The 140,070-nt window shown below is 53.7% G+C and overlaps 4 protein-coding genes across 4 annotated transcripts; 3 read left to right on the top strand and 1 right to left on the bottom strand.

Annotated features, from left to right (window-relative positions):
• Positions 1-3,195: 3,195 nt before the first annotated feature.
• Positions 3,196-9,180, top strand: VSX1 (visual system homeobox 1; the record flags this gene model as incomplete). The annotated part of the gene is made up of 5 exons (XM_079719134.1): positions 3,196-3,619; positions 6,091-6,169; positions 6,577-6,700; positions 7,516-7,696; positions 8,891-9,180. 5 exons carry the CDS (start codon positions 3,196-3,198, stop codon positions 9,178-9,180), a joined length of 1,098 nt encoding a protein of 365 aa, XP_079575260.1.
• Positions 9,181-21,342: 12,162 nt separating this feature from the next.
• Positions 21,343-62,674, top strand: ACSS1 (acyl-CoA synthetase short chain family member 1; the record flags this gene model as incomplete). Its single annotated transcript, XM_079718738.1, has 14 exons — positions 21,343-21,634; positions 29,469-29,565; positions 43,450-43,649; positions 49,993-50,168; positions 50,545-50,697; positions 53,691-53,838; positions 54,912-55,049; positions 56,930-57,022; positions 57,907-58,019; positions 58,243-58,369; positions 58,941-59,068; positions 59,185-59,248; positions 61,404-61,522; positions 62,495-62,674. 14 exons carry the CDS (start codon positions 21,343-21,345, stop codon positions 62,672-62,674), a joined length of 2,028 nt encoding a protein of 675 aa, XP_079574864.1.
• A 7,416-nt stretch (positions 62,675-70,090) lies between these two features.
• On the top strand, positions 70,091-99,956 carry APMAP (adipocyte plasma membrane associated protein). The gene is made up of 9 exons (XM_079720220.1): positions 70,091-70,207; positions 78,421-78,537; positions 83,498-83,613; positions 90,893-90,985; positions 92,330-92,446; positions 93,556-93,730; positions 94,300-94,434; positions 94,853-95,045; positions 97,924-99,956. The coding sequence occupies exons 1-9, from the start codon at positions 70,116-70,118 to the stop codon at positions 98,131-98,133; spliced, it is 1,248 nt and encodes a 415-aa protein (XP_079576346.1). The 5' UTR covers positions 70,091-70,115; the 3' UTR covers positions 98,134-99,956.
• Positions 99,957-102,135: 2,179 nt separating this feature from the next.
• CST7 (cystatin F) lies at positions 102,136-111,640 on the bottom strand (the record flags this gene model as incomplete). The annotated part of the gene is made up of 4 exons (XM_079720107.1): positions 102,136-102,213; positions 102,845-102,961; positions 103,832-104,004; positions 111,571-111,640. 4 exons carry the CDS (start codon positions 111,638-111,640, stop codon positions 102,136-102,138), a joined length of 438 nt encoding a protein of 145 aa, XP_079576233.1.
• Positions 111,641-140,070: the final 28,430 nt, after the last annotated feature.

Raw genomic sequence — 140,070 nt, 5'->3', positions numbered from 1 at the left:
ACAGCCTTTAAAGGGGACACAAAGGCAACCGAGAAGGAGCAGACAGAGGCGGGAGGAAAATCCAGAGAAGCAGAGCCATAGGGTTCCAACGTGCAGACACACGCGATGCTCTATTCGCGGTGCGCATCCCACTCCTAGCGCATCTGCGCTGTATACTACCAGCCTGGCCGGGGGCGGCTCCGAAAAGCCCGAGACGGCTGTCGTTGAGCCACTTACACCCCGGCCAGCCTCAGCCGGCGTGGCGAGGAGCCGGGACGCGTCCAGGCAGGGAGAACGAGGGAACGAGGGAAGCGGAGAGCACATTCGTGGCTGGCCACAGACAGGGGCTGGAAACCTTCCCTGGAAAATACTGAGCGGAGAAACCTTTACTGATTAGTTAAATCCCAGATAATCCTGGTTGATGAAGGCAGATCCGGACCCCTTAACGGATTTAGGGTTCCAAAACGACTCCAGGGGTTGACCCAGGCGGGCACACGCTAGAGGGCTCTGGCTCTGAACGCAGATTTGTATATGCTGGGAGGGGGGCTGGGAGGCGCCTACCTTCCACCCCGCCGGCGGCCGAGGGGTTCCCCAACGCTGTCGCCCACTTGCGTAGACTCGGCAACCGCCCGGGCGCCCGGAGGGACGCGCGGAACGTGGGTGGGCTCGGAGCCGGCTCGCTCCATTTCCAAGTCTCCTAAAGCACTGGACGCGCTTCCCCCACTGGGCGGACGCTGCGCAGAGCGCTCGCCGGCTCCCCAGGGGTGGGGTCTTCTGAGCCGATCCCGCAGAGTCGAGGGGCGCGAGTGGACCCGCGATCCCCCGCAGGAGCTAGGGGGTGGGAGTGGTGGCGCGGATTAGCGTAGCAGGGCGGGGCGCTTCTTACCCCGGACGGGGCAGTGAGAATGCCCGCCCGCGCCGCGCTCCCGCCGCCGCCACGCCGCGGAAGGGAAGGCGCCCGGGGTTCAGCTCTCCCTCCATCCTGGTCCCTCCCGCGGTGTGGCCGGAGGAGGAGGTAGTGACTCTTCTGTCCAGGAATTGCAAGGTCCCCTTATAGCTCCAACCTCGGGGCTCTCGGGGTCTCTCTCTGCTTCGCTTTGCTCTCCCGATTTCTCTCTCCGTGTCAGGTGTGAGCTGGTTAATACACCTCAGTTTCTCTCGTCTGCAAAATGGGTTTTATAATATCCTTCCGAAGGGGTTGGAAACCGGTGTGCTGTTGGCACTGAGTGGCGGTCACCGTGTGGTGCTGTCGAAGTTGGCCTCCTCCCGGATGGCCTTTTGGTACCTCTGGGTCCCTGGCCATCTACTTGAGGCCTCCTCTGACAGAGGCTGGGGGACAGAAACTTCGAGGCCCGGGCCCAGGCGAGGGGGCGCCGTCGGCCCTCCAAGCTGCAGGTGCGGCGCACACGTCTGCCTCTGAGACCGGCCCTTGCAAATGCCCCGGGCGGGGCCGCCTCAAGGCCGATTGTCCAGCCTGCCTGCTCCGGACGCCTGCAAATGTGTGCATCGTTAGCTGTCTTCCTTAACTGCGGCCCCAAATTCTGATTTACAAACTTCTGCTCTGCCGGGCATCTTGGCTGGGTCCTGTACCCCTAACACCTTCCCCTAAACCCAGAGATAAATTTAGGGAGAAATTCCTGGCGGAGCCAAAAACGACGCTGGCGTCTAAAGCCGCCCCCGACCCCGAGCGACTCAAAGGACAATTATCCCAAAGGAAAGTTATTGTTTTGCTAATCCCGGGAACAGCTTGCGAGGGGGAGATTTGGGTCTTCTTTTAATAATGAAAAGTTAATGCGCAGCCTCTTGTAATTATCTTTATCGGAAGCCTCTCGTTTAATCCTCAGGTTTGCAGAGGACCCACCCCGAGGCGCAGCCAGCTGTAGATCCACTTTGCCGGGTTCGGCTCCAGCTCGGGTTCCTCCTCGGCTCGGGTTCCGGTCCGGCTCGGGCTCCGGCTCGTCCCCGCTCGGCTCGGGGTCCGACTCCGGCTCCGGCTGTGCTGATGGTGGGCGCAGAGACCCGTGGGGCGTCCGCGCGGCGCTGTGAGAGCTGCCGCACCCCTCGCTGGGCGCCCGCCTGGCCGCTCGCCCTCAGGGGCGGGACTGGGAGATTCTGCTTCCCGGGTTCCGCGTTGGAGAAGGGTGGGCTCAGGGCTCCGAGCGATTCAGGTTGGGTGGGCTCAAATTTTCGGAGTGCGAGCCAGGAGAGGTTTACCCACGTGTTTTGTTTCGTGCCCACTTTAACAAATATGGGCGCTGCACGTGAAAATCAGGCTTTCTTTGAATAGTCATAAAATCTGACAATAATGTGTTAGCCTCCATGAAGAGGGGTGGGTCCCAGTAGACAGGCCCTATTTTCCAATTTACCATCCCCACTTAGGGGTCACCAGATAAAATACTGGTACACACTTATAATTTAAAAGAATCACAGTTCATCTGAAATTCTGATTTCACTGGACCTCCTGTAATGCAGTTTGCAAAACCTGGCACCCTTCTCCGACGCCCTGGCCCGGCCCGGCCGCTCCCGCCTCTCTCTTCTTCTTCAGCTCCTTCAGTGTGTGAATTTTGCGACCCCGACGGCTCGGCCATTAGAACGCTGGGGTGGGTTTGGCTGGAGGTGGAGTGGGCACGGGTTAAATGAACGTTTTCCACTCCTTTCCCCTTGGGGATTTTCAGGGAAGGCCTTGCCTCTGGCGGTGGTGTTGGAGGGCTGGAGGGGGTCATATTGGTGGTAGTGTTGAGAGTGTGGCTGGGAATGGGGCCTTGGTCTTAATGGGCGACTGGATGCGGGGAGGGAGACTTCAGGGAAGCTGCGAGCAGGGCCTCCGCCGGAGTATCAGGAAGGGGAGAGAAGAGAATTGGGATCTGGAACCTACGGCTTTCAGAGTAGAGGTTTAGGGAGGGGACGACTCTATGTTAGGAATAGAGTTGTCTGCTGCCTATTTTCCTCCCACCGAGAACGGGAGTGGGGGTGGGCAGGGGGACAACTGGAAAGGAGAGGGGAGAGGGAGCTGATTGAGGGGACCGCAGCTGGGAGGGCGGCGACCGAAGGGAGGGAAACTGGTGGCGTCCCCATCTCGCGGGGTCCAAGGCGTGACGCATCCGCGCCCCGCTGATTGGAGCCCTCCTGGCGCCCGACTGTATAAATCGTCCTCAGAGCTGCGCCCCCTCCGCAAAGGTGACCGAGAGAGGGTCCAGCCTCGCCGCCTAAGAAACCATGACCGGTCGGGACGCGCTTTCCGACGGGCGTGCCAGGAGCAGGGCACTGGTGCCCGGAGGCCCGCCCACCGGCTCGCGCCCCCGGGGCTTTGCCATCACCGACCTGCTGGGCCTGGAGGCTGAGCTGCCCGCACCTGCTGGCCCCGAGCCGGGATCCGGCTGCGAAGGCGCCGCGGCCGCGCCCTGCGGGGGTCCAGGGCTCTGGGGCTCCTGCTTGGCGCGCGGGGCTCTCCCTCTGGGGCTCGGCCTCCTCTGCGGCTTCGGCGCGCAGCCCCCTGCGGCCGCCCGGGCGCCCTGCCTCCTCCTCGCAGACGTGCCCCTCCTGCCGCCCGAGGGCCCTGAGCCCAGCGCCCCGCAAGTCCCCGGCCGCCCACCGACCCCGGCCGCCCGCCAGAAGCGCAGCGAGAGCGTCTCGACGTCCGGTAAGGCCAGTCCGTGCCGCTCCCGTCCCTTCCCTCGGCTCAGGCGCGCAGGGTGACACTCCGGGGCCCCGCCAAGCCCAACGCAGCCCCCCAGATCTAGGGAAGTCGGAACCCCAGAGCGTGGCCTCGCCAGGGAACGCATTCTCGCAGCCGCGCCCTCTGCCCCTGGCCTCTCCTCCGAGTCTGGTCGCCGCTGCCCCGCGGACACCACCACCACCCGGTCCGGACCCACCCTGGGGTCTCAGCGACCCGGCCGCGGTCTCCGAGGGCCTTTCCCCCGTGCCCGCGCGAGGCTCGGCCTCTGGGAACGGCGGAGGGCGGGAGGCCTGGGCCTGCCTCGTTTGTCAGTGGCACAGAACCCGGTGCCCGCCAGAGCTGGAGGGTTCGCTGAATTGATTGACGAATTGTCCGGCTCTTGGAGAGCGCGGGGCGGAGGCCTGGAACTGTCCTCCTCCCTGTGCTGAAAAGCCAGTCTGGGTACCGCGCTTCTCCCCTCCTCCCAGCACGTGAGAAGCAAGCTCGCCCGTCTTATGGTAGCTGTGCCCAGCTCCTCAGAGAAGTCGGGGTGGATTGTGGGGAACAGAAGGGAGCAATGGAAATCTACAAAGACAGGGCCGAGAAATCGAGAGGTTTGGGGTGTGGGGGAAGAGAACGGAGAATTACACGAGAAGAGGTGGACGGAGAGAAACTATGTAGCAGACCGCAGAGCTGAGCATCCAGGCAGTGGAGGCAGAAACAGTGCAGTGGTCTCCACTGCTGATTAAAGGAAGCAGGCGGGGGACTTCCCTGTAGGTCCAGTGGTTAAGACTCTGCGCTTCCACTGAAGCTGGTATGGTGGTCCGGGAATAACTAAGATCCTGCATGCCCCACAGCGCGGCAAAAAAAAAAAAAAAAAAGCAGGCGGGATCAGCAGGCAGGCCAGCGTCCACCCAGGTCTAAAAGGACTTTGTTTTATGAGTGTCTAGGTAAGATCAAGTGAACCCCACCATTAGTTTCACTAAAAATGCAGGAACCACCTTCATAGGATGGGCTCTTTCCGTGTGAGGACCATAAAACTAAAGGCAAAATGCAACTGCATCCTAGCCTGTGAGGGCGTTTCTCAAGACCAAGACCAACACTGTCCAGTAGAAACATCATGTGACTGCGAGTAATGAAAGTTTCTCAGAGCCACGCTAAAAAGGAAAAATAAATAGTTGAAACAAATTTAAATACTCTATCTTATTTAATCCAATACATACAAAACATTGTCATTTTACATATACTCAATATAAAAAATTATTAATATTTTACTTTTGGGGGTATTAAGTCTTCAAAATCCACTGACTATTTCACATTTACAGCTGGTCTCAATTCAGATTGGCCACATTTCACATCTCAATAACCTTATATATCTTTTTTTTTTTTTCTTTTTGCGGTACGCGGGCCTCTCACTGTTGTGGCCTCTCCCGTTGCGGAGCACAGGCTCCGGACGCGCAGGCTCAGCGGCCATGGCTCACGGGCCCAGCCGCTCCGCGGTATGTGGGATCTTCCCAGATGGGGGCACGAACCCGTGTCCCCTGCATCGGCAGGCGGACTCTCAACCACTGCGCCACCAGGGAAGCCCACCTTATATATCTATTGGTATACCAGATTGGACAGCATGGATAGCATAATATTATAATCCAATTTTTCTGGAGAGGTAATTGATGTAGGAGTAAAACTGACATTATTTTACTATTTTTGCATTTCTTAATTCACTTTTTAGTGTTTTGAAGCAAATATGCTTTTTAACAATGAACCTGACAATAGTTTGGTCTTCTAACCTTCCCTTCAACCTAGATCTTTTGATATAATGGATTTCAAAAGATAAAGCATAGTGGAGTGGGTTCTTAAAATTATTTCACCTGCCATCTATGAATCATCTGGGCACATTTGCCAAGAATGAATTTCCCAGATCCCACTTCCAGAGGTTTGGAATCAGTACAGCAGGGCAGGGGGCCAGCTCTGATGAGGGTCTGATGTCACAAACCTCCGTCCTCCCTTTGAGAAATGTTGGCGTATTGGTTAAGATGAGGAAGGTGAGATAGAGGCAGAAGGAAGTGGATGACTTTGGAAGCTGAAGGGACAGGAAATGCAATTAGTGTTCACGTAGCTTTGGCTTCACACAGTCTGGGGTTTGAATCCCAACCTCACTGTTGACTACCTGTGTGATCTTGGGCAAGTTACTTAATCTCTCTGTGCCTTGGTTTCCTCCTCTGTAAAAAGAGAATAATAATAGCAGCTGCTTTGGAGTTCTTTTAATTTATGGAGAATAACGGTGATAATGCATGAGCAGTGCTAAGCTCAGCACCTGGAGCAGTGTGAAAAATGCGAGCTTGTAAATATTCACACCCCCAACAGGTTCATAGCGTCAATCCTCAAAGTAAAATCCAGAAAACAAAGTGAAAAATATGCTCACCTTTAAAGTCCTCCTTCTCTCCTTGTGCTAATAGATGAGGACAGCCCATCTGAAGACAGGAGTGGCCTGAAGGCGTCCCCCGCCCCCGGCAAGAGGAAGAAGCGGAGGCATAGGTACCTGCCCTCACCCCTTTCCTTGGGACACAGTGCCTGAGAACCAGCTGGCCCTGCGTTAGGGCAGCAGCGGGAAGGGCTCAGTAGCCATTTGGGAATGTAATTCTGCAGTTCCCAGGGGGCTGCAGGTCAGCCTTGGTAGCATTTTAAAGACACAATTTTGTGGGCCTTTAAAATGGGTCTTCTTAGAATGAGTTGATGGAATTCATTGAGGAGAAAAAAAGACCTAAAGAACTTTGTTTGGTCTGAACTAAATTGTGGACTTTCCAGAGGCTAATCATTCAGAGGTGGGCATCCAGTTTTCATGAAGTGGACAAAGAGGGGCCAGCCATGGGGTCCTCTGAGGCTGGAAGCCTTGCAGCCTCCTGTGGACATGTGCCCACGTGTGTGTTCGGGCCTCCCTCCAGGACCGTCTTCACCGCCCACCAGCTGGAAGAGCTGGAGAAGGCCTTCAGCGAGGCCCACTACCCTGATGTGTATGCCCGGGAAATGCTGGCCGTGAAGACTGAACTCCCCGAAGACCGAATACAGGTGCAGGTCCCACCACCCAGAGACACCACAGAGAACATGTCCTTACATGCAATGAATCAGCCCATAGCCACCTCTAAACAGCCTAGCACTTCCCCCTCCGCACCCAAACCGAAGGTTACTTAGATGCCAGAGATTTTATTTGTGTTCATTTAGAGAGGATGACCCCTGTAACCTTCAAGCCTGTTTTCCTTTTATTAAATCATTCTTAAAAATTACACAGTGTGTGCTGCATCTAGAAACTATGTCAAGATACCAATAAAAAAATGACTCTCACTCCATTGCAAACTCTCAAAGAAGCCAGTGTAAATAGCCTGACGAGGCTTTTCTGCAAACTGCCCCCATGCCATATGCACATCTGGCCCTGGAACACGCACTCACAGGCACACAGGATTGGTCTTTGTCTTTACAGAAAGCCGTCCTGTGTGTGCCTCAGCCTCTGTGCTGACAGCACATCCTCGCCAGGTGAGAAAATATGCCACTCACTCACTCTTTTTAAACAGCTTAACAATAGTCGACACTATTATTAAGATAAAGCAATCCAACAACCGAGGTTAGAAGAGACCATTGCCCTGGTGAACTGCTCCCATCAGTGTAAAAATCGACTTCTTTACACACTGTGGGATACTCTGATTTTTTGTCACCCCTGACTCCGTGGAAACCTCGGTGGAAACTGGTCCCCATCACCCAGCACGACCAGTCCTGCGAGCCACGAGAAAGGCCTGGGTCCCAGGTGCCCCCAAGAGGGTGCACCCGTGCCCCTCTGCGCTGGGGTCTCCTCCCGTAAGCTCTCTGCTTCCCCTCCCGCCTCAATCCAGGTCTGGTTTCAAAACCGGCGGGCCAAGTGGCGGAAGCGGGAGAAGCGCTGGGATGGCAGCAGCGTGATGGCTGAGTACGGGCTCTACGGGGCGATGGTGCGACACTGCATCCCGCTGCCCGACTCAGTCCTCGGCTCCGCGGAGGGCGGCCTGCTGGGCTCCTGTGTGCCCTGGCTCCTGGGTAAGGAAGAGGGTCCTGTGGCCGCGTCCTGCCAGAGATGTTGGGGGTCCCCATGCCCAGTGGCCATTGCCAAGCCAAGCAATGTAAATTTACTCAGATTCAGGCCCAGAATATCACATCCGATATTTTATTAATTACAAGCCTTGGACTCTGATCAGTTGCCTTATTTTTCATTGGAACTATGTAGGCAGTGTGTAGACAGGTCCAATCAGGCCCTGGTTTTATGAGTGGAATGACACACTTTCATTACATGAAATATGTTTCCCAAATGTTGAGAGCTGTTAGAGGTTTTGGAAACCATACAGTTCAGAGCTCATGGTAATAGGAAGCGGGAAGGTGCAGGCAGTGAACTGCAGACTGTTAACCCCTTGCACCCTGGACTCAGGTGGTCCAGTTCCTGGTCCTGGCTCGGCCATTAATAATCTGCCGCGTAGCTGTTCTGTGCCCTACTTTTTGGTGCTGGAACAGTCTTCACTGGTGAGGTCCAAGCTTTGAGGCTGGTTATTCTGAGGAGCTGGCACCCTTACTGGTCTGTTGGCTGTTACCAGAGACACTCGGGCTTGGAGGGATGAGTGACAGACAGCACGCTGGGCAGGGTGTGAGATTAGGATTAGGGGGCCCAGGGGGCATTTTAGGCTGGGGAGGAGGAGGGTTTTTGTTCAGCAAACACTTTTTGAACCCCTACCCACCTGACACTATGCCGGGACTGGAGAAACCAATTGTCTTTGCCCTCAAGGGTTGGAGAGCCTGGAGGGAACTTTTGGGCAGGTAACCGGGCCCACCCCTCCTAGTTTACACGAGCAGGTGCGGTGGAGCTTACTGAGTCCGCAGGTCTGTGGCCGAACAAGAAACTGGGCCTTGTGCTGCCAGACATCTGACTTTTTGAGAGAAGCTGGAAGTTTGACTTTTGATGTAAATCTCCTGATATTAAAATGTTGCCAACAAGTTTTAAAATAAAAATTAAAAAATCACCATGTCATCCAAACAAGGCACTTTGCTGGCTGTGTCCAGCTGGCAGACACCAGTCTACAACCCCTGATGTTGAGAGTTACCTACGAGACTCTCCTGCAGGCCCCAAGACAGGTACCAATAAGGGAAATTCTAATGGGATTTAGAGAACAGTGACATGGAAGAAATTTACTTAATTGCTGTATTTAGAGATATCTGTTTTTATTTATTTTCCTTTTTTGCAAGGGATGCATAAAAAATCCACAGGGATGATAAGGAAAGCAGAAAGTGAAGAAAAGCTGGCAGGACTCTGGGGCTCTGACCATCTCAAGGAAGGTTCTAGCCCACATCAGGCAGGACCCCAGAGGGCCTTGGAGGAAGGCAGCCCTGAGAGCGGCTTGGAAGACGTGGCCATTGACCTCTCCAGCACCACACGTCAGGAGACCAAGAGAGTGCAGCAGGGGTCTGGTGCCCAAGGATGTTCAGACTCTGAGCGGCCAGAGGGGCTCCAGCCAGGGAAGGAGGGGGCCTTATGAGGCTGCAGGTCCCCTCTCCGCCACCAAAGGCTGGAAATGTGCACATTCCTCACCAGCTTTTTCCAAAAGACAAAAGTTGTCGAAGACAAATACTCTCAGTTGGATTTTCTTCTTCCGGTGTCAGGATGAAATGCAATGCCACTTGCTTTAAGAAGACAAATGGTGACTTATGGAAAATTCCATTTCATTCTAGAATGGAAATCATTCCTTAAAGGCACATGAATCAGTTAATTTGGTGTAAAACTTTTATTCTCTTCTGTAGAACTTGAGGAGGGAGGATATTAAGTCCAAAACCCATTTTCACTGCCAGACATCCCAAGATTTGGTCCAATATACTGTGTAGACTCACAGGTTAAGTCTGCTGTCCTTACTCTGAATCCAAAAATACAAAATTCTTTAACCTACAGAGAATCATATATCTTCATAGATACTGAAGACTTCATGCAGACCTCATATGAATGAAACATAACATCTTTACCTTGAACTTGGCTTTGGACTTTTTCATTTTCCTGTTAGGCGATGATTCTATGTCCTCCTGAGTGTCCTTTGATCGGGTCTGTGGAACTCTTCCAACCAAGAAAGCCCTTTCTCCCTTCCCTTCTGAAACAGCACAGGACCATATCTGAACAACTGCTGAATATCTATAAACAGTGTTTTAAGTTCAGACCAGGCTTCTTGGTTTTTTAAAATTTATGTTTGAGAGCACTTTAGTGACTTGATTTCATGAATGTTTCCTTGCCTGTATTTCCTTTCCTTTATTTATTATTTAAAAATAAACGTTTTGTGGTGTGCTGGTGTTTCACACACCCCCTCTGTCTGCACGTACACCTCCTGCTGCCCCTACCGAGGGCGCCTCCATTAACCTGGAAACATTATACCCCAAGCGCTTCACGCTCGGACTGCAGCAGTTACCCTGTGTCGCTCTGTAAACTCCTATGGGGCAGCGTCGGTGTCTTAACTCTCTTTTCTGAGTTCAGAGTCCAGAGCTTGCACCTTGTTGATGGGGAGGCTGAGGGGGAAACACGGCTCTTCTTGAAGAAGAAGGTGTGGGAAGGAGGGTGAGGACCCCCTAAGCAGGTGGCTTCCGCTGGGAATGGGCGCCGCCGCCCTTCGGGCTGGGCCTAGCTCTCCCGTCTCTCCCGATGAGAAAACACAGTTTCCTTCCTTTGGTCTGTTTCTCTCATCCTGTGATTGTCCCAGACTATTGTGAAAATTAAATGTCACCTATCCTTATTGCAGCAACAGCAGCTAACAATGAGCCCCACCTTCTCTCATTCATTCTGGCACCAAGATCTCAGCTGAAGCCTGGGGCTGACAGTGGGAGGGCAGGTGCTGGGAAGAATCTGGAAGTCACCTTCTCTCTCTTCCACTGGACCCGCAGAGCAGGCCCTGAGCGATGTGGCCACACCTGTTCTGGACCCTCTGCTGCCTCAGGCCAGTTCTCAGATTCTTGCCTCCATCTCTCTTCCTAGTTTATCCAGGGTTGAGTTTGTGGGAGGGAGCTAGTAACCTGTGCAACTTACATACAGCACACTCATAAAATAAATATTATGCAGCCACTAAAAATGTAACAATGAGGCATACTTACGTGGAAAGGTGTTCATGAAATGTTGCCGAGTGGGGGCTTCCCTGGTGGCTCAGTGGTTAAGAATCCGCCTGCCAATGCAGGAGACACGGGTTCAAGCCCTGGTCTGGGAACATCCCACATGCCACGGAACAACTAAGCCCGTGTGCCACAACTACTGAGCCCACAAGCCACAACTACTGAAGCACACACGCCTAGAGCCCGTGCTCCACAACAAGAGAAGCCACCGCAATGAGAAGCCCGCACACCGCAGTGAAGAGTAGCCCCCACTCGCCACAACTCGAGAAAACCCGTGCGCAGCAACGAAGACCCAATGCAGCCAAAAATAAATTTTAAAAATTAAAAAAAAATTAAACATAATTATTAAAAAAAGTTGCTGATTGAAAACCCCTAAACGAACCCAAAAAAAGGATACAAGTAGAAAAAAATATGTAAAGCAGAATAAAAATGAAATAAACTTAACTGCCATGGAACTATACAAATAGTGGACAAATTTCTAGGCAAAATTATCTAAAAAAGGAGAAAACAGGAAGAGGCAAAAGAGAAAGGGACTAGAACCAGTAATATAGACCATTTTAAATGTATAAGGACACTAATGTCTCAGTTTTTTCAATCATAAAATGGGGATCGTAATAGAACACCCTTGTTTTCGTGGAGATTAAATGGAAGGATGTGAGTAAAGTGCTTACCTCGGTTTCCAGCACGGTAGAGAAAGAGCAAAATAAATACCATTGTTACACTATTACTGGCATTCCCGTTAGTATCAAGACCCCAGTGAGAACACTTTTCATCATCATTATTTAACAACATGGGATCCACTAAGTAAATCATGGGATAATAACTGGTTGGAACACTGTGCAAACAGCGTTTAAGAAGAGCCCCAGGGGCACAGCAGAGCTCCACCCGGGCGCTGCTGGGTGCAGGAGAGGGACATGCCCAACGCGGACAACCGTGCACTGTCCGGTGAACTTAAATCTGGGCTGAGCCTTCCAGCAGCTGGGGGACCCAGGTAGGGTCTGTCTTTCTGCCTCCTTCGCCTGCCCTGTTTGTCCAGGCCAGGGTGCTGGGCGCTCGACAGGCTTCCTCACTCCCCATTGGTCAGAACTGCTGTCACTCTTGGGCCTAAACCAATCGTGAGTCAAGGGGGCAGAATTCCTCGCTGGGCTTAGACCAAAAATTCACCTGCGTTCCCCAAGCTTCTCTCGCCCTAAAACTAAGTATAATTGGGCTCCTTCCATCAAAGAAGAAAAAGGAGCGGCCGCTGACCAGCTAAGGGACAGGTTGGCCACAGGCAGGATGTGAAATAGTATATGTGACACTAAAAAAGAAGAAAAGAAGGCAGATAAAATTCCTTTGAAACGTTCAGAGCATTTATCTTTGGATCATGGGTAAATGGATACTTTTGGTCTTTTTTTCATATTTTTGTAAAGTTAGTATGTAAAAATATAATAAAATAGTGATTATTAATATTAATAATATTATTAAAATAGAAATTCCTCTTTCTCAATTTAGGGCTAAGCACACACAGGACAAAATCTCATTTAAAAATACGATGAGAACGTTTAAGGATAGAGTCCGTATTTTGCCTGCGTCTCCTGTCAGGCCAACACAAGTGCCAACTTGACAGGAAACACACAGTCCCCTTCAGCCCTTACTCAAATCATGCAGCAAATTGGAATCTGACCACTGACAGCAGGACTGAATTGTTTCCAGCTTTCAAAAGTGCTTTCCAGCTGAAATGTGGCTATAAAAGCCTAAAAGGAGATTTTTAAAAAAATTATAATTTTAGCAAGGCCAATTTGGACAGATTCCTACTAAGAACCAGTGTCACCCCCACTGCACTTTGGTGACAGGAGCAGCACATCAGTGCCTGAGAAACATGCGTGACCCCAGGAGATATTTCAGAAATGACAGAAGAACAAGATATAGCAATCAGTGTCGTTTTCCCAAGTTTACCAGTATAAATACAATAAACTAAAACTATCATTCTCTGTCGTCTACAAATCATGTCCATATTGTCTTTTTTTAATTCTCACAGCAGGTGAGAAACTGAGCTGCGGAGAAATTAAGTGAACTTGCTAAGCTGATTCTCACGTTTATAAGGCTCAGGGCCAGAAGAGCTAAGCCAGCCTTGAAGTAGACGGAGGTGGCAACTTGCTCTGCCACATGTGGACACTTGGGTGAAGCTGTATGGTCAGGCCTGAGAGTGCTGGCTGGGGAAGCAGACAGACCCAAGAGCAGGGAGCATACGCGCATGCGGATACAGAGGTGGCAAGGCTGGCCACGAAGGAAAGGGCTCGCTGTTTGATACGTTATTGGGACAATTGTTTATCCAAACAGGGAAAAATGAAATGGACATCAGTTTCACACCTCACAGGAAAATATGTCCAGGCGAATTAGACAAATGTGAAAGGCAGAACTATAAAGCTTTTAGATGTTTGGGTCTAGAAGATGCTTCAGTTGCCCCAAGGCTGTGGTTCAAAACAACCATTTTATTTTGCTGACAGTTTTGTGGGTCTTTCTTCAGCGAGGCTTACCAAGCCTCAGCCCCTCTTTCCAGCCATCTATCATCTCATCTCTCTGTCCACACATTATATTTTTCTGAACCATTTGAGATTAATATGCATGCACCATCAGACCACTTATCTCTGTTTTTGCAGCTTGATTGAGATATAATTGATATGCCATTGTGTAAGTTGGAGGTGTACAATGCGATGATTTGACACACGTGTAATGGCAGCCAAAGAACCCCGGGCCATTGATCTGATATTGCTCTTGGGATTCTTAGAGCCTCACTTTGGAAGCTGAGTAGGGATTGCCAAGGTTTCAGAATCCTGGGAATGGGACCAAGAATTTTGTCCTGGGTATAGCTCTAGGGAGACTGCTCTCAGAGAATTACTGTGAAACTCTCTGTTTTCCAATGTTAACTTCTGCTCATCCAGGTCCCGTTCACAGGATTTCATCAGGGACCCCACAGGCTGCTCCATACCCTGTTTTGGTGCATGACCACCTTCAGCTACACCCTCTAGTGTTGCCAAAGTTTGCTCCTCTGGGGAGTTTCTCACACAGCTGTGTTCTGCCCAAAATAAGCGTGCTGTGTCCCTGTCACCACTGATGGTCCCTGTTAGTGGACGCCTCACATACAGGGCTCCCTGATGATGCAAAGGGTTCAACAACCTTAGGACAGAAAGCACTGATCTCCCAAGTGTATTGTATTCTTTGCCAAATCTATTACCCGGATGGTGAGAGCAGAATCACACCCATGACATCCGGGCCCAAGGAAAGGCGCGCAAAGCTGTTTTTACAGACGCGTCCTCCAAGTTAAGGCTTCCACACAGGTATCTATCAAGGGACTTTCCTGGTAGCACAGTGGTTAAGAATCTGCCTGCCAATGCAAGGGACACAGATTCGAGCCCTGGTCCGGGAACATCACACATGCCACGGAGCAACTAAGCCCGTGTGCCACAACTACTGAGCCCATGTGCCACACTACTGAAGCCCATGCGCCTAGAGCCCGTGCTCCGCAACAAGAGAAGCCACCACAATTAGAAGCCCGTGCACCACAATGAAGAGTAGGCCCCGCTTGTGGCAACTAGAGAAAGCCTGCGTGCAGCAAAGAAGACCCAACGCAGCCAAAAAACAGGTATCTATCAAAAGGGAACGGTAGGGACCCATGGTTTCGTTCTGACTTCTTTGGATCCTCCCCACTTCTTAAAAATTCATCCAAGGCTGGCTGCCTTTTCGCCCTTTCCATCAAAATAAACGGATAAATAAATCATCACCAATAACATGCTGGCGCCACCTGTTGGCAGGCATGTGGCTGTGCTCTGGCCTGACTTGCGGGTCAGACATCTAAAAGCACAGCTTGAACACGTTTGTGTAGAAGAATTTGTTTTTCTACCCATCCTTCCAACCCACCCACTGAGCCACCAGCGGTGGTCGTCTCCCCTTTGAAATGTGTACAGTCATGTAACTGTCTCGTTAGCCACCCTTTCTGTGGTTAAACTGCCCAGTTTATGATACTTTGTTATAGGAGCCCACACGGACTCAGACACAAAGGCCTCATCTTTTTTCAATTTATCATCATTTAAAATAATTCCCGCTATCCCTATGCCCAGTCCACCACCTTAATCTCTCTCTGCCGTGTACACTAGATCTCTCCTCTCCTTCCCCAGAGTGTCTGTCCCTCAAGTTCAGGGCTGTTCTGGACGCAACTAGCCTTCGTTGATCAATTCACTAGAGAGACAAAGACTGTTCTGAGGGCCTCATTGTTCAGGAGATGCTCCTGGACTTCCCTTGATGCAGACGTGGCTTCGAGGCCCGCGCTGTGTTCTTCCTGTCCACTGGTCCTGAAGCAACTTTAAAGTTAAAGGCAGAATCCATCACCAGGTGGCAGTGTTGGCCAGCTTTAAAGTTTGTCAAAATGGGCACTGGGTACTAGAAATTTGATTGTTTTGTTTTCTATCCCTCATCTTCCCATTCAATCAATCCAAAGTCAATCAATCAATCCAGATTAATTGGGCCCAATCCACACACACCCTCCTGGATTCTCAGCTGGTGCCTTCAGGGTTGGGCTCTGTTTAATTTCTTTGGGACGCCCAGGGGCCAGCCCCAGAGGAAGCGGTGTCCACCCCAGGCGGTCAGCACATGTTTGCTGGCTGACCCTTCCCTGTCGTGGCCTTTGTCTCAAGGTCGTGTTCATATCATAAACCCTCACATTTGGGTTGATTGAGCTGAGAGGCTGGGGAGCCCCAGAGACATTCCTGAGGCCCCAGGTAGGGACAGTGATGTGTTTTCAGCTGCCTCTGCTGTCTCAGGCAGAAAAAGAGGCCGATCTCTCAGACCAGCCCAGAAGCTGCTCCCTGGCTTCACTCCGTACCTCTCATCCTCCTCTGATCCTGAGGAGCCCAGCATCCAGGGCGATCACTGCCAAACGAGCGTCTGAGCAGGGATTTCCACTGGCCTGAGACCATGAAGGGGACAGGGCAGCCACTGCTGAGCGTCGGGACCTCGGGTTCCGAGTGAGGGGACCGCACAGGCCTCTGCCGGACGACGGACCTGCAGGATGAACCACGAGGACAAGTGGCCACGGGGGCTTTCTGGCGTGTGTGGGAAACCCACAGGCTGTTCAGGATGAGGTCTTGGTGTGGGAGCTGGCTCTTCTGAGCAGCGTTGCCCTTGGCCGTCCTGCCCCCTTTCCCTTGGCAGTAGAAGCATCCTCCCCCTCTACCTGCCCGCTGCTCGCGGTTCGGTCTCAAAGGAAACTCCGAGACTCAGCGGAGAGCACCTTCCCTAGCTGCCCAGCCCCTCAATTTTTAATTTTATGCGTGTCAAAATACAAACGTTCCCAGCCACAACTGCTGCCATTCTCAGAAGCTGTTGGACCAAAATCTGTTTATCCCTGGTTGCATTTGAGTCCAGGATACAGCTGGTTCTAGGGGGACCGGCTTCAACAGGAGACCGCAGGAAGTGAGCTGGGGTTCGGGGGTAAGGGGACGGAGGCATGGTGGTTTCACTGCTGGAGCCCTGAAGTGGGAGGAGACACAGCAGCTGCCGACTGAGGGGAACAGCAGCCCTCTAGCTGGGAGGGGGCAGTCCGCTAGCTGGGAGCCAAAGAAAGACGAGGGAAGGGGCGGGGAGGGCATGAGATGTAAGCTCATTAGCCCTTAAATACGCCTGTGCAGCCCCCATGCCTTAGAAGCTATGATTTTACGGAAACAGAAAAAGCCGGATATTCTGTCCGCCATATCCCCATTGGGATGAACACAGCACCTGGCGTTTGAGAGCCGAAGGATTCAGGGTCTGGCTCCCACTCATTTATCTTGCACATGACAACACCGAGGCCCTTACTGCACGGTGGGCTGGGGGCAGCGCGAGGGCCTGGTGCGCTTGTCCTGGCTCCCTGACAGCGCCCTCTGTCCACCCGGCTTCCTCGAGGTGGACGGAGGAGGAAGCCAGGGCTTGATCCACGGGTGACGGTGGCCACAGCTCACAGTTCCTAGAGCTCGGCCCTCAGAGGGATGTCCTGTGTCTGGTGATCGCCCCTGGCCTGCTGCCACAGCAAGTGTCCATGCAGAGAGGCAGGAGGGGCCGTGGCTGTGAGGTCCCTGTGGACCTGGGCAGCGAGAGAACCGGTTCCTGGAGGTACCAAAGACACATCACAGGAGATGCCGCTGTCTTCTCTGACGGCGCTCTTGACCACTGTGGGCTGTGGGAGTGTCTCCTGGGGGCCACGGAGAACACAAAGTCCTACCCGTGGTTTGTGGATGGATGACACCTCAGTCTTTCCTGCTCACAGAGGGCTAGAGGGAGTTAAGGGGTTCCAGGATCTGGTGTTGATGGCATTTAGGGAGCTTGTTGCAAGAGCTGCCTGAGAACAGACCCATCCCGAGGTCTGCTGGGTCCACATGGCCCCATCCTAAGCAGATGGGGGTCCCCAGCTCTGGGAGGACACCGTTGCCAGCCCTGTGCCACCTGGAGTCTGTTCTGGTTTTCACATCTGGTCTCTCCTACTCGTTGGTGGTGAACCCTCCTGCCCTGGGGCTGCTGTGTGCATGCTCCCTCCTGGGGATCCTGTGTGCAGTGTTACAGGGCACTGTGTGGGGGTCCTGGAGACCCCACTGCTGAAGCCATGGATACGAGTGTGCCCACACGTCATCGCTGCCACTGAGGTCATGGGGACATCGGGAAATGCAGCCCTGGGGGCAGGGAGCCTGATACCCTTGTGCAGCCCATCCCAGACCCCCAGCAGCTGCATCCTCTCCTTCCTCCCACCCACTTCAAGGCTCTTAGTGTGGATTTTCTGTATTGGTTTTGCTTTGCATTTCAGTCATTTGATTTGGTGCCTGTCTCCCTGTCTCCCTCTTTCCTTGGTCGTGCCCTTGGGCTCAGGGGCTGTGTCTGGTTCATTGCTGTCGAGCTGACAGCCTCCACGCTGGCCCGTGCACACGGGATGGGTGGTGGTCCACAGATCCTGTCACTGAAGGGAGTTGTGGGAGTGAGGAGAACAGGGGCCAAGGAGCAGGGAGCTCTGGTGGCTCAGTGCTGGGTCTGCTGAGGGGGACAGGTGGGTCTCCCGGACCTGTATCTACAAAGCTGCTTCTTAGGAGGGTCCAGTGCTGCAGCTCCGAGCAATGTGGGAGGTAGGGCCTAAGAAGTCAAACACCCTAAAGCTGCTAAAGCTGTGAGCGCTGGGGGCTGAGGCTCCCCACTTGACAGCTGTGCTGCCTTGGGTGGGGGTTTCCCCTCTCTGTGTTTGCTTTTTCATGTGTAAAGTGGGGACCAGGGCATCCTTCTCTTAGGATTGTGAGGGTCGCTCTCTCCGAGTTGAACATCATGCCTGAGACGTAAAGTGATCCCAGCTCCCCTGAAAACCCTCCCAGGCCTCCCACATCTGTGCCTGCCAACTTGCAGCCTTCTGCAGCAGAGGGTCCTGCCTGTGTTAAGGGCAGGGGCTTTTGTGACCCGCGCTGCCTGGACAACTGGCTGCTCTCAGAACTGCCGAGGCCCCATGGGAAGCTGCTCTGTGGATGTGGCCAGACGGGCGGTAGGGTGTGGCTCCACCTGCTGTAGTTCCCAGACAGCCGCTTCCAGGAGGCAGCTGGCGGCCTTGGTGGTCTCATCCTGGGTAAGCTGGGCTGCAGGAAGTGCAATTCTGTACCACCTGATTGGCTCAGTAGTGTTTTCTCTACCCACAATCACTTCTCTTCACCCAGCCTGAAGGAAACACCAGCTTTGTACTTCTTTCTTTAGAGTCAAGTCCATGTACATTGCCCACTGTTCTTGTACTAGGGGTGGGGCCGGTGAGCCGCCTTTATGTGGCGGTTACAGTCAGCTGGCGGGGGTCCTGGTGGCAGAGAGTGCATTGAGAGGCGGGTTGCGGCCATCTGCCCTGGGGGGCCTGGGGACAGGCTGGGGGCTGTGTCCCACGGAGCTCCAGAGCCCTGGCCTTGGCTGCCCACTGGCCAGACCCAGGCCTTGAAGCAGAACGAACCTCTCCCCCATCCCCACCTCCGCGACCTGATGGCGGCGGCGATCTCCATTGGTCGCAGACTGAGGGACCTGGCCCCACTCTGGGTGACCTGAGGGCCAGCTGGGTCCTGGGCACCTGGCTCCCTCAGTGATGACGGCTGGGCAGGGTCTGGGGACTTGGCCATGAGGGTGCCGCCAGCTGAGATCTCCCTCTTCAGTCGGGCCTGGGCACCGGCAGGAGGAGCCAGACTGGGTGCTGGACGAATGCTCCCAGGTGAGGTAACCGGCCGGCGCATGCACCCCCTCCTTTTAGCCTTGGAGGGTGAAAGTCGAGCCTTGGGACCTTGAACAAGTAAAATGAAGGGGAATGATGTTGCTTTGCTTATGGGATTTGTTAAGTGTTAAAAGCCGCAAGGAGGCATGGAGACGGAACTAAATGCCTCTCCTTCCCTTTCTTGTCAGAACAGAGAATAACATTTGTTTTGGTGGAGGTTTTATAGGAACATCGTCACCTGGCCGCGGCCTAACCTCAGGAACAAAGGATCTGACACCAAGAAGTCTGCAACAACTAACCACGCCCCTCCCTCACCTTTCCTATAAAAGGGCTTTGCTGAAAGCTTTTGGGGAGTTCAGGGTTTTTAAGGCATGAGCCACCTGTCTCCTTGCATGGCCCTGCAATAAATGTTTCTCTGCTCCAAACTCCGATGTTTCGGTATTGTTTGGCCTTACTGTGCATCAGGCACACGTACTAGCATTCAGTAACATTCTCTCCATGGGGTCTCTTCCTCCAGAAGGCTAGAGCTTACAGTATGGCAGCTGAGCTCCAGGAGAGCAGGGGCTGCAGCTGTGGCCTTGCGGGGCCTGGACTGGGACAGTCAGAGCAGCACTGTTTGCCCACTTGAGGGGGAGCTTCTCACTTACACAAGGGGGTGAAGTTGATGGCCATCTTTGGGGCCCCCAGCCACAGTTATGGTCTTTCCCTATTTCAATGTTATTTATTCTATTAAAAAGGTGATTCAGGCCAAGTGGTGAAGCAGAGATTGAGGTGGGAGTAGGGTTCTGCCCACCGTGTGCCTATTTCTTAGGGCTCAGTGCCCTCATTTGTTCCACTCAGGAGTTGAGAGTGGGCGGGACTTGACAGCATTAGATAATTTTTAAATTAAGTGAAAAATGCAGGTCGAGCACTTGGCACAGAGCAGGGCCCATGTCTAGTGCTAGTTGTTATCACTGGTTCCCCAGCCTTAAAAAGCAGGCAGCACGTGCAAGCACGTGCGTGCACGCGTGCACGCGTGCACGCGCGCGCACACACACACACACACACACACCCGGGGCTGACTGACAGCAGAAGTTCCTCTTACAGCTAATAGGAGGGGATGTTTCTAAGCCCAAAGAACTCAACCAACCGGTTTTCAAAACTACCCTTCCTTCTGTTTACCTTATTTATTATGTATTTAGTTTGTGGGTGCTGTAATATTTAAGAGTCTGGTTGAGACAAGTTTCTGTGGGTTCCCTTCTATCTTTCCTGGCTTGACAGCAAGAACACCGCTTCCACTACTGGGCTTCCTGGGTACAGCCCAGGGAGGGAGGCATCACTCCTGTTTCCCTCTCCTCAGGGCTGCATGTCTGAAACATGCAACCTGGAAGGGGCACTCAGTGAGTTCAGTAGTGGAGGTGGTGTAGGCACAGAGACGTTAAGGAACTCGCCCGAGGTCACAGAGCTAGAAACGTCGGGTTTTGAATCCAGGCCACAGATGCTGGAGCAATGAGCGAAAACCCCCCAGGGTTCCCAATCAGCTACGGTTAGTGGAGCGTTTACTTCTCTGCCACATGAAAGCACCGGACCCCAGACCACCGCCCAGGTCTCCACAGCCTCCTGCGCCCAGGACCCCTGACCAGCCCATAGCCCACAGGGGCTGCTTATGTGTGTGTGCATCTTGGCGGGGGGCGGGGGACAGGTACAGGCCGACCAGGCCGCTAGAGGGTTCACTCGCAAGGGTGCCCAAAAGGATGAATACTTTGCCTTCAGCCTCTGAGACGTTGAACTGACCTAACTGGTGGTCCTCGGACCCACCTAAGGGCCTCGCTCCGCCGGTCTCCTGAGGCCGAGCCGGCTCCCTCCCACGCCAGACAGTTCCAGGCGCCCGGGAGAGCCTGCGTCCACGGCGAGCGTATCTGCGGGTCCCCGCGCGGCGCAGCCGTCGGAGCTTGAGGACGCACCAGCTGAAACCCCGGCAGCCCGCCCTGGGACCCCTTCCCCAGCTGCTCCGCGTCGCTTCCCGGCCCCGCTCTAGGGTGGGAGAAGAGAGGCGAGGTGGGACGAGGTGGGACGAGGTGGGACGAGGTGGGACGAGGTGGGACGAGGTGGGACGAGGTGGGACGAGGTGGGACGAGGTGGGACGAGGTGGAGCGGGTAGATTCTTCAGACTGCGATCGGCAGGGCCCCGGGGTTGGCCGGAGGGCGGGGTCTGGGGGCGGGGCCTGGCCGGGGCGTTGACCGGAGGGTGGGGCCGGGGCTGGGCGTTGGCCGGAGGGCGGGGCGGGGGCGAGGGCGGGGCGCGGACACGCGAGGGCACGGCTGTCACAGCCGCGCGGGGCTCTGAGGCGCGATGGCGGCGCGCTGCTTGGGCCGCGGTGTCGTACGGCTCCTGGGCGGCCTTCGCGGGGTGGGCGCGCGGGGCCTGGCGGCCCCCCGGCTCTGGAGCAGCGCCTCCGCCCCCGCCGCGCGGGCCGGCTCGTACCAGGAGCGGATCGCGCTGGCCGCCCGCGAGCCGGCCGCCTTCTGGGGGCCGCTGGCGCGGGATGTGCTCGTGTGGGACACCCCCTACCACACTGTGAGCGACTGCGACTTCCGCAGCGGCAGGATCGGCTGGTTCCTGGGAGGCCAGTTAAACGTGTCCGGTGAGTGGGCCTGGGGGCCGGGGCGCCCCAGTTCACGCGGCCCGAAGGGACCCCGAGCCCAGGCGGCGGGGTCCCCAAAAGCTCCCTCCTCAGCGTTCGGGACTCGCCCCCGGCGAGCTGCGCAGTCACCCCGCACCCAACCACTAGCCCCGGGGACTCCCGGCCCGGCCCGACTCCCCAGTCCCGGCTCGGGCACCCGGCGTCCCCCAAGTTTAACTGGGGCCCCCACCGCCCCGCACGGCGAGTGCGCCGGGCCGCGTTGGAGGCGGCGAGGGGCGCCAGGAGCAGGACTACCTGCTCTCGCCCCGGCGCCGCCGGAGACAGAACCGAAAAGCTTCTGGCCGATGTCACCGCCGGGTGCCGGCCGGCGACCCGCCTGCTCGTGTAAACAAATCGAGCCGTGGCGGGTGGCGGGGCGGAGGAAGCCCGGCCGGCAGCGGGAGTCAGCCCGCGGGCGGGAAGGAGGCAATGGTGGGGCCTCCCAATACTCAGTTTCACCCTCGCCCCCAAGACCCACGGGGCTGGCTTTAGACCTCGTGCGACTGAGATCCCAGAAACCAGCTCCACCGCCAGTCAGTCCTCTGGTCTCTGCTGAGATTGGATCCACTACTGTTTTGTCAAGATTTGGGATTGGGGTGGGGTGGGAAAGGGTGCACTGCACCCATTCCCTGCCCAGCAAGTGGAGAAGGCCCAGGAAGTGAGGGAGGACCCAGGCAGGCTAGGCCTGGGGTGTGGGCAGCCAGGTGGGGCGGTCAGAGGGGCAGCCTGTCGAGGAGGAAGGGGGTAACTGGGGATAGGTGGGGTCTAGGGGGTGTTTAAGGAAAGGATCTGTAGGTCTTGGTGGCCAAGGCCTGAACTGGGCAGTGGGGTCTGAATCTCCCAGGCTCCACCATTTACTGGCCCATTTTTTCTGTTCCTCTGAGCCTCAGTCTCCTCCTGTGTAGACCGGAGGCAGTAATGCCCACCTGAGGGACTGGTTGTGAGGCCAAGGCACATACAGGGATGGAACGGGCCCGGCACTTATTGGTGAGCAGTAAGTAGTAGTGATTTCAACTTGTGAAATTCAGAAATAGTCATAGAATTATAGGTAGTATCTTGCAGTTATTTTTCAAACAAAGAAACTTCAGGGAACTTCGGACCAGATTTTTTTTCGTATGGTATATTGCTTTGCTGGTTTAATAAAAATGACTCAGTAGAGAAGTGTTTTCTCTAAACTTGAGTCAGCAGCAAGTGACCTTGAACTATTGGGAAAAAACCAAACCCTTAGGTTTGCAGGGTTGGCGGAATGCGCCCTGGATGGGGGAGAGCGGAGTGCAGAGGTTCGGCGCAGAAGGATGCAGCTCCTTTGGAAGCTGCCTTGGACTTGGGAGGCCTGAGGCTGCCGCGACATTCAAGGTTGGCTCTGAACATGTGCCGCCTTTCAGTCTCAGATAAGACGGGGTGGGGTGGGGTGGCGGGCGGTGGGTAACGACAGACATATTGGACAGGCAGCAAGGGCCTCCTGAGCCTCACTTGGTCAGGGTCAAGGTCAGGGTCAGGGTGCAGCAGCAAGCAACTCTTGTGCCCCTTTTTCTTCACTTATTTCTCCTTTATGGTTACCTTAGCCAGAAACTGAACTTCAGAAAACTGCCTTGTAGAAAAACAGCTTTTCAGCCGCATTCTCACCTCAAATGTGTATGCAACCCACTCATCTGTCAGGAATATCCCTGCTGTTCGCCAGTGTCTGCAAATCACCGAGGTGATGGTATGAAAAAGGACCAGGCCAAGCCATGGCTGCCCTGGGAGCCACTAGAAAGTTGTGGGCTGGGTAGGGTGTTTTGGCGTGATCTGTCTGTGTGACGATCGTGTGATGATGGCTTGTTCCAAAGGAGCATTGCTTGAAACTCCCTTTACCCCTTCAGGAAGGTCTGTACATACAGTTCTCAAAGTGTGGTCCCTGGACCAGTAGCATCAGGACGACCTGCACACTTTTTAGAAATACAAGTTCTCAGGTCCCATCCTAGGTGGCCAGAACCAGAAACCCAGGGGTGGGTCCTCCAGGTGCTTCTGATATACACTTGAGGTTGAGAACCACTGACCTATGTCCAACCTGCTAAAGTGGGCAGAATTGGGAACTGTTTAACAGAGACAACTCTGTTAAACAAACAAAAAGAGTCTGTGGGTGGTTCTGTACAGTTGAGCCGTTCCAGGTGTGTCTTTGGAGTCACACCTGGGTTTGAATCCTTGTTTTCCCCGACTGTTCTTCTTTTTTTTTTAAAGTCTTGCCGTGTGTTTTATTTTTTTTAGTTAATTTTTTTATTGGCGTATAGTCGATTTACAATGTTGTGTTAGCTTCTGCCGTACAGCAAAGTAAGTCAGTTATACATATACATATATCCACTCTTTTTTAGATTCTATTCCCGTATAGGTCATTACAGAGTGTTGAATAGAGTTCCCTGCACTATACAGTAGGTTCTTATTAGTTACCTATGTTATATATAGTAGCATGTGTAAGTCAATCCCAATCTCCCAATTTATCCCTCCCTCTCTCCCCTTACTGTTCTTTCGTGCGTCTCCTCTTCTGTAACACGAGAATAGTGCGTAACTGAATTCTGTTCCAGTTCCTCTCGCTGCCATTCGATTAGTCTCCCGGATTCCATGGGTCAGGACTTTGGACAGGGCCGGCAGTGGCTTGTCTCTGCTCCCCGTCACCTACATGACTCTAGTCATCTCCGTGCTGCTCACTCCCAAGGCTGGGGCCTGAACTGCAGGCTGGGCTCAGCTGGAGCTGTGGCCCAAAGCACCTACAAGGGGCTTCTCACAGAATGGTGACTAGGCCCAGGGTCGTTGGCGGCCAGAGGTCCCAGAGACCAAGGCAGAGGCTGCTAGGCTTCTGACCAGCAGCAGGTGACCTGGGGACACCTGGGGCTGCTATTACCATTGAATGAGAAAACACTTCTAAAGCACTCTGCACTGTCTTTAGAACATTCCTTGCACCCATCACTGGCCTTTGTTATTTACTAATGAATCCTGGGAGGAGGCTGTGACCTTGAACCTGGTGTTCACCAGTGCTGCTGAGCCTGCTGTGCTTCCTCTGAATGGGACCATGGGGGTTTCCACCTGATCAGCCTGTTCCTGGAAGCAGGCTGGGGAGGGCACACAGGTGGCTGACATGGCTCTGAAAGCCCGTCTTGGATCCTGGGAGAGCCAGGCCGTTGTTGTAGGGGTGGGTAGGTCGTGGTGTCAGAGGCCCTGGGTGGGGGAGGTAAAGCCAACACCCCCTGCAGTGCCACGTTCTGAAAAGGATTCTTTCCAGCTTTTGAAGTTTGGCTCTTTCCCTTGTAGGGCTCAACAGATGTCTTTGCTCCTTGGGTATAAACTCCGAGGTGTCAGGAAGTTGCAAGTGCAGAACTGGAGGGTAGTGACGCATTGCTTTCAAAACACAAAACTAAACTCTCCTTTGAGTCTGATTTTAAAAAACAAGTGTGTTTATTCTTACTTTCAAGCTCGGGTATAGAGACACTGTTGTTAACTAAGCATTGAACACAGAGATTCCTTGGACGCTTTTGGGAACATTCCTTGCAGCAATGGAAACCATTTTGCTGTAGCTCTCTCCTCTTGAGGATGTGCCTCGAATAATTCAGATGGCAGACACGCTGAGATGGCAGGAGCCTGCCTCCCGCGTTGCATTTCCTCCCAGCGACTGAAGTAGCTCTCTCAGGTCCCTCAAGGAACTCTAAGTGGACACGTGACCTCAGGTCTCAGAAGGAGCGTCCCTCAGAAGAGTCTGAATCCTCCCCAGTTGTTAGAGACGCGACTTACTTTAAATACCAGGTGCTTCTGGAAAGTTGGCAAATACAATTTTTGTGACTGCTGTAATACCTCAAATTGTACCAAGGAGGTTTTCTATTTAAAGAAAACCTATTGTGAATTCTTTTGTGAATATTAACTCCCTTATCTCTTTGGATTGAAACTGAACTTCTGTAAAGTGGGGAGGGGCAGGGATGCATTTAAACAACCAGCAAGAGTTCGTTGAATGAAAATACCTGCCTTTGTGTGTACATGTTTATGATGGAAATGATGACCCTCTAGTCACCTTTTCTTAAAAACAAACCCAAACCCACCACACACACCAGCTTACCTGCTTGCAGAGCCGTGCCAGGCCCGGGTGCAGACCTGCCCTTAGGTGAATGAGATGATGCTTCATCTCCCCTCATCCTTGTGACACCAACATGAAGTGTCTGGTGGCCCCCTTGTACAGATGTGGAAATAAAGGCTCCAACTCATGTTTGGTGGTGAATGGTGCAGAAAATGCCCCAGTGCCTCGGAGACTGCATTCTTTTTTTTTTTTGCGGTACGCAGGCCTCTCACTGTTGTGGCCTCTCCCGTTGCGGAGCACAGGCTCCGGACGCGCAGGCTCAGCGGCCATGGCTCACGGGCCCAGCCGCTCCGCGGCATGTGGGATCTTCCCAGACCGGGGCACGAACCTGCGTCCCCTGCATCAGCAGGCGGACTCTCAACCACTGCACCACCAGGGAAGCCCGAGATTGCATTCTAATGAGACGGACCACAGGTCAGTAAAGGAGCAGGTCCACACTGGGGAACGTTCTCAAGGGTTTTACAGCTGCTCAGGGGAGGATTAGGAAGTGTGCTCCACCACCCCTGCCCCCCTCCCGTGCTGAAGGAATCTTAGGGACGTGGTCTCTGCCTTCGGGGACGTTCTGACCCGGATGGGGGAGGGTTTAGCGAGCTGGGAAGATGAGTGAGCGCTGAATGGTGTGGTTGGGGGGAGAGATCACTGTGTGCTGTGAAATTTGGAAAAGGCTTGAAATAAGAGGTCCAGTTTGAGCCAAGCCTTAAATTGCCCTCTCTTCTTGCCCAACTCTTCTTGGAAATACTTGGAAAGGAAATTTCCTTGTCCCACTGCCCAGTTCTTTGGGTCGAGACTTTTTTAAAAATGGGGGATCTAAGAGTTTCCTTCCCTTTCTCCTTCCTCTTTTGTTTTTCTCTCTGCTGTTGCGGCAATAGCGGGAGCCATGCATACGTGTTAAGAGCCAACATACACATTGGGATTGTAGAGCCACGTCGCCCCAGACCCTGCACTGTGCTTTTCTCTGGGCGCTGTGTCATCTGAGTGTTGTCCATGGCAGCTGTGAACTGTGTTTCCCTTGGGGACACAGCCACACCATCTGACCCCATGGCAGGAAAACTCCAGTGGCATCTAATTACTACCGTGACTCCTAGAGTCTGGAACCATTTCCACCGCCATGGATTAGGAGAGTGAGATTTAGCGGTGCTGTTTAGAGATAAACAAGCGAGTCTGCAGTTAGCGGTTAGCGAGTGGTTGGACAGCGGCCTGGCTCTAGAGCATGGTTTTAACCATGACCCCAGGCTGCCATCCAGTGGGGACGTGGCCAGATGTCTTACAGAGCTCGCAAGAGTCTTTAATTACTCCTGTCCCCACTGGAAAAAGAAAGCCCCCCTGGAATCGGGAATATACATACCAGGTAGACGTGAGTGCATGTGTGCATATGTCCGCCTGTGTGAGCGTGGTCCTGGACCACAGCATCATGTCAGATCTTGGTAGAAGTGAAATGCTTAGGCCCACCCCGACCTGCTCAGTCAGAGACTTAGGGTGGGGCCTCGCTACATGCTCATAAGTCCTCTGGGGATCCTGGGGAATTTAGAAGCCCTAATTCAGACCAAAAAGAAAACTTCTTGAGGGACTAAGCCATGAAGACGAGAAGAGGTCTGTTCCCTCCACTGGGCATGGGGCCAACCTGGTGTCATTTGGACCCCACATTGCCCTCCAGCTCAGGGACTTGGGAGGTCCATCCGTCATCCAGAGCTTAGGTGCTTCCTCTGCTCTGAGCCCTGGGTCAGGCTGCAGGTGTCCAAACAGGAACAGGGCATCTGGCCCCTGCCCACAGAGGGGCAACAAGTTGGATACATCGCAGGAAGAGTTAAGAGTCTGGGAGGCACGAGGTCCAAGGGAAGAGAAGTGCTCCATAACAGAGTGAGGCCGTGTAGGCTGGGACCTGTGGGAGGGTGGGCACCACATGAAGGGCAGGAGTGGTGAGGGTGGGACGGTGCACCCCGGGCAGGGTGAAACTGTGCAAAGGCCCCGAGGCAGGAAGGCCCTCAGCAGACTCGGCACGGCCAGTGAGGGGAGGGGACGGGACCCACCCCTGCTGAGGGTGGTCACCGCCTCAGCTGCCAGGCGAGGGTAGGGCCTCATCTGCTGCTTGTTCAAGAGAAGCCAGAAATCTGTGGTTTTAGTGTGAAAACCCTTGATTTCTAAACTTTGGACCAGACTGACACACACATTGATGTTGGGTTTACCGTGTAAATCCACGTTTTGCCACCAAAGCCCCTTCTCAGTTTGTCTTCTTGCTTTCCTCTCTTCTATTTTCTTGGCATTTTTTTCTCATCTATTTTTCTAGCAATTCAAAGAACTTTCCTGTGTAAGTAGTAATTTTTCCCATGACATCTATCTTTATTTATTAAATTTTTTGAGGTATAATTTATATACTTGTTAGGAGCCAGAAAGTTGAAATGAAACTTTTTAATTTGTAAGAGTAAATGACAGATAAAATAACTTGAGAGGGAAAAATGTGATACATACACACACACACACACACACACACACAAACACACACACACAAGCTAAAGTTTGTAAATGTTTTCATGTGAGTTCACCCTGTTAAGGATTATGGGAATCACATGGTTTGTTATGGGGAGGGCCTCCCATAACTTTTGTCAGAATGGTTTTCCATCAGGAAGTATTTGTAGTAACTCGCAGCAGGGTGACTATCAGGTGGTAGTTGACCTTGTATTCCTGTGGTAGCACCTCAGCGTTGCCTTCCATCTGATTCTGACCCAGCCCTGTGAGTTAGATGCAGCACTGGGTGCATCTCCCATTTATGTAGGAGGAGATTGATTTGGAGAAGATAGTAACTGCCCCAAAAAGAAACAAAAAAGAAAAATGTATGTACCTGGACATGAGGGTGACCCTGAAGACCAGGTGAGCAGTGGCTGCTGCCCCCAAAGCTGTTTGTGGTATTTATTCCTCTGCTGATGGGGAAGTGTGTAATGAAGACAGGCCACGAGGGCCGGCTGGAAGGGGCTCTGGCACAAACCAGCCACAGCCAAGCTCACCTTGAAGTCCAGCCAGTGGTAGTGAATAGGAGGTTAGCAATGAACATGATCCTACTAATCTTCAGGTTGACGGTAGACCAGCACAACTGACCTGTTTTTGCGGGCAGTCACGTGACCTGAGCTTGGGTAATGGAGGGAAAGGGAGCAGAACCTCCCGGAAAACTAGCAAGGCATTTTGCCATCATTGCATCACTTCTTGGGGCAGGATGCTGGCTGGACACCTGAGAAGGGATGTGGGCCCTTGTCCTGGATCGCACCTCCACCACACGAGAGCCCACCCCGCACACGCGCACTGATTCGGAGTGCCCTGTTTGCATCGAGTCTTCTTTTCCCACAGCCCAGCCTGTGGTGCTCATCCCTGGCTGCGCACGTTAGAACCGCCAGGGAGCCTTGAAAACCACGGGGCCAGTCGGGTCAGGGTCGCCTGGGTGGGGGCCGGGGTTGGGACTCCTGGTGTGAAGCACCTGCTTCAGAGCATTCCCAGGGGTCACCTGTACCTGCGAGGTCATCTTTGTGTAGTGACCACCTTGTTTCTGCGGGCTCTATCACCCTTCTCCTTGCGAGGAAGTAGAAACCCGCCTCTGATGAGGGAAGGGTCCACCCCAGTGAGAGCAGCGCAAACCACTGCAAACCTGACCCTCCCCTTTCTGACTCCAGTGGCACCAAGTGTAATGTCTATGAACCTGTTTTTGTGCAGTCAACTGCTTGGATCAGCATGTTCGGAAGTCCCCGGAGAGCATCGCTTTGATCTGGGAGCAGGATGAGCCTGGAACTGAAGTGAGGATCACCTACAGGTACCATGTGTCCCGTGAGGGAGGGCACCTCTGTCGCGCTGGACGTCAGCACCAAACGCTGCTGCTGGGCTGTTGAGAGGAGGAGCCCCGGCCTCCTTGCCTACCTGGGCAATACTTGTTGTCTTCCGATTCCCCTGGAAGGAACTGGGTCCTCAGAAACAAATATGACAAACGTTCAAGGCACAGGGCAGACTCCTGGTGCAGTCCCGTGTGACTGTGACCTGTTCTGGGCAGGGGATTATATGAGTATCAGGGGCCATGTTTCCACTTGGGAAATGTTCTCTGGTCTCAGGAAAAGTAAGCATGAACATGGACTGAATAAAGTACACGCTGGGGTAACTCAAATCAGCCTCTCTTAGTGTGCTTATGACAGTGGCACAAAAAATAAAATTGTCTTTAAAAAGGGGCTAAAACAAAACAAACAAAAAGGGACGACACCTGATATTTGTATCTGTGACTCCTTAAATAAATTCGTCACGTATTCTGTACACCAAGCCTGTGTGTTGGGGGGTTTGAGCGGACCTGGCGTCTGGGGGCAGGTGCTGGCCTTCTCAAAGCCCTGCCCCCTCCCGGGACTGCCTTGCTCAGAGGTCTCTGGTCTGTCACCGCATCCCTGCGGGAAAACCCCTTTGCTCAAGCTTCAACTTACCTTTACAGCGCTATCTCAGGAGGAGGGTTCGGAGGAGCAGGTCCCGACCCCGGGGACCCCCTGGTTTCCTGCTTGTTTTTCAGATGCAGGTTTTATCACAGATCCAGTGCACCAAGCCTGGGGAAGCTGTGTTCAGTTGAACTTCTGGATGGAGCAAAGTGACATTCGTTAATCTCCTGTGGTTCCTAGCGCGCCCTGCCTTGCTTGTCCCTCCCCTGTTCCCAATACCCCTCCGCCGTCACAGTCCCTCCCAGCCTTTACTGCCAGTCACTGCACTGACCTGGGTCCCCTGGACAGATAACCCTCCTGACTCCATGGGGTTCACACATCAGCAGCATTGTGGCCTGGGACCCCCGGGCCCTGCACACTGTAGCTGGGGGCACTGCTCTAACGGACAAGCTGCTCCGCTGTTCTTCACCCTTATTGGCCCGACTTGATCTATGTGTGATTGTCCAGTAGATTAAGTCCCTATGGGTGGGGGTGGAGGAGGTAAGGGGAGTTCAGCTATGGGCTAATTTTCTCCGGTCCTCCCGTGGACCGGGACCCGGAACTGGGGTTGGGCTGAGTCAGGCTTCTGAGAGCCGCTCGGCTGGACTGCTGAGTGTGTGTTTGTAACTCGGGGCGAGTCTCAGGGCTGCAGCCAGCTTGTTAAAACAAAGAACAACTTCATTTCCATTGCAGAGCAGCCCCGGGCAAGGTATAAACCTATAAGTACAGGCAAAGAATTTATTATTCTCTCTTTAAAAATAAACAAGCTCAGCCTGAAGAAATGGTTTTACAAACTTCAGCCGGTCTTAGTGCCAGGTGACTGTTGTTTTTACTGTTTGAGGGAAAAGAGAAGTGTGTGAACCGGTTGTCTGTAATTGCAGCTAGTTTTTTTTTTTTTTTGCGGTACGCGGGCCTCTCACTGTTGTGGCCTCTTCCGTTGCAGAGCACAGGCTCCAGACGCGCAGGCTCAGCGGCCATGGCTCACGGGCCCAGCCGCTCCGCGGCATGTGGGATCTTCCCGGACCGGGGCACGAACCCGTGTCCCCTGCATCGGCAGGCGGACTCTCAACCACTGCACCACCAGGGAAGCCCCTGCAGCTAGTCTTTGAGGGACTTGAATTCATCATTTTCCTGGTCATGTTAGGTTTTTGACATGAGATTTTCTTCCTCCTGTCTCAGAGGAGAGCTGCCTACGCTCGGTGCTGGTCATCCTGCCAGCATACAAACTGCCACTAAAATAAAGTACATTCCTGCCAAGTGTCTTACATGGTGGCACCCAAGGTGCCCCAGGATGGTCACAGGCCTTGGTGACCTGAAGACCAAGTTCCAGACCCATGGTCTGAGCCCTTGAAGGAAACTGCGTGGGGATGTGGTTCTCACGGGCTGGGGTGCTGGAGGTGGATTCCCAGGGACCACGCCTGCCTGTTCTGTCCTAAGCTTGGGGGGCCCATCTCAGTCCTCAGGTGCACAGAGCCTCTCCCTCCTGAGTCTGCTGAATTCTTCTGAAGAGGTGCATTTCTGAAGAATCATCAGAGAGCTTGTAACGTGAACCCACTCCTGTCCCAAGCCCTAGTGATATGTGGGTCCACATGTGTTGCACATGCCCTCGCACACACGCCCTAAACGTGCACGTGTCTACCACCTGCTCTTGGTGTTCAAGGATCCCCCTGAGCCGCTCTCCTGGGTTGCAGGCACCGCCCTGCTCCTGCTCTGGAAGTCGGGCCATTGCCTGGGGGTGGGCTGTCTGCTGTCTTCAAGGTTCTGAGCCCTGGGGTGTATTTGCAGCTGCACCTCCCTAGGGTGGGGGAGGGCTGGCAGGACCAGCTTTGGGAACCCCTGGGCAGCCGAGTGTCCTCATCCCGGCCCCACCCCACCTGCAATTGTTGCTTGGCTGGCGGCAATTCCCAGGCGTAACCTGGCAGACGGGCTGAGGCCTCGGGGGCCCGCTAGGCAGCGCGTGGGGTGCCTCATGCTGGCGCCGGCTGCGTGGCTCTGGGAGAAGGACAGCCTCGTGGGCTGGGGTTCTGTCCGTCCGGCGCGGTGCTCCCTCCCCGATGGGAGGCGAAGGGGCAGGACCACTGCTGTCTGGGATCAGCCTGGGATGGCCTGCACGTGTCTCCCGGGGAAGAGGGCAGCCTGTGACCTGAGGCCGGAGCCAGGGCCAGAGGGCCGCCCAGCCGATTTCCGGACTTCCTCTGCCCAGAAGTGTGTTCAGAACCGAACTGAGGGAGCTGTTCTCCCCAGCGAGCCAGCAGGCCTGCAAACCTGGGCCCCCTGGCACTGACTGAGGCCTCCGAGGCCAGGGCTGCAGACGCCAGGCAGGCACAGATAATCTGGGTGACTCCCCGAGGCTGTGCAGCCAGATAGCACTGGGAGCAGTTCTTTCCAGCCGTCCACGTGCTGATTTCGCAAGAGGGTCCTTCACATTCAGTTTAAGCAGACAGATTCTAGAGGCCCTTGGCGATGGGGATGTGGACAAACACAAATCCCTGTCTTCTAGGCAGGTGGTGTGGGGGCTCAAGACCATTGCCTGCCTGGAGCCCGGGCTCTGGGCCAGGGGTTTCCAAGCTGGGGACGGGCAGAGGGCGTGGAACAGAGCAGACCCTGTGGCTGGTCCTGGCGTTCCTGTGCTCAGGACCTCTCAGTGGCGGGTGCCTGTGCTCGGACAGAGGAGGGAGCAGCCTGAGAGCATTCACCAGGCTCCGAACCGGGATCTCCCGTGTGAGGCTCTCTGAGCAGGGGTCCAGACATGAGTCCTTTTAAAAAAAAAGTTTTTAAAAAATTTATTTTATTGAAGTAGAGTTGATTTACAATGTTGTGTTAACTTCTGCTGTACAGCAGAGTGATTCAGTCATACACATACATATTCTTTTTCATATTCTTTTCCGTTATGGTTTATCCCAGGATATGGAATATAGTTCCCTGAGTTCTACAGTAGGCCCTTGTTATTTATCTAAGATGTGACCTTTTAATTAATCTGTAGCAGGTTTTAGCCCTGGCCTGGCCCTCCTCTGTGAACGCGGGTTGCCGTGAGGGCAGCGCTGCTGTGGTCATGGCCAGGCTGTGCAGCTGAGCTGGGCATCTGGGCTGCAGCGGGGAGAGCAGGCCTGGCACCCGCCGTGTGACCACACGTGAGCCGAGTGGAGTTTCCACTGTGGGTCCAGCCCTAGAGGCGGGGATTTCTGTAGTTGTTCCAGCTGGGCCTTCTTGCGGTGGGGCGTGCACAGTGGAGAGCCCCTACCCAGAGGCGCAGAGCGGACGGCAGGCCCCCTCCCCGCTGCCTGCCTCAGAGCCCCTCAGCCGGTGCGGAGGCTGCCTCCTGCCTGGGCCAGCCGACCAGGCACTGGGTGTTACTGGTGCCTAGCATGGAGGGCCCACTGAGAATACAGAATGGGGCCCAGCCCCTGGGGTGGCCCTCCGTCTGGGGCAGCCACACCAGCAACCCTGGGCAGAGGGTGCCGCAAGCTCTGAAGCCTGGAGGCACCTCCTGAGAAGCTGGCTTGTGCCCCGGGCCCCGGGTGTCTTTACGTGGCCACTTGTTAAGGTCACGGAAGGGCCCTGTGGGCTCCGGCGGGAGGAAGCAGGAAGTTGCTGGGACGCCGTTGGGGGGTTGGGTTTCGGGAGGCCGAGGAGGGGAGGCCTGAGGATGGAGGCCGAGGGCAGGGCCGGCCAGCGCACTGTGGGGTGAGGCGGCGGGGTGGGCGGAGGCCTGTGTTCCCGCCCGCTTTGTCCCCAGCTGTGTGTGACCTGGAGCAAATCTCCAGCTCTCTGACTCTGTTTTCTCCTCCACTGGGTGCTGGGTGTTGAGCAGCACAGGGGAGTGAAAGCCCAGACCTGGGTCTGGGAGGATGCGGGTCTGATTTGGCTGTAGGTCGGGGCAGGTGAAGGGAGGTCAGTAGTGGATTTCAGGTCTGACGAGGGGAGGGGCGCAGGTGGCCCTGCGGCTGCTGCGGCCGGGAGGGCCGGGTGGGGTTTTCAGGGAGAGGTCCTCGCCTCAGGAGAACAGTTCGGAGCCCGCTAAAAGGCAGCCCCCGACCCTTGCACCTGGTGCTTCTCACCCCCAGATTAACCACAGTTTGCAGTGAGCAAACTCCTTTATCAAAATATTAGGGCAACTGAGGGGGAGGATCATTAACGGACATAATGAGGCTGAGGGTGGGGTGCTTTGGGGTGAACCAGGGCCGGTGACCATGAGGCTCCAGGACAGGGGCCCCTGGCAGGCAGGGTAAGTGGGTTTGTCGGTGGGCTCTCCTCGGTGGAGGCACCAGAAGCTAGTGGCTGCCAGGCTTGTGTGCAGTGTCCCCTGCTGACTTCTGAGTAACTTCGATCACAAAACTTGGTCAGGAATCCCCGTGCTGGCTCCCAGAATCCGGTAGGAGCTCTGGGTTACTTGGATGGAGCTGGTTTTAAACCAGCATTTAACTTTCCTTTAAGACTTGGCTCCAGATTTTGAAGCTGGCAAGTGCTTTGAATCTTTCTATACGTGACACTTATTTTTCTTTCTCATTCTTTGGGGCAAGCTGAGGCTCTTGGAATTTCACATTTTACAATGGCCCTGTCTTGGGACTGCAGCAGGAATGACCTCCACAGAGAGTCGAACTTCCTTGACAGGGCCCTTTCTGGGAACCCTCTGGCGGACGTTTAGCTGGAGGACCACACATAACAGATGCCTCCCTTGGAGCTGGATGCCTGCGTTTTGTGAACTCCCTTCTGCTGTGCAGGGGATGCTGGAGGGGCTGCACTGTGGGAGGTGGAGGGGCAGCGGCCTGCGGAGGGAAAGGGCGCTGGCCCCTGGGGGACCCGTCTTTAAGGAGGTGCTTCTGTTCCAGCTGTGTGGTTCAGCTTCTGGTAGCTGCAGACCTGGTGGTGGGAGCGGGGCCGACAGCCTTGCTGTGGCTGCGCTGGGTCCCCTCCGGGGCAGCACGGAGGCCTGCTCGGGTGCTTGTCACCCCAGGCCCCTCCTCCGCCCTCCCCGCTCCCTCCTTGGCCACTTCCTCTTCCGGCTGAGGTGGAAAATCAAGGCCCCTGGAAGGAGCAGCCCGGCAGGCAGCCCTGAGACCCTGCAGGGCCACCCTGATGCTCGGCTGACATGTAGCCCCCCGTGCCCACCGTGCTGGACCCTTCCGTCTGCTGCCCAAGACCCGCTCGCAGGAGGGCTCCCTGTAGCCAGCCACGGGCTGGCTGTCCTCCAGGTCCCCGGACCCTAACCCTGGCCCTGACCCTAAGGCTGGGGCAGCCCCCGCTGTGTGGGCCACTGGCACTTATGATCTTAGTTTGGATTCCCGGTCACCCTGGGTTGTAAAGTGAGGGACCTGATGCCAGCGAGCTTAGGGGGCTCTCAGGCTCACCCAGCTGGAAATGCCAGAAACAGGGTTTGGACCCAGCAGTGTCTGATCTGCGAGATGTGCTGTGGAATCTTGGAGGCGGTGAAGGTGTAAACGGCGGGCTGCCCTGTGGCGCTAACTTGGTGACAGGCCTGTAGGTCCGTGTGCAGACATCGCACCCCTCCACTGACCAGGGCCATGTGTTCCAGGACCTACCTCCAAGACAAGCAGACACATGTTAACCGCGATTCCAGCTGGGGAGGAGAGGTCAGTGCCTGAGGGCTCCAGGTGGCCTCTAGGAGGGACAAGGGATGGCTGCGGAACAAGGTGGGCCTAAGGACTGTGGAGTCCTGGTGTGACTGCGGGGCCCTGAGGAGCAGAAAGTGCATGTGCTGGAGGGGCTCTGGGGACCTCGGGGCCCTGGAGGCGGGAGGGGTCACTGTGGGTACAAGAGGAGGGGCAATGGGCCAGGTTGGGGGGCCTGCCTGGCCTTTCATTCTGTCTCCTGACCCCCTGTGTCTGTCTTGGACCTCATCTGAACCTGGGAACGGTGGGGGTCCGGATGGGGTAGAGGCCTGGCGATTTCCCATCAACAGATCCAGTTAAACTTCCTCTGGGAAGCTGGAGCGAGGTTTCTGGGCCCCTGGGAGGGTGGATTCTTTTGCTCCATCTGGGCCGACAGCCCCATTCTCCCTGCTGGTTGTCCTTGGACTGGGGCCTCAGACCGCTCTTGCCCAGGGCTACCGGCCCGCGGGAGCCTCTGGGGTTCTTCGTGTGTTGGCACTGGCTGCCTCGATGTGAGCGGGGCTCTGAGTCTGGAAAGGAAAGAACTTCTTTTCTGGAGACAAGACTCGGGCTGAAAGCCAGTGCCGAGGTCCAAGGGAAATCAGGCGTGAATCAGGGAAGAGGGCAGACCTTTTCTCAAGTCTGACCCGTCACTTCTGTTCCACCAGGGCTGCGTCAAGAGTGGGAGAGAAAGACTTAGGATGAGAGGGAGCTGGACCCTGGGGCAGGTGGTTCTGAACGTGGAGCCAAACACTGAAGCGTGAAGAAAAGCACGCCCACCCCGCCCCAGTTCTCCTCCGTCCTGATGAGAGGAAGGCTCAATTCGACCACAGTGAGCGGCTTTGAACACTTCTCTTGCTCATTTAAACCAATCCAAGGAAAGATGTTACATAAATAATGATGGAGTTGGCAGATGGCAAAAAATACTCAGGTCTGGGAACCTTTGAAATAGGGTGTGAGTTGTTCTGAAGCTGTGGGTTTTGAGAGCTGCCCTTGGAGCCAGGCTTGGGTTTGAATCCTGACCTGATCCTTGACCCTTTCAGCTGAATAGCCTTGAGAAGTCACTTAACTCCTCTGTGCCTCAGTTTCCTCATCTGGAAAATGGGGTCGTGATGGTAGCTCCCAGCCCACGGGCTGTTGTGAGTGCTCCACGGATGTGCCTAGGGTTCAGAGCAGTGCTGTTCCTTCTGTCACTGAAGGAACTGTGCATGTGGTGGCAGTGAGCGGGCAGGAGGAGGCTTCTCTGGGCAGTAACACGAGCGAGTTGGGGAAGGCTGAGGAGGCAGGAGCCTGTGGGCCTGCAGGTGGCCGAGGCTGGCCTGGAGGGGAGGCTCCTTATGCTTACAGTGGGTGGCAAGCGTGGCTGGAGAAGACGGGGCAGCTGGTGGAGGTGGTGAGGTGACACAGCAGGTGGCGGATTGGCAGGGTGCACAGGCATGGCGGTGGGCCTACCTTCCCTCCAGGCTCCCGGAACCCCAGGCCATGGCCTGGAATCTGTAGCTGGCAGCAGCCCTGACTGTGGATGATGCATCCTCAGACCCACCTCCCACCCCAAACGAGGGCTTCCCATCAACAACCATGGCAGGGCTCGTGGAGCAGGTGGCCCTTCAGGGGAGGGATTCTCGAACCACATTCAAATACACTGGTGACTCATTCACCCTGAGCCAGTGACACGACTGCCTAAGATTTACACAAAAGCAAACTGGCGTTTTCACTCTCCTTCCTGCTGTTAAGGAACTACTGATTTTCACCAATTTTATTTTTCTGCCATTCTGCAATAATTATAGCTACCGCTTATAGGATGCCTTTATATGTGCCTGGGACTTCACATTTGGTCTTGTCTTAAGTCTGTTTGTTTGGGCTGCTATGACAAAACACCACTGACCGGGGGGAGTGGGGGGTGCTTATAAATAACAGAGACTTATTTCTCACAGTTGTGGAGGCTGGAAATCCAAGATCAAGGTGCCAGCACGGTCACCTGCTGGTAGGGCCCTCCTCCTGGGTCACAGCCAGCACCTTCCTTTTGTGTCCTCACATGGTGGAAGGAAAAAGGGAGCTCTGTGGGGGTCTCACTTATAAGGGCACTAATCCCATCATGGGGCTCCACCCTCGTGCCCTAATTACCCCCCCAAGGCCCCATCTGCTAATACTATCATCTTATCATCTTTGGGGGTTAGGATTCTGCAGACATTCAGACCACAGGAGTCCTCGAGACCACCTTAGTAGTGGTCCTATTATTAGGCCTTTCTATGGTTGGGACAGTCTAGACCCTGGGTGTATGGGGAGCTGGATGGGAGCCCCATCTCTGATCAGATGTTGTTCACTGAGGCACTCTCCTGAGAGGGAAATTCTCTGAGTCCAGAACTTTCTGCAGAGTGTAGCAAAGCCTCAAGGAGAATACATTTATTTTTTGTAAGAAATTTAGAAAACATGCAGCCTTAGTGATTGCAGGTTCACTGGCTGGCCTGGTGTCAGCTGTGGCCGTTCGTTCCTGTGAACGCTGAGTGTGTCCGGGGCCTTCCTTGGCAATGGCAGCTTGGGCGTTTTTGTGTCGACATGTGGCAGCTGCTTTATAGTTCACTGCAGCTTACCTTCGCTCAAGGTCATGGTCACGTGATCAAATCATGACGTGAGAGGAATTCCATACTTGGGGTATGAGCCCGCTCAGCTGAATTTCCTGGGCTTCTGTTCTCTCGGTGGCAGTAAGTAGCAGAGCAAGCACGTCAGTACGTTAGATTAGATTTAGTGGCTACAGTAACGTCTGGGCCAGAGGAGTCTGCCAGAGGGAAGGAGTTGGTCCCGAGGCCTGGTGAGCTTCTCCCTGTGAGAAGGGGACCCTCTTGCCGTGCTCCGCTTTCCGAAAGCCAGCCTTCGCTTCTCTCACTACCTCCATCTTCCAGAAATGGCTTGCTGAAGAGAATATCAAAGTCTAGAGCAGTGTACCGAAGAAAGATGTGTCCTGTCCAGTCCTGCATCTGGACCATGGGGTTGACCCCTCCCCTCAGCACCAGGCTTGGAGGAAAGAAGTGACTGTCACAGGTCTTCCACGCACACATCGACCCAGTTCCCTGGGTTCCTTCCCTTATCGGCAGAAGGAAATGCAGAGGACAGTAGCTGTGCGCTGGCCTATCAGTGGGGCGGTCCTGCCCATCGCTCTCTCTGAGGGGCAGGATGTCTCCTGCCAGGGTACAGGAGGTACAGGAGGCTGGGAGGCATTTGTGGGGTGGACCGGCGCTCATGGTTAGAGCTCGGGCTCCAGTTGCCCTGTGCCCGCCAGGGCTCTCGTCCTTTCTTGCTTACCTGCTCTTCCTTTCCAGTCCACAGGTATCCGTCGCATACCTTCTCTGAGCTAGGCCCGGTTCCGGACGCTGGGAGGCAGGCAAAGAACAATCCCTGCCCAAGTAAAGCTCATACTCAGTGGGGCAGGTGGACAAAGAAGGAGGTAGCCTCTTAGCCAGTGTTTAGTTAATGAGCACAAGAGCCAGAGTAATGGTAGCAAGTAAGCAAGGCATGCATTCCGGATGAGTTTCTTAAATACAACAGCACCACACACACACACACACACACACACACACACACACACACACACGCGCGCACGCGCGCGCAAACACACACGGCTTATCTTACTTCCCCTGGGGCTGTCCAGCTGTGTCCTGTTTTGGACTGATCTGGGCCAGAGGTGGCTTTCTTCTGTCTGTGTTTGGGCAGATGTCGTGTTGGTTACGGATTAGCATTGGATGAATGCTCCTCCCACTTGAAGCTTAGAGTTGGCTGTAGAAGGTCTCCTTCCTTCCCCCAAGGCCAGGCAGCATCTTGCTGGTGCTCAGCACCCTGAGTATGAGGCCAGTCTGTGCACTTGTGCCTATCATTTGCAAGCGTCCACATGGAAGGCATGGCCCTGAGGAGTCTACTCACAGACAAACGTAGATATCTTATTCAGAACCTGCATGACGAATGCTATATTTATCCTGGCACTTGAAAATAGAACTCTAACTCATTTTGTTGAGATCATTTCTCAGAAAGCTGCACGTTACTGTCCCTTGGAAAGATCCCGCAGGCAAGGAGGAAGCCAGTGCATCCTGCAGCCACAGCCCAGAGCACCCATCACTGAGTGGCTGCATTATCTTTTTGATACAGAAACAGCATTTCAGTTTGTGAAAGTCTGAGAAGTTATGAGTATCCAAGAACTGCTTTTGAATGATTTTTGAGTACCTCGGGTAACAGGATCGCTTGAATAACACTTACTTTTTTGTGATTTGAAGACCTAGGTTTGCTGACCATATATTCCAGTGGTCTAAATCTGGAGGAGATTGCTAATAAAAAGCAAAAGCTTAAAATGAAAAATCCAAGTTTAAAAAAATAATGGATGAACTGGAAAGATGAGGAGAAATGGAGATGGAATTAAATAGGGACAAATGGATAGTCTGGAAAGTCCAATTTTAAAAATTAATTTGCTGACCGTTAAATGGAGGACCCCGGTTCAGAGTCCTGTTCTGTGTGTGGCGATGGTCAGTGGGTTAGTGACCTAATGTTGAATTTGGGCCACCTTTGTCAGGCATTAGAAAATAAATGTATTCTTCATTTACATGGTTAAATATAGAGTTGGGGTCAAGGGTCTGCATTCCATATTCTGACCCGGGGTCAGAATGCCGTGAGAATACCATGAGAATGCCGGGGTCCGTTTGGTAACCTGGGGGTTTCTAGAGAATGGGAGTGGCATCATGGAGGGCTGGGTGAGAGAACCCGGGAGAGAAAAGACTTTGCGGGGTAGTGGGGAGGGGGTATTCAGGAATCTGAAGGGCTATCACTGAATGACAGATTTTCCCTGGACATCTTTAAAGGGCTGAGCTGGGACCAAGGGGTGGAAGTGGAACAGCTACAAGTCTTGGCCTCATTCTAAGAAGACTGTTTAGTGCTGTGCGGGGTGATTCCCAGCAACGTGATGTTAAGCAGAGGCTGGACTGCTGTGGCCAGGAACCCCAGGGAGGCTTCAAGGATCTCTTCGACCTTGAGTTTTATGGCCTTGGCAGAGAGGATGGGAAGGGGAGTGAACTCAAGAGATTTATCGGGATCAGATTCTTTATCAGAAACTTCTCTGGATGCAGCAGCAAGAGTGTGGGACCCAGCAGACTCAGTTCCAGGGCCCATGAGAAGGCCCCTCGATCCTCCAGGGAACACCTGGGCTACTTCAGCTTGGTCTCCAGACCTGCCCAGGGCTATAGGTCAGCTGCCCAGCTCTGACCGCCAGGCAACTTCTGCCCCTGAAGGGAGTCCTTTCCCCTTTGCTGCCTTGCTCCGCCTCCCCACGGCCAACCTTTCCAGAAAGCTCTCCCTGCTGCCTCAGTAATTGTACCAGAAGCTGAGGTGATAAACGCCCATCACACTTTCACGTGCCTTCATTTCCCCAGTGGGAGCTGGGCTGCAGGAGGACCCTTTCCCTCTCATTTCTTTTGTCTGGTGTCCTACTCACCCCCACGGTGCCTAGAATGGAATTTTGAACATCTTACAAATTCATCAAAATGAATTAGTTGATTTTAGTACTTCTAGAAAGTAATTTCAAACAAAGACGTCTGATGGTAAAGATAATCTCTATTGAATGTTTGGCAGGGTCCTGAGTGGGTGAAGCTTTTCATTAACACTTGTGACAGTTAAACAAGGTGGAAGGGGCCTGCTGTTTCTCAGGTGATCTTGTGGCAGCTGAGAAACGTGAGCTCCCTTGCCTGTGCAGCTCCTATAGAAAGTAACCCAGGCCTCTCTGTCTGGACGGCTCTGTGCCTTCCTCGACTTCAACATGCTGCCTTCCGTCTGCAGAAAAAGGACTGGATTTCATCACCACTGATCTCTGACGCACTTGAGCCTCCATCTCCCCAGCACCGACTCCTTAAGTCCTTAGCGCTGTTGAAAATGGCACCTGCGCTGGGCCAAAGTTATCCGTCTGTGTGACTGACCATGGCTGCCTCTTGAGTGCTGTCACAGACTATCCTAGCCTCCTCCCCGCACGCAGGAGGTGTGTTTCTGGGCCCTGGCTCCGGGGAGTTTGCTGTTGGGGGCTGTCGGGGTGCTCTTTCTTTCATCACAAGCTCAGGTGCGGGGTGGATGGGGTCAGTGAATGGCGCTTTTGTCCTCCTAAAGCCTTAAGGAGAAAGGATAGGGTCCTACCAGAGAGGTGCTGTGCCAGCCTGGGCAGGAGTCGAGGGGGAGCGCAGGCTGCACTCGTGTTACCCGAACCAAACTTGGGTCCGTCCGCTTGCCTGTGCACAGTAAAGCCAATCTACTGACACCGGGTTGGAGTGAAAGAAAGTGCAGCGTTTATTGCAGGCACCAAGCAAGGAGTCCAGGGCCGCTGGTGCTCAAAACACCCGACTCCCCGATGGGTTTCAGGAGAGCCTTTTTAAAGGCAAGGTGAGGGAGCGGAGTCCCAGGGTATGCGATCAGCTCACCACAGTTCTCTGGTGGATGGTGACGTAACAGGGCTGTTAACATTATCTATCCTCAGGCTCCAGTAGGTCCAGAGGCTACAAGTCGTTAATTTCTTCCGTCTGCTGGGGGTTTTAGCATCTGTAAAACAGCTCAGGAATGTGCATCGGATACTATTATCTAGTTACTTTAGAGAGGAGCTAAAGCAGAGGGCATGGGGGAGGGGTCTGTCCCGGGAAGGCCCCATAAGGTCCTGCTTGGTTACACTAGGGAGCTCTCGTCTGGTCTCCCCCAAGGCCTGTCACTGCCCAGCCTTCATGTCCTGCTGGCCCTTGCTGGGCTGCCCCTTTCTGGGCCTCTGGGCACAGGGCAACCAGAAACACTCCTGGGTCTTGGCCAGGAGGGTGGAGCCACGTGGGTGGGGCGGACTTACCCTGCCCTTCCATGCCAGCTTTCTGTTAAATAACAAACACAATAAAACAAGAGCAGTGAAAACGGGAAATGTCCCTTCCCGTGGGAAGCGGGGTTCAGTGGGACCGCGTGGGAAGCAGTGCCGAACCCAGCGTCCACCTGCTTCTGCCCTCCTGCACGTTCCTCCGTTTCCTGCTCTGGTTTCTGGTAGACTGTCATCCTCTCGGGGTCGTGTTGGGTCACGTGCCAACCCCAAGCCAATCAGCTTGTTCAGCGGGATGCTGCTCTCTGACTGGCTGGCCAAGCCTAAGCCCCTGGAGTGGAGGCAGGGGCCATGTGGGCACAAGAGGCGGGGCACAGTGTCCTGGCTCCTCAACACCCAGCCCTGACCCTGGCTGCGGGCTGCTTTCCTTCCCAAATCACCGAGGCTTCGCAGAGTTGGGGTCCCCTTCCTGGGGTCCCCTGCCCAGCAAGGCCTGTGCTGACCCAGAGAACAGGGGCCTCTCGGGGAGGACGTGTCAGAAGACTCCGGGACCGGATGACCCAGGTCTCTGAGAAGCCCTGCTTTCAGTGGATGCAGGGACAGGCGATTTTTCTCAGCAATGTGGCCGTGAATCCGTGTCAGGACAAGCCTACAAAGTTACAGTGTTTTCTGAAAAGAGCCTTCCATGCATCAAGTGTTGGAGTAGCTGCCCTCCCCCTGGCTGGCCGGGGCTCCAGTGCCTGCAGTTTGCAGAATTATTCCAGCCAAATGACTATGCGTTCTGGCCCTCCCCCTTCTCTGACAGCCCTCCCTTCCTCGTGCCGCAGGGAACTGCTGGAGACCACGTGCCGCCTGGCCAACACGCTCAAGAGGCATGGAGTCCACCGAGGAGACCGGGTAGCCATCTACATGCCTGTCTCCCCGCTGGCTGTGGCCGCAATGCTGGCTTGCGCCAGGATTGGAGCCATCCACACTGTTGTCTTTGCTGGCTTCAGTGCGGGGTCCTTGGCTGGGAGGATCAATGATGGTGAGCACGTGGGCAGTGGGAGGGAGGGAGGAACCTGGGTCCCCTGGCCTTCAGGGACTTAGTGTGGTGACAGACATCACTGAAAGTCACACATACAGCTGATGGACACTACCAGGGACAGCGCATGGCTGAATGAACATTTGCTCTATCAGCTGAGATCTGAGTGCATTGGATTTAACCAGATGAAGGAAGGGAAGATTCCAGGTGGAGGGAATGGCATAGGTACCGGCTGGAGGAGGCTGTGTGGCTGCAGTGGAGGAGGGAAGAAACGTAGGGTGAGGTGAGGCTGGGGAGATATGGGGAAGATTCCACAGGTCAACAGCTGGAAGCCTTCTGTGGTGAGGAATGATGGGGTGGGCCATCTCCTGAGGCTTGGAGTCAGGTGTGGGCCTTGTGGTGTGTCTTTAAGGCCTTCTGTCTGCAGGTATGTCAGAGCCTCCCAAGCAGGTGTGCAGAGCATATCACCTCCTTCCTTTTTCTGGTGTCGGAGGGCTGAGTGTCTGAATGGTGGCCTCATGTCTGTGCAGCCTGACCCCTGCTCCCTTGAGATCCTAGAGGGTTCCTTGAGCTGGCTCCCCTGGGGGCTGTTGGGACTTCTTTGTGTCTCACAGAAGACTTGCCTTTGGGTAATGGACAGAGTTGGAGGGTATAGTTCTCAGACCTCTGCTGACCACTCTCTTTAGGGAAGACTGGGGAGCCTTTCTGCTCCCTTTCAACATTTCCCCTCTAATTGCAAGCGTTGGTCTCTACTCCTTTCTCTCTCTCTCTCAACTCTGTAGCACCTACTGTGTGCCAGGTTTTGTTCTCAGCAGTTTGTGAAGGCCATCTCTCTTCATTTTAACTTAGTCTTCATAAAGATTATATGAGATCATACTCCTACTATTTCTACCCTCTCCCTTTTTCTATTACCACTGAATCATTTTAAAGTGTACAGTTCAGAGACATTAAGCACATTCACAATGTTGTGCAACCGTCATCACTATTCCAGAACTTTCCCATCATCCCAAATGGACATCTCATACCCATTAAGCAGGCATTCCTCATTTCCCCTCCATCCAGCCTCTGACAACCACTAATCTGCTTTCTCTCTCTATGATTTGCTTGTTCTGGAGGTTTTGTAAAAATGAACTCCTACAGTAGGTGGCATTCTGTGTTCTCCTTCTTTCACTGAGCATCATGTTTTCAAGGTGCATCTATGTTGTAGTGTGTATCAGTATTTCATTTCTTTTTGTAGATGAATAATATTTCACTGTATGGATAAACCACATTTTGTTTATCCATTTATCTGTTTGTGGGTATTTTTACTTGTTTCTACTTTTTGGCTATTGTGAATAGAACTGCTATGAACGTTTATGTACAAGAATACCTGCTTTCAATTATTTGGATATATACCTAGGAATGGAATTGCTGGCACATATGGTAAATCTATGTTTAACTTACTGACAAACTGCAAAACTTTCCCAAAGGAGTTATGCTGTTTTACATTTCTACTAGCAATGTATGAGGGTTCCAATTTCTCCAAATCCTCATCAACACTTGTTATTTTCCTTTAAAAAAAATTATAACCATCCCAATGGGTATGAAGTGGTATTTCATTGTAGTTTTGATTTGCATTTTTCTAATGACTAATATCATTAAATATCTTTTTATGTGCTTGTCCATTTGTGTCTTCTTTGGAGAAATATCTACTTAAGTCCTTTGCCCATTTTTTAAATTGGTCGTTTGTCTTTTTTTTGTCGTTGAGTTGTGAGTTCTCTAGATATTCTGGATACTGTACCTTTATCAGATATATGATTTGCAATTATTTTATCCCATTCTGTGGGTTGTCTTTTTGCTTTCTCAGTATTGTCCTTTGAAGCACAAAAATTTTTAATTGTGATAAAGTCCAGTTCATCTGTTTCTTTTTGCTGTTTGTGTTTCTGGTGTATTATTTAAGACTCCATTGCCAGTACAACATTACAAAGATTTGCCTCTGTGTTTTCTTCTAAGAGTTTTTTATAGTTTTAGCTTTTTCATTTAGGTCTTTGATCCATTTTTAATTTTTTTTAATTTTTATTTTTTTTGTGGTACGCGGGCCTCTCACTGTTGTGGCCTCTCCCGTTGCGGAGCACAGGCTCCGGACACGCAGGCTCAGCGGCCATGGCTCACAGGCCCAGCCGCTCCGCGGCATGTGGGACCTTCCCGGACCAGGGCACAAACCCGTGTCCCCTGCATCGGCAGGTGGACTCTCAACCACTGTGCCACCAGGGAAGCCCTTTGATCCATTTAAAAAAAAATATTTATGTATTTTGGTTGTGCCATGTCTTAGTAGTGGCAGGCGGGCTCCTTAGTTGCAGTTCCAGGGCTCGCCGGCGCCTTAGTTGTGGGATGTGGGCTCCTTAGTTGCAGCAGGCAGGTTCCTTAGTTGTGGCATGCAAAGTCTTAGGGCTCCTTAGTGGTTGCAGCTCCAGGGCTCCTTAGTTGCGGCACGCGGGTTTCTTAGTTGTGGCATGCGAACTGTCAGTCGCAGCATGCATATGGGATCTAGTTCCCTGACCAGGGATCAAACCCGGGCCCCCTGCATTGGGAGTGCGGAGTCTTATGCACTGCGCCACCAGGGAAGTCCCAGGTCTTTGATCCATTTTGAGTTAATTTTTGCATATGGTGTGAGGTAAGGGCCCAGCTTCATTTTGTTTGGCCTGTGCATATCCAATGATACCATTTATTGAAGAGACTATTGTTTCCTTTGTTGAATGGTCTTGGAACTCTTGTCAAAAATAACTTGACTGTATATGTGAGTGCTTATTTCTGAGTTCCCTATTCTATTACACTGATCTATATAGCTATCCTTGATTTTCGTATGCTGAACCATCCATGCATTCCAGGAATAAATCCCACTTGGTCATGATGTATAATCTTGTTAATATGCTGCTGGATACAGTTTGTTAGCATTTGTTTGAGGATTTTTGCATCAGTGTTTATAAGGGATATTGGTCCCTAGTTTTCTTTTCTTGTGATCTGTTTGTCTGGTTTTGGTATCAGGGTAAAGCTGGCCACATAGAATGAGTAAGAAAGTGCTTCCTCCTCTGCAATTTTTAGGAAGAGTTTGAGAAAGATTGATGTTGATTTGTCTTTATCTGTTTGGCAGAATTCACCAGTGAAGCCATCTGGTCTTGGAAACTAAGGCACAGAAAGGTTAAGTGACTTGCCTAAGGTCACACTGCTACTTAGCGACAGACCCAGGATTTGAACCCAGGCATTCTACCAATGCTTTTAACATTACATTAGGCTGCTCCTTTCCTCTCTTGCTGATGTGGCCACAGTTACCAAGTGTTTCTGTTAAGATTCTTTGAAACAAGCAAAAGCAATTGACTCTGGAGAATTAGTAGCTGGATGCCAGGCAACTCCCAGAACTCAGGAATTCTAAACAGCCAGGCCATGGGAAGGCAGGGGCCCGGTCAGCTCTGAGGGACTCAGTAGGGGAAAGTCCTATAACTTTTCTCTAGAGCTTTGCCATTAAGCAGCTCTTCCCCAGCACCCTACAGCCTCCATGTCCAGCTATTCAGGTGTCAGTTTCCTGGGGGCAAGACCCTGTTGGGACAAGCGTCTGTGTTCTCTTGGCCCAGTGAGGGTGGTATTTTGGTTATTTATTGCTGTGTTACAAGCTACTCCAAAAGTAAGTACTTAGAACAGTATATTTTCTTATTATGTTTCATGATTCTGTGGGGCAGGAGTCAGGTGGGCATAGTGGGAATGGCTTCCCTCTGCTTTGTGATATCTGGGATATTGGCTGGATTGGTTTGAATGTTTGGGGGTGGCCAGGGGTCTCTTTCTGTTCATGTAGCCTCTTCACATGACTAACTTGGGCTTCCCCATAGCAAGGCAGCCTCAGGTAGTCAGACTTGTTACATGGTGGCTTATGGCTCCAAGAGGAAGCAAGGAAACTGCCACTTGTCCTAAAGGCTGACCCTGGAATATGCATAGCATCATTTTGGCTATACTCCATTGGTCAAACCAGTCTGTAGCCATCCCAAATTTAAGGGGAGGGGGCCTAGACCCGACTTGTCCATGAGAAGTGGCGTGAGACCAGGTCAGAGAATTCACAGCTGTCTTTTGTCCACCACTGGGAAGGAGAGTGTCAGTGTGGCGACCAGGTCTCACCGTGAGGAGGCAGCCACTCCGGGTAGTATGTCCTATTCTATGGCCCCGGCCCCCTGGCCTGGCCTCTGGGCTCTGGCCACTGCTCTTCCTTTATCTTCCCTCCTGGTCTAGGCTGTGTGAGGAGTGGAGAGAGGGAGGCGTGGGGAGGGTGGAGAATGGCTCTGCGAGATGCTCTGGGGGCAGAGTAGTGGCCTGAGCCGTTGTCCATGCCTGAATTCCCCAGTACCTGTGAATAGGTACCTTACGCGGCAGAAGGCCTCTGCAGATGTGATGGGACCCTAAAATGGGGGGACGATGCTGGTCGGCCCGGTGTAACCACCGATCCTTAAAAGCAGAGAACCTTCTCTGGCTGAAGCAGAAAACATGTGGCAGAGAGGGAGGTGAGAGAGATTCAAAGTGACAAGGACTTGACCTGCCTTTGCTGGCTTTGAGGATGAAGGAGGTTGTGTGCAGGGTGTGTAGGTGGCTCTAAAAGCTGAGGACGACCCCTGACTGACAGCAAGGAAATGGGGACCTCAGTCCTACAGCCACACGGACCTGACTTCCGCCAACACCCTGAGCAACCTGAAAGCAGATTCTCCCCAGAGCCTCCAGGTGAGATCTGCCCCCACCCCCACCGGCACCTTGATTTTGGCCGTGAGACTCTAAGCAGAGAACCCAGCTTAGAGTCTCACGGCTGAGCTCACCCAGACTATAGAACCGTGAGCTAAAAAAAAAATGGGGGTCCTGAGCCACTAAATTTGTGGTAATTGGCTATGGGAGCAATTAAAAACAAAGACAGAAGCTGAGACCTGATCAAAAGCCGGGGTGAAAGTGAATCCCCCCCAGACCAAAGCGTCTGCTGATCCTGCCTGTGCTGGTGGCCCCTGCTGCCCGCCCTCGGGGACCGCAGAGAGAGGGTGCTCCTCAAGCACCTCCTGGGGACTGGGCATGTCGGGCCCGGAGTTTCCTGCCCTGGAGAACCACTCGGGCAGGGAGGCCTCGCACAGATGGGCACCGGGAGTGGGGCCTGTGTCTCGGAGGCCGAGATTCCAGCACCCAGGTTGGGCAGGGGCCACTGTTTTCTCCAGAGGGTCCTGAGCTTTCTTTGTCTCTCATCCCCTTGAGCAGGGTCCCTTTCTACCTGCTGGGCCATCTCCCTTCCTGCCCCACGGGGAGCTTCCCTGGACAGTCCCAGCTCAGGGATGTAGGCCTGGAGCGTCTCAGGTGGGCTCTGTCCACCTGACTTTGTCTCCCCAAGGTGACCGATTGCCAAGGCTCGAGGAGCAGTGTGTGTGGCCGGGGCCTGGTGTGCAGAGCTGATGACACTGCCCTAGGCGCCCGAAGCAGTCCAGAGTATCTCTCTGACCCAGGCAAAGGCGTGTGCTGGCGGGGTCTCAGGTGGCCCGTGGGGCTGTGCCGCCTCTAGGGCTCTTGGGAGGAAGAGAGGCTGTGAGCATGTCTCTAGAAAGCACGTTTCAGACTGGAAAGCTGAGGGAGACTGGCGCCTCAGGTAGGGCCCCCAGGAGCCGCCCTGTGGCGAGAGTTCAAGTGCAGGCAGTTCACTGGGGAGGTGGTCCTGGGAGGTGCTGTGGGCTGCAGGGAGTGAGGCCGGGGAGCTCCCACTGTGGGTGCCCAGGGCTCAGATGGCAGGGAAACCCTGGAAGGCGATGGGGCCGCGGGCGTCAGCATGAACCCCGAGGGGCTGGTTGAGGACTCCTGGGTGGGGTGATTCCTCAACACTTCTGCCTGTGGCTCCAAATCAGGCCTCGGTGCCCACGTCACAGGTCTGAGGGCTGTGCTTGGCCATCAGCATGGCAGCTGGATGGTTGTTCCAGGCTCTTTCTCAGGAGCCAGTTGTACAATAGCCCACCTCAGCCGTGATCCCTCCGGGGGCATCCGGGGGTTGGGGCCTGGTGGGTGGAGGGTAGCCTGGAAAGGCCCCGGGGCAGGTGGGAGGGAGCGGGAGTCTGGCAGAGTTGAGCTTCCGGTGACTTATCTCCAGTTACACCTGCTCCTCCCAGAGCCGGGAAAAGGCTGGCGCTTCTGCTCTGAGCACAAAGATCCCAAAGCAGGTGGAACTTCACTTTTTTGTGTTGACTCTCTTGCTCAAGGATGGACTTTCTTCATTACACCCTTAGGCCTGGGGTGTGTGGCTGTCTGGGCTGTGAAGGTCGGAGTGGGGAGGAAACTGACCAGAAATACCTGCCTTTGACTCCGATAGCCAAGTGCAAGGTGGTTATCACCTTCAACCAAGGACTCCGGGGAGGGCGCGTGGTGGAGCTGAAGAAGATTGTGGACGAAGCCATAAAGCTCTGCCCAACTGTCCAGCATGTCCTCGTGGCTCACAGGACAGACAACAAGGTCCACATGGGGGATCTGGACATCCCCCTTGAGCAGGTGGGTTTATCTCCTTTTGTATAGTTTGAGGAGAAGAGGTTGTCATTGGATTAACTGAGCCTGAGTCTTGTCAGATTGTGGTTCTCAATCTGGGTCCCCCAGAGGTGCCCAGGGTTCCCCTTTGCTATTTGATGGGCTTCCATCCTGGTAGGGAAGATGGAACTCAAATCCCACAAACAGAGGGAAACATTTAACATAACAGAAATGACTGGATCCATCCTTTTATTTGGAATTAAACTAGGGCAGGCTAGAGAAGGTGAACTCTGAACACTGTCTGCCGAGTCCTGAGGCCGAGGGGGAGAGGTGTTCTCGGGGACGCCGGGTGCAGGGGCGAGGTCACTGCCCTTGACGGGCTGTCTGGTCTTCTCCCTCACAGGAAATGGCCAAGGAGGAGCCAGTGTGCGCCCCAGAGAGCATGGGCAGTGAGGACACGCTCTTCCTGCTGTACACCTCGGGGAGCACTGGGACGCCCAAGGGGCTCGTCCACACCCAGGCGGGCTACCTGCTGTACGCCGCTCTGACGCACCGGGTAGGGCGCTGCCCCGGGGGGCTCTGGGCGGGGGGCCAGGAGAGGCTGGATTGGGGCCAGAGCTCCTGCTAACGTCTTCTCCTCATGTGTTCACGAGCAGGGCTGGGAGTCCTGGCATCAGCGTGGTGGAGGGGTGGGCTTGGGGAGCTGAGCTTGTGTCCTTGTCGGAAGGGCCTGGGTCCTGGACCTGTGTCTTCTGCTGGTCTTTAGTCCATCACACGTGTGCCAAGCCCTCCCTAGGCCTGACGTGCTGGCTGGCATGGCTGCTTTCAGGTGCTGGGAGTCCAGGTGCTCTGGCCTTCCTGGACCCTTGTCCTATACAACAAGGTTGGTGTAAATATGAGTACATTATTGTTATTTGTTAAGACGCATTCTTCTACTTAAGAGATCTTTTTTATCTGATTTTAAAATAAAGTAAAACATTTTTATGGGCCCCTAAAAGTGCTGTGGCCTCTAGGCTCTGCTTACTGGGGCCACATTTTAATAGGAAAATTTTAAAAAAGACTTGATTTTATGAGGAGGCTTAAATTTAGTGTATGGAAATTGTATTACAGGGGACCATCCTTTAAGGATTCTAAAGCAAATGATCTGGCACAGTTTTATTATAGTAAATGCATTTAAAAATCAGCACTCATTTAAACATGGGTGGGGGGCGGATTTTGGTTAACATGCATCCTTGGTTGCCTTGGGGAATAGCTGACGCTTCCCAGGTGGGCTGGGGTCTCAGGATATTGTCTGTGGACCAGACTCTCTCTCTGGCCAAAGGCAGAACTCAGCCCCAGGCAATGCAGGAACAGGGGAGCTGACTGGCCACGTGACCGGGAAGCCCAGGCGCATCCAGGCAGGGCTTGGATGCTGAGAGCACCTACAGTCTGGCTGGGGACCAGGGCCCCGCCCTCTCAGTCACTATGGTGGGGGTGGGAGTGGGATATGCTGATTGGCCAGGCCTGGTCATCTGGAGGTGGACCTCACGGATGAGCACAGACGACGAGCGGGTCCTGGGAGGGCAAAGATGAGGCCTGAGAGTGGCAGCCACTTGCAGGCAGCACTGAAGATGCGGAAGTGAGGCAGAAAGATAGATGTGGCACAGAACCAGGCCGGGAAGATGAGGTATTATGCTTGACACAGTCCATGTTAAAGCCGCTGTCTTCTGGCCGCTGGGTGACCGTGAGCATCACAGAGCTGTTCTCGTCTGAAAGCCCCTTGCTCAGCTCTGGATGGGCATGTTGCAAAGATTGACACGTTGTGTAAGTCAGAACACTTTGGAAAATGTAGCTACCGAGACCGAACACCAAGAAAGTCACAGAATGGGTCAACGTGTTTCCATCAATTTATAACAAAATTAGCATGAGGGGAGCTGTAAATGTGGTGAAAGAGTCTTCATTTTTTGTTTTCAAGCATTACCAGGACACTGTCTACATGAGCAAAAGAAGTGGGGATGTAAGGACGGGACCATCTTTTGAATTTCTCTTCAATACAGTGAGGGCATTTTAAAGCATTAGGAATAGAAACTTTCAGTCTTCTGTACATAAGCGTATGTCTATGAGTGTGTACGTCTGTGTGTGTGTGTGTCCGTCCGTGCACCTGCTGAAGGTATTAGGACTGTTGGTTTCTTCAGGGAAAAGGACAGTTGACTCTGCAGGGACGGTGGGGACGTGGGCAGGTTTCAGGGTGAGCAGTGGGGTCAGGGTGCCCTTTGGAGCGTGGCCAGTCCTGGGCACCTGTTCTCCTTCCAAGAACAGCAGGTAGAGAGGTCGCCAGCCCCTTGAAAGATGTGGCACTGTGGGTCCTCGTATTAAAAATCCCCTCAGTTCTGGGATGCTATGGGCCTTGGGGTGTGGACGTCCTGCTTCACCGGTGCAGTGGGAGTGCAGTTTCCTTGAAAGACCCCTCTGCCTTGGGTCATGGCTCCACAGGACCCTGGCAGACTCGAGACCACTGTGCTGTCTGGAAACTCCTGGGGGACCTCAATGTGTGTCTGTGGCAGCAAGAGACTGGGCCACTCGCCCAAAGGTTAAAAAACATCTTTATTGCAAAACAGAACACAGATATAGAAAACCACCGAAATCAAATGTGTGGCTTAATGAATTATTGTTGGACAAACTCACATCAGTCAAAAACTGGGACATTGCCAGCCTCACACAGAAGCCCCTTCATGGCCTATAGTGTCCCTGCCCTTTCTAGTTTTGTCACCCAAATGTGCATCCCTAGGTACTGTAGCTTACTCTTGCCCACTGACTGTTCTGGGTAAGCCTTTTAAGCCAAGTTTAGCCAATGGGTTTTCCTCTATCCCTTCATTTCCTTGAACGTTGTCGGTCGTAGCGCCTGGCTGTGTGTCTCTCTGTCCTCAGCGTCTCCTGCAAAAGGGCAAGTGGACCCGCAGACAGCGTCAGGTTCAGGTTTGACTTTTTGGCAAGAATAAGGAGATGCCTGTTTCTCTCAGACTCTTAGAAGCTGATGATGCTTGGTGGGTTTCTTCGCCTTTTTGGCTTTTGTTTTTTTTGCAGTTTTAAAAGGATTTAAAAAACTATGGTGTAAAAAACCAAAAAAACTATGGTGTAACTTAAGGCAGAAAGGTGCCCTTATTTTAGACATAGGACTGGATGGAGTTTTACCTGTGCGTACACGTGTGGCCAGCACCTGTATCAGGACATGGGCGTCTCCAGCTCCTTCAGGCCCTGACATCCGCCTGCTCCCCCAAAACCCCCATCCCCGCCTGCCTCAGGACTAGTACTAGGCGACCTCCAGCGTATGGGTGGGCTTTGTGCTGGGGCTCAAAGAGTGTCCCCTCTGAAGTCCGGCTTCTTTTGCTGTCATCTGCGGGCCTGGCGCTACTGTCACCAGTGTCCCCTCTCATCACTGCTGTGGCTGCTCCGCCCTCACTCCTGCCCTCGGGGGCCATAGGAGCAGCTGTGCCTCGGTGACAGAACACGCCCTGTGACGTGTGGGAACGGGTGACAGGCTCCTGACAGCCCCTCCTCCTGTTTCTGCAGTTTGTGTTTGACTACCGGCCAGGTGACGTCTTTGGCTGCGTGGCTGACATCGGCTGGATTACGGGACACAGCTATGTGGTGTACGGGCCTCTCTGCAATGGAGCGACCAGCGTCCTTTTTGAGAGCACCCCGGTTTACCCCGACGCTGGTGCGGACTGCAGCAGGGGCAGGAGGAAGGAGGAGAGGTTGGGGGCTGCGGGCTGCGGGGTGGAGGCTTTGCTCGGGTCGGGCTTGTGGGTTCTTGTGACAAAGCTGCCGGGCGGCAGGGGCCGGGCCAGGTCTGCAGTGGGCTCACACGCGCAATGGGAGGGGGTCCAGTCGCTGGAGCCTCCGAGAGACCACCCACCCTAGTGTCCCCCTAACCTCTGCGGCCACCTGACCGGATCCTGCCCTTCCTCAAAGCCGAGGCCAGTGGCCAGCCTCCCCGGGTGCCCTGCTGCCTGTGCCTTCAGGCCACTCGGGCCGAGCTCGTGGTGTGTGGCCTGGAGCCGCCACCATGGAGAGGGATCCCTTTGAGGACCCACATCTTGCTCCCCTGGCATCTTCCTCCCTTGCGGCACAGCGCCTTCAAGTATTTGTTCAAACGTGACCGAAGGTTGGCGGCTCTGCCGAGGCTCTTGCCCAGGCTCTTGCCCAGGCTCTTGCCCAGGCGGTCCACAGCGCTGACGGTTTGGTGCCTGGAACTTTGGTCCCCTGCCCCCAGGTCCTCTCCAGCCTCCCGCAGGGGCCAGATGTGCTCCTGGAAGATGTGCAGGGGGCCCGGCTAGGAATGAGAGCTGAGTCTCAGGTGGCCTCAACCTCTTGTGTGCAGAGTGGTGGCGGCGAGTTGGGGGGTTGATGGGGCGCGTGCGTCCTGGGCGCCGCTGCTGCTCCGGGGGAAGCACGGGTCGCCACTAGAGACCATTTAAATGTGCCTGAATGCGGGTTCTGCATTGGTGCTACTTCACGGTAATATCCCTTTGACCCGATTCCTCGCTGTGTCCCGTGGGTCAGGACATGGGCTGTCAGCATGTGGGTCGGCACCCAGGGCCAGGCGGAGGCTCCAGCCTCCGACACGGGGAGCCCGGGAGGTGGCCCCATGGGGAGCCCCTCCCGTCCCGGAGGTGGATGCAGAGTGCGTTTCGTGGACACCGTGGGTGTCTGCACACGTCTGGCGCCCGGTAACGTGGGCCGCCTCTAAGTGAGGCTCATGGAGGTGACGTGACCCGGGGCCTCTCGTAGGTCGGTACTGGGAGATGGTGCAGAGGTTGAAGATCAATCAGTTCTATGGCGCCCCGACGGCCTTCCGGCTGCTGCTGAAATTCGAGGATTCCTGGGTGAAGAAGTATGACCGCTCCTCCCTGCGGACCCTGGGCTCAGGTGAGCGGCTGCAGGATCCTCCCTGCGGGCCCTGGGCTCAGGTGAGTGGCTGCAGGCGGCATGTGTGTGCCAGAGCCAGCGCAGGTCTCTGGATGGCTTCAGCACAAAGGCTGTGTCTGCGCTGAGTTCACATGATGTGGCTGCAGCCAGTAGAAAGCAGATGTCCCACGTGGAAGCCCCTTCTGGGGGCCCACAGCTGTTAAGGGTCTGGGGCTCAGCATTGTGATGTTGTCTGTGCTCCGTCTTCATTATGAAAACTCACCACCGTTGGAAGGTCAGGCCCAAGCCCTTTCCCTAGTGGCTGCCCAGGATCTCACCCCCTGCTGCTCCCAGCGCTGTCATCAGTGCCATTCTGCCCTTGGGTGCGTGTCTCCAGGCAGGGAGGGAGTTGTGAGATCAAAGGTTATCTCCACTCGTAATCAGGATAGATGTCGCCAAGTCATGTGAGAGCGCTTTGGAAAGGTGACCTGGGTTACCCTGAGTTGAGGTGGTCCTGGGAGGTGGAAGGCGCCAGGCTGTTCTCCTGCAGGGGATTCGGTTACTAAGGAAGCAGGACGCAGGTGACAAGGCAGATGCTCAGAGTGTTCTGCTGCGCGTCCCCCAGGCCAGGGGCGGGCTCCTATGGGCCTCACTCCATAAGGGCTGTGACCAGAGCCACTCTCTGGTCGGACCAGGCAGCAGCGAGCGTGCAGGGACCCCCTACTCCCCCCAGGGAGTCCTCACCAGCTGGCTGGGCTCTGTGTAGCTTGGGGGCACCCCTGCTGCATTACCAGCTCCAACAGCAGAGCCCTGCGGGGGTTTCCTGAGACCAGGGTATTGTCGAGGAAAATAATCAGTAACCAATCTATAATAAGAATAGAAGAGAATTTTATTCAAACCAAGCTGAGGACTATAAGCTCTAAGGGAACTGCTCCAGAGAAGCATGGTTTTCAGCAGTTTTATGTCTTATCGGGACAAAGAACATCAAACAAATCAGGGATACATTCCTTCAGGGTTTCAAAAAAGCAGATCAGCACGTACACAGAGAGTCAGTATAGCCTTGGCTCTGGGAAGGGAGTCTTATCATCAAAGGAGTCCCAGCACTGGCATCCCAGGGAGGCATTTATCTCTATCTTCAGACATTCTTTACTTCTGGACAGCCTGCCCTTTTCTTTAATGATCAGCGCAGATGTGCAGTGTATGTTTGACAGGCCACAGACAGGCTGTTCCAGTTAGCATAAGGTCTGAGTTAAATGGTGTGAGCCAGAATGACTTCCCCTCACCTCGACGTGTGGACGTGTTTCTTCCATCAGGACCAGTGAGCTGTGCTGGCAGGTGGGTGAATAGCACGGCGGCTCCTGCACCTGGGCCAATTCATGCCTTGGCCGGTGGTGGTCCCTCACGAACGTGGCATGATTCATTTCGCCGTTCTCCTCTCCACGGACAGTTTTTAGCTCTTGGCCATGGGAACATCCTCGTCCGTGTCTGCTTCTGGGGGTGGGTGCCTGGAGCGACCTCCTCCAGTCACAGGACGAGTGTGTCTGGCTTTAGTGGGTTCCGTCACCAGCAGGCATCCAAAGCAGTTGCCACGGGCGTGTGCACTTCTGAGCAGGAAGAGAAGCACTCGAAGCGCTCTCCAAACTGCGCTCCTGCAGTGTGCGTGGGGTTGTTTCCTCCACACTCTTACCAACTTCTTGGTTTTTGACCCTCTAATGGTGAAAATACCTCATTGTCATTTGTGTTCTTCCATAGCCAGAAACCTGATGATCTCACTGCTTTTTCAAGTCTCCTTTTGTGTCTTTTGGGAAAATTATAGAGCTGTTTTCGTCGTGAAATCAGCTCCTTTTGGTTTCAGCCTTTCTGAGGTCTCTTAACATCTTCTCTCTCTCGTGTGGTTGCAGTGGGAGAGCCGATCAACCACGAGGCCTGGGAGTGGCTGCACAGGGTGGTGGGGGACAGCCGGTGCACGCTGGTGGACACCTGGTGGCAGACAGGTGAGCACGTCCCCGGGGGAGGGGCAGGGAGCACGGAGCGTCAGCTCAACGGGCGCCTGGCGTGTGGGGAGAGGAGGCTCGGGGCAGCAGCTGCCGCTCTGCAGCTGTGAGACATGGGTGCGAAGGCTTCCCTGAGCCTCGGTTTCCTCGTCTGAAAGGTGGGGCCCGGGAGGGGGCGGAGGGGCGACACAGGGCCCTGCGAAGGTTCCCTTCCTCGGCGGCCCGCCTCCCGAACCCGGTATGGCCCAGTGACGGGTCCTGCTGTTTAGGCGACCTCGAGTCTAGATTTGGATCTAGAGGGAAAGGAGTTTTTTCTGCGCCACTGTGTTTTGATTTGCCCCCCTCCTCTGGGGTGTCTGACTTATCAGGATTTTGGGGGCAAGAGACCACCATTGACGTAATAAACGGGGCTGAGGTCTCCTCCTTCAAGAAGCCAGAAAGTGAGACGTTCCCAGTGGCGCGGGCCTCATGGTTCAGGAAGGCCCTGGATGTTCCCTACAGCAGAGTCTTGGGGGGGCCCTTCCCATGCAGGCTGATGGAGGCCGGAGCCAGAGAAATGCCTGCGGGCAGGGCCCGTGGGCGTCCTTTCCCTCCGCCCTCCTTTCTGCTGTCCCCACAACACGGGATGGGGGCCGTGGCTCCTGGGGCTGAACCTGGCCCCCGGCCCGCTCTCATTTCCACAGTGGGGGGGACCGGCACCCAAGCCTGGTTTCTCCTCAGAGGTCCTTTTGTCACTGGGGGCTGTTTCCTTGCCCCGGACGGGCAGGTCTACCCCCCTCCCACTCTGGAGAGCAGCCGTGCGTGTGGACCCTGTGTCCATACGGTGTGGATACACGTGTCCGTAGCCCCAGGCCCACTGGTGTTTCTTCCTGTCCTCCCCGCAGAAACGGGGGGCATCTGCATCTCGCCGCGGCCCTCGGAGGAGGAGGCAGAAATCCTGCCCTGCATGGCGATGAGGCCCTTGTTTGGCATCGTCCCTGTTCTCATGGATGAGAAGGTGAGTCTCCCCGTCCACGTGCCCCACCCCCCCACCCCCCGCCACCCCCCTGGCCTCGGCTGCCCTCCCCCGTCGCGCGGCACCCACCGCAGGGTCTCCTCTCAGAGGAGAAAGCTCTGAGCAGCTCCCTCTGGGGCACTTGTCCTGTTCCTGCGTCAGGCCCGGCAGTTCGGAGAACGTGAGATGGTCACTCCATCCGTCTCCCCATCTCCCGGGTCTGCAGGGAAATGTCCTGGAGGGTGGAGATGTGTCCGGGGCTCTGTGCCTGTCCCAGGCCTGGCCAGGCATGGCCCGGACCATCTTCGGAGATCACCAGCGATTCATGGACGCCTACTTCGAGGCCTACCCGGGTGAGCCTTTCCTGCCACCGCTGGACTCGGTCTCAGAACCCTTTCCGAGGGGCTGGGGGTTGCGTGAACGCTCCCTCCTTTCCTTACCCCTGAGCTAGGAGCGGTCCAGCTTGGGGTTCTCCCAGGGGCTCAGGCCACGGGCTCCCAGGAGAAGAGCAGGACGCCACCTTGGCGACAATCGCGGTGGCTCCAGGCCTCCCCCCGGCCTCCGTGTCGTTGTCTTCCCGGCTTGTGTCATGTCGTTGGGTGGGAGTTCACGTACACGTGTGCCCCTGCGAACCGATGCTCTGCAGTCGCAAGCATGCCAGCGACACTCACTTTTGGGGAAGCTCGAGTGGGCTCCTCGTATCTCCTGCTTCCAGACGTTCGCAGCCTCCTGCTGTCTGGCAGCCCCTCTGCCGTTTACTGGCACCAGCTTAGCAGCACCGGAGAGGTGTCTCCATGGGGGTGGGGTGCGTCGGCAGGGGGGCTTCGGCGCTTCCTCCTGTCCAGGGGGTGTCCCTCATGGAAGGACGGGAGCCCCGCTGGGTCCCAGTTCGGAGCTGGTGCTGAATCCCCCACGGTGGTGCAGGCTACTACTTCACAGGAGACGGGGCTTACCGAACTGAGGACGGCTACTACCAGATCACGGGGCGGATGGACGATGTCATCAACATCAGCGGCCACCGGCTGGGGACGGCGGAGATTGAGGACGCCATGGTGAGCCCAGCCGGGCTCCGTGCCCTGCACCACCACCGGCTGCCACTGCCTGGGGTCTGGGGTGGTCGTCACTGGCTGAGTCGCTGCCTCACCTCTGCGTTCTCTGTCGTGCCCAGGCTGACCACCCGGCAGTGCCCGAGACCGCTGTCATCGGCTACCCACACGACATCAAGGGAGAAGGTGTGTGTCCCCCGAGGACCCTCCTGGCCCTGGGGCCAGGGCTCCTGTAGGAGAAGCAGACTCGGTGGGCGGGGGCCAGGGCTTTCTCGTGGGTCAGGCTGCTGGTTCACGTCTCTCTCAAGTGGAGATTTTGGCTGAGGAGGCTGAACTGGCACAAGTGTTAGAAAAGTCAGGACTCTGAACTGTCCTGGGTCTGCCGTCCTTTAAGGGCACTCACCCACAAGCAGTTGTGACCTGTTGGGCCCAGCTGAGCTTGGGGAGCTTCCTCCCCGTCCACAGGGCCCTGGCGGCCCCGTCAGGGACAGTGTGTGCAAATGCCCTGTGCTGCCCACACGTCCCTCACACGTGCTCCGTCACAGCGCCCCATGCCTTGCAGCGGCTCCTTGACTGGCCTGAGACTCTTTGGAGGAGTCTGACCTGTGGTTCCCCCTGCACAGCGATGGGCCAGGGGAGCACAGAGCCAGTGATCGGACTGGTCCTCACTGGGGACACACTTTGTTCCAAAGTCTGCCAGTTCCTAAGCGGTGGGTCTGGGGAGCGGGAGGGTCACCTGAGTGTTGTAATGCCAGGCATGTAGCAGTCACACTGGCCTGGCCTGGCCTGGCGTGACCCAGACACTCTCTGACCTTATGCTGCGCTGCTGGGCAGACTGACTTCTTCTGCCCGGCTGAATGGCCTGGGCACCCTCCCTCCTGCTGTCAGGATGCACGATGACCCAGTGTCACCTGCCTCCCAGCCACGCCTGTGTGCTCTTCTTCTGTTACATACTGTCTCTAAGCCAACCTGTTGGAAAACTGAACACTTACGTTAAGTGCTTTAAAAAAGCGTTTTCAGTTGCCACCGAAGGATGTGCCTGTGAGGATGTCACCCATGATAACAGGGGCGGGGCTGTGGGGGGCTGTTGGGGGTCGCGGGGATGAGACAGGACAGGTCCTCGAGTGTGCGTCTCAGGGGCCTCGGGCCACATCACGCTCCCGCCAGCAGCCCTTCCCTGCATCCTAAGCGACTCCGGCGTTGCCTGCCAGACTTTGGGGGAGGATTTGTGTATCGGGCACGATGAGGATGTGCACTTTCCTGATTTCTAATGAATATGAGCATCTGTCCACTTGTAAAACATGAACAACAGCCAAAGCTGTGGGTGTGTATTCGTCCCCACTCTCTCTGTTTGCACTCGATCTGACGGAGGGGAGCCCCCAGGTCTCGTGTGATTAGGACGCAGACCTGGAGAGCGACCTAAGTCCCTGCCCCGGGGGCTCATGTGCTGGAGGGGCTGGGGGGGAGGGGAGAGGCAGACGGACAGGACCGGTGGGGGTTAGGTGGTGTGCAGGGTGTGTAGATCAGGACGGGGTGGGCTCGGTGCAGGGACGGACAGGCCACTGAGCAAGGAGGCTGTGGAGAGAGGCTTGGAGGCTTGGAGGAGGGACAGTGCGGGTCAGCGGGGGAAGGACAGACCGTCCTAAGTGGCGCTGGGACAGCGATTGCTCACGTGGAGAGAAATGGAGTTGGAGTTGGGTCCATGTGCGAGATCATCCCCGGTGGGTTAAGGAGAAACGTGCTGGACACCCGTGGGAGCCACCCTGATCCTCGCTGGAGTATTGAAAACAAAACCTGGTGTTTGTGCTAAAATACTGGCTGACCAGCGCAGCCCAACAGAACTTCCTGACTCGACGGAGCCATTCTTCGTCCGTGCTGTCCACACGGTGGGCCCCGGCTACACGTGGCTCTCGTGACTGGGGAGCTGCATTTTACATTTAACTTACCTTTAAATAGCCACGTGGCTGGTGCCCACAGGCTGGACACGTGCCCAGAGACTACTGCCTGGGCGGTGTTTCCACACCTGTCGCACGGGGTGGAGAGTGAGTCTTCTACAGCCCACGTCACGGCTGTGTCACGGGTGTGCGGACAGAGGTGAGTCACGGCTCCAGGGTCTCTCCACACGTGCCCGCCACCCGGGGCGCTCAGAGGAGCCAATGGAGTCACTTCCACCTTGAATGAAAATGGAAATGCCCCGGGCTGCAGCTAAAGAGACCAGTTGCCACAGGGTCACCAGCCTATGATTTAAAGCCCCTTTGGATTTATGGCGATTTGTGTGAAACATGCTGCCCCGGGAGGTGGGTCGTGGTCTGATGTTCCTGAACCTCTGGTCTCCTTCCAGCTGCGTTTGCCTTCATCGTGTTGAAAGATGACGCGGGTGACGCAGACATGGTGGTGAAGGAGCTCCGGTCGGTGGTGGCCTCCAAAATCGCCAAGTACGCGGTGCCCGACCAGGTCCTGGTGAGTGGACACGCCTCAGGGGCCACAGCAATGCTCCTCCTGGCTTCCCACCATTGACGGGGGACAGTGACAGGAGGTGGGCAAGGGCGGTGGGCTGCTGCGTCCTCAGACGGAGGGAGACACAGCCACCTGCGCAGGGACCAGGCTGGGCTGTGGAGCATCGTGGATTGTAAACAGAGGCCTGGAGTGGGACCAGAGGTCCCCGGGACGGTGAGGAGACACCGCCAGACCCTGCCTGGGAGCCTGTGCTGGGGTCAGTTTCAAGGAGGAACTGGGCCACCTTCTCAGCCCTGCTGGCTTTTCACTCCTTCCTTGGCTGGGAGCTGGGCCTCGGTGGCAGGAGGGCCCAGCTTCACTCGGTGCCATACAAGGTCAGACTGTCGGCCTGGTGACCAGAGCTTCATCTGAACTCCCCGTAAGTTAACTGGACTCTTGCAAAAGACAGGCCACTGTTACAGGCCCCAAACGCAGCCCTTAACATATCGCCTTGACGTTGGATGCCTGTAGTTGGAAAATGTCAAAGACTAAGTTTCAAACACTAAGCAAGACATTTTCCTCTTAAGTACCCCTTGCTTCTTATGTTAGAAAAAGCCAACTACAGCCCCGGCTGGGGGAGGAGACAAGGTGCCCAGAGAATGCCTGGTTCTGCTGCCACCTGGGAGCCCCCCAGTGTAGTGGGCACGAGAAACGCATGTCGGCAGTGAGGTCCACCTGGGTAGGGGAGAGCCTCCTGGTGGAGGCTCAACTAAACCCCTGACCATGGCTGATTTCAGCTTTAGGTCCAGATGGAGGATAAAACCAGAGGCCACGGCCCCGCTCTTCTCTGGGGTGGGCTGCACGTCAGCCATTCCTGTCAGGTCCCCGGAGAGGGGTGTCCTCCCTTGAGCAGTACCCTCCTCATCTCAACGCCATCGGATATAGGCTGGGAGTCTGGGCACCACCCAAAGTCTAATGCTGCGCCTTCCCTGCCAGGTAGTGAAACGTCTTCCAAAAACGCGGTCTGGAAAAGTCATGCGGAGGCTCCTGAGGAAGATCGTCACAGGCAGAGCTCAGGACCTGGGGGACACCACCACACTGGAGGACCCCGCTGTCATCACGGAGATACTGAGCGCCTACCAGGAGTACAAAGACAAGTGGGGGGCCGCCCAGTGACGATGGCTCTGCCGAGACCCTGAGCCAGGCCCCGAATTTAGGCTCCTAGAACACAGCTCCCGAGTCGGCTTGTTCCTAGACGCCCCAGCGGAACCCATGTTGCCCTCCACACGAAGCCCCAAGTCCCTGCCTTCCCTCTACGTGGGGACCCGTGACAGGTCCTCACACAGGGTGAGCTTTCTCCCACTTGCCCTGAATTGGTTTCCCGGTGAAAAGTCCGTCACCTCCGTTCCCGAGTCTTCCCGACAGCACAGGGAGGTGGAGCCCCTGTGCCTGCTCAGGTGACTGGAAACTACAAGCAGTCATGTTTCCTCCAGGTGTTTCTAGAAACGAAAGGTGGAAATTTTATTTTTATACTTTTATATATTAGAAGAAAAATGGTGCAAACACATATGTGCAATGTGTGGTTTACTTGTACACACTCTTCTTAACACTTAGAGAAAGCTCCTTCTTTGCCTCCGCTCTTGGGGAAATGTGGAGGCTTGGAGGGTGCACTTTTGGGTACCGTTTGGCCTACTTGAAATCCGAATGGAAATGTTTGTGCCTCCGTCTGAACACAGCCATCTTGAAATCTCTCAAGCCCACAGCATCTGTTTTTGGTGTATGTTTCCACTTCTCTTGGTTTGTGTGTGATGAAACTTAACTGCTAAAAGCACCTGTGGGGATGGGCTCACTTTTCAGCTCTGAAGGGCTCCGGTCACATGTTGTTCTGCAGCTTGCAGTCTGGAAACATTCCCCTCCCCCCGGCCTTGGACACTCAGCAGCCAGTTGGTGCGCTCCATGCCTAGGGCTGTTCAGGGAAGCCAGGGACTCAGTAATGCAGCCGGAACTGGGTCCCTGAAAACTGCCCTACCGCCCTACTCTGAGCCAGGTCTCTCCCTTTTCCAATGTGCCTTGGGTTCTCTGGACCTAGCAAGACAACGTCGACCATTAGGTTGCAAAGTGCCTATTGATAGCCAAGCACGAGAGGGACCACTTGTGGAGTGCTGGGAGGGTGGCCTGCTGAGCTGGGTCCTGGAGGACAGGGAGGGCTGCCTCAACCTGCACCCCACAGAGGGCGGTACCCTGCAGCTGTGCAGGTGTTCACGGGGACCTGGAGTGCTCAATACCCGCCATACGTGGCTGTGCTGGCCTCTCGGTGACAAGGTGAGGACAGGTGGCCTTGGCTGTAGCACACAGATTGGCAGCTCTCACCACCTGTACCGGTAGCAGTTTGCTGGACTTGGCGGATTATGGTTAGGGCGCTACTTATGAAATAACAGCTATAAACTGGGACAGTGACCAGTGCCTCAAAATGACCTGCAGGGCTGTTCAAATAAAGCTTTATTTTGTTCATTCTCTTCTTTTTTTGTGGTGATTTTTTTGATCAAATAATGCTATTTTTTGTTGTTGAATATAATCCTTGGAACAAAACTGGAAGAGACCTATTCACTCAAAAGAGAACACTTAAAAAATTCACTGTCTTATGGGGAGGAAATACACAACAAGCGCTCACCTATCTTAGACTGTTATTTGGTAAACTTACCTGTCTCTAGGCCACTGTGCTGGCCAATCACTAATCACAGGTAGCTAGTTAGATATAAGTAAAAAAACCAATAAAATAAAATACTTAGTCCCTTGGTGGCAGTGGCCATAGTTAAATACTCAGGTGCCACATGGCCAGGAGCTACCACACTGGACGACACAAGACCCCCTTGTCACATGGAGCCCTGGCCGTGGGTGCTGGTCTAGAGTACAGAGAACAAGGATGCAAAACCACAACCAGGAAGTGCTGCCCTTGCAGACCCCACAGGTGAGCAGCTCAGCCTGCCTGCGACCCACCCCCTGCCCAGGGGTGGGCAGGGTTTCTGTGTCCTTCAGTGGATGAGATGCAGGCTTTAGAGAACGCACTGAACTGGTGCCCTGAGAGGCGGGACAAGAAATGCTTGCTCCTCCAGAGCAGGAGCTGGACTGTCCCGGGGAGAGTGTCCATCCTGAGCCCCAGGTGTGGGGAGGGAGGCTGTGGAGGATGCTGAATTTACAAAGGCGGTTCACCGGGGAACAACCCAGATCTGCGCCTCTGGATGCCTGGGAAGTCACAGCAGGACTTTCCTCTTATCAGAATAGCCTGGCCCAGGGCAGGGCAGCAGGAGAGGGCTATAGACGCTTTTAACAAGTTCAATTGCGCAGCACCCCCTTCTGGTGAAGCCACCCTGATCTTGTCTCCTGGCTGCTGGGGGCTTGTGAAGGTCATTCCCAGCATCACAGTCCCTGGCCATGTGATGCATCAGGCCACTAAGAGAGGACAGGACGCGGAGGTGAGCCTCGAGCAGGGCCTGCCTGGGGCCCAGCTGCCTCTGCCCACCCCGGCCCCAGGCTTCACTTCCTGCTTCGGATCTTCTGTCAAGGCTGAAAAGTCCTGACAAAGACCCAACTCGGAGTGGCCAAGAAGCAGAATGCAGAGCAGAGACGGATGTCGGATGGTGTGGAAGCAGCGAAGGGACCAGGCGGAACTCAGAGACCGTCGTGATGTGACCGCACGTTTACCTAAGGGTAAATCTCGACGTGATTCAGGCACATGCTGGTCCCGGCTCACCCACGGCGGCTGAGCTTGTGGTGCAGGAAAGGTAGTGTGAATTCTCACCCCACTGCCTCGGCCTGACTCGAGTGAAATTAACTCGAGTCCTCGCAGACTGACCTGCCCCCGCCTCCAGCCCTCACGATACCCAGTGTCGGAACAGAAATGCTTCCGCTGCTGAGCACAGTGGGCAAAGGGGCCCCGCCCGGTGCTCGACTGCCCAGCCCACTTCATCCCCACGGCGCCTCCTGAGCAGACACTTGGCCCCACTTGGTAGAGGAGGCGGGAAGGTGGCGGAGCTGGGTTTGGATGGAGCTGACTCCATCTTTGACCCCCATGCTCAGATCCCCTCCTGGGAGAGCTTAGGGGAACATCTACATTTAATTTAATTTTATAATTTTTAAGGCATCTTACTGTTGGCCTCTGTATTGGTATCTGGGCCGGGGACAGCAGCACCCAGGTGCAGGCCCAGAGAAAGCCTTCCCAGAGGTGGTGACTCTGGGGTGGGGGCGGGGGTAGGAGGCAGGGTGGTGACCTCCAATCTGAGTTAGAGGCTTTTCCTTCATCATTGGGAATTTCTGCTGTGTAACAGGGTGAAACCAAGCAAACAGATCCTTTCTGGTCTGTGAAAACCATTTGTCTTTGGTTCCACAGTATTATTTTTCACTGACTTGTTTTTATTTATCCTGCCTGGGCTCCATAGGGCTTCTTGGGTCTGTGGCTTGATGTCCACCTGAATCAATTTTGGGAATATCTCCATCATTCGTTATATCTTTAAATATAGTTTTTGTCATTCTCGCTTCTTTTCTGAGGACGCAGACATCCCATATGTTGGAACTTCTCATGTTCTGGTCTCTCTTCCTGCCTTGGTCTCGACTGCCCTGAAAGCAGAGCCTGAGATAAAGGCTTCTATGCAGCCCTCCCTGTTCTTACTTAGGAATGTGATTCCAGGAACAAGTGTGAGGGATGGGTGAGAAACAGGGAAGGAGGGAAACTAACACCGTGGCAACCGTTGCCGACCTCGCAGGACTCACGAGGAATCCTATACATGTGTCTCGGAACTGGCTGGCCTCTCAACTTCCTCCTCTGGACCTGCGAATGCACTCGGGGAAAAAGTGGCTCCCGACCCTGGGCTCACCTTCCTGGGCCTCTCTCTGTCCTTTCTGTTACCTGATCACCATGCTGGGCTTGCCAGTGTCTTCACGCGGATGTTTCAAGTATTTCGTTCAGCATTGTTCTCACTGCCAGTGTGAATCTCAGTTATCTAATCTGCCGTCACACGAACAGAAAGTCATGCATAATGTTCCTTAAATGTGAAAGGTTCTCAATTCCAACATCCACTTCGCCCAAGCATTTCCCATAAGTGACTGAGGCCCTTTACCTATTACTTTGTACTTGTTTGTTCCCTCCCAGTATAATGCAAGTATCTCCCCATCTTATTCCTTGTATTGATTGCATATGGCAAACCACTGAATTTGAGCGTTTGTTTAACCATTATTAATGGACACCTGAGGTGATTCCAATTTGTCTACATTGGAAACAAGACTGAAATGGACATCCACGCCCATCTTTGCACCACGGGATCAAAAGGAATGCTCGGCCCCTGCAATGGCGTGAATGCCTGCCTCCCTCCCCTCCTATTCACATGTTGAAATCCTATCTTTCAAGGTGATGGTGTCAGGATGTGGTGTCTTTGGGAGGTTGGGGTCTGGGAATCTGGACTTTCAACAATTCCCAGGTGTTTTGCACAGTTGGCCAGGCCCTGGTCCAGTTTCGGGGATCACTGATCAAGCCCAGCACTAAATGCATTTCCTTCTATTTCAATTTAAGAAAGTGATCTGGACAAAGACAGCTTTCAAACTAGTTAACAGCTTTCTTTCAGACATTTTTTGGGGATGAAATATAACAAACATGTATAGAAAGGTATACAAAACATAAATGTACAGCTTAACAAATTGACATAAACAAACACCCAGGTAACTCCCGTCAAGGTCATGATAGGAAACATTGCCTGCATGTGGGAAGCCACCCAGCCCGTTCCTCATCATAATCTGTGTTCCCCCTGACAAGTCACAGCCCCTCCGGTCCCAGGCCCTCAGGGTCATGCCTGAGTCCCCCCAGCCCCTCGTGGCGCAGAGCTGCCTGTCCCATGTTTCCCGCAGGCAGTCTCCGAGGCTCCCAAAGCAAAGCGGTGGTGGGGTGATTCTCTTGGTCTCCAATCTTAGGGACACTGGACTCAGACCCCTGTCCCCCCCAAACTGGAATGCTGTATATATGTCTCTATTTCTTATTTCTTCTCTAAGCAGTGATGCTCAACTTCGCCTTTTAAAAGTGTCTGGGGAGGGACTTCCCTGGTAGTAAAGAATCCGCCTTCTAATGCAGGGGAAGAAGGTTCAATCCCTGGTCGGGGAACTAAGATCCCACATGCCGCGGGGCAACTAAGGCCGCGCGCCTCAACTAGAGAGCCCATGCGCCTCAACTAGAAAGCCTGCGTGCTCTGGAGCCCGTGCACCACAACTACAGAGAAGCCCGCGCACCTCAGTGAAAGATCTCACATGCTGCAATGAAGATCCTGCGTGCTGCAACTAAGACCCAACGCAGCAAAAAAAAAAAAAAGAAAAGAAAAAGTGTCTGGGGACCCTTTAAAACTACCCATGCCCAAGCCACACCCCAGACCGATTACATTGGAATTTCTGGGATAGGACTGAGGCATCAGGATATTTCAAAGCTTCCTGGATGATTCTAATGTGCAGCTAAAGTTGAGAACCCCTGTCTTTAAGAGTGACAGCATCCTGGGGCAACACGAATCACAGTGACCAGCTGGGGCACTTGCCACTGCTGCCTGGCAAACGTGTTTATTTTCACCCTCATGTCATGCCTTTCAGTCCAGTTGCCGACACTGTGAAGGCCTCAAGACTCTGATTATGGCGTCTAACCCCTGGGACGGTCCTCCTGGCACAGGTGACTTAAAAACAAGTGGCTGGGAAGCAGCAGCGCTGGAACAGGCTCAGGGTGAGCGGAGTGGGTTCTGGTTGGTCTAACCCATGGGACACTTGGAAAGGCCTGGAGACATTACTGATTATCATGACTAGGTGGGATGCTGCTGGCATCTAGTGGATGGAGGCCAGGGATGCTGCTAAACATCCTACAGTGCACAGGACAGCTCCGCACCCCCCCTTCCCTCCAGGGAATTATCTGGCCCAAACTGTCAACACCACTGAGGTTGAGGGACCTGATCTAACCAATCATAGTGGCCCCACCCCCCTGCCAGGAACGGGGTGTTAGCTCTGCTGGAGGGTGGGTGGGGGGACTGAGAAGGAAAGAAACCACAGCTAGCAAAGTGGGCCTGACCATGACACGCAAACAGAAAAACAGGACTAAACCATGCCGTGCAACACACGTGACTCAGCTCATGCAGAGTACGTGCTCCAAGACAAAACCACCGACCCCTCCAGTGGCTCTCCTGATTACAAATTCGGACCCATCCTTGCCAAGACCATCTATGGCCAACTACAGCCCCACACCCCTCGAGGACCCTTCCATAACACCCCTGTTTTGAGGAGACTCACGTGTCCTCTGGTGCATTCCTTTGCTGCAGCAAGTTGAATAAACCTTTTGTTATTTTCTTGTACAGCCATGTTCCTGGCTGTTTTCAGTTGGCATGGAACACAAATGACTCCAGTGAAAGTGCCTTAGACACAAGGAAGATGTCCTGCTTGTGAAATCAGGGGAAGGATTTTCAGCAAATGAAGTGGGTCCTGAGTGATAAAGCCGGTCTGACCAGGAGGAGGTGAAGGAAAGCATTATTACAGAGAGAAGCAACAATAAGGACCAAGGCAGGGAGGCGCAGAATTAGAAATAGCAAGCAATCCTGAGTGTGTGAAACAGAGGATTCAGGGCAGGGATACTCCAGACAGGCAGGAAGGGGCCGATCATGCAGCGCTGTTAAACCCATCCCTGGCAGAGCAGCTGTACTGGCTGCATCCCGCGCGGAATGAAGTAAGATGCTGCCAAGGCCTGAACTATAATCCGGGGCCCTGCCGACCTGGATTCACACAAGGAATCTTCATTCCCCCACGCTGGGTCTTCCGAGCTTTTCTTGGAGACAGCTGGGTGGGAGTCCGGTGCCCTCGAGCACCCAGAAAGGCCGTGGCACACTGGCCTGGCGACCGCCTTGCCTAGTAGCAAGAAAATCGATTCTCAGGGTTTCATTTTGAGTGGCCTTTTCTGGAGACGCTGCACAGTAACAGGAGCCGGTTTCCTCTGCCAGGAAAGCCTCCTCCCAGTGTCTTCCCATACAACTTCAGCTGCGTCATCTGCTGGACGCCCTTACGAGCCCGTTGGTCTCCTTCGGCAAAATTCCTCATTAAAACACCAAAGTGTCTCACGACGACCGGCTAGAGTCGGCTCTTCCGGGAGGAGATCGCGCGGGTCCGTCGGCGGGCGCGGCCCTCGGCTTGTCCGCCGCTCCTGGCGACAGCTCCGTCCACACGCTTACAAACCGCCGAACGTCGCTGTGACCGACACAACGGCGAACACGGCCGGCTGCCCTTTTCCGGCGCGTTTTCCGCTTAACCCCATCGGTTAGGAAACGGCCACGGGATTCTTCGTGGGCCCCGCCTCGAGGTCAGACCGGACGTGAAAGGCTGGGACGGCGGGCGAGGACGCGGCGATGCAGACACCGGAAGCCGCTGCCGGGATGGCTCGCTGGCTCGGACTCGCTGGGAAGCGCCTTGCAGCAATTCCCGCCCCGGCAGCCAGAAGGGGCGGGGCCCCAGTCACTTCCGCGCGCGGCCGAGGAGGGAGGCGGGGCCTGTTCGTCACTTCCGCGCGCCGGGCTGTAGGCAGGGGGAAGGGCGCTCAGGCAGCAGGCACACGGGCGCCATGAGCGAGGCGGATGGGCTGCGGCAGCGCCGGCCCGTGCGGCCGCAGGTCGTCACGGACGATGCCCGGGTCCCGGAGGCCAAGGGCGGCAGGTAGGCCGGGCCCGGAGCGGGACCGCGACCCCGAGGCGGTGACAGCGGCGAGCGCCTCGTTTAGTCCCCGGGGGCTTCGCTTCACGGGAGGAAGTGGGCTCTCGCCGCGCGGTGCACCTGCGGCCCTTCGGTCATTGCCCGGCTCCCGGGCCCCCCTTGTCCCGGCCCGGCCGCACTTTCCCGGGGGGACGTCTGCGGAGCAGCCCGGGGCGCGCGGAGAGGGCCTCCGCACCTGCCTTTCTTACCGCGCCTTCAGGACGAACGGGGAGCCGAAGGGACGTTGTTGGGCAGGTTTTGTGAGGGTCCAGGCTTGCACATTTTCCTGGTAGGGACGGAGATGCATAGGGACCTTCCGGAATTTAAATATACTTTGCTTTGTTAGCTAAAAACTGAAGCATAAGCCTTTAAAATTCTTAAAGTTCTCCTCTTAACTTTATGCTCTGAGTGTCCTAACTTTGGATTTTTAGGAAGAACCAAGAGGCCCCACACAGACCAAGCTCAAAGTGTGGAACTGATTGACGTATATGTTGATAGAAATATTGGGAATATTTCTTGGAGTGCCAGCGGGTGTGGTACATACTGAATGCGGGACAGCTTTTGCCGAGAGAGACCGAACTTATTCCCTGATGATAATGAGAGGAACACATTTGAAGAAGAGACATAGCAGAGCGTTTGGGCTCTAGAAAGGAGATTCATGGAGAGTTTCTAATAATATGTCTCGAGGTCAGTGGAAAGGTTGGATTTATGTTTCGTATATAGTCCTTACTGTAGGGTGATCAGCTATCCTGGTTTGCCCTGGACTTTAGGACGTGGGACTCTTAAGTGCTGACCCTGGGCAAACCAGGATAGGTTGGACACCTTTTTGACTGTGGGTGTTTGTGCAATCATCTGGTGATGACTTAGGAGCCTTTAGAGCACACATGATCGGACTGGCAGTGCTGTGCTCCAGAAACTGTGCCAACACCGAGTCTTTACACGCTCATGCCCAGGAGACCAGCAAGCAGCCGGCCTGGGTCTGTCTGGAGGTGCAGGGCATAGAGTGCCCAAGGGCACTCGTTCGATGGGCCCAGCTCTCAGTTGGGCTCCCCCAGGCACTCCAGGCCCCAGGGCAGGGGGCAGGGTTAATTCAAGTTTTTCAGTTTCTCGGGGGGTTTCTTCCTTAATGGTAGAGTTAATTGAATGTTCCAAAGTCCTCACCTGTTGCTGGTCTTTCCCTGGGTGCCTTTTGCACTGTGTTGATTTAAGACATTTTCTTGGCTTTCCTGTGTTTCCCTCTTTCTCTTCTTTGCTCTTCTTCTGTATCTTTGTAACATTCTCTTTCCCGTCACCCACTTTCTTTCGTATGTGTATATTGTAATTCTTTAGTTTTTTTCTTATTTTTATCATGCAGTTCTTCTCTATTTTTCACTTCTTTTGTGGTGGTTTCTAGTAGTTCGTCTGATTGTCATCTTGGATTACCTTAAAAGTTGAGGGTTCACCCTAAGACGGGAAAACGTTGTGTATAATGGGTGAAGTAAAGGAATCTGAAGGAAGTAGAAATGTGATGATGATAGAGTAAACTTTAGACGTGCTGAACAGAATAAAGGAAGCCTTGAAGGACATGCTGTTCAGTTAACAGAACAGGACAATAGATTTCGGTGGACAGGACACTGAACGATACCGTGCTCAGTCTCCTGACTCTTGGCATGAAAGGTGGCATTAGCTCTGTTTTCCTGGTGAGGTCGTTGAGGTCTCTGTGCGTGACGTGGTTTATGTAAAGTTACAGAGGAATGGAGTCACAAGTGACATGAAAATGAATGAAGGAGAGAATTGGCCGCTGGACAGTGAGAAGCGTTGAGAAGAGTTGTGTGTGACTCTGAGGTTCCAGGTATACTTGGCACCTTGGGTTCCAGTCTCCCCTGGGTTTGGGCCTAACAGGTTTTCCATAAAAATCACAGGTCTTTTTTTTTTTTTTTTTTTTTGCGTTACGCGGGTCTCTCACTGTTGTGGCCTCTCCCGCTGTGGAGCACAGGCTCCGGACGCGCAGGCTCAGCGGCCATGGCTCACGGGCCCAGCCGCTCCGCGGCATGTGGGATCTTCCCAGACTGGGGCATGAACCCATGTCCCCTGCATCGGCAGGCGGACTCTCAACCACTGTGCCACCAGGGAAGCCCCACAGGCCTTTTTTGATCTCACTGAATCTGTTGGTCAGGACTTCTGTCCGGGACTCAAGGCCCTGATGTCCTGTGTGCAGAAGGGGTTAGAGAATGCCCTCTGCCACATTTGGCTGGTGCCGCAACAGGATTTTGTAAGTCGTTGCTGAGCCGAGGGTAGTTGTCAAATCCTGTTGCGTCACTGTGATCGCTCTCTTGCCTTAGAGACTGTAGGAAGTTTCAGGGTGCAGGTGTAGAGAGGTTGGGGCAAACAAGTCGGTTTCCCAGGTGGCACCTGGGAGGGAAGTTGCTGGCCTTCTGGGATGTGTCAGCCCAGATTGGGAAGGAGAGTAGGATGGGCATGTGCAGCGCTTTGTCGGTGAAAACGGTACGGATGAGTGGAGGGTCCTTTATTGGAGTGGACGCAGGGCAGGTGTGCGGTGGGGGCAGCCGTGCAGGAGAGGCAGAAGTGTGGCTGACTGTGAGTTCACAGGAGCTGGCAGTGAGGCGGGCCTGCCAGAGAGTTAATGAACCTTGGGCTAAAATAACCATGTGCCCAGGGCCTGGGTGGGAAGCCCTCCGACCTCACCCCCAGGACCTGTGCGCCCAGCAGTTACAGGCTCCGTGCCCAGGGGAGTGCAGCTCTCGCCTGTGCCGAGAGCTCGTTGAGTCCTGTGTTTCCTCGGCTGCATGGCTCTGCTCAGTGGTTTCTCCTGAAGTTTCTGGGCAGAGCTCATGGGTTTCAAGCCCTCCCCACCCTCTGCCCGACCTGCTGTACTGTTCCCCTGTGTGCTTGTCACTCCCTGGTGGGCCGTGTTTACACCAGGATGCACGGAGGGCGGGAACTTGATGGGGCCTGGCATGCCTGCCGTGTGTGGAGGTGGTCATTAAATGCTTGTGGGCTCCCAGGTGGTGCTGTCTGATGTGGCAGCCACTTGGCCACATGTAGCTACTTAAGTCTAAATTAATTAAAATGAACCAAAATTAAAAATTCAGTCCCTTTTTGGTGTTACGTAGCGGGTTTGAGGGATGCTGGGGCTGATGAAGGAAAGTGATGTGACTGTGGGGTGGCAGCAGCCACGTGAGCTTCGTGGGTGACACTGACCGGTTTGCGTGTGGGAGAATCTCATGGGGGAGGGGATGAAAGGCTCCCGGGTCAAGGCAGGTGGTCAGAGAGCTCCAAGGGCAGGAGTGGGGTGGGAGTGGCCAGGTTGTTTTATCGATGGGTAATAGCTGTCTGGTAAGGTTTCACAGAGAATGCAAAGCAGGCAGGCTCTAAATGGCTAAAAATTTGTTTGGGCTATTTTTAAAGTAATTGGATATGTAAAGTTGGAGTTTGGCACTGATGGGCCTTTTGAGCTAATGTGTCTCAGCCTGCAGTGAGGAAGTAAACAGCCTGGGGCCGAGCTGCTGTTTCTAAATAAAACTTGACCCTATGCAGAACTTTCCAAAGGGGCTGGCCAGTGGTCAGCCAGGGTGTTGATGGACTTCGTTCACTGGGGAGGGGTTTGGATCAGGTCAGCGGTGTCCGGCCGCACATCAGACACAACTGGGGTCCTTGAACCTGCCAGACAGAATCTTGGGCCTTGTTTACAGGTGCCCCCTTCAGGAGCACTGGGCTTCATGGCCTCCAAGTTCTTCTCCAGTTCTTTATACTCTGATTGTAAGAGGGGGCTGGCTGGGTCCCCGGCAAGGATGGGCCGTGTGGACACAGGCCTCTGTCTGAGTTCCGGCCGCCTTTCTAGCTGTATGCAGTTGCCTTCTGTCCTGGCTGGACTCCTCGTTTTCCCCGTCGTAGGAAGGGGCAACCAGGTCTTCAAGCACGCTGCCACCGGCTCTAAATCACATTCCTAAATTAAGATTTTCAAATGTACACAACAGTGTAGAAAAGGAGAGTTAACAACATAGAGTCCGAGCCAGATGGGAAGGATCTGTTTTATGTGGAATCGTGTTCGGCAAGGAAAAGGGGAAGGGGCGCTTTGGCCAGTGTCGCCATTTTCGTCGGTGAGTTTGCACAAGGCAGCTTCCCCTGAGGAGCAGGGGCCGGGGGTAGGGGGGTTACATCAGCCCCCTTTGCAGGACGGCCCGTCCTTCTTTGTGGGGGCCCTGCAGAAGGAAGGGTCTGTGCGGTGCCGTGTGGCCCGCCCTTTGGGACTCCACTGTTAAAGGAACCACAGGACCACGTCATTCCTGCCCTGCGCCCTTGCAGATGCTCTCTTGCTGTGCAGACACTGGCTGTGGCCACCACGCTGACAGACTGGGCACCGAGTCAGTGATGCATGTCCTAGCCTGTGGACGGGCGGTTTGCAGAGTTGGTCACTGACTTTGTTTACTTTCTTGACATCTTTGTTGAGATGTAATTCAGACACCATCATTCACCAGTTTAGAATGTCCAATTCAGGGGTTTTTAGTTTATTCAGAGAGATTTGCAACAGTCATCACAGTCTAAGTTAGGAATATTTTCATCACCCGTTAACTTTTTTTGAGATGAAATTCACATAAAATAAAGGGAAACACCTCAGAGTGTACAGTTCAGTGATGTTTAGTGTTGGGCAACCACCACTGTGGTTTCAAAACTTTTCCTCATCCTATGAAACTCCTTGTTCCCATTAAGTAATCACTCCCTGTCTCCCCTCCCACCAAGTGTCCGTTAGCAGACGAGCGGATAAACGTTGGTGGTGTTGAGCTGCAGAGGGCAGGAGGTGCGGACATGTGCTGCAGCTTGGATGAAGCTGGACACGTCGTGTTGAGCGTAGGGAGAGGCTCACAGAGGCCACACCGGTAGCTCCATTTACCCGCAACGCCCAGAAGGGCAGACACAGTCAGCTTGTGCAGTGTTTCAAACGCTACTCCAGGCTCCAGGTCCAGGCGTCTCCTCCTGTCCTTGGCAGGTGGCGTTGCTAGCAGGGACTGTGGGCTTGGGGTCAGACCTGGCCCTCGGTCTCGTCCTTCTGGCAGTGGGCCGTGCGCCGGCCACCGTGCCCCATCCGCTTCCCTTGTCCTGGAGCAGACGGTCCAGTTCCGCCCGGTCACCCTCCTGAGCACGTTGCGTGGCACCTCTTGTTTTCACCGTCTTTGTCATCACCCTTTTCGGGGCCCTTGCTCCTTGCCCCTCGCAGAACTCTCAGGTCGTGCCTGCCTGCTGTGTTGTCTGGTGGTCAGTGCTGATCTGTGCCACGTGTGCACTGCATGCTCTCTGTTCTTGTACCCTTGACCACGTGAGTCAGTCATGGTAGAAGAAGGCTAATGGGGTTTGGAGACCGGCCTGGGAGGGAGGGGTTGCCTGATTTTCCCTTCCTGGTCACCTGTCTTCTGCCAGGAGCCTGGCAACTCGGCGTTTCATCTGCTGGGGGGGGTGCGTCCTCAACCCCATGTGAAAAGGGGGTTAGGAACAAAACTCGCTTTTTGGAGGTTATTAGAGGGAAAATAGGCACAGTTTGGGATACTCATTAGCAAAAGGGAAGTGTCAAAGGTCAGCACTGTCCCCTGTGCATGAAGGTACAGGTGCACCTCAGTTCTGCTTGGAGGTGTCCCGGCTCATCAGGTACAGGTGTGCTGTCCCCCTCACTGTGGGATACAGTCAGCCCGGCTCTCTGCTGCCGCATGACAAGGTCTGCTTTCCTCCAGGTCTGGTCCTTGTCCTGGCATCCTCCTGAGGTCTCACCAGCAGTGCCTTCCGTGTCCGTGTTTCAGCTCACAGTCTGTTCTCACTTTGTCCTGAGCCCTTGCCAGCAGAGTCTTTAAGGTCCGTGTTTCTAACAACAGTCAGTTCGAGGAAATCTAGACCTTTTCTATCCTGATCCTCATGATTCTTTCATCCTCCACCTACAGCTCGATTCCAGAGCTACTTCCTCATTTTTAGGTATTCGTTATAGCAGCGCCCCATTTCCAGGTAACAGATTTAGTTTAATTAGAAAACTGTATTAGGACTTCCCTGGTGGCTCAGTGGTTAAGAATCCGCCTGCCACTGCAGGGGACACGGGTTCGAGCCATGGTCCGGGAGGATCCCATATGCCACGGAACAACTAAGCCGTGTGCCACAACTACTGAGCCTGTGCTCTAGAGCTGGCGAGCCGCAGCTGCTGAGCCTACATGCCACAACTATTGAAGCCTGCACGCCTAGAGCCTGTGCTCCGTAACAAAGACAGGCCACAGCAACGAGAAGCCTGTGCACCACAATGAAGAGTAGCACCCGCTCTCCACAACTAGAGAAAGCCCGCATGCAGCAACAAAGACCCAATGTAGCCAAAAATAAATAATCAAGTAAAATAAATAAATAAATAAACCTATTAGTTTTCTGCGGCCGCCATGACAAGCAACCACACACGTAATGTAAACAACACAAATTGATTCTCTCACAGTTTCGGGCTCAGGAGTCATGCACAGTCTCACTTTGCTGAAACCAAGGTATCAGCAGGGCCACCACGTTCCTCCTGGCAGCTCTAAGGACAGTCTGTTCCTCCTGTTTAGACTGAGGGCAGGATTCAAGCACTTCAGCATGCTGTCCATGTGTCTGCAGGGGGCACTGTGTCATTCTTTCATTTCCACCTACCCCAGTAGAAGCAGAATGATTTGTTTTCTGCTTTATTTGCTTATTAAAATCGTGAGTGTTCAGAACCGGGTAGGACTTTGAGGTTACTCTGCCGCAAACCCCGAGTCACAGTGGGGAACCGTGGGCTTCGGGGTGCAGCAGCTCACCTGAAGTGGCGTGGCTGTAGTTGGGACAGTTGGGGCAGGCACCCAGGCCCCCACATTTCTGCATTCTTCATTGAAACCATCTTGTCAAAAGTCAAGTGAAACGTTGCCCTCACGTCAAGTTGCTTTGTTAAGTGTGAGTCCTGACTTTTTTCAAGTCAAGTTTTTTTGATAGAAAAAGATTTTCCACTTTAGGAGCTCATGATTTTAAGTTGCTGTAAGTTACTCTTGATTGCAGGTGTTCAGTGAATTTGAATACGATGATGCAAGGAAACAGTGATCCTGGGCTGTTTATTTCTTAGCAGGAGGCTTCACGTGCTCCCTGGTCCATGGGCGAGTGAGGATGTGTGTGAAGATTGTTGGAGAGGGGTTTCAGTCCCCCGTGGTCATTTGTCCACACGCTTCGCTAGAGGTCCCAGGGCACTGTCAGGTCTCCCCACGGCTTTCGCAGTGACGGCCTGGAGGTGTGATCTTGTAGGTTCTCTAACTGTCTGTATCTGTCAGGCTTCTCCCAGGCAGAAGAGCTGGGGTCACCTCTTGAGCTCTTAGAGGTGCAATGCCCAAAATGGTTGGGGTTGGATGCTCAGGACGTTCTGCTTCTGTTTCCTTCTTTTTTTAAAAAAATTAATTTTATTTATTTCTTTATTTATTTTTGGCTGTGTTGGGTCTTCGTTGCTGCACACAGGCTTTCTCTAGTTGCGGCGAGGGAGGGCTGTTGTGGTGTGTGGGCTTCTCATTGCAGTGGCTTCTCCTGTTGCAGAGCACGGGCTCTAGGCGCGTGGGCTTTAGTAGTTGTGGCACGTGGGCTCAGTCGTTGTGGCGCGTGGGCTCTAGAGTGCAGGCTCAGTAGTTGTGGCGCACGGGCTTAGTTGCTCTGTGGCACGTGGGATCTTCCCGGACTAGGGCTCGAACCTGTGTCCCCTGCATTGGCAGGCGGATTCTTAACCACTGCGCCACCAGGGAAGCCCTATTTCCTTCTTGAGTTTGTCTCTGAGCGTTGCTTCTTTGAGTCCAGGCGGCCAGAGGTGGCGGCTGAGAGATGCTGTCTTCCCTGTGGATGAGGGTGGCTCCTGGCCTCAGCGCCACTCTCTCCTCTGTCACTTTGTGCCCATCAGTTCTTTGGGCTTGCCTGCTTTTAACCTCTGCTAGAGGATCCAAGATACAGCCTAGCAGACTACCTTGGAAATAACCGAGAAGAGTGTCCCACACGCTGAAAGGTTAACAAAAGAGCAAAGGCATGGAGTGTACAGTGCTGACCTTTAGTCACTGACATGGAGGTGGTGGCGGGCAGGCCAGGTGGGAGGGCTGCCCCTGCCCAGAGGGCCGAGACTGCGGCCAGTCCGCCTGAGCCCTGCCCAGTGCCTTCCTGTGCTTTGTCTCTGGCAGCTCCTTCAGCGGCAGAGTGTTCCGAGCCACCTTCCTGATGCTGGCTGTGTTCCTCACCGTCCCCCTGCTTGGTGCCATGATGCTGCTGGACTCTCCCATAGACCCACAGCCTCTCAGGTGAGCTGCTGCACAACTTGGGGGGCTGGGGGTGCTGCTTGACAAAATATAGTAAATGGGCTGAAATGACTTCTCGACTGATAAACCAACCTGCTCTGAAAGGTAGGTTATTATGGGAAATAGAGATCTGTGATTTCTTTAGTGCCTGTGTTTCATGTTAAGTTAGATGTTGTACAGTGTTATCCATGTTACTGTTTCAAAAACAAAACTATACAAAGCAAAATTAAAAACCAGAAAAATCCCAAACAAGAGAAGCTTAAGTATTAGAGATGATTAACCTGAATTCATCTGAAGTGTCAAAAGCACACATAAACGAAGGTTAAGTTCAAGTTGCCCGCTTTAAATTTTTTAAGTAACTGATTTTTTTTTTTAAATTGATAAGTGCTATTTGTTCAGCAGCCACAAATACGTTTGCTGGAATAAGGATTTATAAGTAGCTGATTTTTAGTAAACCTTGTAATTACTGTTCTATTTTTCCTAAGTTACCCTTTATCAGTGGGGATCTGTGGGTAATGCAGTCCGTTATAACTTGAAAAAATAGTATACACCTCAGGGTCTTGTGAATGTATTCACATTTGTAATTACAGTCACGCAGAGCCAGGCTCCTCTTGGTGTGATTATTTATGACATCAAGGGCTGTGCAGTGTGGTTCAGTAAGTTCCTGTTTCCCCTCAGAACCGCCCAGGGTGATGAGGCTGTCTGAAGTTTACTATGAGTGAGTTCATGTAAGACTTAAAAGCTTCAGATAAGAACCCTGTTTCAGGGCTTCCCTGGTGGCGCAGTGGTTGAGAGTCCGCCTGCCGATGCAGGGAACGCGGGTTCGTGCCCCGGTCCGGGAGGATCCCACATGCCGCGGAGCGGCTGGGCCTGCGAGCCATGGCCGCTGAGCCTGCGCGTCCATAGCCTGTGCTCCGCAAAGAACCCTGTTTCAGTATAGAGAGAATCTAACAGGTACAACTGAATAACACGTTGGTGGTCTGTGAGTGAGAGTTGAGGCTTCATAGTGGGTGGTGTGTTGGGCACCCTCTCCAAGGGGCTCCCTCCTGCCGACCCCCTCACTGTGTAGAAGGATGCGGCTAAGCCTGCCCCAAATGCAAACTGCCTGGGCCTTTCTGGATAATCCAGTTGGCCAGGCAGGAGCATGAATTGTGTCCACAGCTGGGGATCCAAACCTGGGCTGGGGAGCTGGCCTTGGAGAGAGGAGGCAGCGGGGCGCAGGTGAGCATCCGGCATCTGAGGGGACTGGGAGGGTTAGAGCTTCCGTGACCGAAGATCTGTGATCTCAGTGGAGGTCTGGGAGGGTTAGAGCTTCCGTGACCGAAGACCTGTGATCTCAGTGGAGGTCTGGGAGGGTTAGAGCTTCCGTGACCGAGACCTGTGATCTCAGTGGAGGTCTGGGAGGGTTAGAGCTTCCATGAGCGAAGACCTGTGATCTCAGTGGAGGTCTGGGAGGGTTAGAGCTTCCGTGACCGAGACCTGTGATCTCAGTGGAGGTCTGGGAGGGTTAGAGCTTCCGTGACCGAAGACCTGTGATCTCAGTGGAGGTCCTTTTTCGTGCAGAGTGGTGAAGAAATCCGGGGAGAGAAGGTGTGAAGTCCTGACAGCCTGGAGGGGAGCGAGGTCAGGAAGGCTTTGAGGTTGTGCAGCGCAAGCCCTGTCTGTGGAGTAGGTGTGCCGGGTGAGGAGAAACCCAGAGAAACCGGTGTGGCTGACGGGCCTCTCCTGGGCTCAGAGTTAGGGAATGACTGGCTCCCACATTGGGGATGTGTGGGCCCCCAAAGCCAGAACGAAGGCAGAAGGCTGGCAGATGGTGAGAACGGGAACGATCGGGGGTTTGGGGAAAAGTGCTGATAACAGCAGCAAACAGGACTTTTGTAAAACTCCCTTCAGAGCAAAATGAACAAGGAAGGGGGAGACCCACCGACGAGGGCGAGCGGTGCAGTCTCAGTGCTGGTGGGGCTCGGCTCGCGGAGGTGCCCTGGGGGCTCTGTCTGCAGGGGATGCAGGAAAACAGAGGACAGACAGACCCAGAGGGCGCGAGACCAGGGGCGACCCTTCCAGCGTGGCTTGTTATGCAGTTGGTGGCAGTCCTTAGGGAGCAGGGTCACCGGGAAGGCTGCCAGACTTGGCCAGATCGTGCTGTGCACAGCAGCCTTCTTTTCTTTGTTAGGAAGATTGGGGACTAGTGGACACGACGTACGTGACATCCCGATTCCTGGAGGGTGTTGCCCAGTGTACGCCAGGATACATTTCACATGTGGAGAGATGGGAGCACAGCGGTGTGGTCACCTGTGGTTGGCACGGGCGCAGGAAACTTGCGTCAGCTTAGTGGTCCTCACTGCACAGGAGCGTCTGCTCGTGGAACCAGAGGGGTGGGGTGGCTCAAAGGTTTCCTGAGCATCTCTGAGGACCCCAGTGTGTCTCCCTCCTGAAGGGGTCAGGGGGCATGGGACACTGTCTCTCTCCTTCCCTTGCAGGTCTCCCGTGGGCCTTGCCTGAGTTTTATTTTTTGTGTTTCTGTTTGCTCCTGACATCCCTGACCACCTGTAGCACTTTGTTGCTACTATTTATTTATTAGCTTTGAGTTTTACAGTTTCACTCGGCTAATAAAATGCATACTTTTGACAATAATGGTAATAGCTTTCAGTTGCTAGAAAAACTACTATTCCTCTTGGTTTTTTAAATCATAGCCACAAAAATCTCTTCTTTAAAACACTGTTTTTTATGTTAAATTTTACAGTAACTGAAAAATATGGTTTAAACATGGCAGAAACAGTCCTATCCTTTTATGAAAAATAATGTTTCTGTTCCTTTCTGGATGGAAGCTGAGTCCTTCCACAAAGTGGTGGGTGGAGGCTGCGGTGACCACTGCTGAATTGGGGCCCATGGGCCGTGTCCTGGCCACATGCTTGTGAGACACATTCACAGCTCACAGTCGGGGGGGCATTTCCTCAGTTCCACCTCAGAAGGAAGACTAAAGAGTGATCCCGATCAGACGGAACCATGGGGAGACACAGGATAAAATTGGAAACAGCATAAGTGGTGACTGAAGTTAGGGGGAGCAGCACGAGTGAACAGGAGTTAACAATTAACGAGTTCACGCGAGTCCATGGGACCTGGGCCGGCCCGAGGTGCTGGGCTGGGCCTCCTGGGCTGCTGTTCCCTGATGCTTCTGCGCCCAGTGGCGGGCCTGGGGGCCCTTTTTGCATGTCCTTTGCATTTTCTCCTATGTTTTCTTGTCTCCCCGTGGAGATTGCTCTGGCTCCTTGGGGGCAGGGACAGCGCCTGATACACTGACTAGTTTGATGCTGCAGCCGTTCCCTGAGGACTTCCGGAGTGTAGGGAAACCGGCAGCGTCCACGTGGGCAGAGGGAGCTTGAGTCTCAGGGGAGGCTCCCCTCCCCCTGCTCTGTGTGGTCGTCTGTTGTTCCGTTTACACATGTACCTGCACCTCGGGAGGTGTGACCTTCCCGGGCAGAGTTTGAACCCAGGTGTGTTGCAGGTCATGGTCCTGCTCTCCCCCTTTGGAAATAAAACTCCTTAGTTAACCCAAGAGTGTGTTTTTGAAGAGCAGGTAGAAAGCCATAATTGGGAGGCAGCAGAGGGTGAAGCGGGGGGATTCAATCTGGGGGGAGTTGTGCTGTGTCTTGAGTAGGGGGCGGAGGGGAGTGAAGAGTTCTGCCTGGAGGGGGATGGGGGTGGAGAGTTCCCACATCATCACCCCCCAGCCGCCCACCCCGCCTTGGTTGTCCCACTCTGGTGGGCGAAGTGGGGGGGAAGTGGGAGCTCTCCCCCCTTCCTCCCTCCCTCCCACGGTACTCCCCGGGAGCCTCCTGGGTGCCAGGTGTTCAGGATACAACAGGGAAAAAACACAGCAAATCCCTGATCTCGTGTGTTCTTGTGGGGACACACAGTCGACATAGAGAAGTGAGAGCTGAAAAGTGCTGCCAACAAAGTCGAGTGGGGTGGGGTCTGTGCTTCTGGGGGTGGCGTTGGATGCTAAACTGGGTGGTGGGAGCAGGCTTCACTGAGAAGGTGATGGGGAGGAGGCAGCAGACTTAGGATGGGAGGTGCCTGGTGCCCTCAGGGACCAGCAGGGAGGCGGAGTGAGGGGAGGAGAGGAGGCTGTGGCCGGACTTGAGGGCGAGGAGCTCATGGAAGACCTTGGCTCCAGGGGAGAGGGCCCGTTGCAGGGGTTTGAGGGGCGGATGCCGTGATCTGACTGTGATTCCCAAGGTGCAGGTGGGCTGCTGGGTTGCGAGCAGACTGTGGGGGACAAGGGAGGAGGTGGGGAGGGAAGATGGTGGCGTGGAGCAGGCTGGCAGCAGAGGACCTGACGTGTACAGGTGGCATCAGCAGGAGTTGCTGACGGGTTGGGAGAAATGGCGTATTTGCCTGTGGATGGAGAGGGGAGAGCTCCTGGGGCTGCTTCTGCGTGCGGGGAGGGGTCCGGGCCAGAGGGAGCTGGGGGGCCCCCGAGAGTGACAGGCGGGAGACAGGTGCGCGTGTGCGGATGCTGGGGCTGTGGCGCCAGGCTCAGCCGTCTTCTGTCCTCTCTGGAGCGGGGGGTGAGGCTGTCACTGTGAAATGTCCACTCGGCTCCCTCCGTCCCAGCTGGACCCGGATGGCCTGGCAGCCCGGGGGAGGATAAAGGCCTGGGTGTGTGAACCGCAGGGTGGAGCAGGTTGGATGGGTGGGCGGAGACCCGGTGGCCTCGGGTGGCTGCGCGTGCGGAGTTCTTGCGTCAGCCACGCTTACGTTCTTTTGTGCTGTGACCTTTCCTGATATCCCAGGAAGTTCTTTTTCTTAACTTGTGCTTCTGGCAACTAAGGATGTTATTGGAACATGTGCGCTTTGTCAAAGAATGGGGAGTTATGCGTGTAGGTCCTTGTAGGTCCTCCGTAAATACTTTCTTCATGTACTTTTATAGACAAATCCCTATAATTGCGTTATTTTACAGCTTCAAAGAACCCCCGCTCTTGCTTGGTGTCCTGCAACCAAATACGAAGTTACGACAGGCGGAAAGGCTTTTTGAAAATCAGCTTGTTGGGCCAGAGTCCATAGCACATATCGGGGGTAAGTAGACCCCTGGGACTTGGCGCTGTCTGTTGCCTGAGTGGGGTCCTGTGGGGGCAGCTCCGTGGGGAGCCCCGGGCAGCCTTCTTGGCTGCGGTCGTGCGCATGTTTGTCTACCAGATGCCCTGCGGGAGCCTCTCACCTCTCCGAGTTGCAGGCCATTTTAGTGCTGGGTGATTTTGAGTTCATGTCTGTGAAGCATTTTATTCTGCTCAAACTGTTGGACCCTTTAAAATGAAAGGAGAAAGGAAAAAATGTGGACAAACATTGGTGTTCGGTTCATTTATCACATTGGGTAGGTGTTACTTGATAGGACGTTCCTAGCACAGATTGTCTTTGTGTAGATTTCATTTTTGAAAGAAACAGGAAGTATTCTCAATATTTCCACTTTTTTTTTAAAGCTCACTTTGGTGGGTACATTTAAGGGTAACCATCTGCTTCAAACTTGCCCAAACCTAAGAACTGGAATAGGGTCTGGTTCTAATTCTTGAGTCTGTAGCAACCTGGAACAGGTCTTTTCTGTCTGTTAGAATGAGAATTAAGCTCAGGAGTCAAAAAATATATAGTTAATGAAAAGGTTGCCGAGGGTTGAGATGTGAGGATTTCCCAGCCACTTCTTACCTCTGCTCACTGGCCGTCTTTCCAAAGCACGGTGGAACGGCTGTGGGCATGGGCGGCCAGTGTGCTTCTGTTTCCTTCCGAAGGCCTGTCAGGCCCACGCCTCCACCTCTGTTGCTGTGGACCAGCCCCTCTTTCCTAGCCCTACTGTTTGGCTGGCCCGAGGACTGGGTGTTTCTGCAGTTGGTGGTTGCTCTTTGGCAAAGTCAGAATTGTTCAGGAGGGATGGGCACTTCGTGATAGAGCTTCATGTTTCTCTTAAAAAGATTTTGATGTTTATTAATTTCACAGATTTTGTGTTTTTGGTTAAAAAAAGCCAGTATTGACATTTAAAACTGGAACTTTGAGGAGTTATAGTGATTTAAAAAAAAAAATCTCTCAGAGGATGCTTTTCTTGTCTTTTCTACTTGGCCTGATGCCTCATCTTGCTCTGTCATCACGCCTCCCTTTTCTCTCTTAAAGGAGCTGCTTGTCCTTTGGTGATGTTCCTGGTTACCCCCTGCAGGTGTGAACCGCACGAAGGCCCCAGGGACCCACTGCTGCTGACAGTGGAGGGAGGCACTAGCCTCAGGAGGTGCCGATGAACATCCTTTAATTTTTTAAATAGACTTTATGTTTTAGAGCAGTTTTGCAGTCACAGCAAAATTGAGGGGAAGTTACAGAGATTTACCGTATATCCCCTACCCCCTACTTGCCCCATTATTATTACTTTAAAAAATTTATTTTATTTGTTTATTTTTGGCTGCATTGGGTCTTCGGTTGCTGTGCGCGGGCTTTCTCTAGTTGTGTTGAGCGGGGGCTACTCTTCGTGCGGTATGTGGGCTTCTCATCCCAGTGGCTTCTCTTGTGGAGCACGGGCTCTAGGCGCAGGGGCTTCAGTAGTTGTAGCACGCAGGCTCAGTAGTTGTGGCTCGCAGGCTCTAGAGCGCAGGCTCAAGTTGTGGCGCACGGGCTTAGTTGCTCCGCGGCATGTGGGATCTTCCTGGACCAGGGCTTGAACCTGTGTCCTGTGCACTGGCAGGTGGATTCTTAACCACTGTGCCACCAGGGAAGCCCCTTGCCCTGTTATTAACATCTCCCATAAGATGGTACATTTGTTATAATTGATGACCCTCCATTGACACATCATCATCACCAGATTCCACAGTTTACATTAGGGTTCACTCTTGGTGTGTACGTTCTATGGGTTTGGACAAATGTTTAGTGACATGCACCCATCATTATAGTATCATACAGAGAATTTTTACTGCCTCTCCAGAAATCCTCTGTGCTCCACCTCTTCATCCCTCTCTGCCCCCAGCCTCTGGCAACCACTGATCTGTTTCCTGTCTCCTTAGTTTTGCCTTTTGCAAATGTCTTAGAGTTAGAATTATACAGCAAATAGTCTTTTCAGATTGACTTCTTTCACTTACTGATATGCATTTAAGGTTCCTCCATGTCTTTTCATGGCTTTATAGCTCATTCCTTTTTATTGCTGAATAATATTCCATTGTCTGGATGTAGCATAATTTATTTTTCCATTCACCTACTGGAGGACATTTTGGTTGCCTCCAGGGTTTGGAAATTATAAATAAACCTGCTGTAAACATCTGTGTGCAAATTATTTTGTGGACTTAAGTTTTCAGTTCATTTGGGCAAATACCAAAATAATTGCTGGATCATATGATAAGAGTATGTTTAGTTTCATAAGAAACTGCCAAACTGTCTTTCAAAGTGGCTGTACCATTTTTTATTACCCCCGAGCAATGAATGAGAGTTCCTTTTGCTCCACATCCTCGTCAGCATTTGGTGTTGTCAGTGTTCTGGCTTTTGGCCATTTTAATAGGTGTGAAGTGGTATCTCATGGCTGTTTTAATTTGCAATTTCCTGCTGACATATGATGTGGAGCATCTTTTCATGTGCTTATTTGCCATCTGTATATCTTCTGTGGTGAGGTGCCTCTTTTAGTCTTTGGGATATTTTTAAAATTGGATTGTTCATTTTCTTATTGTTGAGTTTTAAGAGTTCTTCGTATATTTTGGATACAGGTTCTTTGTCAGATGCATCATTTGCAGGTATTTTCTCCCAGTCTGTGGCTTGTCTTCTTATTCTCTAGATGGTGTCTTTCTCAGAGCAGAAGTTTTTAGTTTTAATGAAGTCCAGCTTATCAGTTCTTTCTTTCATGGATCATGTCTTTGGTGTTATATTTAAAATGTCATCACCACACCCAAAGTCAACTAAGTTTTCTCCTTTTTTATCTTCTAGGAGTTTTGTAGTTTTGTGTTTTACTTGATCTAGGTCTGTGATCCATTTTGAGTTAATTTTTGTGAAGGGTGTAAGGTCTGTGTCTAGGTTCATCTTTTTGCAGGTGAATGTTCAGTTGTTCCAGCAACATTTGTTTGAAGAGACCATCTGTACCTCATTATATTGCCTTTGCTTTGTTAGAGATGAGTTGTGGATCTATTTCTGGGCTCTGTATTCTGTTACTTTGATCTATTTGACTCTTCTTTTGCTATTACCACACTGCCTTCATTATTATAGCTTTTTGTAAGTCTTGAAGTCAGGTAGTGTCAGTCCTCCAGCTTTTTGTGTTGGCTATTCTGGATCTTTTGCTTCTCCATATAAGCATTAGAATCATTTTGTGGATATCTACAAAATAGCTGCTTGGGATTGCTTTGAATCTATAGATCAAGTTGGGAAGAACCTCTTGACAATGTTGAATCTCCCAGTCCATGAACATGGAATATCTCTCCTTTTATTTAGTTCTTTGATTTCTGTTATCAGAGTTCCATGGTTTTCCTCATCTAGATCTTGTACATATTTTGTTATATTTAAACCAAATACTTCATTCTTTTGGAAGCTAGTGTAAAAGGTATTCTGATTTTAATTTCAAATTTCACTTGTTCATTGCTGGTTTGTAGCAAACTGATTGACTTCTGTATATTATCTTTGTATCCTGCAACCTTGCTATAATTGCTTAGTTCCAGGGGTTTTTTTTTTGTTGTTGTTGATCTTTTGGGATATTCGACATAGACAATCATGTCATCTACAAGTGAAGGTAGATTTATTTCCTCCTTCCCAATAAGTATACCTTTTATGTCCTTTTCTGGTCTTATTGCTTTAGCTAGAACTTTCAGTCCAGTATTGTAAAGGAGTGGTGAGAGCAGACATCCTTGCTTTGTTCCTGATTTTAGTGGGAAAGCGTCTAGTTTTCACCATTAAGTACGATGTTAACTGTAGGTTTTTTGTAGATATTCTTTATCAAGTGGAGGAAGTTCCCCTCGACTCCTAATTTGCTAAAAGTTTTTATCATGAAATGAGTGTTGGGTTTTTGTCAATGCTTTTTCTGCATCTATTGATATGTTCATGTAGTTTTTCTTTAGTCTGTTGATATTGTGGATTACTTAACCGATTTTCAAATGCTAAACTAGCCTCGCGTACTTGGGATAAATCCCACTTGGTTGGGGTGTATAATTCTTTTTATACATTGTTGGATTTGATTTGCTAATATTTCCTTGAGGATTTTTGCATCTTTGTACATGAGAGATGTTGTTCTGTAGTTTTCTTTTTTTTAAAATTTATTTTTATTAATTTATTTTTGGCTGCGTTGGGTCTTCGTTGCTGCGCGAGGGCTTTCTCTAGTTGCGGTGAGCGGGGGCTACTCTTCATTGCAGTGCGTGGGCTTCTCATTGTGGTGGCTTCTCTTGTTGCGGAGCACGGGCTCTAGGTGCGCGGGCTTCAGTAGTTGTGGCACGTGGGCTCAGTAGTTGTGGCTCGCGAGCTCTAGAGCACAGGCTCAGTAGTTGTGGCGCACGGGCTTAGTTGCTCCGCAGCACGTGGGATCTTCCTGGACCAGGGCTCGAACCCGTGTCCCCTGCATTGGCAGGCAGATTCTTAACCACTGCGCCACCAGGGAAGTCCGGTCTGTAGTTTTCTTGAAATGGCTTTTTCTGGGTTTGGTATTAGGGTGATGCTGGCTTCATAGAATGAGTTAAGAAGTATTTCCTCTGCTTCTGTTTTCTGGAAGAGATTATAGAAAATTGGTATCATTTCTTCCTTAAATGTTTAGTAGAATTCATCAGTGAACCCATCTCAGCCTGGTACTGTTTTGGAAGGTTATTAATTATTGATTCATTTCCTCAATAGATACAGACCTATTCAAATTGTCTCTTTTCCTCTTGTGTGAGTTTTGGCAGATTGTGTCTTTCAAGGGATTGGACCATTTCATCTGCATTATCAAATTTGTGGACATAGAGTTGTTCATAGTGTTCCTTTATTATCCTTTTAATGTCCATGGGGTCTATAATGATGTTCCCGCTTTCATTTCTGATATTGGTAATTTCTATCTTTTCTCTTTTTTGTTAGCCTGGCTAGAGGATTATTTATTGGGTTGGCCAAAAAGTGTGTTTGGGTTTTCTGTAGCATCTTACGGAAAAACCCAAACGAACTTTTGGGCCAACCCAGTATTTTATTGATCTTTTCAAAGAACCAGCTTTTGTTTTGGTGATTTTTCTCTATTGATTTCCTGTTTTCAATTTCATTGATATCTGCTCTAATTTTTATTATTTCTTTCTTCTGCTTACCTGGGGTTTCGTTTGCTCTTCTTTTTCTAGTTTCCTAAGATGGAAGCTTAGATGATTGATTTTAGGTCTTTTCTTTTCTAATACATGCCTTTGATGCTACAACTTTCTTTCTAAGCACTGCTTTCTCTGAAGCCAGAAAATTTTGATAAGTTGTATTTTCATTTTGTTCAAAATGTTTTCTAATTTCTCTTGAGGTTTCTTCTTTGAATTATGTGTTACTTAGAAGTGCACGTTGTTTAATCTCCAAGTATTTTGTGATTTTCCATCTCTCTTTCTGTTATTGATTTCTAGTTTAATTTCATATTGGTCTGAGAGCAGACGTTGTATGATTTTTATTCTTTTAAATTTGTTAAGGTGTGTGTTGTGGCCCAGAATATGGTCTGTCTTGGTGAATGTTCCATGTGAACTTGAGAAAAATATATATCCTACTGTTGTTTGGATGAGGTAGTTGATATCCAGTTAATCAGTGATGCTGTTGAGTTCAACTGTGTCTTTACTAATTTTCTGTCTGCAGAATCTTTCCATTTCTTTTTTATTTTTATTTTTTTTATATCGAAGTATAGCTGATTTTCAGTGTTGTGTTAATTTCTGCTGTACAGCCAAGTGACTCAGTTACACATATGTATATGTTCTTTTTCATTTTCTTTTTCATTATGGCTTATCCCAGGACATTGAATATAGTTCCCTGTGCTGTACAGTCAGACCTTGTTGTCCATCAGTGTCTGTCCATTTCTGAGAGAGGTATGCTGAGGTCTCCTCCCCTAATCATGGATTCATCTGCTTCCTTGCAGTTCTGTCAGTTTTGCCTCATGTATTTTGATGATTGTTTTTAGGCACATACATGTTAAGGACTGTTATGTCTTCTCGACAGTCGACCCTTTGTCATTACGTGGAGGCCTTCTTTATCCCTGATTGTGTTCCTAGGTCTGCAGCTGCTCTGAGGTTAATAGAACTGCTCCAGCTTTCTTTTGATGAGTGTTAGTGTAGTATATCTTTCTCTTCATTTTTAATCTGTATGTGTCTGTATATCTAAAGAGGGTTTCTTGTAGACTGCATATAGTTGGGTTTTGATACACTCTGACAGTCTCTGTTTTTTAATTGGGGTTTTTATACCATTGATGTTGAAAATGATAATTGATATACAGTTGACCCTTGAACAAGTCGGGTTTGAACTGCGTGGGTCCACTTACATGTGGATTTTTTTCCAGTAAATACATGCTGCAGCACTACTCGATCCACAGTTGCTTAAATCCACGGGTGCAGAACCTTGCGATACAGAACCTCTTGAACGCAGGACCTGGAGGATGTGAGGACTGACCATAAAGTTATACACAGACTTTCGACTGTACACAGGGTTCACACCCCTAACTCCCAGGTTGTTCAAGGGTTAACTGTAGTTGGATTTCTATCTCCCATATTTGTTACTGTTTTCTATTCATTGCCTTTGTTTTTTTATTTCTTATTTTCTCTTCCACTCTCCTTCTGACTTTGTAGTTTCAACTGAACATTTATGATTCTCTTTTCTCTCCTTTCTTCGCATATCAGTTATACTTATTTTAAAAACTTTTTTTAGTGGTTGCCCTAGAGTTTGCAATATACATTTAAAAATATGGAGCATTTCATGAATTTGCACATCATCTTTGTGGTTCCAGTTCTAGTGTATGTGCTACTGAAGTGAGCACTTAATTTTACACCGAGGGCCTTCCTAGCAGTTCTTTCCCTTTGGTTGGGTGTAATCGGCTTCAGCAGCAGACACTGACATGAAGCAGACGTGAACAGCCCCGAGTGCTGAGTGTCAGCCCGAGGGTCCCCGCTTCTTTGAGGGTAGAAAATCCTGTTTTTATCCCTGACTGGTGTCTGCTGTGCCCTGGATCCAGCCTCAGGATCACGGCCATGCTGGTTCTGAGGCCCCCGTGGGGTTTATCGCTGCACGTGTTAAGACTTTTGTCCCCAGACACCACTTGCCTTCATCTTCAAAACTGCCGTTTCCTCTCTGGAGATAAAAAGCACAGACTGGCCGCCTCTGTTGCAGAAGGTTGTGAGAGCACAGTTCTTAGGCTAACCCAGTACTACCCTTATTCCCTCCTGTCTTTAAACAGATGTAATGTTCACTGGTACAGCAGATGGCCGAGTCGTAAAACTTGAAAACGGTGAAGTAGAGACCATCGCCCGGTTTGGCTCAGGCCCATGCAGTAAGTCAGTGACCCCTGACGTGTGTCTCTTCCAGGCACCCAGGAGGGTGCCAGGAGGAGCTGTGTTCCCCAGAAGTCAGGTCCTTGGAGGAGGAGAGCCTGACGGCCCAGCTAGAGGCTGCCTGGGCTCCTCATTTGCCACCTGTGCTTGCAGTTTCCCATCCAGCTGTGGCCGTGGCCCTGCCGGGCCCCCACACCCCAGAGCTGCTGCAGGAGGTGCTGGGCTTTGTTCCTCACGTGCTGGAGCGCATTCCTGCACTAGCCCCTCAGGAACCTCAGCCCTGCATCCAGAGTGAAATACCCTTAGGTCGCTCAGCTTTTAGAAACTCACTGTTTAAAAACTGGTAGCTCCCAGACTTATTTGTTATCTTTTTTTAAGAGCTAGAATGTTTTTCTAAAAATGATGCATTTTTATGGTGAAATGCAAAAAACGCGGAAAAGAAAGTAAAACACCTCAGAGAGTCTTCTCAGGTGTAACTGTTAACAATTTAATGAATAACTTTTCAGATTTCTTTCTGTTCATGGATACTCACACCCACACGGTTTTATGTGAGGGACTCATACTCTACATTTGGATATTTAACCTGCTTTTTCCCACTCCGTATTTTGCCTACAAGTGCCTCTGCAGTAAGTGCCCTGCAGTATACACCTTGAGGAGCACACCCTGCTGTGAGCACCCTATAGTAAGCATACTGCAGTAAGCACACTGCAGTAAGCACCCTGCAGTAAACACCCTGTGGTAAGCACCCTATAGTAAGTGCCCTGCAGTAAGCACTCTGCAGTAAGCACCCTGCAGTAAGCACTCTGTGATAAGTGCCCTGCAGTGAGTGCCCAGCAATAAATATGCTCTGCCACAGGTTTAAAAAGAGTATAGGTAGTAGAACAGGAGAATGGATCTAAGCAGTAAAATAGGAGCTTTCCCTTTATGACGGGTGGAGGGACCCCGCCATGTCCCTGGATGGGCACAGCATTCGGGTCCAGCTGTTGGGCTTAAATCCCACTCCTGAGGTTCTGGGGGATTTGGGAGTGGGGCCTGTGTCTGCTGACGTCCCTGAGTTAACCGTTTGAGTCTCAGGATGCTGATGTGAACTTGCTTCTTGGGTATCAGTTGCTGTGCTTATGTCCACATCCAGATTCTCGGGTGGTCCCTCTAGACATGCTGGACAATTGTCCTAAGCTCTAGGGGGGCTGGAACACAGAGGGCCGAGTCTGTCTCTGATGCCATGGTCTGTTTTGTTCTCTGCAGCGTGATGCAGGTTTAGGACGGGGTGGAGGAGCTGTTTGGACACTGAGGGGCCACAAATCTTGGACCAACCACTGATTCCTGTCTGTTTGTTTCCCTAGAAACCCGAGATGATGAGCCTGCTTGTGGGAGACCCCTGGGCATCCGGGCCGGGCCCAACGGGACCCTTTTTGTGGCTGATGCATACAAAGGGCTATTTGAAGTAAATCCCTGGAGACGTAAGTGACAGTAACTTGTTTCCTTCTATGATGATTACCGATCTTTTAAACAATATGTGCATTTATTTATAAATGGATTTAGTAGAATTTGTTCAGTACAGTCTACTGGAGACGCTGATGTTTTTCTTACTCACTGAATGGAACTGAAAATATTCCCTGCAGATACCAGCCAGTATTCACACCGTGTGGCTCCTCACTTATGCCTGCTTCTGGCCCATTCCCTCCTTTCCCCTGGCCTTTGTGTTTGAGCCACAGGATCTCAGAAGGACTCATTTTGAGGATGTTAGGCTCCTCTTCCTATCTTTACTTCTCTGTGTATTTCTCTGCATCTGGTCTTGCTGTTTGTTTTCTGCCTCTCTGTCTTTTCCTTCCTCCAGCTCCTTCTCCTCTTTCTCTCCCCCGACTGAGCACGATGTCACCTCGATCAGTGCTACAACGTTGCTGTATGCGCTTCAGCGGGAGGTTCACGCTGAGGGAGGGGTTGCCATCGTGGCCCCCGGGCGGCCCCCACTCGGCTGGGTGCTGGCTGTGTGAGAGTTACTCAGCCTCTCTGCATGCTTTCCTCACCCACGGGGCAGGGATGACGGGAGTGCCTGCCTTGTGGGATAGTTGTGGGGGGTTCAAATGGGATTACATGTGGGAGGCTCTGAGCGCTCCTTGAACGTTTGTGCTACAATCTAAAAAGATTTACTACGATTCCTGCTTTTTAAATTTAAAAGCAGATGAGGTGAACATTCTATATTTCTCTCAAGCAGACAAACAGAAAATTGCCTTTTTAGCCTAAGATTCTTACCAGATTTTTAAGTCAGTTGGTCTTGATAAAAGGAGTTCCTCATCCTTAGAGGGGGGATTCTGCCTTTAGTGGAGCTGGTCTAAAAAAATTCATCACCTAATAGAAAGAAAGGAAAACGCTGATTTTTACTGTAAGAAGGAATAAATCTTCTGTCAGGACACGGAGAAGCTCATTTAGTTTTTCCTTGTAAATCAGTTAGGCCGATGGATATTTTGAAAGTATTGAGTTACACGTTCTTAGAAACAAGCAAGTCTCCCCCACTTCTGTCTTCTTTCTTCCTTCCCTTCTTTCCTCCCCCCCCCGCCACTTCCCTCAGGTGAAGTAAAACTGCTGCTGTCCTCCGAGACACCCATTGAGGGGAGGAAAATGTCCTTCGTGAACGATCTTACAGTGACTCGGGACGGGAGGAAGATTTATTTTACGGATTCTAGCAGCAAATGGCAAAGACGAGATTATCTGCTGCTGGTGATGGAGGGGACGGATGATGGCCGGTGAGTGTTCCTTCTGGGTCTTCTCCTCAGGGAGGCCGTAGACAGGCAGGGTGACTTCGCAGAGCTTATTACATCCAGGAATTGTTGGGGTGTTTCTGAGCCTAGTACTTTTAAGGGAGGATCTTACTGTCTCCTGGAAACAGGGGGCGGACACGGTGAAACAGCGAGATGTTCTCACTTTGTTCTTTGGAGAAATGAAGGTAGAATGGCCAGGCTGTCTGAGGGTGTGGTCTCGCAGCCGGGGGAGACCTCACAGGCGACCTCTTAAGGGGACTCCTGTGAGGCTGCAGCCACGGTGGCCCTCCCTGGTGCTGAACCAGTGCTCAGGTCAGCGAGAGAGCTGACCGTGGGCTTGTCCGGAGGGGGGTGCCTGGGTCTGCCCTGGACAGGGATGGGCCTGCAGGGCCAGCCTGGAACTGGTCTGAGCGGAGGATGGGGGCCCTGCTACTCCCTTGGAGGACGAGGCCCCCTCCATAGGCCCTGGCCCGAGGGCCCAGACCGGAAGCAGGGCTCCAGCCCAGCAGGGGCCCCCAGACACCCTGTGTGACCTCTGCTGTTGGTGCCCGCAGCCTGCTGGAGTACGACACCGAGACCAAGGAGGTGAAGGTTTTGCTGGACCACTTGCGGTTCCCCAACGGGGTACAGCTCTCTCCTGCGGAGGACTTTGTCCTGGTGGCAGAATTGACCATGGCGAGGATCAGGAGGTGCGTGAGCTGATGTCAGGTCCACCGAGCTGTGGGCTGGGTGGCTGTGAGGTGTCAGCTCAGAGCCTGGGATGCAGCGGGTGCCTGTCCTGTGTGATGAGAGAGTCACCTTCCCTCTGCCTTCCTCAGCCTTCTTGCGTGTTAAGGGCCGGGAGAGTCTTGATGGAATGCTGACCGCGATCTCGGCCCTTTTCCCTGCTGGTGGGCCTGGTCCGGCCCTGCTTCCCGCACCTGCTTCTCGCGGGGTGGGCCCAGGGCTCTGAGGGCTTCTTGGAGCAGCCGTGCCAGCGTTCATGATGGACGGGTTTACAGTTGTGTCCATTCGGTTATTGGGACCAAGACCAATTTGGTGCTCGGCTAAAATCTTTCCTTCAGTTGGGGGGCTGCCACTCATTGCCTGCTTGGGCGAATTTTTCAGGTTCTACGTGTCTGGCCTGATGAAGGGAGGGGCCGACCTGTTTGTGGAGAACTTGCCTGGATTCCCAGACAACATCCGAGCCAGCAGCTCCGGGGGTTACTGGGTCGGCATGTCGGCCATTCGCTCCAATCCTGGGTTTTCCATGTTGGATTTCTTATCTGAGAGACCGTATCTTAAAAGAATGATTTTTAAGGTAACTATGAGAGCGATTAATTTCAAAAAACAAAATGAAAATGCATCTAATTACGGGTTTTTTGACCTTTATGGAAGCTCTGGAAATTCTAGTTCTGCTTATAGTATTTGGTGCTTTGAATGACTTCTTTAAAACGTATTTTATTCTTTGCCTTGTAACGTAAATGTAAACATTTGAGCCCTCTTATTTTTTTCTCCTGGTTTCCTTGTCTGGGTATTTTTATCGTCACCCTCCCCGTCGTGACCTGTTGGGGCCTCTGCCCTGCCTGTCCCTCTTGCTCTCCGCTCTCCCCCAGACCCCGTCCCCAGCAAGCTCAGCTCTTCCCTGAGTGGTTGCAGGCGCCGCTTCCTCCCGCCCCGCTTCCTTCCGCCTCCTCGGAGCCTCGTCACCCCCTTCATCGGATTCCGCCCATGTCCTTAGCTGCAAATACTAAACTGTTTGAGACTTAAGGTCCTGGAAGGTGCTGCGCAGCAGTTGCTGAGTCTGTGTGGCACGTAGCCCTGTGTCTGGGCCCCGCCAAGGGCTGCGGGCACCTTCTCAGTGAGGCTGGCCCACGGCCTTCAGTGTTGTTCCGAGTTCGGCAGGTCACTGTTCAGACGTGACACCTCGTCGGCTGCAGAGTTAACATCTGTTCGCTGGGGCCTGGAGGGGGCAGAATGGCAGGGTGGGCAAGGAGAAGGGTTTTGAGGAAGGCCTGACCAGCTGTGGGGCCCTGGGCAGGGGACGTGGTCTCTCTGCCTCAGTTTCTCCATCTGTCAAGTGGGAAGAATAATAGCACTTCATCAGGTGATGGAAAAATTTAATGAGAATATGCAGATGCTGCCCTTAGCTGAGTATAGTGAGTGCTCGAAGCTGGTACCCGTCAGAGGATGTGCTCTGTCCGTGGTGATTGCATCTCTCCCCTGGTTGATAGGATGCATCTCTGCCCTGGTGGGACGTGTGCTCCATCAGAGCAGGTGCTTCTTCTGTCGAGTTCTCTCCTTTACCCTCAGCGCCTAGAACAGTGTCTGCATCAGCAGCCAAGACCGTGCGTGAGAAAGGGCCAGCGGGGTGGGCGTGTTCCCGGACATGGGCGTCCTGGGCAGGAGTGGCCCGGCGTCGTCATGCGGCTGGGAGATAGACGGTGGGTCTGGGGCCGGGGGGAGGTGGGAGGGACCGCAGGCCTTGCAGACTTGAAAAGGAGGCTAGAGTTTCTTCAGGGTGTTGTTGAAGTCTCTGAGGAGTTTCTTTGTGTAGTTTTGAGACAACAGCACACCTAAAAAGCAGCAGGAAGGGAACAGAGAACGTCTTTCCCTCAGCTGTTTGCAGGCGGGTGGCTGACCCGTCGCCCCCGGATGCTCCAAGCGCTGTTCCTATAGCAGGCATGACCCCCTTGGGACAGGATGTCCTGCGGATACGGGTGACCCTCCGGTGCACAGACCCAGCTCAGGCTCGTCAGTGGCCCAGGGGTGTCCTTTGTAATGGGACTGTGCCCAGGGTCGGGCTGGCTTAGTCGCCACCTCTCCTTGTCCCCTTCAGCCTGGAGCGGCTCCCAGACCTGACCTTCAGGATCCCAGGTCAGCTCTGCTGCAGAACGTCCCTGTCTCGGGCTGCCTGGTGTTTCTCACGGTCAGGTTCAGGCTGTGCCTCTCCGGTGCCCTCAGCGTGACCTGTCGGGAGGTGTGTGGTGTCCACTTGTCCCTGCAGTGCCCGTCACCCCATCCACTGGTGGCTGCCGGGTTTCCACTGTGAAGTTACTCTTTATCATTTGTAATTAATAAGTATTTTGTGGGGATAGTTAGTGTCATTATGATCTCGGGGTTGATGGTTTTATCAGTGATTATGATCTGTTAACCATCGTTGCTTACTTTGACGCTCACGTTGTCCGGCTGTGGCCAGTGGGAGCCCCTTCCGTGTGGCCCCTTGACCTTTGCATGTGTCCCGGTCGTTCTTGGAGTAGTTCCTGCTTCCTGGCCCTGCCCATTGTTCAGGCTCCTCTCGTTCTTTCCCTGCCCCGCTCTGGGATCAGCCGTTTCTCAGGGAGCCCGGCTTCTCCTAGAGGGGACAGGTGCTAAGTGTGCTTACTGACGGGGGGGGGGTCGCTGCTCCCAGGCCCTCGTGACAGAGCTGGGGGTGTATGCACACGTGTTCGTGCACAGACCCTCACACCTACATTTATGTGTCTTCATCTGTTTCTTTAAATTGAAAACCGTAAGTAAGGCTGTGTCTCTGCTTCCGGTCCAGTACCACAGGATTTATGCCAGTTTTCGTACCGTCTGTGTTTGTACTTCCCTTCTCTAAGGGTGAGAAACCTGGGTCTCATGCTCCTTCACACCTATGTGATCAGATTCCCCAGTTGTTCCTGTCTGTAGCCATCGTCCCCTGTCATGTGGCCTCAGCTGTTATGTGGCTCGGCTGTCATGTGGCCCCAGCATCACATGGCCCCGGCCAGGGCTCTAGCACCCATGCTAGCCCTTTTCCCTCCTCCCAGCCGTGTGCAGGGGCCTTACCTCTCAAGGGCTCATGGCCTGTGCCAGGTCACCCTGCTGCAGGACACCATCTCCCCTGCTTGGGCCCTGACACCCTGCTTGGAGCCATGGCCCTCTCTCTTCTCCAGCGTGGACTCTCCCTGCTCAGACCGACTCTCTGGTCTGGGCCGCCCCTGCACGCACCTACCCTGCTTGGCTCCACAAGCTACTTCTTGACCGAATTGTTCAGGCGTGGGGTGTGCCGGTATTTTAAAAAGGCAGCTGCAGTGCCGTGTAGAAGCGAGCCAGTGGGGAGGTGGGGGGCAGGGTGGGTGGGACGTGCACAGCAGGTGACAAGAGCCACGGTGCCCGTCCTGCGGGACTCCACGTGGCCCGTGTCACGCTCTCCTCTCACTGTGCTTCCCTTTCAGCTGTTCAGCCAGGAGACGGTGATGAAGTTCGTGCCGCGGTACAGCCTCGTCCTGGAGCTCAGTGACAGCGGGGCCTTCCGGAGGAGCCTGCACGACCCCGATGGGCAGGTGGCCGCTTATGTGAGCGAGGTGCACGAGCGTGACGGGCACCTGTACCTGGGCTCCTTTAGGTCCCCTTTCCTCTGCAGACTCAGCCTGCAGTCTGCTTAGGCCCGTCGTTGCCCTGCGCGCCACCCCTGGGCCAGGAGGTGCGTGGACACACCCTTCCCACCGGCACCTGCCGGTCCGCGGAGGTGTGGTGCAGCCTCTTGGGGCACCCTTACCTGGACTTGGCCTTGCATCTGCCGTGGGGAAGATGAGTCCACATAAAGCCCTTTTCTCTTAAAAACCTTCCCAAGTGCAGTGATTCTTTAGGCCCCGGGGACTTGGTGCACTTAACAGGCTTCAGGTGTGGGGATGGAGCTGTGGGTGAGTTGGCTGGCGTCTCGCTTTTGCTGCTGGCTGTGTCCCGCCAGCCTCGATGTCTTTGTTGTTAAATGGGTGATACCTGTCTTTGTGGGAGGGGCTCCGGGAGGGCGTGGAGAGCTTAGAGCAAACGTGTGTGAAGCCGCGGATGGGCTGTGCAGGCGAAGAGGGCACGGCTACGTTCCCCAGAGTCAAGTGAGACCCGAGCCTCGGCCCTGGGCGTCCCTCCCGTGGCGCCCACCCTCCCGTGGCGCCCACCCTCCTGCTGCACCTGGCCCCGCCAGCGCTCTGAAGGCAAGGACCTGGGTGTGTGTGGAGGAAGAGCACGTTGATTCCAGCAGCTCAGAGGACTCACTGGCTTCTCCGTGGACAGCCTGCCGTGTGGATCAGAGGATGGGGAGTGAAGGTGGGCGCTGGGCACCCGGAGTCCTGTTCACACACCTGGTTCCTCACCCCAGACCCAGGTGTGAATTGTGCATGTGCTGGGGTTGCGTCTGCTCTAGTGTTACAAGCCTGACGCTGCTGTGTATCCTGATGGGTGTGTCCACACATGGTCCCGGTTGTGGGGTGATCCATGTGATTATGATAATTAAATGGACTTTTCTGCGGATGAACCTCTTGATGGTGTTGCCTGGGAATTTCTTCTGTGCTTTCATCTACTTTAACAGTGAGTGAGGTCTTGTCCTCCACCTGTCGTGAGGGCCGATCTGCTGGGGTCATGTTTAGATTTGCTCGGGGCCTCCCCTGTGGCCGCTTGCCCCCCACGCTGACTCAGTCCACATGACACTGCTCTCCTGTTTCCATTCTCTAAGATGGAGCTGATGTCTGCTCCTTCCTTTCCTGCATATTTGTGAGAACACATCAGGGATTGTGTCTCTGGAATTGTCTTTGTAACTTGAAAAGACAGTATTTTGACTAGGGGATGACACTGAACATCAAGGATGGCCGACATCGTGGTGAGACTTGAACCGTTTGTGTCTTGTGCTGGTTCATAGCTCCTTTCCCCTCCCTGCTCCCTGCCATTTTAGGGGAGAGAGTCAGGGTCTGATGGGGGCTCATTCCGAGTTGCCTGCTCGGGGCCAGCTTTACGCATAGCCGCGTACAGCAGAGTCAGACTGGCTGCATGGCCGTGATGTGACCCGTGTCCTGTCAGGTGATGTAACTTCATAGGAAATGCTTTTTAACAGGCAACAGTGCACCCATGTATCGAGTCTGCAGGAATAGTAAGGTGAAACCTGACCGTTCTGCCTCGAAAACACACAGCCCAAGCGCGCTGACCCTGAACGTTTCTTCTTGGTTGGGAACTGAGGGCTGTGCTCTCAGTGCAGAGAAGCTGGTAGCTTTTCACACTTTTCAGCAAAGGTGGCTTTTTTTTGTTTTGACTCAGATGTTGATTTTCTGTCTCAAAGTGTCATTTCCTGTGTTTTATCTGGTAACTTGCCATGATAAGGTGCAAAATACAGCCTCATTAGGCTTAAATATATGATACGTTTTTGTTGTAAACATGAAACGGATCTGCTCTAATGGGAATTACTAACGTGATCTTAAAATTAAATCAAGTGATTCATTCACTGTGTGCTGCTTTGTCATCATTACAAAAACTTCATCAGGACTCAGTTGCTGCCTTTTATAGGACAGAGGCCCCGCGTTGAGGTTTTTGTCATCAGCCTTTGCCGTGTTGAGTTTTCATGTGCACTGACCTCTTGGTGATATAAGGAGACGTGGCCGCGTCTCATGGGGGAACCGAGGCTGGGGAGGGACCTGCCTAGGGTCACAGGTGGCTGGGGGCGAGAAGGCAGGGTGGCTGCCCAGTCCAGGGGTCAGGCTTGTGGGTGCCTATGTCCCCGGGCACCGAGGTGGGACAGCAGCGGGGCTAAGCCTTGCAGGTGGTCCTCTGGGTCGCTGCGTTCCTCAGGGCCTGGCCCGTCTGCAACCCAGGGCGGGCTGGGCTGCATCTGGAGTGGAGGCCCTGAAGCTGGATCCCAGAGTCTGCACGGCTGGTGAGCAGGGGCGGAGGGCCTGGCGGGGAGGCTCTGGAACACAGAGCAGGGCAGGCCTGTCTGTCGGGAGTTTGACTGGTTCTGGTCAGTCTGAGACCTCAAGGGTTTCTTCTTCCTGGTCATAATTCTGGTACTGTATGTCTTAGAATCCTGTGTCCTGAACTTGACCTTTTCCCAGTGACAGTGACTGAGATGCAGGTGCAGCTTCCCACTGTCAGAATCCTTCCCTCTTAGAGCAAAGCTGGGAAGTGTTAAACAACAGGTAGAATCGGGTGGCAGCATGGGACTGCAGGCCACCACTGGTTGACATCCACTCCCTGTGGTAAGCGACGGTGTCACGGGCACAGGGGGAGTTGGGGGCAGGGGTGCCAGGCTGCTCCCCCCCGCCACACCTCTCTTTCTCACACCATGTGAGGCCTGTGGGGCAGCGTCCGGTTGGTCTCACAGTTGTCAGGAGACACTTGGCCTTGTGCTCTGGTGCGTGTTTGAAAGTGAGGATTGAGGGGATCTCAGAGCTTGTGTCCCCTGCGTCAGTCACAGGGGCCCCACAGGTGTGTCCTGAAGCGTCTGGCCCTGGTGCTGGACCCCGGTATGCCTGCTGTCCTGCCGACGGACGGGGTCAAGCAGGGACTGAACTTGCTTGTGTTCACGAGAGGGCTGCCTTCAGGGGCCTTCAGAGTCTCGAACGAGTCCAGCATCGCGTGGCATAGTGGCCACCACTGCCCCTGAATTAGTGACCAGGAAGTGAGTCAGGGCCGCAGAAATGGAGGCGGCTGTGGAATTACCGTGACTCTCATCGCCGCAGGAGCCAGAGGAACTTCACTTGGGGGTTCGCGTTTGTCACATTTATGACAGCGAGCTAAGTCGCTGTTCGAATTTAATGCACATTTTCTGTTTCCTGTGAATTACCGAGTCGTTCTTTTAAAGGTGACAGCACGTTTTGCGCTAATCCGTAGTTGGACGAGGACGCCCGGGCTCACGGTGCAGGCGTCTGGGTCCCCTGCTCCCGCTCGCCTTGTGCCACCTCCACTGCGAAGGCCTTCCCGCCTTCCCGCCTTCCCGCCTTCCCACCCACAGCGGTGCCCCCGCCCAGCAAGTCCCCCCCGACCGCCGCCTCCCTCTCCGGGCCGGGCCGTGGGATCTGCTCCGTCCCTGCCCACCTACCTGCCCAGGCGCAGCTGCCGAGCCTCAGGCAGCAGAGAACGTGGGGGTGGGATGCGCAGAGGACAGTGCAGCTGCAGGTGGGGGGCCTTGGGGGTTCAGTGGCGAGGCCCCCCAGGGCTTTGTGGGGGGAAGGGGGCCTCCTGACTTGCCCATTCTCCCCTTAGCAGGTCAAGCAGCAGGCATTGCTTCGAGGTGATGAGTTCTTTATTCAGGTTTATTCCTAACTATTCACCCAAGACGTCACTGATGCCTGGTCCCTGCCCAGTGCTGGGACGGTTATTCAGATGGAAAGATGGCCCTCTGGGCTCTCCTCGAGGGCCTGGGACCCCAGGGCAGTGAGGTGGGAGGGCCCCTCGGGGTCGAGAACCCATGTAATCCCCATTGGAGGACTCGCCCTGTCTGTGCAGACCCTGAATCTAGGCGCACAGCGTCGGGGAGACCAGTTAAGTTTGGAAGGAGACTTGATGTGTTCAATCCAGCCGTGGGGTTGCTCTGCACTGACCCCTGGCACCCGCCGTTCTGCTCTCAGGAGATGCTGTTTCCCAGGGCCCACGACAGCAGGGATGGAGCTGGGAGGCGGGAATCAGTGACAGCGGAGGACAGGCACCTTGACGCTCTGGAGCCAGGGGACGAGCCAGACTTCAGAGTAGCAGCTGAGAGTCTGAAACGAGGGTGGCCTGAGGGTCCCCCTTCACGGAGGCTTCCCACCCCGCCAAGGCGACCTCACCCGCCGCAGAGGGGGGTTCCCAGCACCACTGCCTCGGGCGGGTGGGTGTGTGTGTGTGTGTTTGTACACGTGTGTGCTTGTGTGCTCACATGTGTGCGTGTCTGTGTGCGCCCACACATGTGCATGTTTGTTTTCTTTACTGAAGAATTCACTCCCTGCCCTGACTTTATTTTGAAAAATTTCAAACCTACAGAAAAGTTGAAAGAGTAATTCAAAAATATATACTCAACACATGTGTTTACAAATTACCAAATTTTGCCACATCTGCTCTCCCTGTGTGCGTATATAAAATTTCTCAATTATGTACAAGTTTTCTTTTGCTCTCCCCCCAACCTCCAAACCTGCAGTGTTTACTCCCTGGAGATGTGCCTGTGGGAGCGAGGAGGGGTGTCATTTGGGAAGTGCTGGGGGGCTGCCTCTTGCTCTCCCGTGTCAGGGGTGGACGTGGGCGCTGCTCAGGGGTGGGATCAGGAACCTCGCAGGTAGAGCAGTGCCGAGGGTGATTTACGAGGCTGCGGAGGTGGCTGGGGGGTGGTGAGCGGTGGGGAGGCCAGAGCCCTCTTACCTGCTTCAGGGTGCGGTTGGTCTGGAAGCCGCAGTCGTCCAGGCTCGAGTGCCTGTTCTTCTTGCAGCTGGTTCTGCTGATGTCCAGGTCCAGCATGAACTTCAGGCCCTTCACTATCTGAGGGGATAGAGGGCGGGCCTGGGTCACTGGGTCCAGGACATGGTGAGAGGTGGGGTGAGCTGGGGGCCCACCGCCCTCCCCCAGGCTCGGGCATGCGCTCCTGCAGACGGTGGAGGCTGAAGACCCCAGTCCCCGGGTCTGGGCCCCTGGAGTCCTGACACTGGCTACTTACACCCACGCAGACCACCCTCCATGATAGGGACAGCATCCTGCTCTGAGAGTTTGCAGTTACCAAAGAGAAGAGAGATAATAAAGTCACCCCCCAGTCCTGTGCCCAGGGGTGACTGTTATCGTGAGTCAGTATGTGGGGTGGTGTCAGGCAGCACACATCCTCGGGGCTGTGGGTCTCTCCCCCCAGGGCCAGCTCCCCGGTCAGTGACCACGAAGCTTGCTGACTGGCTGCACCGGGCCCCTGCTTTTCGAGAGTGGCTGCGTCCTGTCACTGACTGTGTCCTGTACCCTCATTGACCTGTGTTCTCGGGACCCAGGATGAGCCAGGCCTGGCTGCCCTGTGGTGTCCCCGTGGGAGGGGGAGCACTGAGCTGCTCGTATGGGGCCGCTGAGAAGCCTGGGGACCTCGCAGGGTGTGACACTCCTGCAGGGACGGGGCGGTGGTTGGGGGATGTGGCCGGAAGTGCTTTGGGGCCGTGGAGCAGTGGCCTGCGGGCAGCCCGGCAGGCAGGCAGCCCTGAAGGTGGGTGGCGGGGCAGCCTGTGGCCTGTGGTAGCCGCCCTCGCCCGCCCTCCTCCCTGTGTGCTGCCTGGGAGGAGCCTGGTTCAGTGAGAGACGGCGCCGGCCTCGGTGCCCGACGCCGGTGGCCCCGGTCCGGTTCTGGCCGCCTTGGGCAGTCCTGAGCCCGGACCCCACCTGGACGAGGGCTCTGCTGATGTGCGACTCCCGGAACAGGAAGGCGTCATTGCTGCAGTTGTTGAAGCTCTCGGCGCTGTGTCTGGCTGCCCTGAGGACGTCCGGGTCGTTGGTCTTGATAGTCTTGGGAAATCCTGGCTTCACACCCGAGTTAAGGATCTGGGAGCAAAAATCTGGACGAGAAACAGAACCAGACAAGAATGTTACTGTTTGGGGGGGCGGTGCTTGGTCCAGGGATCATGCCTCCTGCCTCTGCTCCCAGCGTGGCGCCTGGCCCATCCGCCCACCCGGCCTGTTCTCCCCTCCCCTGGCCGTGTACCCTGCCGGCCCGTCCATCTCTCGCCCCGCAGTGCGTCTGCCCTCCATCCCCGTGGTTGCCCCGTCCTCAGCCAAGGGCCAGTGCGGTGGGCGGCGCAGAGGTGGATAAGGTGTGGTCCCGTCCTGTCCCTGCCCGCGTGTGTCCCTGGGTTCTGTCCTTTCAGAACCCAGGTTGTTTCCAACAGTTCCAGGAGCCTGGACGCCCCTGCCCGCCCTCAGGCCTGGAGCCTCTGTCAGGATGAGCCGTGGTGTTCCGAGGAGTCGGCCCTGGCCTTTGAGGCCACCCTCTGGCTTCGACCCCTCAGCTTGTCCCCAGCAGGTGGCCGAGGGGAAGTGCTCGAAGGCTGTCCTCCGCCCCCAGGACTCTCGACCGAATCCGCCCAACTGCCAGGTCCCCGCGGCGCCCGTGTGCTGCCTCCTTTGGGGTCTTTGGGCAGCAGATGGGTGGTGGCTTTTCTAGTTGGTGGCTCAGGGGTGACTTGATTTCAAATTTGTGTTTCTCAGTTTTGCTGCAGTGGTCACGGACTACTTCTATATTAAAATCTAAAGTGAGGGGGAGGGAGAACGGGAAGAAGGTTTAGGGTTGTGGATTACTTCTCCTTTCTAAGAATTCCCCAGGTTCTCCTGAAATCATCTTGTGCCGGAAGTGACCCGGAGCTGACCCACCCCCTGGTGCCAGCTCAGCTGTTTTCTTTCACTGAGTCGCGTGGAGCGTGGGGTCCGCGCCTCGTGCACGGCCTGCATCGGGGATCAGCTGCGTCCTGGCCGGTGTGGAGGGTCCGCTGCCCTGGAAGGTCACTCTGCCTCCCTTGGCTGTGACCTTGGGGAGCACCTGTGGTGCATTCAGTGGGGGTGGGGTCAGCACGTGGTGGACCCGCTGGAGCCACAGCAAGTAGAGACTCGTGGATGAGCTTCCGGGCGTTGTGTGCGGAAGGGAGGGGTCAGTGCTGCCTGGGTCCCCTCCTCACGGGGGACTCGCTGGGACTGCAGACGCAGGGTGCTGGGTGTGGGCCCCGCCATCTTGAGGACACATGGTTCCCTGGTTGTGAAGAAGTCTCGACTCGTGGGAGGAAAACAGTGGTGTGAGGTCGGCAGTGCTTGGGGGCTTTGTTCCTCAGGGGCTGGACGGGGTTGTCCCGCTGGAGACAGGGCCCCCCAGCCACAGGGCTGATGGACTGAGAGGACCTTCACCTCAGCTGGGGGTGGGGCTCAGAGTCAGTGGGCTTGCTGGGTCAGGAGCCAGGCACCTGGCAGGATGGCCTGTGCGCGCTGTGTGTCCAGGAGCCTGGGCCGGGGTCAGTCCAGTACGCTGGGACCTCTTCTGGGGGCCGGCCTGTATGCGGGTCACAGCAGAGGGTGAGACACGGCGGATGCCAGCTCAGCTCAACTCAGTGGGGAGGTCTTGCCAGGGTGTCAGTGAGCCCATCAGCCTAGAGCGAGGTTTTCGGAGGAGGCTGGTTCCACCACCGCCTGAGGTCTGCACAGAGCTCTCCTCAGAACTGGACATCTGGACATCTGCTGTGGCAGTGGGCACAGAAGACCCCCACTGGGTGCGAGAACCAGGACGGCCAGAGCCGGCCCTATGCGGCCTCGCTGAGGGGTCTCCTCTCCAGGTGGGTGGAGCGGTGGAGGGGGCTCTGGCAGTGAGCAGAGGAGGCGTGGGTCCGGTCTGGGTAGGATCTGCGGAGGGCCCACGACCCTGCGGGTGAGCCGCTGGCGCTCACGACAGCCTCTTTGTAAGGGGGGCTGGCAATGCCCGCCCAAGCGGGACCCCTCCTGGCAGGTGGGCCCCAGCTGGGTCCCTGGGTCGAGATGGAGCTCTGGAGCTCTGTGAGGCCCCCCTCAGCTGGGAGGCCTGCTCCACTCCCATGAGAGCTTCCCAGCAGGTGAGGTGGTTGCTCGTCCCCCATGAAACTCTGTCCCCAACGTCTCTGAGAGTCTCCTTTGCCGTAATCCGGCCCTCACACGATGTCCCCACAGACTCTGGGCTGAGCCGTGGCTGAGGTCTCTGGACGCCGCAGCTGGGTTGGTCGGCTGGCTGGGCCCTGGGCCCGTGGCTCTGACCTCTGGTGCTGGGAGGGCTGCTGGCCTGCTGCTGACGACAGGAAGTCCAGTGTGGTTTTCTGCTTGGAAAACAGCTTGATTTCTGCTTGTCAGCATAGTCTGAACAGCAGACGGGAAGGACCACCTGGCGGCCGGTCCAGTCTCCCATGTGTTTGTGGGTCTATATCCACGGCTATTTTTCCTTTGTACAAATTATATACGTTGCTTTTTCTGATTATAAGCTTACTTGTTTGGTAGGAAACGAGAAACACAGAAAAGTACAACAGAAACATTAGAGCTCGCTCTCAGTGTTGCAAAGGTAACCACTGCTACCTGTTTTTTAAATAAAGTATACTACATTTAATTTCTCTTGAACTTAACATGATTGTAATAACGAAGTGAAACTAGGTGAGGCCAAACCTCCGATGAATGCCTCTGCCAAACGTGTGATGTCAATTCCTAAGCGATTTTGGTAAAGTTACAAAGAGGTTGTAGGAAACTTGAGGTTGGTTTATTTTTAACTACATTTCCTGAAATATAGGCTTCAGTTAAGTGAGGCTTCATCAGCAGAGTTATCTAAACAAACAGGAAAACCCCATTTTTAATTTAAAAAAGTTGAAAAGTCAAACCTATTTTCGGAGTGATTCTTCAGAACATCCACAGGGCAAGGTTGGTGCAGAATAAGCCCAAAGAGGGGCTCTCTTTCTGGAAGAAGACAGGCAGCCGGGGGCCCTGGGCCCCAGCCAGCTAGCCCCCTCCCACCACTGCCAAGGGGTCCCCCCACCCCGGGGCTGGCCGTGGTCCCATCTACAGGGAGGGAACAGGCCTCACAGGAGTGCAGGGCGGGTTAAACCTAGGTGTGAAAGCCGTGCTCTTTTTCTCTCAAGAAGTGTTTCTCGATGGGTGCTGTGGGCAACTCCAGGTTGGGGGCGGGAGAGTGATCCGGCAGAAGGGGTTCAAAGAGGGAGCTGGGGGTGGGGACCAGTTAGAAGGCGCGGAGATGGGCCGGGGGAGCAGAGAGCAGAACACGAGGGAGACCTGACCGCCCTTAGCTGCAGGCCGGGTGCGGGGGCCACGGGGGGACGTGAGTCACACTGGTGGCCGGTGGTGGCCTGGTGACGTGGACTGAAAGGACAACCAGAAGGAGTGGTGACGTGGACTGAAAGGACAACCAGAAGGAGAGGTTGTGAGGAGGAACAGACACTCTTTATCACACACGCTGGGGTGGGGAGGGGCCGGGCAGCGCAGAGAAGTGAGATTTCCAAATGAGCCGGACTCCCTCCCCCATCCCCTGCCTGTCGGGGCTTGGAGGCTTTGGCCCAGAAAGGCACTGGGAAGAGGGAGGCAGGCAGACCCCTTGGTGAGGGCGGGCTGAGTCAGGAAGGAGAGAAGAGGGCCCCTTACTGCTCTTGGGAGAGAAGTAGCTCTTCAGCTGGTCTTGAAAAAAATGACTCAAGACGGCAAGAGATTGGGCAAGAGATGAGGGGCTGGAGACTCGGGAAGATTAGGGTGACAGCAGCGCTGTGCTGGGTACTGAGCGGGGGCTCCTGCCGCGCCCGGATGCACAGTTGTAAGAGCACCGGGCGAGCACAGTGTGCAGGGGCGCAAGGCTTGGAGGGAGGAAGGCAGAGGCCCAGCTTTCCTGGGGCCAGAGCAGACTCTCCGGGGCAGAAATGCGAGCCCCTGTCGTCTCAGACCTGGGCGGTGGAGCTGGCCCTGGGACCGAGAGCGTGGGCAGGAGCCAGTGCGGGACCTGCCTCTGGCAGATCCTTCCCACCTGCCCTGGCAGAGCCGGGACCTGCTCCAGGAGCCAGCACGGCTGGGGATCCCGCAGGCCCCTGGGCTGCTCAGGCTGCACCACTGGACTCCCGGCCACCCCCTTCTGTGAAATCACCCCAGGCCCCTTTGACACCCCCTGATTCAACCCGATTCAAGGGAGTCAAGGAGTCTCTCCTCTCCTGTGATCAGAACGGGAAGCAAAACGTCAAGGAAACATTCTGACGTTTCTTGCTGAAAGGCGTAACTTTCCATCTAAATCACAAGTGATTCCTACTCCAGCTCCTGTCCTGTCCTGTCCCTACACCCTCTTCTTCAGAACTGACACCGGCCGCACTGATTTCGGTGGCCAGGCTCTGCGCTTGCCCTCACCAGTTGGGGCACTCGGTTCCGTCCACCAGTGTGTGGGCACTTCACAAACATCGAGGGGTTCAAGGCAGATCCACAGTTGAGCAAGTGGGGCCGGAGCTTGGGGGACATGGTCAGCAGCCCTTTGGGTTGCGGCAACAGTTAACTGTTTCTGTGCGGGTTAAAGAGGATGGAGTCTGCCCTCCAATTACCACCAGACATGCAGCAAATGTCCCAGGAGAGGACAGCAACTTCCCTGACAAAGAGCAGCTGGTAAAATGAGCCAGCAGCAAATGTTTTTGGTAAACGTCCCTCAACTTGCTTTTCTGAAAAAGGAAGACGTGGGATGATGTCCCGTAGGAGGCGCTGGAGCCTGGGGCGCTGGCTGTGCGTCCATGGATGCACCGAAGCCGGGTAGGGGTGCTGGGCCCTTCGGAGAGTCCAGTGCCTCCGGCCACGCAGCCCCTCCCTCCCTGGTGTGGAAGGGAGAGAGGGCTGCTCAGGCGGCTGGGGCTCCCCACCCCTTCCTGCTTCAGGAGGGTCCTGTGTGTGGCTGGGAGGTGGGGGGACCCGAGAAGGGAACCGGGGTGCCCAGGAGCCAAACACTGAGGCCCCCACTGGAGGCCGCCCCACCGTGTCCCCGGTGCTCTCCTCGTGGTGGCTGCTTCCCTGCCAGCATCACGGGGCCCTTGTCATGTCACGGGTGGGGTCCTGGAGTGCACACTAGGAGGACTGTGCCCAGAGGGCGGGCTGCTGGTGTCCACTGCCCACCTGGAGGTTCACTCCGAGCCTCGCCCCCTCACGTGACACCAGAACTCAGTGCGCCGGTGGTTGCCCTTAATTCCGTGGGGCCACACCCACCCGGCTGTGCTCTGGGGGCTCTGACTGATGAGTAGCCCCGTTGTTTTGAGAGCATAGGTGTCCCCTGGCACAAACAAGATGCTGGTTAGTCCCCACCTTAATCCACTGGGACATGCCCAGAGTGAGTCCCGAGTCTGCCTCTCAAAGGCTGTACAGCCTTAGGGAAACTGCTTGACCTTTCTGAGCCTCCGCGTCCTCATCTGTATAATGGGGTGATGATGGCACCAACCCCACAGGGTTGTGGTGGAAATACAGGAGACTATCCATAGGAAGATCTTGTCGATAGAGGACATGCCGTAGTGTCATGATTATCAAATATGTGAAATGGCTGCAGTGGGGCTCTGAGGGCAAATGGGTGTCCCCACTGGAAAAAAGAAACCTCAGAATGCAGAGGGTGGTCAGTGGCCCTCACGCCAAGATGCAGCAGTTCCCCCCATCCCCCGCCCTGGGATGCAGGCCGGCGTGGGCCTCCCTTGTGGTGGGTGATCTCTGGGTCCTGCCACTGGTGACGATGGCTGCTGGACCCCAGACCCTGCCAGGCAGCATGTGATGGGAAGATGGGCCCCTGTGAGCCCGACTGGGAGGGCTTCCCGGGAGAGATGAGAGTCAGGTTGAAAAAGGGCCTCCATTTTCAACCGAAGGAAAAGTGGTAGAAGAAATCGATGTAGCAATTTCCTAGGTTCTGAAGGGCTTGGGGAGGGAGGCTGCCGGGCTCAGGTCAGCGTAGTTGAGCGCCAGGGGTGGGGAGAAACCAGGTGCCCAGGTGGCGACACTCGGGGCCCCTGGCCTCCCACCAGGGAAGGCTCTAGGATCTGTTCTCAGAGGAAGGCCGTGGGGCTGAGGGGCGGACTCGGGTCTGGGGCTGAGCTGTCTCTTCTCGACACCCAGACGGGGGCCTCCAAGCCACTCACTCGAGCCCGAGGCCCTCGCTGGGGCCGTCACCTGTCATCTGAAGGAGGCAGCAGAATGGATCTGTGTGGCATAGGGGCTGCTGCCAGCAGAGGCTCAGGAGCAGGGGTGCGGGCGGGCGGCTGCCCCCCTCCCCAGGCCTGGGGCATTGCCTTCCGTGGGCCACCGCAGCCAGGCGCCTCCAGGGCCTGAGGGGTGCAGTGGTTTACCCATTTCATGGACAGTGAGACTGAGGCTCAGAGAGGCTCCAGGTCCCAAGGCCTCTGCATGTGGCTTGGACTCTGGACCCTCCTCCGTCTGGGCTGTGGGGCTGAGAGCAGGCCTGACGGGGGAGGGCCAGGCCAGCCAGAGGGCTGTGTCAAGGGCAGGCCGTCTTCCACCTCCCGAGGGGGCAGGTGCGGGACTGGGTTGGAGAGGGTTTGGTCCAGCACCAAACCCCAGCAGAGGGGAGGCAGTCCTGCCAAGGAAAGGAGGCCAGCGTCCAGCGCCTCCTGGGCCAGGATTCCCCACACAATCCTGCTTCCCCGCTTATTAGGGGAGGAAACGCGGCCGGCAGAAGCAGCTTAGGAGAGCGGCACAGAGGGCACGAACGTTACATCCCAGTGCAGTGGGGACGGCGGGCCCCTCACTCGGGCTTTCAGGGGGAGTCACTTCCCAGGTCTGAACGTCCAGCCACTTCCCTGGCCTGGCCTCCTCGGTTGGGCACTACGGGGGCCCAGGAGGACAGACAGCTCCCGGAGGAGAGGGCCCGTGAGGCTTCGTGGTGCGAGCCAAGACCGCGGCTGGGGGAGGGGCAGAGGCAGGATGTCCCGTCCCCATGGTGCCTGAGCTGGTCCAGAGCCCCAGGCGGTGTCACCCACTCCCGAGGCTGTGACCTCCAGGGACTGAGAGGCTCAGGCTGTCCCCTGGGCACCTGCCTGGGCACCCCCGACCTGGTCACCCGTGGCCAGGCTCCAGACCTCTTCAAAGAGGGAGGAGGGCAGAGACCAGCTGCTACCTGGGGGCTGTACCCTCCACCTCCCGCTGGTCACTTCAGCCCCGGCTGCCAGCTTCCTCGTGCGCAGGGGGGCAGGTGCTCACGGGCTGTGTTACTGGGCAAGTCGCCTGACCTCTCTGTGCCTCATTTCCTGGCCTACAGGTGGCGGCTCCCCTCCCCCTCCCCCCAGCTCTGGCCTGGCTGGGAGGGTGAAGACAGGTTCCTCGGAGCCAAGTCACAGGGCAGCAGCCATCAAATAGAAACGGCCTGACCGCTGCCCTGTGCGCTGTCTCCGCGGAGGGGCCGGGGCGGGCCTCCCTTGGGTACTTGCAGAGCGGCCAGTGACAGAAGGTACGTCCCCGGTCCCCAGATCCCCCCCCAGTCCCCCTCTTTGCCGAAGCCTGCTCCCCACAAAGGCAGCTGCTGTGAGGTCCCCTGGAACGTGCCTTGGGAACGGGGTTGGGGGGCAAGCTTACGGCTCCTGGACAGTGGGGAGGCCCCCTCTTACCTCGGGAAGGGTCCCCTGTGGCACCCAGGACGAGGCCACAGACGACCAGCAGAATCCCGGCAGGACGCATGGCTGCACACAGGGCTGTGCTGAGCAGGGGCGCCGGCAGCGAGGTGCTGGGGGAGCCCCGCCCCGCGAACCGCCTGCCTGGGGTGCGGGTGGTGGTTTCTTGCTCTTCATCTCCACATCTTGCAGCTACAAACTCAACCGCTTCCTTTGTAAAAGTTTCCAAACAGCGATTATTGGCAGGGGAGGGGAGGAAGAGGTGAGAGCTGTAAGCAAAACTTTTGCGATTTTCTACCCTTGAAACACATGGAAGAGACATTGCAGCAGAAAAATGAGCAGGGATTTTCAGAAGCACACGCACTTGGGGTTCCTTCTCCAAAGGGTACACTCCTCAGGCCTAGGTTCTGGGGTCTGAGTGACCCACTGCAGGAGTCTGTCCTCCTGCTGGCATGAATTAGGCGACTCTCCCTGGGAAGTAGCAGGAAAACAGGGTGCAGACTGCAGTTCAGAGGATGACCATCGCCAGGCCTGGAACCGGGTGAGGAACAGCATTTGCTGTTGAGTGATGGATCCTTGAACCTTTTTGGCTCAGAGCTGGCAAAGGAGAGGAACAGTGTCTGGCCTAGAGGTCCCGGCACTCTGCCCAACCTCTAGGCCAGGCCCACGGTTAGGAGTGGGAGCTCTGGAGCCAAAAGGCTTGAGGCTCTACCTCTGAACACCTGGCTGACCTTGGGTGGGGGTCTCCAAGCCTCAGTTCCTCAGGTTATGCTGAGGATTTGGGGATGTCGTGAATGTCAATGGCCACTGTGCCTGTGCCCTCCACCAGGCATGGCAAGGCGTTGGGCTTCCCCTGTGCACACGGCCTTGACCTTGCAGTACCTCGGGAGCCGGCGGTCACTCCTGCATGTCCTCGGTGCGGTGGCTCATTCCCACTTTCAGAAGCTCCGGGGGTTGGGGAGCTCAGAGCGGTTATGGGACCTGCCTGTCACTGCACTGTCTCCGGCCCTCGGCCCTGTTTGTGAATGTGGGTGACGGTCCACCTCGCCGCCCAGGCCTGAGGGCGAGCAGAGGCCCAGAGAGGAGGAAGGAACTGGGGTTAGAGCAGCGTTACGGGCCCCCGGGGAAGTGTGCATGTGTGCACTGTGTACATGTGTCCTGTGTATGTGTGTGCATCCAGTCTTTACATGTGTCTAAATGTGAACATGTGGAAGTGTGTTTTTCTGAGTGTGAATGAAAGGTGTGTATGTGCTTACACGCAGACGTGTATAAGTCTATGTGAGTGTGTTTTGTAGGTATGTTGTGATGTTGATTTTATGTGTCCACTGGGCCACTGAGGGCCCGGACATTTGGTCAAACACGATCCCATGTGTGTCCACGAGGAGTGTTTCTGGAGGAGATCAGTGCTGGAGCCAATAAACTGACTAAGGCACCCGGCCCTCCTGCGTGGTGGGCCTTGTCCAATCAGTCGAAGGCCTGAATAGAACTAAGGCCGGGAACTAAGAATCCTCTCTGCCTGCCTGTCTTCCAGCTGGGACATCGGTCTTCTCCAGCCTTCGGACTCAGACTCGGACTGTCCTGGGTCTGGACTTCTCAGCCTCCTTAATCCCATGAGCCAATTCCTTGTGATAAATCTCTTCATACATACACACACCCTACTGCCTTTGATTTTCTGGAGACCACTGACCCATACATTTGTGCAGGTGTCTGTGCCTGTATGTATCTGTGTGTGAGAGTGTACGTTGCTTTCGAGTCTGTGTGTTCATATGTGTCTGTGTGTCTGTGTCTCTGTGCACGTGTGTGACTGTGTGTAGGTGTGTACGTGTACTATTTCTGCCCCATCCTCGGCCTGCTGGGGGTTGTGGGCTTTGCACTGAGCCCCACTCGCTCATTGGTGGGTCTGTTCATCACTCACCCCTCCTGCCACCCTTTCCTGCTTGAAGTGTGGTCCCCTGCCCAGTGCCCAGTCAGCACTCCCTGGGCCCTTGATGGAAATGCAGCTTCTCAGGCCCTGCCCATGATCAGGCTCTATGAGTGGGGCCCAGGAATCTGTTTTCACAAACCCCCCAGGAGACTTTGTCTTTCAGCCTCCACACTGTGCCCCCTGCTGGTTGGCCGGAGCCGTCCAGTTCTCAGGCTGTCCTCCGCCGGCCAAGGAGCGAACCAGACACCCTGAGCCGTCCTGCTGCTTCCAGGTCCCGAGCTTCCTGCCTCGTGCAGCCCGTCTTGGTCACAGCCAGGCCCAGGGAGCCTGGGGCTCTGCCAGAAGTGTTGCTGCATTCGTTCTGATGACAGCCGCGGTGATGGTGAGAGGGCATGTTCCAGCACTTGCTGTGTGTCAAATCCCCACACCATTTGACAGTCGAGGAAACTGAGGCACAAGGGGGTGAGAAGTTGCGGGAAGTTCCGCAGAGTTGGGGCCCAGGCCCAGCGCTGTGGTCCCGGCCGCTGCCCTGCACTCCCTGCCCCCTGTCCCCCAAACCCCCCACCCCCCTGCCCCCGGCCTGGGGCCCCAAGCCTGGGGCTGTCTGTGCCGGCCACGCTGGCACCGGCCAGCCTGCAGATGCCAGCTTGGCCATGGGGGTCCCTGATGGTGGCCCGAGTGAGCCGACATCCTGTCCAGCACGACTGTTGGCAAAAGCATCACCGAGCCCTGCAGAGCAGGAGCGTGGGGGGCCTTGGAAGGAGTCTAGGGTTGTGTGTGTGTGACTTTTGTGCACCCAAACAATGTACAGAAGAAGCACAAAAACTGGTTGTCCCGGTAGAGGATTATCCGATGGGCTTCTGAGACCTTACGCCCTGCGTGTACTTTATTTTCTAAAGTCCACGGTGGTTGAGTCGAGGGGCAGGAGTGTGCTTTTTTGGTCTGGCAAGAGCTGCTGGGTGGCGAGCAGACTTTGTCCACACGGTGGCGCCGTGATCCAAGAAACGAGCAGGCCTCGCCCGGCGTTTCCCACGCTGGGGGCTGGGGGCTTCCTCCTCTGCTCTGGGACCCCCCCACCCCTGTTTCCGTCCCTACATCTGCTGTCCTGGTGATGGATTTCAGCAGTCCTGGGCCCTCTCTGGGGAAATGCAGTTCTCAGTGAGGGTGGGAGGGACCCTGCAAATCTTCGGCTTGGGGGCTCTTCACTCTCCCCAGGCTGGGCCTCCTCCTGGGGGATCTTGGTGCTTCTGCGGGTGGGGTTCCTGCGCCCCGTGCCGCCCGCAGCCATCCGTCATGATCGCACATTCTGCACGTGGGGGGCTGCATGTGTTGGCATGTCCATCTCCATGGGGTCTGGGGCATCCCTGGGAAGAGCCACAGGCTGGGCCTGGAATCACCCTAAGATGCTGGTGCCGTGTCTGGACTTGACCTCAGCGGGGCTGTCGGTGTGGTGGCCCCTGGAGTGGCAGGGAACAAACCCCTGGATCAAACCTACCCTGAAGCTCATGTGCTGCTAGATTTTCCAGTTATGAGTTCCCATCCAGTCTCTTGCTGCTTAAGACCATTCTAGTTGGATTTTCTAGATTTGTTTTCCTTTCCCTCAGCATAAAAGGCCCCAACTGACAGATGGGAAACAAGTCTGTGGCTGGGTCGGTATCGGGTATGTGCTTGCCAGCTGGGAGGCTGGAGAAGTTGGTAATGCTATTGACCAGGAGAGCTGAGAACCTTTCCAGTGGTGACGGGAGCCCGGATCCACAGGTGGAGCTGAACTCACGTGCCACAGGCACAGTGGGGCTTGGTTCCTGGATACTGCACACAACCTGCCTTACCTGTCTCAGTGCTGTGGCTTCTGCCCAGAGGTCACGTAAAGGCCTGGCCTGGCTTCTGACACCCGTTACCTAAGGTTGCCAGTTAAAATACAGGGCACCCTGTAAACATGAATTTCAGAGAAACAACAAATAAATTTTTAGTATAAGTACATCCTGAATATCGCATGGGATATATTTATACTGAAATCATTCATTCTATAAATTCCAAATTTTCTGTATTTTTATGTGCTAAACCTGGCAGTCCAACCCTTGCTTGGTCTGGTAACCTGGCTGGAAGGACAGAGTTGCCGGCTCTTTACATGTGATTCTTCTGTGTGGATCCGGGGGCTCTCAGCTCAGGGCCCCGGTGGGTCAGCCTGGTCAGCTGACCACACCGGCCAGCCCCGGGTCCTGGTTTGGAGCAGCACCTGGTGTGACGGGACGAGATTCCGCTGCTCCTCTTGCCCTTACGCTGTGCGGGTAAGAAGCGTCCCCAGGGGCCCTGATACTTGCTCGCCTGGGTGGGCTGCATGCTGCCCCTCCCCTGGGGACTCCACGAGGGCTGGGCTGCTTGGCCTCCCGCTGTGTCACCCAGACAGCGACTCACGACATCATGTTGCGGCAGTGGCTTCTCGTGGAGACTGGAGCTCAGCCTGCACAGCTGTCTCTACCGCCCTGAGGGTGGCTGAGGCCCGGGCCTGGGACCCGGGGGCTAGCCCGCAGGGGCTGAGGGCGCGGCTGCCCCCTCTGCTGACTGCTTGGTGGGCACAGGGCACCGCCGGCCCCACAGCGGGACCTTGGTGCTCGTCCTCCAGCCGAGGGGAGGGTCACGCCCTTTCCCAGGGGCAGCCTGAACCCCCGGGGCTCCAGGCAGCACCTCTCTGCAGGCCCATCGCCGCTCCAGAGTTCGGCTGCCCTCACGCCCCAGCAGGGCCCCCGCTCTTCCAGCACCATCTTGTTTGCTCTCCAGGGACTCATCCCTCCTATCTCCACAGAAGGGATATTTAAGTTGAGCTCTGATGACGGGGTAGGAGTTTTATCGGCAGGAAAGGAAGGGGTGAAAGCAGAGGGAGCATCGTGAGCAGAGGCTGGTGGGGGTCGGGCTCCTCGTCAGGACAGCTGTGCTGTGCCGGCCCAGCCTCATCGTGTGGTCCTCGACCTCTGGGTCCTTCTTGGGGCCACCTGAGCCTAGGAAGGTTTGCTCAAGGGGAGCAAGTGCTGGTGCCGACAGCGAACTTGGCTCTGCCGCTGCCAGCCAGGCCCTTGTCCAGTGGCCCTGTAAGCCTCACGCTGCAGGACAGTGGCAGTAGAGTGACCTATGACCTGGCACTGGAGAGCCAAGGGCTGCGTGCAGATTTAGACTCTGTGTCTACCTGGATCGTCCCCACCCGCCTGCTGAGTTTCCATGGGCCGCATTCTCTTCGAGTGGGTTTTACAGCCAAGGGCTGTCAGGGTCTGGAGTTGGGGCTCTGGAAACTCCTGGAAATTCTGGAACCGGAGGATGAGGAGGGAAAGGCTCAGGGCAGCACGTCGGGTGCTGGAACCTGCTGGGACCCCAGCACAGGGACACGGGCTGCTGATCGCTGAGGCGAGGCAGCTCTCTGACCTGTTTTCCCCCTTCACATCTTTCTTTCCGACTAAAGCTGCGTTTTCTGCTCTTAAGGCTTCACGTGATTACATTTAGCCCCCTGCCATACCCCTGTATTCTGGGTAATCACCCCACCTCGAGGTCCTTCCTCACATCTGCAGCGTCCCTTTTCCCTGAAGAGTACCATAGTCACAGGTTTCAGGCTTAGGATGTGGGCATCTCTGGGGCCATTGTTGCGTCTGCTCCAGGGGGTGTCAGGAAGAGGATGGCCCTGCAAGGTGGTGGGCCAAGAGCTGCTGAGGCCTCTGGGGGCCTCGGCTCAGCTATCTCACAGACCGCCTACCTTCATCCTCCTCAGGAAGGTCTCACGCTGAGTACCGCCCCTCCAGCAGACCTGAGACAGTGGCTGGAGCACTTGGCATATGGGGGGGTCCCAGTGAGACACGTGCACTCGTGGGCAACAGCCAGACCACACGTGACCATGGCACTCCCTGCTGCACCTGCCCAGGAAGCCAGACCACAGCCTCTGCTGCAATCATCCCAACGGTCAGGCTTGGTCAGGAACTGCCAGCTTCCCTAATTCTTGTCCCCGTGTTCAACTTAGCATCAACCGGAGAAGAAAGCCGAATGTGCCCCCAGCCAGGCCCGCGGGATGCCCCGCTTCTAGTTGCCTGCCTCCAGCCTCCCCCGTCCCCCTCCCTGGCCTGCACGTCCGTCTCTTGCCACGTGCCAGTGGCTGAGTTCCCTTGCTGTCTCACGCTCTGAATAGGGGAGATAGCTTTTGCTTGTTCTCCTCTGGGTGGTCCTTGTTTATTTCCACGCCGGGAGACGTGGGTGGGGACACAGACTGTACAGGTGGGCTAACGCACAGGTTCTTGCTGGGCAGCTGGGGATCTCAGAGCCAGGCCCCTGGAGGTTGGGGAGGTGCTGGGTGGTGGGCTGAGAGCAGCCCTCAGGGCGGCTGGAGAGAGCCCTCAGGCAGAGGTGGCGCTCACAGTGTCCCCCCAGTAGCACGGCCACCCCGCCAGCCACTGCGATGTGGGCCGGGCACTGAGAGCACCTGCCTCCGGCCGCCGGCAGCTTCCAGGTGGGGTCCTGGTTCCTACGGGGGCCTCTCATTAGAATAGCCCCACAAACTCGGCAAAAATGCAGACCATTTGTTCCTGAGTGAACACTCACTCTGTGGATCTGGGTGTGGGGCTGGGAATGAGCATCTTCAAAGCTCCTGGGGGCCCAGCTAGACCTTGGAGCACAGCTGGGTCTCCACGAGAGCTCAGGCAGACACACCGCCCGCCCCACGGCCCAGGCTTGTCTTCCTCCCTGCGTCCCTCCTCGTTTCACGGAATGATTGCAGATTTAAATGCACGAAGATGGTATCAACTACAAATTGGCACTTGCTGTTGGCACTTGCCACCTACTTCTACAAGGATTACATCAGGTGCTGCTGCAGCTGCTGACTTTCAACACCCCCTGAAAGGAGCTCAGGTGGAGAGCAGAAAGGAGGCCCTCTGTGATCTGGGAAAAACTGGCAGAACAGGTCTGCAGATACATATTTTCAGGAGCAGATTTTATGAGCCCAATTCTTGTATCTCCTCATATCTAGAAAAGCACTAAAATCCTTCCTGGTGACGACTGCTTCTCGTGCCTAGCAGAAACCTGTAAAAAAAAATATGTGCTTGATTGCATGTACTCCCCTTGAGTGAAAATCACACATATACTGACCTTCCCCCCACCTCTTTGGAGCAGTTTCTCAGAGCTATCTGAAATGCTGTCTCCCGGGCTGCAGTCCTCATTTTGCCCCAAATAAAACTTAGCTCGCAACTCGCACATTGTGCATTTTTTTTTTAAGTCGACTGTGGCTTCTCTGCCTCGGTCCCCCTTGGCATCTGACGTCCCATTTATTGCTGTTAATTAGGCACCCGGGCGTACCTTCCCTCGGGCGTCTGTAACTCTTGGGCCTCGTTCGTTTGGCTCCATGCTGATGCAGATAACCCATTTCACTGGCTTTCCTTCTGCCATTAGTTTCCGTAGCCCTCGTGTAAAATTTCCAGATTGTAATTTCCCGACTCCAAGTTGTGTGGTGAGCTAGGGTTGGTTTCACCGCCTCCCTTGCCTTTGTCCCATCCTTGGTGAATTTTTAATTGTGCAGGTGAATCTGCTGAGGTGTTTACCCTCCTGAAACCCCTGGGACCAGCCCGAACCAGGGCTGGCTGGACTTACATGTCGTGTGTGTGGTGGGTGCAGGTGTCACAGAACCACGAATCCAGGGTGAAAGGGACAGTCATGAAAGTCGGTTCTCACTTGATTTCTTCCACAACGTTTTAGTAGAAAAATTTTCAAGCTTTTTCAGAAAAGTTGAATGAATTGTTCTGTGAACATTCACAAGCCACCCCCTAGATGCCACAGTTAACTTTTTCTACATTGGCTCCATCCATCCATCATCCATCCATCCATCATCTATCCATCTATCCATCCATTATCCATCATCCATCCATCCATCATCCATCTATCCATCATCCATCCATCTATCCATCCATCCATCCATCCATCCATCCATCCATCATCCGTCCACCATCCATCATCCATCCATCATCCATCTATCCATCCATCCATCATCCATCATCCATCATCCATCCATCTATCCATCCATCCATCTATCCATCCATCCACCATCCATCGTCCATCGATCATCCATCTGTCCATTCATCCATCATCTATCATCCATCCATCATCCATCATCCATCATCCATCCATCCATCCATCATCCATCCCTCCATCATCCATCATCCATCCATCCATCCATCATCCATCCATCCATCCATCATCCATCCATCATCCATCCCTCCATCCATCCATCCATCATCCATCCATCATCCATCCATCCATCATCCATCCCTCCATCATCCATCATCCATCATCCATCCATCCATCCATCATCCATCCATCCATCCATCCATCCATCCATCCATCCATCTATCATCCATCATCCATCCATTCATCCACCCATTATCCCTCAGTTCCTCTTGCTGTTTTTGCACATTAATTACAGAGTAGCTGCACTTCAGTTGATGTTGAATCCTGGGGACCCCATGCTGCCCAGTGACCATGTGGCCTCAGTTTAAATTCCCCTGGAAACAGGAAACCTGCTGCCTGCTGCAACCCAGTTCCACTGCTCCAGCTGAACCAGGTTCCCTTCTGTGCCAGGGGCCCAGTGACAGGCTCCCTTTCTCCCAGGTGTGACTCTTCAAAAGAAGGCATTGAAGGGAAGCAAGAGGTGGAACCCATGGGGAGGTTAGAGCCCGGGGCCGGGCCCTTCCCAGCCTCTGGCAGGCCCGGAATGTGTGGGTCTAACAAGACCGTAGGCGAGGCTGATGCAGCTCATCCAGGCTCCATTTTGAGAACTACTGATTTAAGTTTGCACGGCTCAGTGGAAATCCAGTTATCCCTAAAATAACTGCTTAGTTAGAGTCTTGGGTGTCCTTTTGGAACAGGTATGGAAACATGCTTCTGGCCCGAGGGTACCACTGTTTGACCCCCGAGGGAGGCCAGGCCAGCCCCTCACCTGGGCCCCCGGGCACGCCCAGGCTGCTGGTCGTGGGGCGGGCACCTTCAGGGTGGCGACTTACTACTGTCTGGGTGTGTTTCAGGCTGCATGTCTCTGCAGGTCTGCCGCCGGCCACCCCAATGGCCTCTGTGCCTCTCCTCAATGCCTGGCTGTCCATGGCTCCACCGACCGGCAGGAGATGGGATCCTGGCTGAGTCCCCACAGAGAGGCATCATCATCACAGCTGGATGGGCCTTGGCACCAATAACCTTTCTTTGCTTAATTTATTTTCTCACCACCCAAAGTAAAATGTTCTGTAAGCAGGCAAGTGTGTGTCTCTGAGAACGCCTTTGCCTTCTTCTGCGGACTGCACAATGCTGTCTTTCACACTCTGCTGTTGCAAGTTAAGTCATTAAAGAAAGAGTAAACTTGTGCTAATTGTTGATAGCTTATTACTACCTACGAGGACGGCCAGGCTGGGGATGTGTGTGAATTTCATTAATTTCTCCAGGCTTTTGGGGTTTGGCTTGAACTCAAAGGCCCTCCATGAGCAAACTCTTGTAAAAGCTTTAATTAACTCTTGCCAGTGTCAATATGTTTTATTACCTTCTGCAGCCCACAGGCTCCCCCGTGACTAATTTACACAGATGTTCCCAGCCGCCGTCATGAAGGCCGGTGGTCTGGGAAGACGGGAGTGGATTGAGTTGCTTTATGGGCTTCAGCTCAAGGGCAGTTCCTCTCCGTCAGAGATGATGGCGGGGGCGAGTGCGGGGTGTCTTCTGTTCTGGGGAGTCAGAACTTGTTGCATCAGAAACCAAAGGGCTGAGCTTAGACTGACATATACACACGACTATATATAGAATAGATAACTAATAAGGACCTACTGTGTAGCACAGGGAACTCTACTCAATACTCTGTAATGACCTATATGGGAAAAGACCCTAAAAAAGAGTGGACATATGTATATGTATAACTGATTCACTTTACTGTGCAGCAGAAACTAACACAACATTGTAAATCAACTATACTCCAATAAAAATTAATTTAAAAAAAGAAGCCAAGGTGCTGAGCTTGGAGATATAACCTTGGCCATGCCCTTGAAGGCTACGTGGGGTCTGGGACTCAAGTTCGAGTCTTGATCTAAGTTTGGAAGCTGCGGGGTGGAGGGCGAGTCATGCCCGCCTCCGGCTCCCTTTCCCTCCATTTGAAGGTGAGGGCAGGAATCTTGCCCCTAGATGGCCAGGTGCGGGGGCATCTTCACGGCCATAGGTGTATGCAGAGCCGCTGACTTCCACTGGCTCGTGGTCTGGGGTCCGTGGCTACCTGGCCTCTCAGGGTGGGAGCCAGGGGACAGACACTGTCAGCCTGTGGCCCCTGCAGCACCCACCTGCCACATTCCACCCACACCCGCAGCCCCTGCCTCTCTGCCCACAGAACCAGAAGGACTTGGGGGGATGACAAGCCCAACCTCACCATGACTCCTGGGTGTAGAGGGGGTGGAGGTCTGCACGATGGGGGCACCCCAGCCTGCCAGGCCTGCATCCCCGTGCCACTGGCTTCCCCTTGGCTCCAAATCCAAATTTATCCAAACATTGATCTTTGAGGCTTGCTACTTTGATTTGATTGAGGTAATATTTACATGCAGTGAATGTAAGATCGTAAGTGGATGATTCCAAGAGCTTCCGCAGATACACACAAGCGGGTATGGAGCCCCGGGTTCCCTTGAGCCCTGGCACCAGTCTGCCGGCTCCCCAGGCACCGTGTTCTGATTTGGTCCCCAGAGACTGGCCACCTTGAGCTCTGCACGAGGGACTTTTCCATCCCCCTTCTTTTGTGTCAGGTGATGTCCCTGGGGTTGAACCCTGTGGTTTGTGTGTCAGTGTCTCCTTTCCTTTTACTGAGGAGTAGGGTTCCCCTCTGTTTGTCCATTACTTGTTGACGTGTGTTACATTTTGTCCCAGCTTTGGCCACCATGAAAAATGCTGCTATAACTGTTCTTGCATAATGCCCTTGTGTGGTTGTTGTTTTTGTTTCTCTTGGAGGGTATTGTTGAGTCGTTGGGTAGTGTGTGTTCAATTTCATGAGAAACTGCCAGGCTGTTTTCTGGCCGGACCGTTCTTCACCCCCAGCAGCAGTGCTGTCAGCACTTGATACTGTCAACCCTGAACTTTAGCCATCATGGTAAGTGCACAACAGCATCTCCTTGAGATTCTCATTTGCATTTTCCTGAAAACTGATGATGTTGGGCTTCTTCTCATCTACTTATTGGACAACTGTGTAATTCACTTTGTGAAGTATTTGTTCATGTTTTTTGCTCATTCTTAAATTGGCATGTCTTCTTATTGATTTGTATTTCTTTATATCTTCTGGGTAGAAATCAACAGTCAGGTATACACATTACACAACTTTCTCCTGGTCTGGGGCTTGTCTTCATAAGCAGAAGTTTTTCATCTTGATGAGTGCTTTCTACTTTTGTAATTGAGATGTACATAGACTCTCTGAGCTGGGATTGTAAATTTAGTTTTTGCAATTAGAAAATTTCATTATTCCCTGAAATATGACACAAATGAATCTATCTATGAAACAGAAACAGAATCATGGACATAGAGAACAGACCGGTGGTTGCCAAGGGGGAGAGGGTTGGGGGGAGGGATGGAGTGGGAAGTTGGGGTCAGCAGATGTAAGCCAGCATATATAGGATGGATAAACAACAAGGTCCTACTGTATAGCACAGGGAACTGTATTCAATATCCTGTGATAAACCATAATGGAAAAGAATGTAAAAAATAATGTATATATATGTATAACTGAATCACTTTGCTGTACAGCAGTAATTAACACAAAATTGTAAATCAACTATACTTGAATAAAAAAAAAAAGTAAAAAATTTCATTATTCCCATGATACATCCCCCGCCTACCCCAAGGTAACTGGCGTTGGCAGCCTCACCTGTATCCTCCTTCACCTTTCTCCACGCTACAAACAGACCCACGTGAGATTGCCCTTTTTTTTTTTCACTTAGATGGGCCTGGACTCCACACCAAGGGACTGGCCTTCTCACGTCACAGCACAGTGGTTCATCCATGGAGGCAACACAGATGGAGATCTGACACCTTTTTCGTTGCTGCTTAATATTGCAGAGAATGGATGTGCCATGGTTTATTTAACTCCTCTTTTTAAAGACTTTTATCGTTTTATTTTGCTGGGAATTCAGGTTGTTTCCAGTTTCTTGCTGCCTCAAATAATGCTGGGATCCGAGCACACAGCTGTCACACCACCTCACCGTGTCACAGGCCTTGGAAGCTGCTGCCTTTTTCCTGTGGGATAAATTCCCAGTGCGAGATTGTTGGGTCATTGAGTGTGTAGTTTTGAGACTTGACAGGTCTGGCAGATTCTTCTCCCAAAGACTGTGGGAATTCACAGCAGTGGGTGAGGTTCTGTGTCCCGTTCACAAGCACTGGCTGTTGTCACTTAATGTGTATGTCAGTCTGATGGGCGATGACAGTCTTACTCATCCCCCTGCAGCCCAGTTGTGCTTTTCTATGAACTCATCTTAAAAACTGACTTGCGGGGGCTTCCCTGGTGGTGCAGTGGTTGAGAGTCCGCCTGCTGATGCAGGGGACACGGGTTCGTGCCCTGGTCCGGGAGGATCCCGCATGCTGTGGAGCGGCTGGGCCCGTGAGCCATGGCCGCTGAGCCTGTGCGTCTGGAGCCTGTGCTCTGCAACGGGAGAGGCCACAGCAATGAGAGGCCTGCGTACCGAAAAAACAAAAAAAACAAAAAAAAACTGACTTGCACAGATTATCTACAGATTTCTTTGCTTTTCAGAAGTGTTCTTTTTCTCTCTTTCTCCCCATTTTGTCTTCAACACTCTCCTTTGCTCTTCACCTTGTCCTTCTCAAATGACGTGTTTCAAACCAATTCCTAGGAGATCTTTGGTTCTCATTCAGTGATTTCGCATCTTTTGAAATGGATGTGACTCTCCCCACGTGTTTTCCTCCAGCCTCAGGCCCTGCCGACAGGCCTTGTGGCCGCTTGAGCTCCTTGGGAATCCAGTGCGCAGCTTCTGGGTAAGATTTTGATTACGGCTGGCTTTATAGGAACCGTCTCAGTTTTGTAATTGCGCCCTAGTGTCCTGGACGTGGTTTCTTTTTAGAGGACTGATCCTACCCGCGCCGGGATCAGATTCATCCTGACTGAATCTGAACCTCCCTCCATGGTGACTGAGCTTGTCTCTGAGCCTTTCTTCCTGAGAGTGGGTTTTGTGGCTGGAGAACCAGCTTCCGGCCTCTGTGGAACCGGCACCACCAGCCTCGGTGTGGCGTGGTTCCATCCCGACCACCAGCAGGGCGTCTGCACCCCAGGAAGGAGGGAGCCCTTAGAGCCCAGGAAGTGGTGTGCATGCAAGGGCCACAGCCTCGTCCAGAGCAGGAGAAGCACGCCCAGCCCCTCTCTCCTCCTCCACTCTGGGGTGCTTTGTGGAGACTGGGGCCAGGCAACCAAAGCACGGAAATGCTTTTCAAAGCGTCAAAACCTATTTGACTAGGGTTTGAGCCTTTCAGCATTTCAACTGTCCATACATGTCCACGTGTCAAGTGAAAGGGCCTCCATGAAGTTAATTTCTTTCTCTCTCTTTTTTTTTCTTTTAAATATTACCTAGAGCACAGGGCCTGCACAAGTACAGCACTTTATTATTATTATTTTTAAAAATATTTGTTTATTTATTTAGGCTGCGCCGGGGCTTAGTTGCGGCACACAGGATCTTTAGTTGTGGCATGTGGGATCTAGTTCCCCGACCAGGGATGGAACCCGGGCCCCCTGCATTGGGAGCTCAGAGTCTTACCCACTGGACCACCAAGGAAGTCCCTCTTTCTCTTTCTTTCTCTCTCCCTCCCTCCCTCCCTCCCTTCCTCCCTTCCTTCCTTCCTTCCTTCCTTCCTTCCTTCCTTCCTTCCTCTCTCTTCTTTCTTTTCCTTCTCCTTCCCTCCCTCCCTCCCTCCCTCTCTCCATCTAATAATGCTCTATGTAGAACATTTGAATGATTATACCACAGAGTATAATGAACAAAAGAAAGCTTGCAGACTTCCCTGGTGGTCCAGTGGTTAAGACTCTGTGCTTCCACTACAGGGGGCACAAGTTTGATCCCTGGTCAGGGAACTAAGTTCCTGCATGTCCCGTGGTGTGGCCAAAGGAATAAAAAAAGAAAAAGAAACAAAGTTTGCAAACTTGCACATAATCTCACTATCCTCAGATAATTTCCCACACTAGCTTTGTGAATTTTTTTCAGTGATACACATACATTTATATACATATAATATATATGTTAAATTTTATATGTATTTAAAATTTGGCTCCTATTATGTATGCAATTCTCTCTTACTTAACATTATATTATCTGCATTTAACTATGTCATTAAGTATTCTTTAAAAATGTAATTTTTGGATAAACTTTTTATTGAAGCATAATATACACAAAAGAGTGCACGCACCATAAATGTGTAGCTCAACTGATTTTTCACATGAAAATGTGATTTTTACACTGCAGAGTAATCTGTTGCATGTAACTTATCTGAGCAGCCTGTTGTTTGTAATTTTGCATGATGATAAATAGCTCTGTAACAGACCTCCTTGTGCACAAATCTTTGGGTGCATCCTGGGTGACTGATTTTTAATTAAACACACGTTTGTAGGAATCATCCTCCCAGACTTCAGACTATACTACTCAGCTACAGTCATCAAAACCACATGGGCCTGGCACAAAAACAGATACATGGATCAATGGAACAGAATAGCGAGCCCAGAAATAAACTCACACATGTATGGTCAATTAATCTACGACAAAGGAGGTAAGAATATACAATGGAGAAAAGACAGTCTCTTTAGCAAGTGGTGCTGGGAAAGCTGGACAGCCGCATGTAAAACAACGAAATTAGAACATTCTCTAACACCATATACAAAAATAAACTTAAAATGGATTAAAGACCTACATGTAAGACCTGAAACCATAAAACTCCTCGAAGAAAACATAGGCAGAACACTCTTTGACATAAATCATAGCAATATTTTTTGGATCTGTCTCTGAAGGCAAAAGAAATAAAAGCAAAAATAAACAAATGGGACCTCATTAAATTTAAAAGCTTTTGCACAGCAAAGGAAACCATCAACAAAACAAAAAGAAACCTATGGAATAGGAGAATATATTTACAAATGATGATCAACAAGGGGTTAATATCCAAAATACATAAACAGCTCATACAACTCGACCTCAAAAAAAAAAAACCAACCCAATCAAATATGGGCAGAAAACCTGAATAGAAATTTTTTTTTCCCAAAGAAGACATAGAGATGGCCAGCAGGCACAAGAAAAAATGCTCATCATTGCTAATTATTAGAAGAATGCAAATCAAAAACCACAATGAGGTATCACTTCACACCTGTCAGAATGGCTGTCATGCTTCGTATGTGAGCAGATTTTAACTTCTTATTTAATTTCTTTAATTGTTTTGAGAAAATTTGGGCCACCATTCTTAGTAAGGTTTTCAAATTGAGTGTAACTTACATTTGGAAACGTGCCCAGTTTGTGTTACAACTTGATGGGTCTTCCATGTCACCATCATCCAGGTCAGCCCCACTATGGTCCCTTGTGTCCCCCCACCTGTGTGTGGCTGTTTGACCAAATACTTATCTGCACCTGCTGAAATGGCCTTGTACTTTTCCATTATTCTTTTAATGTGGTGAAACACAGTAAGTGATTTTCAATGATAGGTTAACCTTGCATTTCTGGAATAAACCCAACTTGGACATGCTATTACCCTTTACATATATTGCTGGATTGGATTTGCTAATGTTTTCTTTAAGATTTTTGTGTCTATGCTTATGAAAAAGATTGACCTCTAATTTTCCGTTCTCAAAATATCCCTTTGATGCAAAACCAATTTTGTCAGACAGAAGGCAAAAGGTTTAGCCCTCTGGAAGGCAGCTGGTGGGGAGGGGAGGGAGTTGGTGGTGGCTCAAGAGCTACAGATTCTGACAATTTTCACTGAGATTTAGTAGGTTTTCTTGCACAAATATTTTTTCAGTTGCTCTCTGCCCTTAGGGCGGTTTCCAGAGACTTCAAAACAGTTATTATTCTTTAAAAATACTTTTCACCAGTTGTGGCTGTCTCACTGCAGAACGTGGACTATTTCGTTATCTTTGTTGGTAGGATTTCCACTATTAGTGCTTTTCTTTATTTTGCATTTCTTTTCTCTCAGGTGAGACTTCTGTGTAATTTTGTCAGCTCTGCTCTGCAATTGACTATTTCTCTCTCCAGCTAAATCTATTCTGCTGTTCAACCCATGGAGTTTTAAATTTCAATTATTATATTTTTCATTTTCAGAAATTCCACTTTGTACTTTATTAAAACTATATGGCCAATTTTGAGAGTCTCTTGTTCCTTTGGTTGTTATCTGTTTCAGCATATTAAGCATCTTTATATTTTTGAATTTGATAATTCCCTTTCATTTTCTCAGTGAATCCTCTCTCCTCACTTTTTGTTGTTGTTGTTGATTCTAGATTGAAATGGTTTGTTTCCTCATACATATCACGATTAAAAAAATTCAAGTTTATCTGTGGGGATTCTTTGTGGCCTGAATTTAAAATACCTCCAGAAAGGATATACGTTTGCTTCTGTCAGGAGCCTGGAGATTGTGAATCTAGGTCTGTTGTAACCTGGATTTTCAGCTTTTATTTTCCACACAGAGGCAGTGTGACTTCCATCCCCAAAGCCCTGGGCGTGTTGTCTTCTTGGGGGAGATTCCTTCCCTTTTCAAAGCTCCCAAGTCTCTGTCCAGCATCAGGGAGGCTCAGTGCCCCCTTGCGGGAAGGCAGACCTCCGGCCTTGTTCTCTGGCAGGTTCTGTGTTGGACAGGCCAACTCCTCTGCCCGCTGGGTGCCTGTGGGTGACCCTCCACCTCAGTAGACCCGGGGTCCAGTCCACTTCACCCCCTCTGCCGATGCACAGGCTTGCATCCTGGCATCAAAGCTCAGCAGCTCTGTGACCTTGGGTTAGTTTTTAAAAAACGCCTCTGAACCTCAGTTTCCTCATCTGTAACATGGCCACATAGCAGTACTCTAATGGCAGTTAAATTATTTCTTTCCTTCCCTTTCTCTCTTCTTTTATACTCATTTTCCCTCACTTAGGGTAACTATTAAGCCAAGACCACCAGAAACCCTGAACTGTGTATTAAATTAGATTGAAACTCTCCTTGCAATATAATAAAGGTTCTTTGAAAATATTTCACCTCTTAATCTGTTCCACTGGTGTCTTCTTGCCTCTCTGATTTGCCAGGAGGGCAGAAAACCCAACAAAGAGCTTTGACGTAAAAAGTCTCTTGGTAGCTGGTGTAATAAATCTTCAACCGGAATTCAGGTAACTCTCACCTTTGAGCCACGATGAGGAAGAGGGGAAGAGCAGGGCAGAGGGGCATCCCACGCGGCTGCCACCCTTGGAAGGCGTTCTCAGACGTGGCGTTTAAGGTCTGCCGGGGTGTCTTCAGGTAGCTGGAGCTCCCAAGACTAGAGTGTCATGTCCTTTGAATATTTCTCGAAAGATAAAATACTCTGACTGCCCGTGTATTTCAAGTCTTGTGCGTATAATGAGAACCTTTGCTTCCATTGCCAGGGGCTCTGAAAGGGGGTAAATGTTAATTCGCAGTCAGTAAAGTTCCCTCCTTTCACTATGAAGGATCTGGGATCCTACCCAGCTGAACTGTCGGGGCTGCGTGGCAGTCACAGCTGTGAAGTGTTCAGGAGGTTTGTTTGTCACCTCTTCTGGGTGGCAGGCCCCTTGCTCCCTTTTCCATCAAGGGCTTGTGTTCCTACAAGAGGTGACACACATGACGACTCCTCTCTGGTCCTGGGTTCACTTCCCTGTCTGGAAAGGCCCCCTTCTCCTCTGGCAGGTGGTGCCTCAGCTCCAGAAGCAGCCCCTCCGGAGGCTGTGTTGTTGTGCCCAGAGGCTTCTCTGCTTCACGAATCTTATTGGAAACCCTCCCCAAGGCACGCTCGCACGTGGGGGGGCCGTGGGCTGGCCTTGGAAGGACAGTCCTGCTGCTGTAAATGGCACCCGAGAAGATGCCTGGTGTAGGCAGCAGGGGGAGATGCAATATGCAAAGGGATGGAGTGGGGGTGGGACCCATCTATCCATCCGTCCATCCATCCATGCACTTAGGTATGGATGTATTAATTTCTTTTCTTCAGCAGGCATTTGAAGGCTCTAAGCCTGATGCTGGAGTTACAAACACAGGACACTCTCGTGTCCTGCTCTCTCGTGGCCAAGAGTGACATGTAAACAGAGATTCATTACACAGTGTGAAAATCACCACGGTGAAGTGCATGCGGTTGGAGAGGAGGGCAGAGATCTGGGAGCGGGGCTGGGTGACCAGGGGACGCTCCAGAGTTCACCTTCAGGCCAGGTCTTGAACTACGGGGCTGAAAGGGCTGAGTTACTGTCTGCATGAGAGTCCAGCATGGACGAAAGTGTGGCCCGTGGCAGGACGTCCTCCAGGTGGACGAGATGACACGTGCAGGTGCTGATCACCCGGGGCCCCGGGGACCTGGCTACGGGATTTTTACTTTATTCTACAGGAGCTGGGGCCTTACGAAGGGATGTGATAACAGTCAGAGGTGCATTTTGTAAAATTGTTCTGCAAGGCTCTTTGGTGGACAAGGAAAAGAGGCCAGATGGGAAGCAAGTGTCCAGGCAGGAGGTGCCAGTGCTGAGCCGAGGGGAGGTGGAGGGCGGTGGCAGCCGCTCCCCGGGAAGAGGCTTTGGCAGGAGGTGAGGGAGAGACATGGACGGAGGTGAGACAAGGCTCAGGGGCTGATGCCGGGGCCACCAGGAGATCCGGAAAACAGGCCGCAGGTGTGACGGGCGTGCTGGGTGGGTAATGGATGTTGGTGAGTATTGTTCAGGTTTAGGGGTCTGGGCACATTCAGGTGGGGAGGTCTCACAGACAGTTGTAAACACGTCAGAGCTCAGGAGGGAGGAGGGAGAGACACGGGGGTGAGTAGCCATAGAAATTCTCTGGAAGCCCTCTGACGAGGTCCTAGCTTATTAATTAGCATCTCTACAGCACATCACAGTGTTGGTTCATATTAAGCTTGTGATGAGCTCAAAATGTAGGACTTTTCCATCAGAACTGCCGACAATTCAAACCTCTGCCATCTCATTCCTGGATGACTGATCCTTTGAGTTCAAATGCACGACCTCACGTCTGGTTATCCGTAGTCTGACTCTGGCCTACGGGGCCTGGCTGATGTGCTGCCCTCTGAGTCCTGTGGCCCCTGCCGCCATGGTGCGGTCCCACTGGCGGGGCTGTTGACCAAGCAGGGCCCTGCGGCTCCTCCGGGTGTGGCCCTGACCCCTGGGAGCTCCTGCCTGCAGCTCAGCGCCCCCCAGTTCTGTGTGTGGGGCACAAAGACGCCACCTGCTCGAGGGGCAGTGCTCGTTGTCATGAGGTCCCTGAATGAGTGTATCGGCAGAGGTCACAGGTCATGTGCCTTGGCCGTCCTGGACGCACCCACCTGACTGTGGTTTCGGGCCCTTTCCTGTCCCTGGAAGAGTTTTAAACTGGAAGGAAGCTTAGACGACGCACTGTGTTGAGGGGAAAACAGGAGTCAGAAAAACCCCTGCTCTCTGCCAGGGACTTTCTCAACCCAAATCACAGGACAATTTCTTTGTTATTTGTGGAAAGATGGTGAGGAATTTAGAGAAATGGTATAAGTGGTTAAAATCTTTTACTTCCTCTTTCTTAAACATTACATTTTCAAAGACTGGCAGGCAAATTAGAAGGGAAGAGAAGGCGTGTGGGTGGCGCGTGGGAGCCCAGTCTGAAGCTCTGATGTCTGTTGCCCAGCAGCACATGGGTTCCAGGTTTAGATGCTCCCCAAGATTCGCCCCAGTTTGGGGCGTTCGACCTCGCCAGTCCTGGCCTGGTTGTCGGGGGCAGGGTGTGTGGCCAGGATGGCCCGGAACCAAGAAGGCCGTGGAAATCCAACCGCCTCTGCACTGAGCAGCTAACTTCTTTTACATTAGCCAGGGGCAAGGAAAAGTTTGTTCTTTTAAAAACTGGGGTAGAGTTGTTTTACAATGTTGCGTTCGTTTCTACTGTACAGCGAAGTGGAGCTCCCTGTGCTGTACAGCAGGTTCTTATTACTTATCCATTTTATACATATTAGTGTATACATGTCAATCTCAATCCCCCAATTCATCCCACCTCCCACCCACCCCCGCCGCTTTCCCCCCTTGGTGTCCATGTGTTTGTTCTCTACATCTGTGTCTCTATTTCTGCCTTGCAAACCAGTTCATCTGTACCATTTTTCTAGATTCCACATATAAGCGTTAGCATACGGTATTTGTTTTTCTCTTTCTGACTTACTTCACTCTGTATGACAGTCTCTAGGTCCATCCATGTCTCTACAAATGACCCAACAAGGAAACATTTTGTTGACAAGGAAAATCTATGGTTGGTTCACAGGTTAAAAAGCTGTGAGTCAGGCATAAACAATTTCTCCTTCAGTTTGCGTGTCCCGCAGACCGTGAGATGGGCAGACGAGGCCACAATTGATCAGAAGTGAGGAGCAGCTGCCCCTGTGTGGATCCTCAGTGTGCCCTTCCTGGGACTTACAACCCCTCCCCCCGGCCCTGCCCCCCGCCCCCAAACCCCATCCCATCCCATCGCCTCTGGCTGCCGGTCCACTCACCTTGTCTTGCTCCGTCCACCAGGACCCGGGCAGCGGTGCAGCGTCAGTGCCCTGGCCCTGGGCGGGGGGCACGCCCCTCCTCCTCCTCCTGCAGGTGAGGGTGGTCATGATGGCCCCCTCCCCCGACAAAGCTGTCGATGCCCCCCGCCGAGCCGTGGTCCCCTGTGGTCAGAAGGCCGCTCAGCCTCGGGCTGCCTTTTTGAAGGGACCTGAGCTCCCGATGGACACTCTGGCCCAGTGCAGGCAGGGAGGGGCTTCGGGAGGGCCTTGGAGAGAGGGCTCTGGAGAGAGGTGCTGCCTGGGTGGGTGGGCGGGGAAGGTTCCAAGAGGTGCTCCTGTGGTCAGAGGGGAGGCATGCGGCGTGGGCCCGCTGGACCAGCGTCTCCTCCGTCGTGCCAGCCGGGTTGGTTCTGTGCGGCCTCCACCCCATCACTCGGTGCAGGCCCTTCCTGAGGGGTCGGCTCAAAACAATAAACACTAAGTCAGTGTGCTCGGGGCATTTTCACCTTTCTTGGTCTCCAGCTTTGTGAAACAGAAAGACGGCCTTGGCTCTTCGACAGCTCACGCTTTCCCTGGGAACAGGAAGCCGTCTGGGTTTCGGCGCTGGAGGGGTGCTGTGCGAGGTCCCACGCCAGTCCACACTGTCTTTATTTCTGTAGCGCTACAGTAATGCTTATCATTGAAAATAACTGTACTGTAAAGACGAAGTGCTTTTTTTTTTTTTTTTTTTTTTTTTGCGGTACGCGGGCCTCTCACTGTTGTGGCCTCTCCTGTTGTGGAGCACAAGCTCCGGACGCGCAGGCCCAGCGGCCATGGCTCACGGGCCCAGCCGCTCCGCGGCATGTGGGATCTTCCCGGACCGGGGCACGAACCCGTGTCCCCTGCATCGGCAGGCGGACTCTCAACCACTGCGCCACCAGGGAAGCCCTGAAGTGCATTTTAAAGCATGTTCTGCTCTGGAGACGCTAAAGACACCCCTGACAAGAAGATGACTAGGAAGCCAGTGAGAGGCTTCTGAGTGGGAGATCTGAGCCCGATTCCTCCCTGTGGTTCCCTGAGCAAGAACCAGGGGTCCCCCAGCCTGGGGAGAAGGACTGTGGTCCCCACACAGCAGGAGGCACGGCCAGGAGCCAAGTCTGCTGGAGCTTGGTGCCAGGGACGACCCTGGGGATCTGGGGGCGGCGGTAGAGAGAGACCTGGCTGGAGTTTCTGCCAAGTCGGGGTGCCCTGCAAGAGAGACTCCACGTGACACTCCCTACCACGAAATCAGTGGAAGAGCAGGGTCTCGATGAGCTGCTGGGCGGGGCTTGTCCCGCACCTGTCCGTGGAGTGAGCCCTCTCTGCTCTCAGACGCTGGTGGCTGTCTCCAAGGCACTGTCTTGAGATGGGGGACATTACATCGGTAGCTCATTCGGCAAACCCCCCTGTAATTAGCTTGGGTGACTTAGTGAGGAGGGAGATCCGTCTGGGTTGCGGGTCCACTGGGCTTGCGTGACATCTCAGAGGAAGGCCGTTCATTTCTCCTTGAGCGTTTCCGTTGACCCAGTGCTTCGTGTGCGGGGAGCTCAGCATGGTTGGTGAGGGCACAGCTGCAAGCCCAGCTGGCCAGAGCCAGGAGCCCATGTGGTGGCGGCCACGGTTTCTATTCCTGGGCTGTTGGAGCTCCTTGTGAGCCCTGGTCAGCAGAAGAGCAGGAACATTTGCAGTGAGAGGCAGATGGTTAGATGGCCACAGCCCCGATCCACTCCAGAGAGTCTGGTTTATGCCTGTTGTCCTGTGTCATTATCCGTTGCAACCCTTTTACTTACTCAGTGCCCTGATTTGGACAATAAGTCACACGGTATCCTCCAGATGGGTAATACGTGTCGTACATGAAGAGTCCTTCTGTGTTAAATGGGTGAACACCCAGATAGGAATGTGGAGTAAAGCCACAAAAGGTACTGTGTATGTGCAGATTAAAACAGACAGTCAGGGGCTTCCCTGGTGGCGCAGTGGTTGAGAATCTGCCTGCTAATGCAGGGGACATGGGTTCGAGCCCTGGTCTGGGAGGATCCCACATGCCATGGAGCAACTAGGCCCGTGAGCCACAACTGCTGAGCCTGCGCGTCTGGAGCCTGTGCTCCGCAACAAGAGAGGCCGCGATGGTGAGAGGCCTGCGCACCGCAATGAAGAGCGGCCCCCGCTTGCCACAACTAGAGAAAGCCCTCGCACAGAAACGAAGACCCAACACAGCAAAACATAAATTAATTAATTAATAAACTCCTACCCACCACATCTTAAAAAAAAACAACAACCAGACAGTCAGTTCATGATGGAAAACACCGTTAACGAAAAGGAAGGCAGCATGAGGAAGTATTTTTTGCCAACAATTGGAAAGCTTTGCAAACAAGTATAAACACACAGAGTCGGGACTTCCCTGGCGGTCCAGTGGTTAAGACTCTGTGCTCCCAATGCAGGGGGCACGGGTTCATTCCCTGGTCGGGGAACTAAGATCCCACATACTGCATGACACAGCCAAAAAAATAAATAAATAAACACACAGAGTCTTGCATGGGTATGGGGAACGGGACCTGTCTCATCTTCCTGTTCATAGCAGAACTTGGAAGACTCCTTCTGGAAGGTGACTTTGCACTTTGTGGGAGAGGGTTTCCACTTCCAGGAATGTGTCTTTAGAGAATATTTTAGAACAAGTAAAATCACAGTTGTTCACTGCAGTCTTGTTTATAGAAACTTGGAAAGACACGAAGTGCCCAGCAGGGAGGAAACACTTAAATGTTACTGGCTGATGGTTAGCAAGACCCACTAAGCACTCGGCAGAAATGGTCCCCTTTGGCCCCCACCACAGCCTTGTGAGGTAGGTACCCACATTGTCCCCACCTTACAGATGAGGACACCGAGGCACAGAGCAGTGAAGGGGCCTCAGCCAGGGAGCAGCAGAGCTGCCTCTGGATGTGGGCAGTGTGGCCTCTAGACCCTGATCCAGACCATCTCCCCCAGCACAGGGTGCTGCCTGTCCAGTGGGATGGACGGTCCTGCCATCAGACCTGGGGTCGATACTTAACGACTTGGAAAGTTCAGTATGAAATGGGTGGGAGCATTTATAAAGCAGGGTGGGGCTGAATCCAGGGAATGCCGTGACCCTGACTTTGTTTATTCACACAGTAACTGAAGTTGCTGCTCTGGGACCTGAGACAGACGGGCAAACACCACGCAAACCTCCCTGCCTCGTCGGCAGGACCCAGTCCAGGGGCCTGGCATGTCTGTGCCCGTGGAAGGGAACCAGTACTGTCGGGCTGGGGCCCACATTTATCATCGTTTTTTAAACATAATTTACACAGAGTAAAATACACAGATCTTTCAGTCTGATGCGTTTTGTAATTTCATACATCTGTGTAAGCATCATCCAGACAAGACAGAGGAGATTTTCCTCATTTCAGGAGTCTCGCCGTGACCCTTCCCACTCAGACCCCCAGACCTGCTCCCCACCCCGGGGACACCCGTTCTGATCTTTCAGCACAGCTTGCTTTCCTGTTCTTAGCCTCACAGGTGGTGGTGTTTTTTGTGCTCCGCCTCATCCACGCTGGGGCCTGGGTCCGAACCCTCCTTCCAGTTTCTGAGTTGCCTCCGTGGTGATGAACAGCCTGTGCACATTTGTTTGTGGACACAGGTTTTCTCTTCTCTTGGGTAAACGCCCAGGTGTGGGATGTCAGGTTGCAGCCTTGAAAGGGGGTCGACTTTATCAGAAAGTGTCAGTTTCCAGGTGGTGCTGTTGTCACACGTTCCCAATGACACACGCTCCCCTTGGTCGGCACTTTGCCAGCGTTTGACAATGTCAGTCTGTTTTTCTGTGCTGGGGGGGTGGGGTGTGTGGTGGAATCTTGCTGTGTTTTTTTTTTTTTTTTTTTTTTTTTTTGCGGTACGCGGGCCTCTCACTGTTGTGGCCTCTCCCGTTGCGGGGCACAGGCTCCGGACGTGCAGGCTCAGCGGCCATGGCTCACGGGCCCAGCTGCTCCACGGCATGTGGGATCTTCCCGGACCAGGGCACGAACCCGCGTCCCCTGCATCGGCAGGCGGACTCTCAACCACTGCGCCACCAGGGAAGCCCCTTGCTGTGGTTTTAACTTGCGCTTCCTGGTCATGATGACGCCTAGCTTCTCTACTGTGCTTGTTGCCATTTTTCACGTAATCTCCTGTCAACTCTCCGCTCAAGTCTTTTGCTCTCTCTTTCTTAACGTCCCTGTTCAACCCCTCGTCCTGCTCTTCACTGGATGACGTAGGTGGACGCAGAAATCAGTGGTGAATTGGTACTGACGGCAAGAAAAATGTGGAGAAATATGTTAATTCCAGAAGCTGGGGAAGCTCTGGTCCAACGCTGTCTTTACCTTCTCTTCAGTCGTTTCTGGTTTTTCGAGGCCTCTCTCAGTAGGGAGTTATTCTCTCCTCTTCATGCTTCTACAATCCACCTGGGACCTCTGTCTGTCCACCCACACATCTGTCCACTCGGTGGCCTGCTCGGGGAGAGGCAATGCCTGGGCTCTCTCCCTGTCCCCGCTGGTCTTGGGATGGGACCCTCCTGGGCACCCCTTTGGTCCTCCCGGCCCCTGTCCTACTGCAGGCTGCGACCAGCCTCATACAGCCCGACACGGCCTGGCTCTGTCTTCTCGCTCCAGGGGTCCCCAACCCCCGGGCTGTGGACTGGTACCGGTCCGCGGCCTGTTAGGAACTGGGCTGCACAGCAGGAGGTGAGCGGTGGGCGAGTGAGTGAAGCTTCCTCTGCCGCCTCCATCGCTCCCCACCGCTCGCATTACCGCCTGAGCCATGCCCACACGCTGTCCATGGAAAAATTGTCTTCCACGAAACCGGTCCCTGGTGCCAAAAAGGTTGGGGACCGCTGTCCTGCTCGGTCCTTCTCTGATAACTCAGTGAGGGACATCCTGGACCCATGTGGCCCCCACACATCCCACCTGGACATCTGGGGCAGGTCAGCCTTCCAGGGAGCCGAGGGGTAGATGAGGGGGGTCATGAGACTTCTCCCCCGGTGCCCCCCCGATTGAGTGTCTGGGGGCCTGAGCTGCGGCCAGGCAGCGAGGTGGACTTCCCCTTCCCTCTCTCACCCCGTCCCTCACCCCTGCTCCTGGGATCACAGCCCCACACGCCCTTGACTCAGACTCTGCTTTTGGAGGCTGCAGGCTGAGGGAGTCCAGAATGTGGTGCCTGATCCTGCTTCCATGTGGAAAGCCCTGCAGTGGCTGACCTTTAGAACAAGATGCCGTGTTACAGTGCGGCTGTGGGGCTCCCCTGGGGCCAGCCCCTGCCTCCCTCCACCACCCCTACTTCTCCAGCAGAACCCAAACTCCCCTCAGAAGGGATGCACAGTGAATTCCTCTTGGGCTGCAGGTGGCAGGGAGCTCAGGGAAGTCTTCCCAGGAGAAGGATGCTTGAGCAGCCTCTTGATTTGTGTCTGTGGAGTTGTAGGGCTTATAGTGTAGAGGTCATGGTATAGGGGTCATAGTGTAGCGGTTAGGGTGTAGGGGTCATGTTTTAAGGGTTAAGGTATAGGGGTTATAGTGTAGAGGTCACAGTGTAGGGGGTCACGGTATGGGGTCAGAGTGTAGGGGTCACGGTATAGGGGTTAGCATGTAGAGGTCATGGTGTAGGGGTTATAGTATAGAGGTCATGGTGTATGGATCATGGTGTAGGGGTCATGGTGTAGGGGGTTAAGGTATAGAGGTCATGTAGAGGGGTAGGGTCTAGAGGTCATGGAGTAGGGGTCAGAGTATAAGGGTTAGTGTGTAAGGGTTATGAGTACAAGCTTGGAAGTCAGACTGTTGATTTCAGCTCCAATTCTGCCCCCTCCTAGCTGTGTCAAATTACTTACCTCTCTGAGACACAGTTCCTTCATCTGTGAAAACAGGGTGTTCTCACATCTACGGTGTAGGATTGCTATGGGGTTTAAGGGATGGCTGGTGTACGGTGCCTGGCACTTGGTGACTAGTCAGTCAGTGCTCTTTGTATGTGCTAAGTGTATTTTCTGAGTGGGTCCCCCCAGGGCCTGGGTGTTGAGGCCATTCACTCACTCAGTAGAGTATGTCCTCCTAAGAATGGAGACCTGTGTTAAACACCCAGGAATTTCTGCTCTGCTCAGGAAACCTGAGGATTGAGCAGATAATAAGAGTCATGGGCTGCGATGAACGGTACTCCAGGTGGGGTCTACAAGAGTGTCTGGTGTAGCCCAGAGGTTCTCAAAGTAGGGCCCCCAGAACAGCTTCAGCATCACCTGGATATTTGTTAGAAATGCAGATTCTTGGAGCCCATCCCAGACTTGCTAGATCAGAGGCTCTGGGCTGAGGTCTCCCAATCTGTGTTTTAACCAGCCCTCTGGGTGTTCTGGTGGCCTAGAAAACCCCTGGGGGGCAGGACAATGCAGCATCCTGCCCTAAGGACCCAAATAAGATGAGATGAGGCTTGCTTCCCCAGTAAACCAAGTGTTCCTGCCCTGCGCCCATCCTGATTTCCACCCTTACTCTTGGGATGGCCATTGACTAGGCACATCTCTCAGGCTGACCTGGATACTCTCTCCACTCTCTGCCTCTGTCCTGTGTCTGCCATGTCACCCTCGCTGGAGGGAACGCACTGGAATTTCCAGGGGCTGATAAACATGACAAGACAGCTGTTGCTAGTCTTTGGACAGAAAAGCTTGTCCCCATAACCAGCAGGCCCAAACTAAGAGAGAAGATTTATATCTGTGTCTGTCCATGGGTGCAACGCCCCTAACGCAGATACAGTTTCTGGAAGTCTCCATAAGCTTCGTCAGCCCAGGCTGACCCTCAGTGGCTGAGGAGAGAGGAGGCCCCGGAACCAGACCCTAAGATGGTTCATGGGCAGGTGATTTCTAAGGAAGTGCTCCCAGGTGAGACTGGCAGGGAGTGGGGGAGGTGGGTGGGAGGGGAGAGGCTGCCAATGAGGGCTGACCCCACGGGGAGATCTCTGTCTTGCCTGGGTGCCACCTGTCTTTGGCCACAGGAACACAGTAAAGAGGTGACCCTGGTCTTCTCTAGGGAGACGCTGATCATCTCTTATCTAATTGTTGCCCATCCACCTCACCTGCCACAGTGACACAGGCTAGTGGACAACTGTGAGGATGGTCCCCAAGGCTGAGTTGATTGATGCTCATACTTGATTCTTGGGGAAGATAAACCAATAGCAGGTACAAAGATTTAGGTGGATGATGTCTTAAACAATAAAGAGGAGGGATACTTCATTCCCCTGTGAGGCGCCCCAAACGGACACACTTACCTGCTCTTTACATACAAACCACCGGTGGGTGTTTGTCCAGTAGAAGGACCTTATTGCATGTTGGTCACGACCCAGAGCACGTGTTTCTGGAAGCCCCCATAGCCAGGTGGCATTAGCAGATGGCTGGAATCGTTTCTGAGTTGGGAGGCGGCCAGCCCTGGGCTCCTGTGGCTGCACCATGTGTGATTTCAAAAGGAAAACCCAACAAGGATCTATGCAGTCACTGGAGCCGGGGCTCGTGGCCGTTCAAGCAGCATGTTTTCCGGAGAGGTTTTATCATTAACCTTTGATTTTGCGTGTACATTCAGGCTGTCTCGTTCAAACAAGGGCAGTAAAAGACATATTTCCAAAGAAATCGAGGACTGTGTCTGGGAGAGAGGACAGACGGGCAGATGGGAAAACTGCTGGTTGGGGTCACATATGCCCAGATTTTCTGCAGCAGGAAAGCACCCCCGAGGGTCATCTCGCTCGGGTATTTTGGATGTGTTCCCGGGTCCTGGGAGGGCGACACCGAAGGGGCCGGGCTAGGGTGGGTGGGGGAAAGGTCTCACTGTATCAGAGGTGCCCATTTACAATTTCTGCATGTGTGCCT

The sequence above is a fragment of the Hyperoodon ampullatus genome (assembly GCF_949752795.1).
Source record: "Hyperoodon ampullatus genome assembly, chromosome: 14".
In the NCBI taxonomy this organism is placed as follows: domain Eukaryota; kingdom Metazoa; phylum Chordata; class Mammalia; order Artiodactyla; family Ziphiidae; genus Hyperoodon; species Hyperoodon ampullatus.
This window is presented reverse-complemented; position numbering and strand designations above follow the sequence as displayed.

Excerpts from the sequence above, each read along its gene's own strand:
- APMAP (XM_079720220.1), top strand. The coding sequence starts at position 70,116 with ATGAGCGAGGCGGATGGGCTGCGGCAGCGCCGGCCCGTGCGGCCGCAG. Across the intron at positions 90,986-92,329 it reads GTTTGGCTCAGGCCCATGCA|AAACCCGAGATGATGAGCCT; the intron begins GTAAGTCAGTGA and ends TTGTTTCCCTAG. Across the intron at positions 93,731-94,299 it reads GAGGGGACGGATGATGGCCG|CCTGCTGGAGTACGACACCG; the intron begins GTGAGTGTTCCT and ends TGGTGCCCGCAG.